Source organism: Tricharina praecox (assembly GCF_024521635.1).
Source record: "Tricharina praecox strain CBS 144465 chromosome Unknown BZA05scaffold_7, whole genome shotgun sequence".
NCBI lineage: Eukaryota > Fungi > Ascomycota > Pezizomycetes > Pezizales > Pyronemataceae > Tricharina > Tricharina praecox.
The window spans coordinates 1,320,263-1,449,739 of record NW_026250409.1 but is presented as its reverse complement, the minus strand read 5'-3'; the positions used below and the strand labels follow the sequence as shown (position 1 = coordinate 1,449,739).

The 129,477-nt window shown below is 55.0% G+C and overlaps 36 protein-coding genes and 2 non-coding genes across 38 annotated transcripts; 25 read left to right on the top strand and 13 right to left on the bottom strand.

Annotated features, from left to right (window-relative positions):
* The first annotated feature begins 9,344 nt into the window (after positions 1 to 9,344).
* On the top strand, positions 9,345 to 11,605 carry BZA05DRAFT_393207 (uncharacterized protein). The gene is made up of 5 exons (XM_051483194.1): positions 9,345 to 9,616; positions 9,735 to 10,238; positions 10,417 to 10,493; positions 10,594 to 10,689; positions 10,947 to 11,605. The coding sequence occupies exons 1-5, from the start codon at positions 9,448 to 9,450 to the stop codon at positions 11,505 to 11,507; spliced, it is 1,407 nt and encodes a 468-aa protein (XP_051341431.1). The 5' UTR covers positions 9,345 to 9,447; the 3' UTR covers positions 11,508 to 11,605.
* Position 11,606: 1 nt separating this feature from the next.
* Positions 11,607 to 11,969, top strand: BZA05DRAFT_393204 (uncharacterized protein). The gene has a single exon (XM_051483193.1). It carries the CDS (start codon positions 11,643 to 11,645, stop codon positions 11,877 to 11,879), a length of 237 nt encoding a protein of 78 aa, XP_051341430.1. The 5' UTR covers positions 11,607 to 11,642; the 3' UTR covers positions 11,880 to 11,969.
* A 10,918-nt stretch (positions 11,970 to 22,887) lies between these two features.
* On the top strand, positions 22,888 to 23,336 carry BZA05DRAFT_393191 (uncharacterized protein). The gene has a single exon (XM_051483192.1). The coding sequence runs from the start codon at positions 22,975 to 22,977 to the stop codon at positions 23,185 to 23,187; it is 213 nt and encodes a 70-aa protein (XP_051341429.1). The 5' UTR covers positions 22,888 to 22,974; the 3' UTR covers positions 23,188 to 23,336.
* BZA05DRAFT_393190 (uncharacterized protein) lies at positions 23,254 to 23,584 on the top strand. Its single transcript, XM_051483191.1, has one exon. The coding sequence runs from the start codon at positions 23,278 to 23,280 to the stop codon at positions 23,536 to 23,538; it is 261 nt and encodes an 86-aa protein (XP_051341428.1). The 5' UTR covers positions 23,254 to 23,277; the 3' UTR covers positions 23,539 to 23,584.
* Positions 23,585 to 27,119: 3,535 nt separating this feature from the next.
* Positions 27,120 to 27,662, top strand: BZA05DRAFT_393189 (uncharacterized protein). Its single transcript, XM_051483190.1, has one exon. It carries the CDS (start codon positions 27,173 to 27,175, stop codon positions 27,572 to 27,574), a length of 402 nt encoding a protein of 133 aa, XP_051341427.1. The 5' UTR covers positions 27,120 to 27,172; the 3' UTR covers positions 27,575 to 27,662.
* Positions 27,663 to 29,461: 1,799 nt separating this feature from the next.
* BZA05DRAFT_254913 (fungal-specific transcription factor domain-containing protein) lies at positions 29,462 to 32,817 on the bottom strand. Its single transcript, XM_051480077.1, has 5 exons — positions 32,303 to 32,817; positions 31,972 to 32,165; positions 30,696 to 31,887; positions 30,450 to 30,632; positions 29,462 to 30,386 (listed from the first exon to the last, which is right to left on the bottom strand). The coding sequence occupies exons 1-5, from the start codon at positions 32,692 to 32,694 to the stop codon at positions 29,588 to 29,590; spliced, it is 2,760 nt and encodes a 919-aa protein (XP_051341426.1). The 5' UTR covers positions 32,695 to 32,817; the 3' UTR covers positions 29,462 to 29,587.
* A 1,206-nt stretch (positions 32,818 to 34,023) lies between these two features.
* Positions 34,024 to 34,769, top strand: BZA05DRAFT_254901 (uncharacterized protein). Its single transcript, XM_051480076.1, has one exon. It carries the CDS (start codon positions 34,232 to 34,234, stop codon positions 34,682 to 34,684), a length of 453 nt encoding a protein of 150 aa, XP_051341425.1. The 5' UTR covers positions 34,024 to 34,231; the 3' UTR covers positions 34,685 to 34,769.
* A 3,893-nt stretch (positions 34,770 to 38,662) lies between these two features.
* Positions 38,663 to 39,028, top strand: BZA05DRAFT_254881 (uncharacterized protein). The gene has a single exon (XM_051480075.1). It carries the CDS (start codon positions 38,783 to 38,785, stop codon positions 38,987 to 38,989), a length of 207 nt encoding a protein of 68 aa, XP_051341424.1. The 5' UTR covers positions 38,663 to 38,782; the 3' UTR covers positions 38,990 to 39,028.
* A 1,671-nt stretch (positions 39,029 to 40,699) lies between these two features.
* On the top strand, positions 40,700 to 41,781 carry BZA05DRAFT_254799 (PAP2 domain protein). Its single transcript, XM_051480073.1, has 3 exons — positions 40,700 to 40,878; positions 40,967 to 41,156; positions 41,226 to 41,781. The coding sequence occupies exons 1-3, from the start codon at positions 40,822 to 40,824 to the stop codon at positions 41,642 to 41,644; spliced, it is 666 nt and encodes a 221-aa protein (XP_051341423.1). The 5' UTR covers positions 40,700 to 40,821; the 3' UTR covers positions 41,645 to 41,781.
* Positions 41,782 to 41,813: 32 nt separating this feature from the next.
* BZA05DRAFT_334515 (pyridoxal phosphate-dependent transferase) lies at positions 41,814 to 43,031 on the bottom strand (the record flags this gene model as incomplete). The annotated part of the gene is made up of 2 exons (XM_051480732.1): positions 41,814 to 42,695; positions 42,750 to 43,031. The coding sequence occupies 2 exons, from the start codon at positions 43,029 to 43,031 to the stop codon at positions 41,814 to 41,816; spliced, it is 1,164 nt and encodes a 387-aa protein (XP_051341422.1).
* A 203-nt stretch (positions 43,032 to 43,234) lies between these two features.
* BZA05DRAFT_254809 (uncharacterized protein) lies at positions 43,235 to 45,742 on the top strand. The gene is made up of 2 exons (XM_051480074.1): positions 43,235 to 43,468; positions 43,547 to 45,742. Exons 1-2 carry the CDS (start codon positions 43,460 to 43,462, stop codon positions 45,656 to 45,658), a joined length of 2,121 nt encoding a protein of 706 aa, XP_051341421.1. The 5' UTR covers positions 43,235 to 43,459; the 3' UTR covers positions 45,659 to 45,742.
* Positions 45,703 to 46,916, bottom strand: BZA05DRAFT_254785 (checkpoint protein Hus1/Mec3). The gene is made up of 4 exons (XM_051480072.1): positions 46,767 to 46,916; positions 46,602 to 46,707; positions 46,531 to 46,543; positions 45,703 to 46,473 (listed from the first exon to the last, which is right to left on the bottom strand). The coding sequence occupies exons 1-4, from the start codon at positions 46,807 to 46,809 to the stop codon at positions 45,748 to 45,750; spliced, it is 888 nt and encodes a 295-aa protein (XP_051341420.1). The 5' UTR covers positions 46,810 to 46,916; the 3' UTR covers positions 45,703 to 45,747.
* BZA05DRAFT_435143 (uncharacterized protein) lies at positions 46,881 to 48,363 on the top strand (the record flags this gene model as incomplete). Its single annotated transcript, XM_051486358.1, has 4 exons — positions 46,881 to 47,878; positions 48,080 to 48,166; positions 48,271 to 48,307; positions 48,341 to 48,363. Exons 1-4 carry the CDS (start codon positions 47,012 to 47,014, stop codon positions 48,361 to 48,363), a joined length of 1,014 nt encoding a protein of 337 aa, XP_051341419.1. The 5' UTR covers positions 46,881 to 47,011.
* Positions 48,364 to 52,145: 3,782 nt separating this feature from the next.
* On the top strand, positions 52,146 to 52,248 carry BZA05DRAFT_t118. The gene has a single exon. It is a non-coding gene; the product is annotated as a tRNA-Glu (tRNA).
* Positions 52,249 to 53,342: 1,094 nt separating this feature from the next.
* Positions 53,343 to 54,647, top strand: BZA05DRAFT_393158 (uncharacterized protein). The gene is made up of 2 exons (XM_051483189.1): positions 53,343 to 53,504; positions 53,569 to 54,647. Exon 2 carries the CDS (start codon positions 53,764 to 53,766, stop codon positions 54,502 to 54,504), a length of 741 nt encoding a protein of 246 aa, XP_051341418.1. The 5' UTR covers positions 53,343 to 53,504; positions 53,569 to 53,763; the 3' UTR covers positions 54,505 to 54,647.
* A 127-nt stretch (positions 54,648 to 54,774) lies between these two features.
* Positions 54,775 to 56,524, bottom strand: BZA05DRAFT_254773 (ankyrin repeat-containing domain protein). Its single transcript, XM_051480071.1, has 3 exons — positions 56,418 to 56,524; positions 56,228 to 56,295; positions 54,775 to 56,176 (listed from the first exon to the last, which is right to left on the bottom strand). Exon 3 carries the CDS (start codon positions 56,101 to 56,103, stop codon positions 54,964 to 54,966), a length of 1,140 nt encoding a protein of 379 aa, XP_051341417.1. The 5' UTR covers positions 56,104 to 56,176; positions 56,228 to 56,295; positions 56,418 to 56,524; the 3' UTR covers positions 54,775 to 54,963.
* Positions 56,525 to 57,278: 754 nt separating this feature from the next.
* Positions 57,279 to 59,448, bottom strand: BZA05DRAFT_393156 (cysteine synthase B). The gene is made up of 6 exons (XM_051483188.1): positions 59,069 to 59,448; positions 58,811 to 59,000; positions 58,628 to 58,751; positions 58,481 to 58,571; positions 58,002 to 58,420; positions 57,279 to 57,945 (listed from the first exon to the last, which is right to left on the bottom strand). The coding sequence occupies exons 1-6, from the start codon at positions 59,259 to 59,261 to the stop codon at positions 57,397 to 57,399; spliced, it is 1,566 nt and encodes a 521-aa protein (XP_051341416.1). The 5' UTR covers positions 59,262 to 59,448; the 3' UTR covers positions 57,279 to 57,396.
* A 399-nt stretch (positions 59,449 to 59,847) lies between these two features.
* Positions 59,848 to 62,464, top strand: BZA05DRAFT_443598 (major facilitator superfamily domain-containing protein; the record flags this gene model as incomplete). The annotated part of the gene is made up of 14 exons (XM_051486853.1): positions 59,848 to 59,991; positions 60,064 to 60,111; positions 60,231 to 60,515; positions 60,596 to 60,646; positions 60,713 to 60,789; positions 60,846 to 60,944; positions 61,003 to 61,066; positions 61,133 to 61,268; positions 61,319 to 61,486; positions 61,558 to 61,610; positions 61,694 to 61,830; positions 61,911 to 61,976; positions 62,033 to 62,086; positions 62,134 to 62,464. 14 exons carry the CDS (start codon positions 59,848 to 59,850, stop codon positions 62,462 to 62,464), a joined length of 1,713 nt encoding a protein of 570 aa, XP_051341415.1.
* Positions 62,465 to 62,998: 534 nt separating this feature from the next.
* BZA05DRAFT_254580 (Isochorismatase-like protein) lies at positions 62,999 to 64,142 on the top strand. Its single transcript, XM_051480070.1, has 3 exons — positions 62,999 to 63,302; positions 63,377 to 63,609; positions 63,685 to 64,142. Exons 1-3 carry the CDS (start codon positions 63,211 to 63,213, stop codon positions 63,936 to 63,938), a joined length of 579 nt encoding a protein of 192 aa, XP_051341414.1. The 5' UTR covers positions 62,999 to 63,210; the 3' UTR covers positions 63,939 to 64,142.
* A 739-nt stretch (positions 64,143 to 64,881) lies between these two features.
* Positions 64,882 to 68,070, top strand: BZA05DRAFT_393110 (rab-GTPase-TBC domain-containing protein). The gene is made up of 4 exons (XM_051483187.1): positions 64,882 to 65,486; positions 65,562 to 66,870; positions 66,922 to 67,470; positions 67,525 to 68,070. The coding sequence occupies exons 1-4, from the start codon at positions 65,334 to 65,336 to the stop codon at positions 67,848 to 67,850; spliced, it is 2,337 nt and encodes a 778-aa protein (XP_051341413.1). The 5' UTR covers positions 64,882 to 65,333; the 3' UTR covers positions 67,851 to 68,070.
* A 321-nt stretch (positions 68,071 to 68,391) lies between these two features.
* On the bottom strand, positions 68,392 to 69,395 carry BZA05DRAFT_393109 (Sucraseferredoxin-like protein). The gene has a single exon (XM_051483186.1). The coding sequence runs from the start codon at positions 69,167 to 69,169 to the stop codon at positions 68,465 to 68,467; it is 705 nt and encodes a 234-aa protein (XP_051341412.1). The 5' UTR covers positions 69,170 to 69,395; the 3' UTR covers positions 68,392 to 68,464.
* A 3,215-nt stretch (positions 69,396 to 72,610) lies between these two features.
* BZA05DRAFT_393108 (uncharacterized protein) lies at positions 72,611 to 73,720 on the top strand. Its single transcript, XM_051483185.1, has one exon. It carries the CDS (start codon positions 72,784 to 72,786, stop codon positions 73,582 to 73,584), a length of 801 nt encoding a protein of 266 aa, XP_051341411.1. The 5' UTR covers positions 72,611 to 72,783; the 3' UTR covers positions 73,585 to 73,720.
* Positions 73,721 to 74,606: 886 nt separating this feature from the next.
* On the bottom strand, positions 74,607 to 75,863 carry BZA05DRAFT_254531 (uncharacterized protein). Its single transcript, XM_051480069.1, has 2 exons — positions 75,846 to 75,863; positions 74,607 to 75,794 (listed from the first exon to the last, which is right to left on the bottom strand). The coding sequence occupies exon 2, from the start codon at positions 75,719 to 75,721 to the stop codon at positions 74,705 to 74,707; it is 1,017 nt and encodes a 338-aa protein (XP_051341410.1). The 5' UTR covers positions 75,722 to 75,794; positions 75,846 to 75,863; the 3' UTR covers positions 74,607 to 74,704.
* BZA05DRAFT_443592 (uncharacterized protein) lies at positions 75,795 to 76,688 on the bottom strand (the record flags this gene model as incomplete). Its single annotated transcript, XM_051486852.1, has 1 exon — positions 75,795 to 76,688. The coding sequence occupies one exon, from the start codon at positions 76,686 to 76,688 to the stop codon at positions 75,795 to 75,797; it is 894 nt and encodes a 297-aa protein (XP_051341409.1).
* A 2,740-nt stretch (positions 76,689 to 79,428) lies between these two features.
* On the bottom strand, positions 79,429 to 80,292 carry BZA05DRAFT_335140 (uncharacterized protein; the record flags this gene model as incomplete). Its single annotated transcript, XM_051480749.1, has 3 exons — positions 79,429 to 79,563; positions 79,638 to 80,039; positions 80,101 to 80,292. 3 exons carry the CDS (start codon positions 80,290 to 80,292, stop codon positions 79,429 to 79,431), a joined length of 729 nt encoding a protein of 242 aa, XP_051341408.1.
* A 788-nt stretch (positions 80,293 to 81,080) lies between these two features.
* BZA05DRAFT_254494 (uncharacterized protein) lies at positions 81,081 to 82,076 on the top strand. Its single transcript, XM_051480068.1, has 2 exons — positions 81,081 to 81,917; positions 81,988 to 82,076. The coding sequence occupies exons 1-2, from the start codon at positions 81,157 to 81,159 to the stop codon at positions 81,992 to 81,994; spliced, it is 768 nt and encodes a 255-aa protein (XP_051341407.1). The 5' UTR covers positions 81,081 to 81,156; the 3' UTR covers positions 81,995 to 82,076.
* Positions 82,077 to 82,740: 664 nt separating this feature from the next.
* Positions 82,741 to 82,822, bottom strand: BZA05DRAFT_t114. The gene has a single exon. It is a non-coding gene; the product is annotated as a tRNA-Leu (tRNA).
* An 80-nt stretch (positions 82,823 to 82,902) lies between these two features.
* On the bottom strand, positions 82,903 to 86,799 carry BZA05DRAFT_467304 (uncharacterized protein). Its single transcript, XM_051487810.1, has 6 exons — positions 86,013 to 86,799; positions 84,823 to 85,952; positions 84,656 to 84,740; positions 84,367 to 84,527; positions 84,106 to 84,282; positions 82,903 to 84,033 (listed from the first exon to the last, which is right to left on the bottom strand). The coding sequence occupies exons 1-6, from the start codon at positions 86,368 to 86,370 to the stop codon at positions 83,209 to 83,211; spliced, it is 2,736 nt and encodes a 911-aa protein (XP_051341406.1). The 5' UTR covers positions 86,371 to 86,799; the 3' UTR covers positions 82,903 to 83,208.
* Positions 86,800 to 87,912: 1,113 nt separating this feature from the next.
* BZA05DRAFT_393098 (Cyanovirin-N) lies at positions 87,913 to 88,694 on the top strand. The gene is made up of 3 exons (XM_051483184.1): positions 87,913 to 88,161; positions 88,251 to 88,409; positions 88,474 to 88,694. The coding sequence occupies exons 1-3, from the start codon at positions 88,005 to 88,007 to the stop codon at positions 88,476 to 88,478; spliced, it is 321 nt and encodes a 106-aa protein (XP_051341405.1). The 5' UTR covers positions 87,913 to 88,004; the 3' UTR covers positions 88,479 to 88,694.
* A 434-nt stretch (positions 88,695 to 89,128) lies between these two features.
* Positions 89,129 to 90,239, top strand: BZA05DRAFT_435132 (kinase phosphorylation protein-domain-containing protein). Its single transcript, XM_051486357.1, has one exon. The coding sequence runs from the start codon at positions 89,294 to 89,296 to the stop codon at positions 89,978 to 89,980; it is 687 nt and encodes a 228-aa protein (XP_051341404.1). The 5' UTR covers positions 89,129 to 89,293; the 3' UTR covers positions 89,981 to 90,239.
* Positions 90,240 to 90,425: 186 nt separating this feature from the next.
* Positions 90,426 to 95,370, top strand: BZA05DRAFT_417434 (uncharacterized protein; the record flags this gene model as incomplete). The annotated part of the gene is made up of 6 exons (XM_051485462.1): positions 90,426 to 91,113; positions 91,765 to 92,384; positions 92,498 to 93,955; positions 94,059 to 94,149; positions 94,246 to 94,518; positions 94,571 to 95,370. 6 exons carry the CDS (start codon positions 90,426 to 90,428, stop codon positions 95,368 to 95,370), a joined length of 3,930 nt encoding a protein of 1,309 aa, XP_051341403.1.
* A 2,413-nt stretch (positions 95,371 to 97,783) lies between these two features.
* On the top strand, positions 97,784 to 101,358 carry BZA05DRAFT_371189 (glycoside hydrolase family 3 protein). The gene is made up of 8 exons (XM_051481668.1): positions 97,784 to 98,397; positions 98,468 to 98,551; positions 98,610 to 98,771; positions 98,833 to 98,928; positions 98,982 to 99,416; positions 99,472 to 99,585; positions 99,644 to 100,984; positions 101,048 to 101,358. Exons 1-8 carry the CDS (start codon positions 97,950 to 97,952, stop codon positions 101,254 to 101,256), a joined length of 2,889 nt encoding a protein of 962 aa, XP_051341402.1. The 5' UTR covers positions 97,784 to 97,949; the 3' UTR covers positions 101,257 to 101,358.
* A 1,099-nt stretch (positions 101,359 to 102,457) lies between these two features.
* Positions 102,458 to 105,424, top strand: BZA05DRAFT_393088 (uncharacterized protein). The gene is made up of 3 exons (XM_051483183.1): positions 102,458 to 103,046; positions 103,120 to 103,322; positions 103,378 to 105,424. Exons 1-3 carry the CDS (start codon positions 102,800 to 102,802, stop codon positions 105,256 to 105,258), a joined length of 2,331 nt encoding a protein of 776 aa, XP_051341401.1. The 5' UTR covers positions 102,458 to 102,799; the 3' UTR covers positions 105,259 to 105,424.
* Positions 105,425 to 107,174: 1,750 nt separating this feature from the next.
* BZA05DRAFT_254350 (uncharacterized protein) lies at positions 107,175 to 108,204 on the top strand. Its single transcript, XM_051480067.1, has 2 exons — positions 107,175 to 107,988; positions 108,035 to 108,204. The coding sequence occupies exons 1-2, from the start codon at positions 107,473 to 107,475 to the stop codon at positions 108,149 to 108,151; spliced, it is 633 nt and encodes a 210-aa protein (XP_051341400.1). The 5' UTR covers positions 107,175 to 107,472; the 3' UTR covers positions 108,152 to 108,204.
* Positions 108,167 to 109,866, top strand: BZA05DRAFT_254339 (D-isomer specific 2-hydroxyacid dehydrogenase). Its single transcript, XM_051480066.1, has 3 exons — positions 108,167 to 108,412; positions 108,474 to 108,649; positions 108,703 to 109,866. Exons 1-3 carry the CDS (start codon positions 108,266 to 108,268, stop codon positions 109,586 to 109,588), a joined length of 1,209 nt encoding a protein of 402 aa, XP_051341399.1. The 5' UTR covers positions 108,167 to 108,265; the 3' UTR covers positions 109,589 to 109,866.
* A 4,470-nt stretch (positions 109,867 to 114,336) lies between these two features.
* Positions 114,337 to 114,828, bottom strand: BZA05DRAFT_393078 (uncharacterized protein). Its single transcript, XM_051483182.1, has 2 exons — positions 114,756 to 114,828; positions 114,337 to 114,692 (listed from the first exon to the last, which is right to left on the bottom strand). Exons 1-2 carry the CDS (start codon positions 114,768 to 114,770, stop codon positions 114,408 to 114,410), a joined length of 300 nt encoding a protein of 99 aa, XP_051341398.1. The 5' UTR covers positions 114,771 to 114,828; the 3' UTR covers positions 114,337 to 114,407.
* A 3,537-nt stretch (positions 114,829 to 118,365) lies between these two features.
* Positions 118,366 to 119,562, top strand: BZA05DRAFT_417430 (uncharacterized protein; the record flags this gene model as incomplete). Its single annotated transcript, XM_051485461.1, has 5 exons — positions 118,366 to 118,424; positions 118,622 to 118,855; positions 119,103 to 119,258; positions 119,443 to 119,464; positions 119,506 to 119,562. The coding sequence occupies 5 exons, from the start codon at positions 118,366 to 118,368 to the stop codon at positions 119,560 to 119,562; spliced, it is 528 nt and encodes a 175-aa protein (XP_051341397.1).
* A 4,731-nt stretch (positions 119,563 to 124,293) lies between these two features.
* Positions 124,294 to 126,136, bottom strand: BZA05DRAFT_424899 (cytochrome P450; the record flags this gene model as incomplete). The annotated part of the gene is made up of 4 exons (XM_051485932.1): positions 124,294 to 124,560; positions 124,627 to 125,299; positions 125,513 to 125,822; positions 126,004 to 126,136. 4 exons carry the CDS (start codon positions 126,134 to 126,136, stop codon positions 124,294 to 124,296), a joined length of 1,383 nt encoding a protein of 460 aa, XP_051341396.1.
* Between the last annotated feature and the right edge of the window lie 3,341 nt (positions 126,137 to 129,477).

The following is a 129,477-nucleotide window of genomic DNA, read 5'->3' as shown; positions in this document are numbered from 1 at the left end:
CACAAGGTAGGCAATCTTCTCCGTGAAATCGTATTCTCGCAGCAATTCCGCAGTCCCACCGATACCTATATCATACCGGTATGTGTGATGCCGGTACATACCCGTAAACTCTGTGCGGACTCCACTGCTCGGAGCCGGCTTCTCAGCCCCGTGCTGTCTTGGCTGATTCCTTGGCCGTGGTGGTGGTTAGCTCCGTCTCACATGTCAGCAGTTGGAAATATACTTCATGCTAGTATCATGGAAGAATGTGGTGTGGATCCTGTCTCTCCGTCGCTCCGAAAGGTGCAGATCCGAAGCCGCATGCAGAGCAGGCATGAAAGTAGCTACAAAGGTGTGTGGGTTGACTTGGGGTTACCTGGCCGACACGACAGGGCCCGGTTTCCGCTCACCGAAGGCCGACAGCCAAGCTTCCCCCATCACTCAATTCGAGCACACTTGGAACCCCCTCGTGACTTTTGGGAAGGGGGCGCCGACAGGGCGAATCAAGCAACATCCAAGCAAGCACGCGAGCTGATCCTTGCATCGTACTGGCCTCCATGCCGCGTTGCAGAGTCGCCTCGCCTTACAAGCTAGCATCTAGAAACCACGGGCTTCGTCCTTGAACCTTCTATGTATCTACTCTACACTGACCCTCCGAGAGTCCTTCTTCTAGGTACACTACAAACTGACCCTCCGAAAGTCGTTACGCGCCTCGTCCCAGTAGCTTTTGTAGGTACCTAGCATACCGTAATTACCCCCGTCAGACCCGCGACTTAAGCATGAATCACCGAGGCCCTGCATTCGCGAACTACCCACCTACGTAACCACAACCTAATACTGGTAGACCCACCCCACTTTCCGACCTCAAAGAGCGCAGGTGTCGCCAATTCGAGAAAACTCGCCGCCCCCGTTTGGAAATTGGGCACGCCGGAGCATAGAATTGTTCCTAATCCTCCTCTGTAGCGGTTCCATATCCAGATCCCCCCCTCCCAGATCGCTCACCAAGTCAGCCGGGGAATTCGTTCAAATCTGACTCGCTCTCCGAGTCTGAGACAGTAGGACCTCTCCCAGTGTGAGTCGGTTCGTCCGAACGCGGTAAAGTGCCCTCCCCTCTACCCCTTCCCCTCTACCCCTTCCCCCGAGCGAACCAACGAAACCAGTGGATTCTTCAGAGACGGACTCGCCTCGCCTCAGACTTCAACTCCGAGATGTGTTGGTTGGCTGGCAAGCTGCGTTCATCACAGACTCACAGTATATACCACCTACATTATGTAACTATACCCGACCGTAAGCGTGCGAAGCGACCCGCGAAACACAAAGGCAAGTTCCGCCACACCCAAAGACGGAGGTTCCGCCTGGATTTTCGCCGAAATTGCAGCCGCGAATGCAGAAGGAAGGCGCGGCGGCTCTCGCTGACTGTTGACATCATGGGATCGTTGATAGTTAGTTTACCCGCCCATATGTAAGTACTGTACACGGCAAACCCCCATCCATTTCCGCGGCGCCAGTGGTGGGACCTGATACATACTTTGTACACCCACCACTTGCAACGTCCATATCAAGCGAAACTTTCAGAAAAAACATGGGGACCCCACACCAATACCTAGAGCACACTCAGCTTCGAACCGGTCGTTCGTAATCGGCGGACCGGAGGGAGAGACTCCACACCGAAGAATTGTTGGATGGTCTGCAATCGTCGGAGGTGAGGAAGGGAGAGAGGACTGGGAGGACTCCACACCGCTCAAAAAAGTGTTGGAAGTGTATGTACGAGCAACCCGTAACTAACGGCGTTATGTTTCAGCTGTATGATTAGGGTCCAGTACGTATGTACAATACGGTAGAGTCGGCAGGTTTGAACCCTATGATACACAAAATCTACAGGTACCTCCCCATCACCTGAGGAGCATGTACCTCGGGATACACTGCGCGTAGCCCCGCCCCACTCGTCGGAGGATAGTACTGAAACACCGAATAGGGATTAGTAGTCGCAACTCGTAGACTCGTATGTAGCGATCGATCCGGGTAATCAGCCGAGCTCCAGGCCAGTTCCGCCTCGTTCGAAGGTCTTTTTCCGCCCGTTCAGGAGCGCGCCACGGGAAGTACCGCTCGTGTCGACACTTTAGCGCTAAATGCCTAGTCTAGCGGACCCTGAGTAACGCCGACGATCTGAGGAATGGACATCATCAGTTGCCAGTTGGTTGGTTGTTTACGTAGCTAACCACTGGCGGTCACTCGATCACTCAGTGCATGGCATGCCTCGAGGCCGCAGTAGCAGCAGCAGCGGCAGCAGCAGCAGCAGCAGCAGGAGCTGACGGCGCACAACATTCACTCACGGAAAATTATAGTCTATATAATTTTTGTGACCCAGCGATAGTTCCTTAGATACCCCATGGTACCTTGCATAGACTTGCATCGGATTGCGAGTAGGTACCTTTTCGGGCAATCTCGGCTGATATCGTGATAACAGAGCGCTCTACTACCTGCGCAGTATAATACCTCTATATTGCATACTTATGAAGTATGTACTTGCAAAGTACATATCTCCATCCATCCACCGCGAGGGGGCGGTGTGGAGCCAGCCAGCCTGTACAGTACATACCAAAGTTCCGCTCAGGCTGTGCATGGATGGATGGATGGATGGGTGGATTGGATTCCGGGATCGCACACATGCAGGCCCGTTGAACGTTAATGTTGTGTGCAGTGTATGTGCGGTATCTGCACGACTCCTGCAGCGATGAGGTAGGCTAATATAAATCTAGATATTGAATTGCAGTTTTTTTGCTTGCTTTCTTTCGTTCTTTCTTTCGGATGGATGTATGTGACACGTTATTCTGACCATTTCCTCCCACTCAACTCGCCTCACCTCGCCGCCTGATCCTGATGCCCCTCGCGATGTGGTGATCCGATGAGGAAGCGGAAGGAGGTGGTTCGCCAGGCATAGAAGCACGCCGCGGCGCACCCGGAAAGGCGGGGGTCGCGGCGTATAGACCAGACGGACCGGTCAACAAAGGTCAAAGTTCAAACAGGCAGATGGGCCTACCGCTTCCGCTTCCCGTCCGCTCGCTCGCTGGATGAAACTTGCGGATGGATGGAAGGGAGGAAACACGAGATCCTCCGCGAACCCGGCCACTGCGGAAGTGGGGTAGGAGAGAGAGAGAGAGCCCTGGGACCGATATGATGTGAGAACTTGCTTTCGAAATTGCTCCCAGAAGAAAAGAAGGAAAAAAAGCCTCCGCCCGGCCCAACGGTCCACGTCTGCATTGCACCGCACCGCACCGCACTGCACTGCACGAAGCAGGATTCTCGAATCTCGCGGAAAGTCGGGACATTCATACATAGTTCAAAGTTCCAACCCAGGTTCTGCAGCTGACTGGCAGTACGCCCACCTGCGCACCTGGATACTCAGTAAATATCCCGTATATTACCCCTCTCCCCCGCAGGCCGCAGACTGCAGGCCACAGGCTGCGCTAGATAATGTGATTTCGAAAGCTCTGGCACGGTATTTATATGCACGCATCACTCACCGCCTGCTCGTTCGCTACATACCGCTACCGGTTTTTGAAGTGTGCTTGCTTGTTGCTTGCTGCGCACGGCGGTGGTGCGGAGGCACTTAAGCCTGCTGACTGCGGCCCCTGCCTGCCTGCCTGCCGGCGGATTCAGGGGTCGCAGAAGGAGATGGTCCACGGTCTTCGCCACGGTCTTCGGCACGATGTGCGCTTGTGAGGGGGGGGGGGGGGGGGGGGGGGCGGGTCACACGGAGAGACTTAAGACTGTGTTGCGGTAACTAAGTAACTGCTGCGGTACGAGTACGGGGATAGGTACTGGAAAAAGTATTGGCAAGTACACACACACGTACGTACCTGATACGTAGTCTCGTCGGGGCAATCTATAGTGGGTACGATACATACGATACTTACACACACACCAAACCACCAACTAACGACTCTGCATAAGTATCTACGTGCACTCCGGTTAATTACTTGGCGCCAGCCAGGAAGTAGGGCGCTCTAGGTGCATACATCCTACCTACAAACCTACATCCTCACGGCTATACGGTAGAGACTGGTATCTATCGCCGGGAGAGAGATAACTGTCGCCAGGATCAGGATTCAGGAGCAATTCAAGATTCAGGACTCGGGAGTCGGAAACATTCCTAACGAGTGGGACGATCAATCACTGTGGAGCCTGGCGGTAGTTAGCCGGTTGGCTAGCATCCACAGTGATCAGTTCACGGCCCTCAAGCTCGATACGAAGCGAATTCGAATTCCCAACCATGGCGGCTTGGGGGGGAAAACAGTGACAAAAACACGATGTTCAAGCCGGCCAGCCGGCAAAGACTCGGCCTCCTTCTTCCCCCATATGTGGGCCCGCTTACATGCGAGCGAGCGAACGAACGAGCGAGCGAGAAAACAAGCAGACGAGAGAACGACCGAGCGAGCAGTGCAGAGCGAAACGTACCAAAACCGGGGCTACTTTTCTCCAGGGCTTGTGCGCTCAGTGGGTGGGTCCGTCCGTTCCTTCTTTCCTTCGGTCGGGCCTTCTAGAACAACAGCTAGAACAACAGCTAGAACACCAGCGACGACGCTACATAATGGCGCCGCCGACAATGCCAGGGTATGCCTACTCACTTAGGTCATACAACCCCAAGCTGAGGACCGGTCGATATCATCATCCTAGGTAGATACCGTACTCTACATAGGGGAAACGCCATGAGGCTTTGAAACAAAAAAAAAGGGCGCGCCACGATGGGGCTGGTATGGGATGGGATGGGATTATGCCTCCACCAAACGCCCGTCGGTCCCACCGTCGGTCCAACCGTCGCGTCTCGGAGGAAGTGGAATTCGAGACATTACTAGTATGTAGGTAGTTGGGGGGCGCCAGCGTCCACCCTAGAAGCTCCGCACTGCAGGTGTTTCGAAAGTTTTGAAAGAACAATCTTCACGGGCTTCTAGGGCTTCTAGAGGGATTTTGAAATTGCCAATTGCGCCCCTGGACCATGTCCACCGACCTTTCCCTTCCTTCTAGAAGTTCCCACAGCGCGGTACTCGGGCTTCGGGCGTCGGGCGTCGGGCTTCGTTATGCGTTAGGCGGAGGTGCCGCTGTCAAAATGCCCATACAGTGTTATTTCGTTCACTCTACTCTAGAGTACAGTTACTATCGTCAGGACTCAGGACTCAGGACAGGACTCAGGACTCAGGACAGGACTCAGGACTCGGGACTCTGAGGGATCGTGGGTGCAATACCCACCACACCGTAGAGTAACATATCGTCGGCGGCGGCTTTTGAAACGAGTGCTTTGTTTTTTTGATTTGTTTTGGCTTTGCTTTCGTTCGAGCGGATGTTTCGGCACGCCGTTGGACGGCTGGTGAGGAGGTAGAGTACGGAACTGGAAGTTCTTGGAAGTTCCTGTAAATAACTGCGGGATGTAAACCGAGAGATGGTTGATGACCGATGAGTGACGGTGTGCCGTACTTGTTGCTTGCTTCCTCAATTGCTTACTTGCTTAGATACTTGATGGCCTGATTCTTGCTTTGTTTTTCTTCCTTTATTCTCTTTTCGTTCCTTCTATTTCTTCCGTCGAACGATGCTGTAAAGGTGAAGAATTTCCAATGTCCGCTGTCAGGAACTAAAGATCGCCAATAACCATGTGAACCGGCTGCAGCCGTACCATACCAGCCATACCAACCGTACCATGCGTACTCTTCTTCACACTTCATATTTCACACGCAGTGGGTACTCTACTCTACTATAGCTACTAGTGGCTATACCGGGGGGTAATCCTCAAATCCTCGAATCCGCCCATAGTGAATCACATACAGTCATTACAGTAGAGCCGTTTCACACAAGCAACCCCCCCGTATGTAAGTACTCTAACCAGCAATCGGGCGAACTTGTGCGCTACTACTCTATGGTACAGCCAGGTACCTCCCTAGTCAGCCAAAGTACCCAGCAAGCGACGTATCTTTGTAGAGAGTTGTAGATGATGGGGCTGCCTCGTATGGTAGAGTACCTACCTCATACCCAGACGAAAGACATTCGGCCATGTGGCGCGGGTAGGCAGGTAGGGCTCGAACGGAGCCGGAGCCGGCGCTGGATTTCGCGCGGCCGTTGCCGTTCAACGCCGTTGCGGTTGCGCCATGTGTGCTTCTGGCTCTGGCTGGCGCTGGCTCTGGCGCCGGAGGCTCGGTGATTCTCGAGAGGGACCGCACATGAACCTCTTCTTTTGCTTCTTCCCCTCTCCGCCACCAGCAGCCAGCAGCCAGCAACCAACAGGTCCACGGATGGTGCGGCCTTGCTAGAGTAGGTAGGATGTGTAGCTGGGCCGGGCAGGATTCGCATTCGCCCCTACAGCACTTTCGGCACCGATAGATAGCCTGTACAGAGATGACGAGTGCGACGAGTCGTTGTTAGTAGTTCAACAGGGTCCGCCCCATGTACTCCGGATGTTTTTCTTTCGTTCTTTCTTGTTTCCACATGTACATCCCGGAACCAGGCAGATAGGTACTCTAGATACGAGTGCAAGAGCAAACGGTGGGGCCAACCGTTGAGGCCTCGGATCGATCCAACAATCAATCAGTCAGTCAATCAATCAATCAACCGATGCGGATACCGTGTCCTTGCGTTGCCTGGTTCCAGCGACCCGGGAAAGCGGAAAGTGGAAAGCGGAACAAACGGCTGAGGTGAGGCGAGCGAGCGATATTGATAATTGATCGGACAGGGCTGGCTGGCTGGCTGGCTGGCTGGCCGGGCTGGACTGGATGGATGGTCAACCGGGTGGTGTGCGATACGATACGGCAGAGATGGACTCGCTGTTTTCGCACGCAAGTGCGGTGTCTAGGTACATTGTTTGTACGTAGGACCGGATTCCCGTTTTTTCCGGCGATGCTGTTTGGGTCCGGAGAATCTTGCACATGCCGGCCAACCAAGAACCCACTACACCCTACATCCTACATCCATACATACTCGCAAAAAAAATCAATTTTTTTCTCTTCACAATCACAATCGCCAATCACAATCACAATCACAATCGTAGAGTACGTAGGAGCAGTACAGTACCGTCGTAGGAAGCAGACGAGGAGGACGAGGAAGCATGCAGGACATTACCCAGTGTACTCTACTTCCACTATACCCGGGTTACTGGCTCTTCGGCTGGAGTACAGTACAGTACAGACTCGATGGCAGCAGCAGCAGCAGCAGCAGCAGCAGTGCCGACCGGCCGCCCGCTGTCAAGCGAATGTATGTATGTACAGCAGTATGTACTGCGCTCGTGAAAACCGGGTCAGGTCGTCGTCGTCATCTCGTCGCACTCTGTGCTGCAGCACACACGACGCACGTGAGATTGCTATCGCGCAGCTTCGGGTCAGAGATATCGCGACTTGTACGTCGGCAGACATGTGGAAAGCTGTACAGTTGTACTCTCCATACATACAGCCGCTGGAGGGAGCTCGGTGCGGCTAATGGGGAGGCGATGGGCAGAGGGAGGGTTCAACACCCGCGCGAGGAACCACTCTGCTCTACTCCACTCCAGTTCACTCTACTCCACTACTAGAGAGGTCCCTTCTCTCTCGTGAGAGGAATCACCCGCTGCTGTGCGGTTGTACAAGGCGGGTTGCTGACAAGCGAGAGAGCCAGCAGTTGCTACTCTAGAGTAGCTACGGCTCGGTCTTAAGCCCCGTTTCCACTCACAGCTTCGTTTGAAGCGTCAGTCAGTCAGTCGAAATTCTCCGAACGGCTGCTTGCTGACATCAGATATGTATCGCTGAGTCTGCATTGAACGAACGAACGGGGATGGGAGCGGACAATGGGCATTGGGCTCTTTTCTCTGGTCTAGGTATCATACTCTAGCTTCCGCTGGAGGGTCTACTCTAGGTCTGCCACCAGTCGAACCGGCGGGTGGGCGGGTGGGGCGGGCGGGAGGGCGGGCACTGGCAGCGACGGACGCCATGCTGCCTGCCATTGCTACTTACTTAACTACATGCGGGGGCCAGATTGAGCAGTGGCAGATTGGTGGGGTGTCCAAAGTGGGATGGATGTTGTTCGCAAAACACGCCGACTCCGGAGACATCTGCGACGAAAGCACCGCGCTCTCGGCGGCCTTCGGTGATCCGGACGGCTGTGTGCGTGCGAGAGAGAGAGTGTGTGTGCGAGGTTGTGTGTGTGGGCGGGTCTGCGGGTATGCGTCTGCGCTGTTTGTCCGTCCGTGGGGAACAAAATGGAATGGGATGTCTTCAACGCCTGGTGCAGACCGTGCCAGTCACCAGAGAAGAGAAAGAGCCCCGCAGCAGAGCCGGTGCATCATACAGCACGCATCACGCATCTGTAACGGACGCATGGCTGTGGGTGGATACATCTTCCCTCGTCGTCCATGCACCCATCCACCATCCGGCTGCATGGCCCTCGAGTCCAAGTCGCTGCTATACCTATCCCCTGCAAGGGACCCCGACCGGCTCACAGATTCACAGATTCACAGATCGGAAGCTAGGAGTGGGATGAGACAGCGACTCAGAAGAAGGTGAACAGGGACACCCTAATTCACCCCTTCGCCAAAAAGACGGTAGTCTAGGATGCTAGCGTACCGTTCGGAGTTCTTCAATCTGATGCGACCGACTAGTGCCAGCCAGCCAGGCAATCCACTCACCACCTCCACTACCTCCACCTCCACCTCCACTGCCTCCACCTCCACTACCATCTCCTCCTCTTCCGACTCCTTCTCCACCACCTCCACCACCATCACTATCACACACCCCCCCCCCCCCCCCCCACCCCACCCCAGCAACCATCCCAGACCCACCCTATAGTGCCCAGGTCCCATTGCTTGACAGCTAGACATGGATCCCACAGTCTTCTCCCGTGGACCTTTTTCTCTCAATCACAACAGAAAAAATAGTTCCAGTCCCGCTCTACGGCATCGCATTCAATTACTGTGAGCCGGTTGCAATGCGGTCCTTTCAAGGGTCTCGGATGCCTCGAGGCCTGTGGTGGTGGGATTTTCCTATTTACTACCCGTTCTCCCTTCACCATCAACCAGCTTCCATAGACCAACCACCATCACTCTCATTCGTCCTTTCACCGTCAGAGTATCCATTCGCCTGCAAAACCTCGCAATCGCCCTCCTACTACTCAATCAACTCCTCCGGTGGCTAACCGTCATACGTCCACATCTCGACGCTCTCTCTGGTCGAGGCATCATCTGCAAGACGGATCCAAAGTCGACTAGCTAGCTCTCAGTCTCAGCCCGAGAAGAGCCACCATCTCTACATCTCTACATATCACAGCTGCACCTCACGACCACAACATCTGCGACAACGCCACAGCTACAACCTCCATTGTCGAGCTCCCCCCCCCCCCCCCCCCCCCCCCCCCCCCCCCTCCCACACACACACACACACACACACTCCCCCCCCCTCCCACTCCCAGTCTTTCTCGGCCGCATAAACATCCCTCAAAACAAAACATAAAAAAAAAAGCATGGCTTCACCAATTGCCAACTACCCTCCCACGGGCATTAGTCTTGTCATAGTAGGCGCCGGATTCGGTGGCCTCACCGCGGCAGTGGAGGCCCACTTGAAAGGCCATCAAGTGCTTGTCCTCGAAAAGGCGGCGAAATGGGAACAGCTGGGGGATATCATCTCAATCAGTAAGCCTTCCCCCCACACCCACGGATTCGATGACAACATACACATGCATAGCTCTTTCCACTGTCCGCGTTGCATATGGGGATAAGGCAATAGCTAACCACCCAACGCTCCGATTAGGCCCTAACGCAGGGAGGATTCTGTCCAGATATGATTGCACAATGGTCACAGACAAGCTCAACGCATTGTGCATGCACCATGATGTCTTCCGTATCCACACACATACGGGCGAGTGGGTTCTGGATCAGCCGAAATTCCCCTCGAGCCCAGAGCGGCCCATGTACAATGGTCACCGCGCAGACTTTCACCGCGTAATCTACGAATACGCTGTCTCACTGGGTATCCCAATCATCATGGGACAGCGGATAGCCTCATACCACGAGGACGACCGGGAGGGGAAAGCCTGGGTTGTCACGGAAGAAGGCAAGATTTTCAAGGGCGACGTTGTCGTCGGTGCCGATGGCGTCCGCAGTAAGGCACGAAAACTGGTTCTCGGCTATGACGATAAGCCGAGGACAAGCGGTTATGCCGTCTATCGTGCGTGGTTCAATGTCGAGGAAGCGGGCATCGGAAACGATCCCTTGACGAGGGAGTTCGTTGCGAATGGTGACACCCATACGGGCTGTGAGTACTCCCCTTCATTCTCCCCTCCCTTCCCCCACTTTTCCCTAGCTCGCCTGATCCTTCCATCGGAACTAGCGGATGTTTTGATGGGGGGGGGGGGGCTATGTATACGCTCGCCCGGGAGTCCTTACCTTTTTTTGCTTATGGAACATGGACTGACGCTCGTATCCACATGCAGGGCTGGGACCAGACGTTCACTTTCTTGTCGCCACATGCAAAGGAGGTAAAGAACTATCGTGGGTCTGCACCCACAAGGTGAGTCTTTCTACATTCCGATCCGTGAGATAATCTTTATCTCCGGTGAAAACCCACTCCACCCCCCGAAATATAGGCTAATCAACCCCCGTGTGTTCAGGATGATGCCGATATCGAGGAATCCTGGAGCCTCCCCGGTAAAATCGACGACGTCCTGAAAATACTCGAGAATTGGGATCCTAGGTGCAGGGCTATCGTAAGTTTTCCTCCTCTCGATCCCGTGCACCCCCGGATTTGCACGAATATGCATTCTTCTTCTTCTTCTTCCACCTCTTCCTTTTTGCCCTATTCACTATATATTTTCTACCTCGCCTCGGCTTGCACTCTGCGTACAGCACGGCTGTATTTTCCTTGGATATATTAATTGCTCTTCCCCCTCTCCACCACCATCGCCACCACCACCTTCATCTTTATCTCATCACTTGATCCACTAACACGTCTGAACGGTAATAGGTATCAAAGACTCCTTCCTGTGTCGACTGGAAGCTTGTGCACCGCGACCCGTTGCCCACATGGATCACTCCCGCCGGGCGCACCTGTCTACTCGGAGATGCAGCCCACCCCTTCCTTCCCACCAGCATTCAGGGGTGTAGTCAAGCCATCGAAGATGGCTGCGCACTGGCAACCTGTCTCGCCCTCTCGCACGCGGACCCCGCCGTCTCCGCGCACCAGAAAGTCCCCACAGCACTGCGAACCTACCAACGCCTGCGCTACGAGCGGGTGAAGGAGGCCCAGAAGGGCGGTGAAAAGGTCCGCGACATGTGGCACAAGGCCGACTGGACCAAAGTGAGGGAGAATCCAGAGAGCATCAAGCTGCCGCGGGCGGACTGGCTGATGCTACACGACTGCGAGCGATTTGTGAGACGACTCTGGCGATATGCTAGCGTTGAGGGCACCGAGCTGAAGAGGGAGTGGCTTGCGGCTGGACCCGAGAGCGATGAGGCACTTTACACCGAGTTTCCACCGACACCGGTGCTTACTCCTAGTGAGGAGCTGGAGAAGAGGCTCGAGTAATTGATTCATTGTTTTCCCCCCCTTTGTTTGGTAGAGAGGTGTGGTTTTGTATGGTATATGAGTTTCGTCGGCGTTTTTTTTTTGTGTTTGGGGGGGGGGGGGGGGGTGGGGCCTGGGTGGGGCTTGGACTCATTGATGGGACAGACGGAAGAATTGGTTGCTGCAGAGCAGAGAGGTCCACCACTGGGATGGTTGGAAGCCACGGTTCACGGTATGTTACGGGAGAAGTGGACTGCTGGCTGGTTTCTGACACTTATGGGGGCTGTACGAATATGTCTTTTGTTTTTTACTCTTTCTTTTTCTTGTTTTTCCTTTTCTTATTTTTCCTTTTCTTTTTCTTTTTTCCTTTGCTTGGGGATAGACTTACCATAGAACGGGGGGCACGGGACGGGACTGGAATACTTTAGATACGGTACTGGGGCAACGGAATAGGCGCATCTTTATATCGATAGAATTGAATGCATTTTGATGTGTTACTTTAAACGGGGCTTTTCTCAATGGTGACGGTAACCGGCGGACATACTCTAGATACTACTGTATGGTACCGCGGGGTTTTGACCTCGGTAGTTACGCCGTAGGGCTACGTAACCATGGGTAATGAAAAATTACTTACCAATCTCACGGCCCAAGCGGCATGGCGTGCAAAACAAATCCGAAAACGATATTGCAGGTTTGAAGGGGAGACGCGGGGGAATAAAAGAGATGATGACGATGATGATAATGATGGTGATTATGGTGATGATGATGTGCAAGTAAAGTTTAGCTATCTACATAGGCCCGGTACGAAAAGCACCATGGACTGGGTAGTTTATTTTATGTATGGAGGCTCATCTCATGGAGGCTTATTAAGGCTTAACTAGGGAGGCTTACATACCTATGGAGGAACAGAAACAGAAACAGAAACGGGGGGACAGAAACGGCGGGAAAGAAGAAAGTACGGTACAGTATCTACAGTACCCGTGGGGAAACAAGGATTTCCGTCCACGCAAAAAAAGAAAAAGAAAAAGAAAAAGGAAAGAAAGAAAGAAAGAAAGAAAGAAAGAAAGACAGAAGAAAAAAAAAGCCAACAAGAAAATCAGACGGGACTGACGGAATTACGGGAGTTGCGGCACGGCGGGCGGATAGCTGCTTGCTTGCTGCTGCTTGCTGGCTATCTACACTACCGTACAGCAGCATCGAGTCGCGATGAGCCAGCCAGCCAGCCAGTCAGCCATCCGGTGCACGCTGCACTGTATGTACTGTACTGCACTGCACTGCGGAGCGGAGCGATGACAGTGGCCCACATATGGATGGCCATGCCCATGGATGGCCCGCCGGAGCGATTCGAAACTGCCCTGACTGACTTGACCGACTTGACGCGAAAGAGAGAAAAAACTTATTGCTTACATATCGAGGTACCTATCCGAAGATTGGATGAGCTGCCGGGTATGTATGTAGATAGATAGATACGTTTCGGCTCTGCAGGCCCAGGGCTGCTGCTCTCCACCTATACATACAGTCCGTGGGAGAGATAGATACGCTCGCTCGCACGCTCGCACGCTCACACCCAACCACGATGTACATACGAAGTGCGAAGTGCGAAGAGTGGACACTTGCCACTTGGCATGTATGGATGTGATGGCAACAGCACAGCAGGGACTCAGGGAGAGAAAGAGAAAAAATATCTTTGGGGAGCGATGCGGGCCTATCTATCTTTCCTATCGTATCGTATCTATCGTATACAATGCCGTCGACTCTGCCCCACTAACATACTGTACTCTACTCTATCCAGGGCGAGGAACTTGTGAGTCGGAAGGAAACAACACTACCGTACTACACTATTTGCGGATCGCTACTAACTAATAACTAGAGTACGGTATCGCCCCCGGATTTTCCTAGGGGCTGCGAAACGGGAATAAAAAGAGCAGATCACCACACTATCATACTCTATGAGTTACTAGTTATACGCAGAGCAGAGCATGGATGGGCGTCGGTCAGTCAGCCGAGACCGGCTCGACCAACTCGACCAACAACTCGACCAACTCGACTCCAAGCTAAACTCGGATGTATGGCACCGGAAATGGAGCGGACTCCCAACGAGATGCAAGCGGATGAGATTGGAGGTCTGTAGGTAGGATGGATGGATGGATGGAATAACCAAAGGGCGTCCATACTATAGAAAACATTGACATTGGGGCCGATAGCCAGTTGGAGTGAAAAGGCAGGGAGGAAGGGGAGGAAACAGGCTTCCTGCAGTCAGTCTCCAGCGTTATCCTCCTGCCACGGTCCGCCGTGGCTCCTCGCTCCTCACCGTCGGCGGCATCGTGTCAGCCAGCCAGCAATCGTTGATTGATCGATCCGCCGCCCGCCGCCGCCACCACCACTACCAATGCAGTGCAAGCATTCAACACAACAGCCCTGTACCGGGCTAACTCAATGTGCGGTTCTACGGGCAGTTCTACGATCGCCATCAAGTCTGACCACGAACGAACAAGGCGGCAAAGCAGGCAAGCAAGCAAGGATGGCCAAGGGGAAAGTGAAAGGGAAAGGGCAGAATCCGATGCCGTCGGGCTGGCAATGTATGCTCTTCGAGTAGTTAACTGGTTAGTTGAGGCCATTTGGCATCGAAGTGAGTGGCCAGTGGCCACTGCTGTTATAGGTGGCCCACTGGCCACCAGCCTGTCGACCTGGGCTGGTAGGCTGGCTGGCTTACTGGCTGGCTTACTGGCTGGCTGTCTTGGCACCCGCGCGATAGAACCGATTACTATTGATGTTGATGGTGCCGCATGCGTACCGGACTTTAGAAAACGCCGGCGGGTAGAGTAAGTACTAACGATGCTATATTATAGTTACCCACCTAGGTGCTCAATGACAACCGGTCCACAACAGTTGACCGGGCAACCAAATCTGCACGCACATATAATCACAGACCATCGAGCCGCGAGGCCGCCCGGTAATGGATTCACACATTGCATGGGATTTCTGTGACTTTGCACAACGAGTCCATCCATTCCGAGCCCACCCTTATGATAACTACAACACCCATTCACACCCATAACTACACACCCATTCCGAGCACACCCATTCACACTTCACACCCGCACACACCCATACACACGTACATATGCAGCAATAGCTGGAATCCGATATCGACTTTTCGGGAGACGACTAGGAAGGGGGAGGGGGGTTGGTAGCCACTTGGCGATCAAGTTGGACTTTCAATTTCCCCCCCGTCTTGCACACCTATCTCCCTCCTCCGCCCCCCCTCCCCCCTCCTTCCCCGCGACGCCGACCGACGGAACTGAACTCGCGTGCTGCCGGACATCCGGAGATATGCACGATAATCGGAGATCTCACACAACATTTCACGCAACAGCGGGCGGGCGGGGAGTGAATTCGGCAGCATGGGATGCGGGATGTGTGGGATGCGGGATGTGCGATGTGTTATGTGTGATGTGGGGGATATGCGATGTGTGTGATGTGGGATTTGTGATGTGGGATATGTGGTCGAGCACGGTTGTCAGTCAGTAAGTAGAGTACTTGTGTGCCATGAACGAACGCAGCAACGCTGAGAGTCGTGCCCGGTTTTGGAGGTAGCGCGGGTCGACTCCTCGGTTCCTTACTGGCGGCAGCGGCTACTATTGGCTGTGCCGCCCGCTGCATGCAGCACACGCACGAAGATCCCGAAAGTGCAGTCGCACACGCCGATCGCGGTCGGCAGAGCAACGAGCGAGCGAGCTTCCATAGCCCCCGTCCTCCCCTCCCCTTCCCTTCCATCCCCTCCCGTTTCCTCCACCAAGAGCAGACGAGAGACTTCTGGATGGAGGGAGGGAGGAACTTCGGATGCGGATGCGGGTTCGTGTACCTAGTTACCCACGCACGCCCCGGCGCATGCGGGAAACGATTGGTCCGGGCGGCTCGATACATGGGGGAGATAACCCCCATAAACGCCAATGCAGCCGTGCGTGCCATGGGACAATTCGGGAGTCGCCATCGCAGAATCCCCTTTCTCCGTTTTCTCTTCTTCCTCTTCTTTTCTTTTTTCTTCCACTCGAGGCGTGCGGTGATGAGGCAAACCAAGGTTTTTTGTTCTTCGAGGTCGCAAAATGCGAATGCGAATGCATATGCTGGCTGGCTGCACTCGTGTGCGTGGTGAGTACTCTGGTTTGAGTTCGCACGGCAGGCTGACGGGGCGGACAGACATAGCATTGGCCGGCCTGGCCATGGTCCCAGGTAGTCTGGCCGGATTCTCGTACGATTCCGCGTTGGTCTGGCCTTGACCAACCCCCTCCTCCCTTCGTCACTCCCTCTGTCTCCAGCCTGACCGAGATGGCTGCTTTTACGTATACGACATATCTACATACATATGTACGGTATCCCACGATCCTCGACCCCACACGTGCCCACGACATCATGGCCGCCCTCAATGGCCAGCGAGACCCCATCATCCTGCCAATGCGGGCTCGTCAATCGTCGACACCGGACCTTTTTTCCCACTGCCCAGTCCAAGTTCCCCCTTATTCTGCACGTGGACATAATCCGCCGCCATGCTCCCCCCCATATGAATCATTCGTATGTGCATACGTCGGTCATTGACCTCCATCGCCAAAAACAATCCCCCCCTTCCCATCCCGCCAGCGGGCCAAACTACCCCGCACGTTATGCTACATGCATAACCACCGCCGCCATAGGTAGTTACATGTATGTATGCATGTATGTACCCCATAGTGTGGCTTGATAACTAACAAGTAAGTATGACCCTGACCCTGGCTCCATGCAGATCTGCTCATCTACTCTAGTTACTCTAGCCAGTTACTCTAGTTACTCGACTCTACTCTACTCTAGGGATTTCTGCCTTAAAGAAATAATACTCTACATTGGGTGCCTGCCTGCCTGTCGTCCTCTGGTGAGCTGCGTGCTGCGTGCTGCGTGCTGCAGCAAGAAAAGAAAAAAACCCGCCGCTTGCATGCACAATGCACAAGCTTTCTTTTCAAGTTCAGAGAGAAGGGGAAGGGGAGGGGAGTAAAAGTCAAGTCAACATCGTGGCATTGCGCTAATGGCTGGCCATCGAAACGAGGTGTGCGTGTGTGCGTGAGAGCTGCGCTATGGTATGTATGATAGCTTGGCTGGCTGGTTGGTTGACTGGCTGGGTGGGCTGGTTGGCTGGTTGGCGGGAGGCGAGGGAGGGGCGGTGATTTGTGGCGAGCGCGGGGCTGGAAAATATTTATTTTTCTGCAAAAAGGCGACTGTGCTGTGATTGGGCAGGCAGAGAGGTCATGAGGCGAACATGTAGGCGGGCGGCGATATAACCTGCGGCCAGACCGGTTCCTTTCGCTAGATGGTTACTCTCCATGCGTTCGGATACATATACAGGTGGGTATAATACAATTACCCAATCGTGATTCATATTTATATTTTCCTGTGATGCAGAAAAAAACGGCGAGATCACCGTCCGCCCCCCAGCCCCAACCCCCATGGTGCTCGGTGCTCGATGTTCGATGTTCGATGCTCGATGATGTCTGAATGCATAAACTTCAACCGGAGACTCGTGGAGTCGAGAGACGAGACGAGGGGACTCGCCTCCCCGCATTCCACCCACCCACCCACCCACCCACCAGGCATGATCCCGACCGATTGACCGACCGACCTCCGGAAACCGACATACCTACCTAGCTTACCCGTGTGCCGCCGCACCCCACCCCACGCACGAACTGACAATTACCATGGCCCGCTTTGGGGGAAATGATCGTCCAGACCTCCTAGTGTACTGTGCACTGTGCACCCACCCACGGCCGTTACTTGATAGCGTGGTGGATCGAAATGACGACGTTGCAACGCGCAATGGTGCTGTTTCAACTGTAGAAGCGAGTGATCAACCGTAACTATCTACAGGCCACGGTACACGGTACACGGTACAGTCCACAGTCCAGCCCGCAGTCCAGAGGTCCATCAGCCTGGTGCGATTCCAATCCCCCGATCCCCCGCACCAGCCAGGCGGCCAGGCCCCAAGGCAACGGCAAGGTCAGACCACGGCTATACATAACATAGGTAACATAGGTAGTACATACCAGTACCAGTAGCTAGCGTGCACCCCGTGTCGTGCATACGTGATATCTCTCGCAGAAGCGAAACGTGACGAGACGCCATGGCGAGACTGGGCGTGTCTGTGCGGAGGCGGGGGGGCGGGGGGGCGGGGGGGCGGGGGCGGGGACGGGAAGCAATGCAGCGAAGTCCTCCATCCATCTATGATATGCAAGTTGCAACTGCCTATGCAACTACCCCGCGCAAATCGATCTACCTGTGTACGGAACCAACGACCCACGGGACGCTATGTACGGGAGAGCGCGGGAACCCGCGGGAAACCCAAGCCAAGCGCAGACAGCAAGCAAGCAAGCGAGCGATCGAGAGAGCGAGAAAGCCGGGGAAGAGCCGTCCAGGCGAGACCCGAGATTCGAGCCTGCTGTTGGCTGGCTAGCCGCTGCACCCCTAACCAGGTACCGTATACTATATAGTACCAGGAGCTGCCAATAAGTGGTGCCTCACCACCATTGCGAATTATGAGCGCAAATAAGCACTAGTCAATATCCGGAGTGCACTAAGCTGAATATAGTAAGATGAGTGAGTGGTTGTGACTAAGTTGTAATGGGGAAAAACACTAAGCTGTATGGAGGAAAAACTGGTGAGGCAGCACTTACCCTTACACCCGAGTACATTCTACCGTCCGGGAGCGGTTCCGTGCAGTCTTCCCATCAGTGTTCCCGGGAAGCGAGTTTGCCGAGACGGGTATCTACATACACATATAGCACTCATACATCCATACATACTACATACAGTCCATCGTACGAGCCGCTCCCACACTAACGCAGACCCAACCAGAGGCCCATCCAGACTCTCGTCGTCTGTCGTCTGAGACCCGTCCGTGATAGGTATCCGCGGTTACGATTACGCGAATCGGGCCCGATGGATAATGCTGTGCTGTCTGCTATGTATTTAACAATTTGCTCTCCCGCAGGCCCTGTAGCTTGTAACCTGTAGGTATTAGTACACATGATCGCACTAGGTACCGCTACATACACACGTACCTACCACTCCCGGCGCCCGCCGTCTGCCGCCCGCGAGCGAGTCCCAGTCTGTTTCCGGCTCTGGAGGTGAAGAACTCCAACCGGTGGGTGGCCGAGACTCAAGACTCCGAGAGGGGCGCCCTAGGCGGTTTGTTTCACTTGGCAGACATAACGGTACTCTGCTAGATAGTAGAGGCTACACCTCGATACCTGATTCTGGATTCTATGTATCCAGCAACTTGCAGATACATATGCGGGTGTTACCAAAGCGGGGGAATAATAGGTACCTGCATAGTTGGAAGTCACGTGTATTACCGCTTTTGGCCGATCAATGGCTGTTGCTGTGCGAATCGGTACATATAAGTACAAAGTACTTAGTAGAGCCCAAGTGGCATGACTCCGGGTCAAATCTGGTATTATCTACTTACCTAACCGACCACCACCTGGGGTAATGTTAGTAGCAAGATAGTTGGGCTCATGAGTGATGGTTTTGATAGTCGCTGGGCAGTTATCAGTCTGCGGGCTCGGCAGTCGCTTTGAGGCATTCCAGAGCTGTCCATGGGCCGCGAAGGGTGCATATACAAGACTGGCTGCAGTAGTTCTGTTGCCGTAATTTTGTTGCTGTAATTTTGTTGCCATAATTCTAGTTACCTACCTAGGTATTCTCTCCGAGCGTCTCCAAGTATTTACACACCACTCCCGAAATCGCCACGGACTCACGGTAAAACGTAGCCAGAATATACGGGAAGTCAGCCCATCTACCAGCGAGGGTGAATTCTGCGAAGCCGCAAACTTTTCCAGTCGCAGGAGGAGCCCCCATATCTAGCCATCTGTAGTACGGTGAACGGCGGCGGGCTATTGCATTACATAGAGTATCACTCCTCCGCCAAGTGTGGCTGGTGATTTAGGCTGTTGTAACTTGTGATTCCTTTCGGGTAGGATTTACTCTTGTTAGCGAGGAGTCACACCAAGTAGAGTACATCTGCGTGTGAGTCGGCCCGCTGGTTCCTAAGCCTAACTTCCTACCTGGTGTGTACCTGGTACCCAGGCTCTAAAAGCGAAGGGCTGTAGCCGAAATAACAAGCTTTTGGGAAGTGGTCACGGTGCCCACACTAGCCGGGTACTATGGTACTATAACCATATACAACCATGGAACAAAACCAAGTGACGTTTGTGTGTCGAAATCACTGATTGCGACAAGACCACGACAAGACCGGCTGTACTTAGAGGTAACAGGTATGTAGGTAATTCACGTATGTACGAAACGGCCGAACGCGATGGTTACTGGTGCATCTGCGGAGTAGGCCGGTGGCTTCATCACATGGAAAGTACCGTATCATACCCACCGTTATAGGTCGTACATACGATACAATATCACCCATACATAGCCTGGGGCTCTGGCACAGCTACATATCGTACCTTCCCACTCAACAACACTCTACCTACTCTACTCGGATGCGCCGGCCGTATCCGCGGAAATCCTTGCGGCTCGATTTGACTTGACTCTACTTGTCTTTAGCTACCTATGATGTGTGAATTCCCTGGTGATGCATGGAAGCCACCAAGGTGCACTGGGGACCCGGTAGAGTACTCGTACTTTGGACACAGTACACACAGCAACTAAACCCGGGTACCGCATTGGTCCGGCCAAATGCGACGAGAAAGTTTAAGGGAGTCTCACGCTGGACGCTGGAGGGGCCACGCAGGCAGGGGCTGCGGAACTAGCGCCGTCAAGGCGTTGAGTTGGAGATGCGGAGAGGAATTACGACTAGGCACGGTATGGTAGGTACGAAGGTACGAGGTATGTATGGAGCAGTTGTGTATGTATCGTCACCTGGCACCTGCCCGGCTGCGCGACATAAGCATCCTGCCAGCTGAAAGGTGACATAAGCTTATAGGTTAACTATCCTTCGACGCCAGATGTCAAATACATTCCTATGCATCAGTAATCGTGTAGGCGGAGTACGAGCGATACGATGTCGTTAAGTCACGGGGGAGGTAAGGTGCTTGCCTGAGAGACTCTATGTGCCGTATGGCGTCAGTCGTGATCAGTCGGCGGAGTACGAGAACAAGAATCGCTGCCTTTATGGGTACGATACAACCGACGATCCAGTTACTGCCTTGACTCGTCCCCATGCACTCCCCAACCCCGGCCACTGTGGCGATGCGTCTTTGGGGGCTATAAAGAAGTTGTCGTGCTCTTCCCGTTCCCCCCCTCGCCACATCAAACCACGCCTACTCCACATACCTTGTAGCTTCTCCAACCACGAAACGAAGAAAAAGGCGAACCAACGAACGAATCAAACGAACGAAGCGAACGAAGCGAACGAACCAAACGAACCAAACGAACGAAACCAACGAACGAACAACTCCTCAACAAAGAAAGAAAAAAGCCAAGCCATGAGATTCACATCAGCCATCATCCTTGTCCTTGGCCTCGCGGCAAGTGTTGTCAGTGCCAACGACTACTACGAGCTCGAGGCTCGCGCAAAGAAGGCCAAGATTGGCGGTTCCGGCGGCGACGATAATGCATCCGTTTGTATGGCCTCCCCTCTCCTTCCGTCTTTATTTTCTTCTTCTTCTTCTTCTCTTTCCTTTCCCAACAATTGCAACAACACCAACACCAACAATAAAAAGACCCTCAACGCCGTCATCAAGTGAGCAATCGGGACTGACGAGAGAACCAAACGCCCTCTAGCCCAGAACATAGCCATGCCCACGGGGATCCCACGCTTCGCTGGAGCAGCAATCGCGGTCGCCGCCGCCGCCGCTTACTTGTGAGCGAGCATTTATGTCGGTCGCGCGGTGTTGGCAGCGAGCCTTCACGGGCACGATGGTCTGTTAGTTTGTCAGTCAAGGGGGGGGGGGGCGAAGGGGGGTTGCGGATAGTGTAATGTCTGGTGGTGTACGGAGTCGCACGAAAAGCGGAGGTGGTGGCTTACCTATTAGCCGGGGCGAGTTGGTTCCGAAAGGATTATGATTGTATGCAACAGTGCGACTATATACGCTGGGGATGATGTGTGTTGGCAATAATATGCAGTGGACGGTTGCGGCGTCTGTAGTGCTTGGTTTTTCTTTTATCTTTTATGTATGTGTTTGGTTTTTCTTCCAGCGAACGGCCGAGCGATTCGACAGTTTTGACATGTAACTACCATATGAATCGTGTGTTTCCAGATGTCCTCAGTCTTCCTGTGCCTGTGTGGGTGGTGTCTGCCATGTAGGTAGCCGGCGCTGCACATACATGCTCGAGCCAAAAAGGGAGGGGATTCATCGCGAACAGCACGTTAGATACGTGACGAGTTGCCAGCTAAACAGCTAAAAACATATATGATGTGTTCTTTCTCGTCCCCTCTCCACTAGTAGATCATCTCGCCCGCCCACGACACGGTCTGACATCCACCCATCACATCAGCACCAATATCATCATCGTCATCGTTGTCGTCGTCGATTGCGATCATCGCGGGCCCCGCTCACGGCCGTGCCTGTTTGTCGTGTCGTGAGGGGGGAGAGGGGTCCGGTAAGGCTGCGCGAAAGTCCCAACAGCGAGCCTGGAGACGGACTCCATCGATGTCGCGAGTCGCGACGAAGGAGGACTGGGCCAGACTGGACCAGACTGGACCGAACTTGGCCGGATTGGACTGCTGGACTGGACCGGACTGGGAGGCAGAGGACTGGGAGGCAGAGGACTGGGAGGCAGAGGACTGGGAGGCAGAGAAGTGGAGGCTAACGTTCTGAGATCCCACAAAACCCTAACCCGCCCGCCCCGCCCCGCCGGCCCCGTGCCTGCCGAGACTCCAAACAGATCCTGATCGTGAACCTTACTTAGTCCGGGGGAGGGGGGGTGAGCGGCATTGAGGCATGGCGATGGGTACCCAGGTAGCACATACACACAACATAAGCTGATGCTGGTCAAACTGATCAACTAGTGTGCCCGGCCAAGAGTTGGGAGTTGCAGAGTTTGAACGATCGCTGAGCTTCGTTGCACGTCGCATCTCCGTCAGCTGCGCAGTGTGAGTGGAGTAGGTGCGTACTTTCCGCATATGTAACTCCTCTAGATCTCTGCGGGCCTCGTGGCGTGTTCCCTCGCGGGCGGAGGGGGAGGGGCTCTAGATTCCCAAGTCGAGTCGAGACGTTTCACTGCATCCAAAGAACCACCGCACGTGTGCTGGGGGAAGGGGGAGGAGAAGAGGGGGAAAGGCTCCATGATATCATCGTAGCAATAATGCGCACTGCACACTGCACGTACGATCACTCCACCACCGGAAGATTTGTTTTTCTTCTTCGTTTTCTTTTTATTTTCTTTTCTTTCTTTTTATTTTCTCAATGAGATGTTTGCGCCAGCCGGCCAGCCAGCCAGCACATCATCATTATCACCCTTACATTCGAGACATCGAGACAGAACAAGAGACATATCGCGGCGGGACCAGATGCGCGTGTGCGAGGTACTCTACATGCTATGCATCATCATCCTGCGTCGAACAAGATCTTCGTCGACTGACATACAGATCTCCCCTGCCGTAACCATCCCGCACACGAGCAAGCAGGTCATGACTCCGACCATCCCGACTTTGCGGTGCGTTGCACGCTGTATCCCCTCACCCAACCTCATCATCCGCACAACTGAACCCGTCGGAAAGTAAACAACATCATCGTCATCATCATCACACGACTGGGCACCGTAGTGGCCAGGCCAGGCCAGGGGACAACAGGGGAAACCGGGAAACCCGAACATGACATGCGATGCATCCTGCTCGGCACAAGCCAATTCGCCGAGAAATTTCCGCCTGCTTGTCTGCCTGATTGCTTGCTTGACTGCTTCAGCGCCGGCATACTCGTCGAACTCCGTGCCGCGCAGACAGGGGGAGGCTGCTGGAGAAATCAGTCGCAGGCCCAAGGCGCTCACCTCCTCGAACCACAGTAAGTGTACATACGTGCGTGCGTGCTTTACTCGCTGGGCCCGGCCGGAAAGCTCGTCGGTCGAGCGAGCGTAGCCTGGCCCGCGCGCCCCCAGCTCAGAGTTTTTCCATCCGGGGGGTGGGGGACCGAAGACTGGGGACGGAGTGGGGGGGTCGGGGGAAGGAGAGCGTGGGGCGTCTCCCGTATGTAGGTACTAATGACTACTAAAGCATGTATCTCTCTGCTCTCCCCCCACACACAAAAAAAAACGACATCCACCACCACCACCACCATCACCACCACCACATAAAAATTCCAACGGCCAGTGCAGTGCAGTGCAGTGCGCCCTGCTTCTTCGTCCTGCACACTCACCTACCTACATAGCCCCATGCCATCGCCCCGCGCCGCCGGACTCCGGATGCGGACGATCCAGGAACCCCATGCCCCCTCCGAGTCGCCGCCTGATGATTTACCAAAGTTTATTCTGTGACTCCTGCAATCACTGAAACATCGCACGGCTAGAACGACCGGAAATCTGTGACCCCTCCGCCTCGAAGTATAGATGGCATTTGTACCTATGTAGGTGCGAAGGAAGGAAAGTCTAGGCTGCGGCAGGAGACTGCCACATCCGCGTCCGCGCGAGGAAGGACGGACTGACGGACGGGACGGCAGCACGTACTTACATACGCGCGGGTGGCTTGTCGATCCCAGACCGGCCCAGCCGGTCCAGATGGAAATATGTATGCACCGGCAACGGCAACGGTATGTACTCGGGTGTGAGGGAAGGTCGTGCACCACCACTACTACCAAATGGCGCTTAATGGGGTGCACCACATACCCTTACACCCGTGTACGCGATGCCAGAGCGATTTGTCATGCTTCACGTGCGTTCATCGGGGCTCACTCGACGCTCTGTGGCACGACGAGCGTTGGATTGTGATGATTGAGTCTTAAGCCTCGAGAGAAGGTAGAAAAGAGGGGTAAACCCCCAACGCCTCCCGTCATGGCTGAATAAGCAACGAACGTGATAGTACAATAGCAAGCCCGCGGAACGCTGGGCAATCAGGAGCTCGAAAGTGACCCCAGACTGCAGATACGATCGGGAGCTCGTATCTGATATGGCTTTAGTAAGTCGTACGCGTCGGAGGAAATATGAGGAACGTGAAGAAGACGGCGAAGAAGAAGAAGCATGGAGGGGCTATGGACGAGTTGAGAGGATGGGTAGTGACAGCAGTGTTCTTCCAGATGTGCGTCGCAGAAGGTAATCCAACTCGCTGTCCGAATGTAGCTATCACGCTGAACCGGCTTGCGCTCTACGTGTCTGGCGTAGGAACGAACATAATCCTTTTTTTGTTACGTCGTGCTCGCTTTCAGTCCAGACTCCGTAATATAGTCTGGGAGCAGGCTTTCCGCTGGGCGTCAGCCTAACCCCGCCATGTCGCCTGCTCCAGACCCTTCAGCCGGTGAGGCGGTGACCATCTCTGACAGCTTCTTGCTTCGCGGCCAGAATATGGCATCGCTCTTGTTGAAGGAACACAATCCAGATTCCAGACTTATAGCTGCATGCGGGGGTGTTGCAATTCTCGTTTAAAGGCCACATCATCACTCATCCAAGCCATTGCACATTTGTCATATTGGTAATATTTATAAACGTCGAGAATCCTGTTTGATTTTCAAACTTGCTTCTCTTTCTTTCTGGTACGTCTGGCTGGGTGGTCATCCGCTGTGCTTTGCGAATCAATCGACAGAAATATTTACTCGTACTTTTCCACAGGGGGCACAAGAAGGACTTCGAGTGCTGGTGTGTGATTGTCACTCCTGCGCCACTAGGTAGCAACGGACGCGCCGAATTTTTCGAGAGTGGTTGGGCTGTGTAGAGCGAGTATTACCCCAGCGGGTATTCGATGCTACAGTCAATGTACATCCCGAAGGATAGCACGGGCAGATTGATCATTTCCGTTGTCGGCGATCCGCACATCTACCTACCTGCCTACCTACCTCCTTAGTACCTACTACACAATTGGCAGATTGTACCGGCTGTGCACATTGTACGAGGAGCCCATAGAATAGCACGCACGGCTGCCGGGTAGGTTCGCATCTTCAAAGTGGTATGTATTCGCTCAATTGGTAAGATCGCGAGATGTCCTGTCGAAGGTTCATACAATGTTGTTCTCCCAGTCTCCAGGTGGACTAGGCCTATCGACAATTCTTAAACTGGCTCTGAAAGTGATCGAACGATTGCACTGAACCGGCGAACCAATTGTGTCAGAGCTGAGCTGAATACCCACCCGAAAGTGGTGTGTAGCTACTAGCTAGTACTGGCTCAGCAATGTGGCGCCGCTCTCGACAACTCAAATCTTGAATCTCGATGGTAAGAGAGGGATCGACTGTGTTGGATAGATCATAGGAGCACTTCAGAGGGATTCTGCGGTGATGCATCTGTCTGACGGACGCCATGAATCCATGATTGCTTGCGTAATGCTTGGTAAGGAGCGGTCGGACTGGAGAGGTAATGGCACCAGGCTCCCCTTAAAACCCACTCGCCTGCAACCTCACGGACGGCAAGATTCCGTGGAGCGATGGGGACGCACATGGTGGTGTTGAATGGCGACTCGTAGAGGGTCTGCTAACTGTGGCGGTAATGGAGCGTCGCACACCTCTGACGACCATGTCCCGCTGGAAGATCCATTCATTCCTTTCACCACTTTGGCCACAATTCTTAATGCCAGGGAAGTCAGCTACTGGGGCCATTGATGAATGGGTTCGTCCAATCCTTCGACAGCGTAGCCTTCAACTGACTTGACGTTATAACCACATGTTTCTTATGTTCGGTCCGGGTACTTTATATATGCATAATTGAATGCGCACAGTGTGTCCACTGGTTTCATTGTTTGCTTTCGTTTTCCGGATTAAACCGAGGGATTCCGGGGAACCGGGAAACCGGGGAACCGGGGAACTCTCTTTACCTCATCATGATGAGTTTTGCGCCCTGTGAAGATTAATGGAAGCCCGTTGCACAGGACTAATACTATTATTCCTACTAGGTACCTACTTCTTGCCGCTTGACGACCTCTCCAAACTATTGCTCCGCTCAAGACCAAAGCACCCCACTTCACGATCCACATCGTCACGCATGAATGATGAGACAGCGAGGAAGAAGCCGGGACCAAACCTGCGGAGGATACTCGTGAAGACCTATTGACAAGATCCTTGCCCAACACCACACCCCCCCATCCGCGACCCACTACTCTCGACTTTCGCCCAGAACAAACTTTCATTTCCACAAACGCCACTCATTGTCCGGATGATCCTCTATGAACCCGGGAGTGCTTATTCCATCACAATATATCACCCGATACCACCTGTCCTACTACAGTTCCAAGCTCCAAAATCCCACTGGGAGGCTTGGAGCACATGTTAAATGGGTATCCCAGGCCGAATAACGAGTAGTTAGCAGAGCTGACCGACCCAAGCCGCACGCCGGCCGCGAACTCCCCCCGACACCAACAATCCGCGCTGCACCGCAGCGATCCGCGTCGCGAGGAATTATCCATCCCGCAGCGCCGCAGGGCCGTATGTAGCGGAAGCCCCATCCGCCCCCCGACTGCCCCCCGGCCGACCGACCGAGCCAAACGCGGATGTGTATTATGTACCTACCTTGGTGGGTACATGTTTGCCTACATACATACCTGCTGGCTTAGGTGCACACACGACACGACACGTAGGTATATGTATATATATCGGCATGTACCACTTGCTTGCTTGCTTCCTTGCGCAGTGCCGTGCACGCTGCATTGCGCTGCATCCTTGTATGTGCGTACATACATGATATACATGCTGTACTCTACATGCTGTACTCTACGGTATATACTTATCTACCTTCTCGCACACGCGCCGTCTAGTGGTCCACTCATTCCCCCCAGGCTCCGGGCGTGGAGAAATACATACATACATACGGTAACCAGCGCATGTACTCATCCCGCATGCATGGAGCCTCGGCGCCCGCTCTTCCTCCCCATACCTCCATACCCCCATACCCACCCGATCAGCCCCATAGCCATCCGATCAGCCCGCTGGGGTACATACATACGTGCGTTGATCCGAGGCGTGGATGGCTCTATGTATGTATAAAGCATGTATATACGGTACATCTGGCTGGCTGGCTGGTGATGGCCTGCGGGATGGGAGGGAGGGAGGGGAGGGAAGCGGAAGGTGGTGGTGGTGGTGGTGGTGGTGGTGGTGGTGGTGGTGGTGGTCGGGGGATGCTTAAATATTGACAGCTGATGTTTCAGCCTTGGATAGATTAGGTAATCTTACTTATGGTAACTACTATATGAGGTAGATATGGTACATACCTAAGCCGTCCCCCGTCCCCCGCTATCTACTCTCTTACTCTCTTTCTCTCTCGAGCAAAAGTTAGCAGTAAGCAGATGAACCGAGGCATCACCACGATCACTCGACATTGTTAGCAATCACCACCCAACTCTAGACCACGAGCCCCTAGAGTAGAGTAGAGTGGACTTCCGTCCCCGAACGCCGGACCTCCCAGATCCAGCCCTCCCATCCCCAGCCCTCCCACCCCCAGCCCTCCCATCCCCGGACCTCCCAGATCCATCACCGGCCAACGAACCTCCTAGGTATGTACATAGTCCTCCCAAACCCACAGATCCTCCGGAACCGGAACTACTTACCTCCATATGTACCTCCATCCCTCCATAACTGCGCTGCGCTATCGCCAAGCCCGCCGCCGCCGCAGTCGATAATAATTGTCGATTGTTGATCAAACGTCGAGAATGCGAGACACGCGCTAAGATGTGCTAAGTAGCTGGCCGCGCCCGGCTCAAGCGGAACGGAGCCGCGCCGGATCCATGCCGGCGCAACGCCGGAGCCCATCCCGGAGCTGCGCCGGAGACGTGGATGGTGAGCGTTGGCGAGCGTTGCAGAGCGCGGCGACTGTTGTAAAAAGGGTATGACGGGTTGACGCTCGGGCCTCAACTTCAACCTCAACCTCAACCTCAACCTCGAGCTGCAGCTGCGGCGGCAGCGGCAGCTCGGCGAGGTTCCTACATACAGCCTACAGCGTAGGTTCGTGATGGGTGAGTGATTTCATACCGCCGCAGCATACAGAGCAGCGAAAGGCCCATCCCCCACGTCACTGGCCGATTGCATTTGCAGATATCTATCACGCTCGGGCTTCAACTTCAACCTCAACCTCGAGCTGTAGCGGCAGCTCGGCGAGGTATGATGGAGTAGGTCCATGAGTTCATGAGTCCATGAGTCCATGAGTCCGTGAAGGATCGTGGTGAGTGATTTCATAGCTTCACACCTTCATACCTCACACCGCAGCAGTACAAAGCCGAATTGTCCGAAAGGCTCGCATCCCCCACGTCACTGGCCGATTGCAGAATATCTCTCACGCTCGGGCTTCAACCTCAACCTCGAGCTGTAGCGGCAGCGGCAGCTCGGCGAGGTTCCTACATACAGCCTACAGGTATGATGGAGTACGGTAGGTCCATGAAGGCGTACATAGGTTCGTGAAGGATCGTGATGAGTGATTTCACACCTCCACACCTCCATACCGCCGCAGTATCTACCCTACCTCTATACAGAGCTGAATTGCGGGACCGGGGGTTCTAGTCAGAAAGGCGCGCACCCTACGTCACTACATAGCCGACGCAAACATATTTCACGCTCATCACATCACGATGCTCAAGATGACGGAATGGCGAGTGCATGTAGTACCAATCTCATGTATTTCCTTCCCTATTCCTTCCCTACCTATCCCACCTATCCCTATCCCTTCCCTAAGTACCTATCCCACCTATCCCTATCCCTATCCCTATTCAATCGCCCTCTAGAGTATCCATCCATCCATCATCTCATCTTATCTTAAGGTGCAAAAAAAAAACCAAGCCCAAAATACCCGGAACTCCATCCCATCAATACCTCAACTCAATACCTCAACACTTGGAACGTGACCTCGGATCGCATGAAGGGTATAGCACAAACACAAGCACAAACATAAAGCGAAGAAAAGAAAAAATAATGAAATCCCAAACCGCAAGCCATGCACAAAAAAAAAACAATGAACCCCCCCAAGCGAAAGTGTGAGAACCAAAAAGCATAAATACCAAACGATACCGACTAGTTGATCTCGGTCTCAAGAACCTGAATCACGTCGTCGAACGAGAGATCCACGCCATCCAAGATCTTGCTCATGTCCTCGAGTCCATTCTCGGTCCACACGGAGCCGAGCTCGAACGCCTTCGACGAGCTGTTGTTTCCGCTCATCGAGAACATGCCGGGCATGCCCTCGTGTCCCAGGAAGGGATCGCAGTCACCGTTGCCTCCGAGGAAGGCATCGAGGTTGTCGCCGTCGGCATCGGGCATCGAAAAGTCCGGGATGCCCGAGTCCATGTTTCCAAAGAGCGGCTTCTGCAGCGAGAAGGGCGACAGGGAATCTTTGTCGTGGCGCGGCGACGGCGGCGCCTGCAGGAAGCTCTCGAGCTTCAGCTGCAGGTCCGACTCGTCGAGCATGTTGGTGGCTTGCGACTGCGACATGCCCATGTCCAGGGACTCCATGTCCGGCGGGGGGGTCAGCGCGGCGTTGGATGGTGGGGCGGTCGCGGGAATCGAGATGGCATTGCCGATGGATCCGAAGTCGCCGGGCGATGACGGGATTTGCAGTCCGAGCTGGTTCTGCTGGTAGCGGGCCCTGCGTCGGTTGGCGTGCTTCCGGAGGTTCTCGACCGGGATGCCGGCCTTCTTGATTGCCGCCTCCAGGAAACCGGTAGCATAGTCCGCGGCGGAGTAAGTCTGTCGCAGACGCTGCAACACCTGCATGCAGAGCGCGAAGCCCTCGAGCGACATCTCCCGAGTCACCGGGTTGGAGGACTTGATGTCGAGGAGATGAATGATGACAGCCGGAAGAATGACGGTAACGCTGAAAAATGACGAGTCAATAAATGTGCATGAATGAGGGATAACCGCGGGAAAAGGCACATACCCTGTAGTAGGCAAGAACCTCACCAAGTCAAACTCGATGAGATCGTCGGCAAGTCGGGTAATCTCGGAGGCAGCCTGTCTGACTTTCTTCCGAGAGATTTCCTGCAGTTCCGACTTTGTTACCGGCGGGTTGTTCGGCGTCGACGGCAGAACTTGCGGCCTGTGCAAAGCGCTCACGGTAGTGCTGTGGAAAAACAATGTCAGCAAACAGAAGAAAAAAAATCCAAGCGATGTTGGGATGACAAACTTGTAGATGAGGTGCAATAACGCTTTGTGCAGAATCAATACAGGGTCTGCCCCAGAGATGCAAGGGGTGCCGTAAACCGCCTCTGGTGGCAAATCGTTGATCCAGGCATCGAGCTCGACGTCGCAAGCCTTGACCTCCTCGCATCCGGGCTCGAGTTTCTTGGGTAACAGCATCATCGTTGTCCTCGTGCTGCCGTCAGCCGTCAGGGAGCCCTGATTAGTGTTCAGAACCGAGTACTGCGCGGTGAGCACGTGGCTGATGCACACGCAGAGCTTGGCCTTTTCGATGCACAGCACCGCTAGCTGTTTCTGTCGCTCGGCGTCCTTCTCTTCGCGTGCGCGCCGCTCGGCGGTCCAGAAGAAAGCCTCGCTCTCGTCGAATCCGATGTCGATTTCAAAGTCTTCGATGGTGAGCATCGGCACGTCGCAGTCCTCGGTCTTTATCCGTGTCGGCCTGCGCATGCCCAGGGCGACCAGTCTGTCCCTCATGTAGCAACTCCACCAGATGCGCTTCCACAGCTTCTGTCGATTCGGGTCCATGTTTGATTTCGCAGGATTGCGGTGGAGACCGATAGTGTGGGAGAGCGAGATGGCCACTCCCATCCAGTGCCAGGTGTCCTTCTGGTCGTCGGGGGTTTCGTACCAGTAGGACATGAGTAGGAGCGCCTGCACGAGGAGCATGCGGTCCTGTTCGTGGTCAAAATCGTAGAGCAGCCTGGTCTTGATGAAGAAGGCTTTCCTGGCGGCTTTGCGCGACGCGTATCCGGCCGCCCGGAGGTGTTCCATCCCCACGAACGCGGTACCGGAGAACATCACGGCCTGGAAGAGCAACAGCCCAGTCTTTCCTTGACTGCCGTCCTCGGTGTTGACGATGCGGATGAATTGCGACTTGTCCAGGAGGGGCATGTAGGGGTGCACAAAGTCAAAGTGCGCCTTCAGCAAGATGGAGCGAAGTGGCTCCTCTGGCAGAGTGAGAGCGCCTTTCCTCCATAGGTACTCGAGATCTTCAGCAGGAATCCGCGAGGGTGTAGGCTTGATGAATCCGGGAAGCTCGAAGCTGGGGAAACCGGCGATCGAGGCCCTGTGAGGGAACGAAGAAGCGGTCGAGGAATTCGTCGAGAGAGAGTTTGTCAGGGACGGCACCGAGCCGTGGGAGGAAGCGAACGATGCGCGGCGGAGACTCTGAGTTTGGTCTGTACACGCAAGTCAGCACCAGGGGAAAAAAAGAAGAAAATTCAAGAAAATTGAACGGGATCGGGGGTGTCCTGCGCGCATACAGATGAGATGGGGAACATGTCCACCAGGTGTCTCCTTATCGGAATGGCCGTCGATCGACATGGCCGATGGCGAAGTAGAGTGTCTCCGATCATGGTTGTGTACATCGACGACCTCTGCGTTGCTGTGGTTGTGGTCATGGTTGTGGCCATGGTTGTGGTTGTTTGAAGCATCCAACTTCAGGCCCCAGTTCTTCCTGCAAGTGACGTCGCGGTTAGGCAATTGATCTGGGAAGTGGGGTGGAGAAGAAAAAGGAAAGAGAAAAAGGAAAAAGGGATGGAAAAAGGAAAGAAACAAGGCACAGAGACAAGGCCAATGGGCAAGGCTGCTTACTTTCTTCGCTTGCTTTCGGTCACGATGCACTCGACTTCGTCCAGTCTGCAGTTGGTGCATGGCGCACCGTGCTCGACCACGTTGCAGCGGACCTTACGTGCGCGGCAGCACTGGCAGGCCTTTGAGGCTCGACGCTTGACGGCCCTGAAGCTGGGGCCGCCGTTGCTGTTGGTATTCGACGAAGGAGCACTCCTCTTCTGGCCGGCTAACTGTGGAGGAGGAGGAGGAGGAGGAGGAGGAGTAGTGGCCGTGGCAGCAGTGGCCGTGGCAGTAGTGGCCGTGGCAGCAGTGGCCGTGACCGTAGCAGCCGTGATCGTGGGTGAAGCAGTGGATGCCGCAGTGCTATTGCTAGCCGGAGCAGCAGCTGCTGCTGTTGTCTCAGTCGAAGCCATGGCTCTGGAGGTTGATTGTTATTGCTTGGGATCTCGGTAGTCTTCTTCGTCGTGTGCTTCCTCCGGGCGTTGTGCGGTGTCACGGCAAGTCACGAAACTCTGCAGTCGCATGGAATGAATAAAGGCGAAAAGAAAATCCGGGGTAGAGGGAGAAGAAGTAGTAGTTGTTGGGGTTGTGGGGATGGAGACGAAGTAGGGGCCCTGATGACATACAGGAGCGGGCGACCGGAGCAATATAAGGGAAAGCATGGAATGCGAACTGCCACCATGGCCACCGCAGGAGCACAACCACCAGCAGCGGACCAGCACCACCACTACCAGCACCACCACCACGACGGCGGCGCACCGTGGATTACACTACTCTCCCTACTATGCGTGCAGTACTTACCACTACCGCTGCCACTATCCAGTTGCCCCCAATCGTCAGCGCGCTCTAGCGCCGTTTCCTCAGTGTTACGCACGAGGGGCAGCGAGCAGCAACAATAAATAACGACCGCTCATGTATACTATACCATACTACTCTATAGTACTATCCCCAATCGAAGCGGACGCTGCAAAATGGCGCAACCCTGGACCAGAGAGAGAGAGAAGTGATGGATGGATGGATGGGAAATCGGCAGGATAACCATCACAGCTGTTGTGTCCATCCATCCATCAGTTCTGGTCCGTCCAGTGCAGCGCCCGCTGCAGGGGCCAAGACCGAACGAACGCACGAACGACCGTCCGTCTTTCCTTTACCCCAGAGTTTCGGACTCGACTGACACGCGTAAATACTTGCTTAGTTAGTTTGCGGACACCGCCCCCAGACGCCAGCGACATGTTTGCGCTCTAGGTAGTTCGACATGGCGTCGAGGAGAGTCGGGGTCTTCTTGACTTGCGCCCATCCGTGCTTGGCGCCTATACACCGACCGACCAACCTCCTCGCCGGGGAACTGTGGGGCAGCCGGCCCTCTCTGTCTCTGTCTGTCTGTCCCTGTCTCTCTCGGTCTCTATGTCCCTCTGTCTTTCGGTCTGTCTCTCGGTCTGTCTCTCGGTCTCTCTCTCTGTCTCGGTCTCTCTCCCGTGATTCCCATCCCCTGATTATCAGCAGCGAGAGAGGACATACGGTACCTCCGTACTAGTCCTCCCCGGAGTCCGATTCGGCGAAGGCTGGGCTGGGCAGTGGGGGAGCGGGTGGATGGTGGGTTACACATTGTGGGGTACTTTCCAGCACCGTTTTCGACCGGGCAAAACCGGCCTACTCACTTACCCCACGAAGACGGAGACACATGCTGTCTGTCACCTGTGAGTGAGCGTGCTGAGCTGAGCTGAGATGGGGCGGGATTCACAAGCGTTGAGTGGCGGTCAGTCTTCACGATCGTATCGTATCGTACCGTGTCGTGCTGACTGCTGGATGACTTGGGATCCGGAGTTTGCACGGGGAAATTTGTCCGCCGAGAGAGCAGAGCAGCTGGAGTAAGCAGACACGTCCCCAAGTATGTAGGTCCCTAGAGTACGCAGCCCAGAGTACCTAAAGCACCTAAAGCACCTAGAGCACATGAAGAAAAAACCAACAAAAAAAAACCACGAAATCAAACAACGGTTCTCCATCTTTCGCCTCGCCTCCTGGCAGTCAGTTCGCCTCCACATGTCGGTCGGCCAATGCAGTCCTGCGGATTATTCCGCGTTAGTTACTAGCTTCCCCCTCCCTCACTCCCGGAGACACCGTTTCGTCCTGCTTTGCCCCATGTTGATGTTGATCGGAAAAGGAAAGAAAAACACCGCCATGCTTTCCCCCTCCCGGACTCGACGACGACTGGGCGACGATGATCGGCATTCATCCACACATATAAAAGTGTGTGGTGGGAAACGAGCAGGAACGCAGGAGCAGGACGGTAGGAAGGCACGAGATAGAGATGGAGATGGAGATGGACTCCTGAGGAGGAGATGTAGGAGTCTTCACCGTATCCACCGTGATAGCGCCACCTGGTGCCCGGGCACGGAGCAGTGAGCACTCGGCGGATTCCCACGGTAGAGTATCATATACTTCCCATACTTCCCATACTTCCCATACTTCCCATACTTCCCATACTTCCCATACTTCCCATACTTCCCATACTTCCCATACTTCCCATACTTCCCATACTTCCCATACTTCCCATACTTCCCATACCCCCCATACCTACCGTACATACACACATGCACACGGAGCACCTGCTCCACCTGACCGTGCGGAAGAATCTGCGGAACGAAGCCAGTGTGGACATATCGTACATATCATCTCGGAAGCGGAGGAATCTTCGATCACATCACAGGGCACGGCGGAAAAACTGTAATTCCTGAGCATACCGGAGCAAGTATGGAAGGTATGTATGTAAATAGTTTCATACCGCAGAATGAGATGCACATCATCATCACGTATGAAGATGCCGACCAACCATCTCGCGGCGGTATGTACGGTGTGTAGAGTTTGTGTACCTGGATCGATCTCGCGGAGTCCACACACGACACACGACGGAAGTCTGCAGCGCCGGAGCTCCTCTCCCGTGAGGCCAATTGGCCACGAGCCAGCCAGCCAGCCTTTGCACCCGCACCGCACGGAAGGGGCCTTCTCATGGTGGGTGGATGGGTGGATGGGTGCGTATGATACCTCCTACATACACATACCCACATACATCCCACCTACATACCGCTGCCGTAGGTGGTGTCCAGCGGTGGTGGTGGGGCAGCCTCCCCTCCCAACCCTCCCCGGCAACCGGTTCGGCTACGGACGAACGGAGAAATATTACCAGCGTACGGCACACCGACCGAAATGCTGCAGCACGCAGAAAAGAAGGAAGAAAAATTCCTCCTCCTCCCTTTGCTTTGCTTTGCTTCTTCGGACGGCCCCCGCCCGGACGGACAGGCCGGGCGGTTTGGATGTCGCTCCCACCAGCAGCAACCAGCAGAACTGCCCCGGAAGCGCAGCCTTGAGTCAACGGCTGGAAAGGACGGAAAATAAGAAGAAGAAGAAATTCACGCATACACGGAGTTACCTACGATACCTCCCCTCGTGGAGAAAAAAAAAAGGAAAAGGAACGACTACCTCAGTCGGAAACTTTCCGACTGGTACATATAGTTATACCGTTGACTTGACTGCAGGAAGGAAGCTGTTCGCCCCGGATCTGCAACTATCTACATATCGCCAAACTTGTCTGCACCAAACCTGTCCGCACCAGCCCAGCCAATCCAGCCAGAACCAAATCTAATCCAGCCCAGCCCAGCCCAACGAGACCGTTGAGTTCCCGCTCATCGCCATGTTTCCTTTTGCCGGGAAAGAAAGGATGCAGCGGAAGGACAAGTTCAAGTTCAAGTAGAAGTATAAGTGACGATCCCACTCGCTTCCTCAGCCGTTGGGATATCGATTATGAATCGAGAATCCACAATTGAAGTTCACCTAGGTAGTTATCCCGTGAACTCGCTGGGCAGCTGGAGTGGACGCCATCGATCAGTCTCCACACCCCCCCTGTATCCCCCCCCCCTGTGTTTTCCCACCAATCGATAGGCTAGCAGTAGCACTCCCCTAGCACTCCCCTAGCAGTGCTCTAGCAGTCCTCTAGCCGTTTTTTCCGCGAGCTGCTCGCTGCTCGCTGCGGACTACGAGCAAGCATCCGAGCCAAGCCTGCCCATGCAGACTACTGGAAATACTATTTTCCCGCCGCTGGCCGGTGCTGCTGCCACCACTGCCACCCCTGCCTGTCCGCAAACCAAAACCAAACCAAACCAAACCAAACCAAACCAAACCAAACCAAACTTTGACTCCTGAGGGCCTGAGGCATTTCCCTCGCTTGCAGGATGCTGGGGCGCCTGGGCATGTTTGGGTGGGTGTGCAGGCGCGCGACGGACGCATGGCCCATCCCCCTTCCAGCCATCCCAGCTTCTCGGGAGCTTGCAACTTGCCAGGAAAATCTCGGATGATGTAGGGATGTCGACGAAGGGGAGCTGTCGCTCACGATGCGGATGGATGTGGATGAGTGAGGGGGCGGGAGAGGGGGAGGGGGAGATGGATATGGTGATCGTATTCAGGCAGATACTGGTACCTATGTGCAATCTGATGGGTGGCTATGTATGCATCTCACCGACCGGTTCCTATCGCGACTCTTGTGGGTAGAGTATTATCGTGAAACAAAAGTTATGCGCGCAAGTCGTTTCTCTATTTCGGATGAGTGATGGGATCGTGAAACTTCTGGTTGCTGGGTAACAAGGGGAGACGGCGATGGAGACGGGGGAGACGGAGACGGGGCGAACGGAGATGGAGATGGAGACGGCGACGGAGACAGAAAACCAGAAACAGAAAACCGGGTCACTCGTACATACCGCACTCACCTTGAGATGAGCATTGCATTTCCTCCGAGTGTCACCTCTCACCTCTCATTTCGATTCTCGCTCATGTCATGACGTGAAGATGTCGCACCCGCACCGTATATAAGTTCTTCAGTATAGCACCACCCACCGTCCAGTGTCCACCGTCCAGTGTCCACCGTCCACCCACCGTCCACGGACCACGGGAAAGCCGACGATGCTTCATGGTGGCGCCGGTGGAGATGACGATGCACACGATGCACATGGGGCAAGGTGGAGACATGGTGGGGTCGCAAATCCGAAGTCAACTCCTGTCCACTATCCAGACTCGCTCCCTCCCTCCCTCCGCGCCGTCCCATCCCATCCCATCCGTTCCCTTCCCTTCCCTTCCCCCACAGAAGCAAAGGCCCGCTGCCCCGCTACTCCGCTGCCCCGCTCCCCCGCAGCTCCGCGCGCGCGCAGAACCGATGGCCCGATCTGGGCATGTATGTAGCTTCCAAGCACCTGGGCGTCTCCATACGGACATACACACACAGCATGCGGACTTGCGAGTTTCCCTTGCCCCTCCAAATAAATCAGCCGATTTATACATACAGATCATACATGATACCGTATCCATGATCTCAGCGGCGGGCGGCGGTTCTTTCCTTTGCTTGCTTTGCTTGCTTTGCTTTGCCACGCCCGTTGTTTCCTTGCGATGGGATGGGATGGGATGGGATAGAGGATGTGTGTGTGTGTGTGTGTGTGTGTGTGTGTCCCTAGAAAAAGAAAACGAAAAGGCGGAAGGTGCTCGCGTGTCCCTCGCTGCCGTGAGACCGGGCCAATCATTAGGCTGGACGGGAACTGGGGAACCCTAACCTGCGCTTCCTTCCTTCCTTCCTTCCAGCCGTGAACGGTGAGGGAGGGAGGGAGGGAGCCGTAACCGTAGAGCACTCCACATACGGTACATGCCTGGAGTACCTGGAGTAGAGAACGGAGGGTAGTTACGGATCATCACCCATCGTTCATCGTTCATCGGCCATTCGTTTCCTAGTCAAGTCCGGCCGGAGGAAACTGCCAGTATCTGCATAACTACACCGCGATCCATCGCATCTCGTCTGCCGACATATATACCATCACACATACATAAAAGGTATCATACATACAGCCGAATAGCGCTCGCTCGCTCATGGTCGATAGCCAGAGCAGAGTAGGTGAAACGAACAGTCGGGGCCGGCGTGCGCGAGGATATCTCGGGTGAGGTCAGATCGTGAACTTAACTCTTCACCTCGAACGGGACGTCATAGGTAGAGTAGGTAGGTACAATATGTACCGCATCGCTATCGCATCGCATCGCTATCGCAGCCAGCCTGTGGGTGTCTGCGGCGGTTCGTCTGGCGGTTTTGATCCCTGTGGAGACTATGTTTACCTATCATACATATCTGCGAGCAATTACCACACTCAGTACGAAACATTTCTACCTACTCATCTACTCGTCTACGGTACATACCGTACAGTACATGTCCGAGCGGTGAGTGCGCGTGTTAAAGTGCCGTACATACACGACATACACGACATATATGGTGACGGAAATACCGGTACATACCGCCATCCCCAACCGCGTCCCCGTCCCCATCTCCTTCATACCACTCTATAGACTATAGTTGTGGGCGTAAGTAAATAGGAAACGACACCCTTCAGGCTTCAAGTTCAGGCTTCTAGAATACCAACCTGCTTAATCCGACGGTCGACCTGCCCTGATCCTGACCATTCCGGCAACGGTCAATTAATGATCCGTGACCGCCGTCAGTCAGTCGGTCGGTTCGTTCGGTTCGGACATGATTGGCATCGAGCATCGCGCAACCTGGTCTGTGGGATTTTCTGGTTCATTGGTTCGTTGGTTCGTTGGTTCGTTGGTTCGTTGGTTCGTTGGTTCGTTGGTTCGATGTTGATCCATATTCCAGCAGCCCTTTTTAGTTTTCCGTGTCTCGTTTGACACGGTTGTCGGTGTCAGGTGTCAGGTGCCAGCGTCATGGGTTGAACGTGGAACGCTACTATACCGGTATGATACTAACTATGGGGAATGGCACATTCCGCACTCGCACGTCGAGCAAACACGGAGATATCCATCCATGGTCTGAAGTGTTAGCGACAGGTGGCAGGTGGCAGGTAGCAGGTGAGAGAACGTGCTTCGTATGTATGATCTACATACATGGTAAGAAGTTACCTCGGCACGATTCACGTGTGCGTGTACCCATGTGTGTATAAAAAAAATCCCCCGGAAGCGGACCGACGACCGACGACCGACGACCGTTGATACGATACCTACCTCCCTCGCCGGCGGCCGCCACCACACCCATACATACCGGTACGCAAACGTAAAGTGCTCGCTAAAGCTGCTATTCGCTACTACATAGAGTGTCGATATAATATTGTGACGCCGAGCGGAATTGCATGAAGTGCGCCGAGTTTTCTAGAATCTGGGATATAGTAGAGTGCGCGCAGAAGCAGATTGCAGCTGCACCGGCGCTGCCGAGCTTCACATGGAGCAAGATTGATCCACGGCCGCGTGTCAGGACTCGGCGCCCTGGCCGTGAGGGCAAGCGATGGCCCTCTACTCAGGCATGTAGGTATGTGCACACCGTATCCCGTGTCTGCAGCTGACGATGCGGGACACCGACACCGACAGACACATGTGACATGTGAAAGCTCGAACTCGCGAGCCGATTCGCAGTCAACACGTACATGTCATACTCTTATTCTCTACTCTACTGCACGTCAAATCCCACCCCGCACTCCCACCCGGAGTTTCACCGCACGGACATATCTCCGGCAGCGGCCACCCCGGCAGCGCCGAGTCGGAGTCGGCGTCGGAGTTTGCCAGCGCGAAATCTCCGATTCCCCTAACTACTCTATACGTCAGCCAACGGCTCGTGTCGTAAAGGAGTCCGAATGACCAGACTAAATCGAGTTCTCTCGAGGCTTGGGTGCTTGGATGCTTGGATGCTTGGTGGCGGCGGAGGTCGCGTGGAATTTGCACGTGTGGGGTGTTTATGTGTCGTTTTGATGCAGCCTGCAGGTACGAAATAGAAACTCTAGTATACCCGCCGCGGTTATCTGCGGCGTTTGCATCGAGATGTTGCCAGCTTTATCCACACGGCCGGCACCCCGCGTTCTGCCCTGACGGGCTGACAGTGACGTCTGTGCCCGATCCGACACTAGCCGCAATAGAGAGAGAGTTTGAAGAATGGAGGACGAACTCCTGTAAAGTGCATTGCATAGGCTGGGTTCGCCGCGCCAATCCGCGGACAATCACGCCCGAGCACTCGCCACCCCGCAGCATCCAGCCTCCACAATTGCACGCAGATCAACCCGTAACAGCGAGCTCGCGACGAATAACGTTCACGATCGATCCATTCTTCGTTCCGGTATACGCGCATTCCATCGTGACCCTCACCGTCCGGCACCTCGGGCGAATCCCACCCGAGCGATTGTTCCGAGCCCCCAGCCCACTTCCCAGGTTACTTGTAACATGCAACGACAAAGCCAGTGCAGTAGCGCCGGATCATTCTTCGCCTAAGTAACCAAAGTACTCGCATGTACTTTGGATGCAGAGATTATCCGTCTGTCTCCAGGATGGAAATGAAAGAAAACAGAAGCGATTCCGTTTGACATAGGCACATACCGAGTGCTACCCTGTGCGCCAAGCACTTACCCGAGCTCCGAGCTCTGAGCGAGCCAGAGTCGAATAAGCTTGCCAACGTTTCCCTCAGATCTAATCGCGCACACGACACATAGATACATAGAATCTAGATACCGCAACACACAATGACCTCCCCTGCGGAACCACCTCTCGCCTCTCTAAGCCTCACGCACGTCTCCTACGTACGTCCGTCCATCCGCCGTCCCCCCACCCGTTCCCGTCCCACCCCCGCACCCCTACCTACTGACACACACGTGCGCGCATACACAGAACCCCGACGACCCCCTCTCGCTCCTCTCAGCATGGCTCGCGCTCCTCCCACAGGCGCTGCTGATAGTCTACGCGACCACGCTGTTCTGCACGCGCGAGGTTGAGTGCGCGCTCATGCTGGCGGGGCAGCTCGGCTGCGAGGCGGTGAACTTCATTCTCAAGCGGGTGATCCGCGAGGAGCGACCAAAGAGTGTGTCCCCCCTCCTCGCTCTCAGCTAGGTGCTTCCGGCGGGGGCTGATGACGGTGCGGGGGCGATAGTGATGCACGGCAAGGGCTACGGCATGCCGAGCTCGCACGCACAGTTCTCGGCGTTCTTCGCGCTGTACATGCTCCTGCTGCTGCAGCGGCGGGGGCTCGGCGGGCGCGGGCTGCAGGCATGGCGGCGGCACGTGTACTCTGCTGCGGCGGTCGGCGGGAGTCTCGCCGTTGCACTGAGCAGGATCTATCTCAACTATCATACGCCGAAGCAGGTGCTGGTGGGCTACGGGGCGGGGTTAGTCTGCGCGGTCGGGTGGTATGTGGTCACCGCGGCGGCGAGGGGGGTGGCCGAAGGCAAGTTGTGGAGGTGCGGCATGGACCTAGGGAAGTGCGTTTGGCTGAGGGATCGCTGCCTCGAGGTGGATTTGGTGGTGGAGGGGTGGAAGGCGGAGACGTTTGGGGGGAAGAAGAGGCGGTGAGAATTTCGCGCATAGTATTCCTTCCCATGCGTCTTCTTATTCCCCCCCGCGGACGCGCTTTTACTGGTTAAAGTACAGAAAGACTAGATATCCTATTCCATCATATGTGTTGAACGAATCCCAAACGCCCTCGTCCCTTGCTATACCAGTTTTCCGTGTACATGATTCCCTACTGCCGTCCCTGCGCAAACTCGTTGATGTACCCCACCAACTTCTCCGCCGCCTCCTTCGGTATCGAGTTGTAGTTCGAGATTCTGAGACCACCCACACTGCGATGACCCTTCAGCCCGGTGAGGCCCTTCGCCTCGGCACCCTTCAAGAAAGCCTTCTCGACCTCCTCCCCGCCGTCGATACGGAAGCAGATGTTCATCCTGCTGCGCACCGTCTTCTCGGGAACAACACGGTAGATGCCTCCCTGATCGAGGGCGTCGTAGAGCATGTTCGCTTTCTCCGCGCTCGCATTCTCCTGCGCCTCGAGTCCGCCGCGCTCCAGGATGCCCGCCATCACTTCGCGGCAGATGTACACCTCAAAGATCGGCAGCGTGTTGTAGAGCGAGCCGGCGGTGGTGAGCGTGGGGTAGTGCATCATCACGGGGGGGATCTGCATACCCAGCTTCCGCAGGGTATCGACGCTCGGCTGCTTCTGCAGGATATCGTTGCGCACCACAACCAGCGTCACTCCCGCACCACCAACATTCTTCTGGGCGCCGGCAAAGATGATGCCGTACTTCTCGACGTCCACACGGCGCGAGAGGATGTTGGAGCTCATATCGCACGCCACCAGGCGGCCCTCGAGCGCCTTGGGAAACGCGGGGAACTCCACGCCGTCGACCGTCTCGTTGTCGCAGTAGTACGAGAAGATGCTCTTCTCCATCTCCTGCAGCGTCCAGCTGCCCTCGGGGGCGATGTGTCCGAACTTTTTGTTCTCTCTGGCCTTCCTGGAGTCGGTCGCGATGGCGACATGCTCGTCACCGAGCAGCCTCGCGGCCTCCTCGGCCGCCTTCTTCGACCAGCTGCCAGTGACGAGGTACTCGGCCTTTGCGCCGGCGAGCTGTGCGCGCACCGCGTCGAGATCGCCGCCGTTCGCCTCCAGCTGCGACTGCACCCAGTAGCCGACGAGGTTGTACACCACGGCCGAGAACTGCGTCGTGCCGCCGCCCTGCATCCACAGCACCGTGTAGGTTCGAGGGACGTTGAGCAGCGAGGCCAGGTGCGCGCACGCCGTCGAGATGATGTTGGTCGAGGAGGCCGAGCGGTGCGATTGCTCGATCACGCCCACGCCCGAGTTCTCGAAGTTGAGGATCGAGGCCGAGGCGGTTTCGAGGACCGAAGTTGGCAGGGCGGCCGGGCCGGCGCCGAAGTAACAGGTTTCTGCGCGGGTGGGCATTTTGATTCTGGTGGGAAGGGTGGATTAGTAGGCGAGGTGGTAATGGGAAGGGTAGGCAATTACTCGGTCACTGCAGGGTATTTGTATTTAGAGTTCGGTGCAAATCAAGTAAACTGACGGACGTTGAAGAGTTTGAAGTCGCCGAGTGAGTCAGTGGTGCCCGCCCCCCCACCATGGAATTCGCGATTTCGCCATTATCTCGTAACCCCGCCATGCAGCAAAGACTTGGCATTATCAGATCATCTTATCACATACATAGACCAAAAAAAAACCGAGACCCGATCTGAAGTCTGCCGCTCGGCCAATGGCTGTCGGCATAAAGAAGATTTCTCCGCAATTCTCAGCCGCAGGGCTATAGAAAGTAGGAAGCATCTCCACGTCGCGTGTCTGCCTGCCCTGTGTCGAATCTCGAAACCACTGCGGTCACAATGGCATTTGTATGCTACCCCTCCACTCAATGCAGACAGCCGAGAATGGAGACAGTACACTGACCCGGAGGTCGAAACAAAAAACAGATACGACTCACCCGGTTCTCGCGCCTGCCGCGGGTTACAAACTACCTCCAGCCCTCGCCCTTCCGCAGCCTGGCAACCGTCTCCTCCACCCTCGGCCCGCGCCAAAACCTGACCGAGAAGATCGTCCAGCGCTTTTCGAAGGACCTTCCCTCGGGCAAACTCGTGCGCTCGGGAGACTACGTCTCGATCCAGCCGCACAAATGCATGACGCACGACAACTCGTGGCCAGTGGCCACCAAGTTCTTCTCGATCGGCGCGACCAAGGTCAACGATACCGAGCAGATCGTGCTCACGCTCGACCACGACGTGCAGAACAAGTCCGAGGCGAACCTGAGGAAGTACAAGAACATTGAGGAGTTTGCGAAGCAGCAGGGAATCGTGTTCTATCCTGCGGGACGCGGGATCGGACATCAGATCATGGTCGAGGAGGGTTATGCTTGGCCCGGAACTCTGACCGTCGCCAGTGACAGTCACTCGAACATGTATGGTGGCATCTCGTGTCTGGGAACTCCCGTGGTGCGCACGGATGCAGCGGCGATTTGGGCGACCGGACGCACGTGGTGGCAGATTCCTCCGGTGGCCAAGGTCGAGCTGAGAGGTGTACTGCCCAAGGGCGTGTCCGGGAAGGACGTCATCGTCTCGCTGTGCGGGCTGTTCAACAACGACGATGTGCTCAACCACGCGATCGAGTTCGTTGGGCCCGAAGAGACCATGGCCTCCCTCAAGATCGACGACCGTCTCGCGATCGCCAACATGACGACCGAGTGGGGCGCGCTCAGCGGGCTCTTCCCGATGGACAACGTCCTGAAATCGTGGATGCTCCAGAAGGCGTCTGAACACAGCTCCCGTCTCGGATCTGCCCACCAACGCCTGACCGAAACCCGCATCGACGAACTGTTCACCCACAACACACTCCATGCCCACCCAGAGGCAACCTACGCGAAGACGCTCACCCTCGACCTCTCAACGTTATCCCCCTTCGTCGCCGGCCCCAACTCCGTCAAGATCGCCACGCCGCTGCTCAAGCTCGAAGAAGACAACATCGCCATCCACAAGGCGTACCTGGTCTCGTGCACCAACTCTCGCGCATCCGACATCGGCGCCGCCGCGTCCGTATTCCGGGCGCAGGGCCCCTCTGCCAAAGTCGCTGACGGCGTCGAGTTCTACATTGCCGCCGCATCGACACTCGAGCAAGCCGCGGCCGAGAAAGCCGGCGACTGGCAGGTCCTTGTGAACGCCGGCGCGAAGCCTCTCCCCGCAGGATGCGGCCCGTGTATCGGACTCGGCACGGGCCTGCTGAAGGACGGCGAGGTCGGCATTTCCGCCACCAACCGCAACTTCAAGGGCCGCATGGGATCGCCCCAGGCACTGGCGTACCTGGCTTCCCCCGAGGTCGTGGCTGCCTCTGCGCTCAAGGGTGTTATCGCCGGCCCGGGGAACTACACGCCCACCACCCCGACGGTGACCTTCTCGACCGCTTCCGCCGTCGCCTCCGCCTCCGCCACCCCCGGCGCGGAAGCAGTAGAAACCAAAACCTCGATCCTCCCCGGCTTCCCGTCGTCGATCGAGGGCGAGCTCGTCTTCTGCGACGCCGACAACATCAACACCGACGGGATCTACCCGGGCAAGTACACGTACCAGGACAACGTTCCCGCATCGACGATGGCGCAGGTGGTGATGGAGAACTACGACGCGGGGTTCGCCGGTATCGTCAACGCGGGCGATATCGTCATCAGCGGCTACAACTTTGGTACCGGAAGCTCGCGCGAGCAGGCTGCCACCGCGCTGCTCGCAAAGGGGATTAGACTCGTCCTTGCTGGCAGCTTCGGGAATATCTTTAGCCGGAACTCGATCAATAATGCGCTCATGACTGTGGAGGTGCCCGAGCTGGTGGCTAGGCTAAGGGAGGAGTTTAAGGGTGAGAAGAAGGCGCTCACGAGGAGGACCGGGTGGAAGGTGCGCTGGGATGTTGAGAGGAGTTGGGTGGAGGTTACGGAGAAGGGCGGGAAGACGTGGGGGATGCAGGTGGGCGAGTTGCCGCCGAACGTGCAGAGCGTTTTCGTGCAGGGTGGGCTGGAGGGCTGGGTTAAGGCCGAGCTCGAGAAGCAGTAGATACCATTTCCTTTATGTTTCTTGGGAACGGAAAAGCTTTTGTTTCCGAAGGAGTTGAGTTGAATATGAATCATGATGGTATACTCCACCTACTCTGCAATGCTATTCATGTAGTACGTAACCACCGTCGGATCCGAATCCGCCTCCTCGGTAAGAAACACGTAGAGGATGATAGCGACACCGTCACAAATACAGGCAACGACCCTCTTCGCCAGCCCGCCCACCTTCAGCACCTTCGCCCACTCCCTCCCATCGACACGCACCTCCGCAAACGCCATACGATCACGCACCGTGCTTGGATGGCTTTCCCTGCCCTCGACATCAGCCAGCACAGGATTCTGCAGGTCGCGCCACTTGCTCTCGACACTCACGTCGGCGCCTCGCAGCGCCATCTTAAACTCAGCATTCATGTTTGCCGCGAGCACGAGCCGGTGCGGCTCCGACGAGAACGACGATAGCTTGTTGAAGCGGTCGGCGATCCCGCGGATCGACGGCAGCGCCGGCAGGTAGATGTGCACATCCGCCTCGGGCGCCCGCGGCTCGACAATGTTCTCGACGGAGGTGGCTGAGAGAACGCGCACTGGGATCTCCTGTGTAACGAGGGTGTTGCCGACGAGGAAGTTGGTCGTCGACGCTGTCGTGATCGTCAGGCAGAGGATGGGGACGCCGTCGGATGCACGCTTGGTCAGGCGCAGGACGGCGTCGGAGGCCGAGGCGCACGAGCGCAGCGCCCGGTGCAGCTGCGAGAGTGGGACTTCGAGGTTGATGATGTTGTTGTTGGCGGAGGAGATGCGATAGTCATCGAAGAGGGTGGGCTAGTGGGGAGGTGTTAGCTCGGGAAGCGGTGGAACGGGATGGCGGGGGCGGCAGACGATCGTTAGGTTGCTTGGAGGGTGTTAGTTCCGGCATAGCTACAGATAGACAGAATGGAGAGGCAACGTACGCCCACACTTGGGTCCCCTCCGCAGCGTGTATCACGAAGCGGATGTCATCTTCGGACAGTCGAAGCCATGCCACCTTGCCGATTGAGCTCAGCGACTGTGTGAGCTCTGCTCGCGGTTAACTAGTGCGCAACAAGGCCCCGAGAGTCATGTAGTTGAATGCGTACTGGTAAAGGTGTTTATATTTCGCACAGAGGTCTTGAATCGCATCTTGTTGTGAATGGAGAAGTAGATTGAGTGCGGTTAGGATGGGTCGGGAGTGAGTTAGCTCATCGAGTGCTCTGGGAGACGCGACTTGACTTTAGCGCGTCACTCTCGCTCGATTCCAAGCCGCAACACCAAAGCGCAGCTCCGGCAATCTCCGTTTTTCCCCTCCTCCCCCACCATCTTGCACGGGTCAATTTACAGCACGATGTCACCACTCCTCCCGCGGCTGATCCGATGCCGGGCCTTCTCGACGACGCCGGGGCAGTCCCCAGCACCTCGGCGCTCACGCGGGTTCTACGCCGCCACATTCATCATCGGCGCCACCACCGGCATCGCCGCATACAACTACACCAGCCCGCCCGCACCACGTCTCAATCCCGACACATTTACGCCCTACACACTTACCGAGCACAAGCCGGTGTGCACCGTTCCCACACACACCTCGATCCTAACGCTCACCGCGCCGCGGTCCTCGCCTCCCCCGTCCTTCGCCCGCGACAAGCTCCAAAGCGTACAGATCAAGCACCCGCAGGTGATGATCGCGAGGTCGTACACGCCGCTGCCGCCGATCGCGGACGAAGACGGGGGAGAGGAGGGGGAGGTCACGCACACTATCAGGATCCTCCTTAAACGCGAGCCGGCAGGAGAAATGTCTCGATATCTATTCACGCTGCCCCGGGAGTCGACCGTGGAGCTACGGGGGCCCCAGGATGAATACATCCTCCCCCCGCCGGATGAGACCACGCGGTTGCTGTTCTTAGCGGGCGGCACGGGTATCGCACCCGCCCTACAGTGCGCGCATAAGCTGCTCGGCGAGTCGAGGACTTCTAGTATGCGCATCCTGTGGGCGGTGCGGCACCGTGCGGAGACGGAGGGCGCCGTGGCGGAGGAGGTGGATAGATTGAAGAGGGCGTTTGGGGGGCGGCTGCAGGTGGGGGTGTTTGCTGATGCGGAGGGCGGTGTGGGGAGGGGGACGGTGAGGGATGGGGTCGAGCAGTGGGGGGCTGCGAAAGTGGTGGTTTCGGGGCCAGAGGGGTTCGTGAAATATTGGGCTGGGGAGAAGGGACGGTGGGTGGGTGGGGTGGAGGAACAGGGCGTGCTTGGGGGTGTGCTCAGAAGCGTAGTGGAGAGGTGCGGGAGGGATGTGGATGTGTGGAAACTGTGAGATTGCTTGATTTGGGGTGGGAGCATCAGGGTGGTTACGAGGGTGTTGTAGATTTGCTATGGAGTTGGCGTTTGGATGGGTGTAATAGATACCTATATACTTGAATAGAGATTCCCTGACAGGGTGATTGCCGATCAACGGATAATCAGCATCCTTCTCGTCCTCATCCTCCTGTTCCTCCTCCTCTCCACCCTCGTAGGTGAGCAAGTCTCACCACTGGCGGTTGGGTTAGAATATTTGGAATTAGGCGGGGGTTCTTTCCTTTTGATAGTGATATGAGGATATTTATAGCTGCATAGATTCCTCGTCACTTGAGCGATGATAGCGAGACTTATTGTGTGTAAAATAAACACAACAAAAGCAAAGTAGGTATTTGCCAGAGTTGGACCTGAACCAAAACTCAATTGCGCGTGCAAGTATCCCAACAGGAGTAGGAAGGTAGAGTAGAGTCCCTCCCCAGCTGCGGATGCGGCCCCCCTCCGCAGGGAATATGTCTGCGTGCGGCGGTGCGGTGCGGTGCGCCTTCATGCTCCACGCAGTGCTCCACGCAGTACGCACTCCATCGCCTCACCCCCCATACCACCCATTGGCTGCCAGAGTGCCAGCGTTTGCAAACTCTGCGTGTGTGCGGGATCGAAAAAACGCAGCCGAAGGTTCTATTGGCTGCTACCCGGAGTGTCTGGCTATTTTGTCTCGTAAACGGCACTTGGAAGTTGCCGCTGATTTCCCGGACGCCTTTGCCGCTCGCGAAGCTATTGTTTGTCGCCCCAACCGCCAAGAGCCAGCGTTTACTAGAGTTCTAAGAGGGTTGACCCACGAGGTCCTGGGACCCGCGTGTGGGAATTGTGGGTCCCTCTTCACGCGAGAGGGGGACCGACGAGTCAAGAGTATCACAGCCCAGAAAACTGCTGGATGGACCCACGACGTGCTTGCAAAGTTCAAACTTGCTCGCCTCGATCCCGAGTTCGGATTGTCGATCGCAAGTGAGGTGAGTTGAGTTGAGTGCATATAGTATGTATGTGCCCTATGTCCAATGATCCATCCAGCATGCAGTCCTTTATGCTGCCAATCGTGTAGAGTAGGTAGTTTGACGGCGACGGCATTCCCCACTGATCGCAAAGCGCAGAGAGGCGGAAGTGAGCGTTTTCCGCTGCTTCCACTTCTCCACTTTGTATGCGAGTAGAGTAGGTCTGGTGTTTTGATAACCTAGCCATAGCCATAGGGAGTTCATATATGATTTTACGTGATGCGGTGTTTTTCTTCTCACTGTCGATTGACAATCTGTGATACTGACGCCATAACCAACTCCGCTGTACCAAAAAGGGCCAATAGGGGTATTCAAAGTGAGTGGAGATGGCCATAGGTATCCAGAGAAAATCCCATACCGAACCATACAGTAAACATCTAGATAACTGTACTCCGCGCAAAAATGTCAAGGGTGTAGCCGTGCCTGAAAAGTGCACTTTACTGCAATCCCCCACGTGCCCAACCGCGCCAGTCAAGCCTCATTGATGATTGTCGTCCATCGAGACTTTCCATCCTAGCCACGCTGCTGCGCACGATCACCTTCATCGACGCTACCTGCTGAAGCTATGAACTCCATTAATATTCTGTAGAATACAACACACCCGCAGACCCACATAAATATTAAACGCCTGCTACAGAGGTTTTTTCTTCTTCCTTTCCTCTTGCTTGTGACTAGTAGGTAATAGACGCAGCTGCACTGTTCGTGTTGGATTTCTCCATGCGCATCTGAATAGGACTCGTACATACCATACATACATAGCTCAGCCATCGATTGGAACACCCTGTCCGTGCGTTTATGTCGATACTCTAGATGCGAGTGACGTGGTAAAACCGAGCTCGCGGCGGAGAATGCGGAGAACGCGAGTATGTGCTGTAGAGTAGAGTAACTACCGTGGGAAACAGGAAAGATTGTCGATCCGCGGGATCTGGGTATCGTTCGTTTTGCACATGCATGCACATGCAGACACCCCATCCGAGCCAGATAACCACCAGCAGCAGCAGCATCGTCACACGGAAACCACCGTTGAACTTTGGGACGTTAAAATCTCTACGGGGCGCGAGTTTGCATGGTGTTTGTATGGCGCTGGTGGGCTCCCTGGAAGCAATCGGCGTTCACATAGGACATACCTAGCCACTACCGGTATGCTGCTCAGGCCGCCGCCGCCAGAACCATTGGCACTGTTTGGCAACACAGCAACAGGCGCAGGCGGACTTGAAAGTTTCCGGGCGGGCAGGCCGTGTACCACCGTATCGTACCGTTACGCAGCCCTTCTGGACTAGATTTCCTCGGTTCATTCCGAATCGGATCGCTGCTGTGTAGCAGCCAATACCATGTGCCGAGAAATTAGAATCAGAACCCGTCGGGCCGGGAGATCCATCACCCATGCCATACCGTATATGCTCTACCGTTCCGAAACATTGCCGGACTGCGTGGGGAATTTCGACCGGCCTGGCTTCGGGCCTTCGGCGAGATTTCGCTTTACGAAACCAGTATTCGACATAGTCCAGTCCGTCCGTCCTGGGCCTCGGACCGGACTGGACTGTATCTCGGCAGTCCGTCCGGGAGCGGTGTTCGGACGGACTAGTCCAAAATTTTCGGAGGTCAGGACCGACTGCAGTCCCCTCCAGTCCTTGGAATCCATGGACGGGACGGATTACTTTTCGGCGGTCCGTCCGAAGGGCCGAACCGGATCTTGGCAGACCGTCTAGTCCGGATTGCAGTCCCAACCGGACTATTTCGAACACTGTACGAAACAGGCATAGGTATGCGCCGATGCGCGCGGGCTGCAGATATACGAACCGACTCCGTAGGTTCGCTCGGAGAGTAGGCGGTCATGGAGCATCACCCGTCGCTTCGGTCGTGGCCGAACTACAATTGCTGGACTGCACGGTGGTGGAGCAATGCGTAAAGTTCATGGGCCCTGAGAGTCTCTACCTCATCAGCTGGGGATACAGCAACACGGCGTACATATGTACAAGGGAACTTGATAGGTTGAAAGGGATCACAGAGCATCACGGGATCAATTGGATTCAGTGTTCGACATTGTCCGGTCCGGACTGCAGTCTGGACTGGACGGACTGCCAAGATCTGGTCTAGTCCGGTCCCTTAGACGGACTGCGTAAAACTAATCCGTCCAGTCCATGGATTTCGTGGACTGGGTGCGGACTGCAGTCCGTCCTGCTCTCGATTTTTTTGGACTAGTCCGTCCAAACATCGCTCCCGGGCGGACTGCCACGATACAGTCCGGTCCAGTCCGAGGCTCAGGACGGACGGACTGGACTATGTCGAACACTGTTGTCGTCGGTGGTGTGCGACGCTCCAACCGCGACAGTTAGCAGACCCTCTGCGAGTCGCTATTCAACATCACCGTGCAGTGGGCCGTCATCGCTCCATTGAATCTTGCCGTCTGTGAAGTTGCAGACTAGCGGGTTTTGCAAGGGCTCTTTGCCAATGCCTCTCCAATCCGACAGGCGTGACGAGGAAGAGAGCACACACAGAGGAGAGAGAGAGCGGAGGTGAGGGGTTAACCGTCTACCTATTCAATAGATGATGATCAAAAAAGAAGAAGAAGCAGAAGAAGAAAAATAAGAAACCCCGTCATGCCCACCAATGTTGATGCCCACTACTGACCACATTCGTTTCCTCCCGCCGACAGCTCCTACATTACTCCGTCACACGGGCATTCGAGGATCTTGAGCGTGGCCGAGTGATCCATCGATGGATCTGCACTCGCGCATCGACGCTGATCGAAGCTTGGAAGGCCCAGATCGATGGACCCTTCCTCCCTCCTCCTCTCTTAAGTTCAACATCCCACTTCGAGATCTAACCTCATCGCTACGACACGAATATCTCGGAATATCCGGAATATGGCTTTTCCGGCAATGTTTTGTCATTGAAACAGTTGAAGTTCAGTGTCTAGTATGCCAGCGAGTACCTACTAAAAAAAGGTACGGGTACCCAATCCCCCTAGGATAAAACTTACAGCTACAAACAAACGTTCCTTGATAATCTTCCTGTTTCATCCGCGTCTTAGTACTCCCACGTTGCTCTACCTCTCGGTGCTGAATACGTCACGACTAAAAGCAGTTCAGATACGACACTTTGAATTCAATGACAATCTTACTTTTCCCTTTTGATCTTTATAGATCCGCCGTGGTGTAGTGGTTAGCATTGGTCGCTTTCATCTTTGACTCCATTCGAATTGAGAAGAAGTGCCGACTAGACCCGGGTTCAATTCCCGGCGGCGGAAGAATTATCTTTTTATTTTTCTTTTTGGCCTTTGTCTGTCTGTCCGGTGATCCCTTGACCGTCCCGGAAATGAAGGCTAGTTAATAATGAAGGCTAGTTAATGGCCGAGCTCACCGGACCAACCTATGCACCCCTGTGGAGATATGCCGAATTCCGTTCCGACGATCACGGTGAGATAGGTATGTTGGAAAGTGGAGTCCGATGTTCCAACATGATTACTCTAGTTGGCGGCATACCGGTGGACTCTTGGATTACCGGCGTTCGGTATTGAGTACTGTGCCGTGCATGGGCGAGACGGTGAAGGCGATTTAAAGTGCTCCCACAGCGTTTCAGACATGCAGTTAATTTATACAGCTCTTTGTTCCTTTAATCCTCGTGGTGGAGGCCGACAATAACGGATTCACGAGATATCACTCAATACATCTAGAACATCACACTCGATAAACCCAGTTCGGAGAGGACGAGCCGGTCAATTCGTCTCAGCGCTCTCGGTATTAGTTACGAACATACCACGCATCATGATCACCTACATATCGTTCCATTTGTACGTTGCTGTAGCTACTAGCCCACAGTGAATACATAAATAATCATTCCAACGCTAGCACCGCCACAACCACGCTTATGCCCAGCCAGTCTTTGAATATGCATGTATCCATTCAATTTCAGGCTCCCATGCCAGGCTGAGTTGTGTGTTGCGGTAAAGGCCCTTATGTCACAAACGGATTTAGAGTGGCTGCTTGAGCCTTGACTGGTGCCTGGCCTTAGTTACTTACCGGACCCTGGGGCCTGCCGTATGCCGGCGCGGCGTGCATGCTTGGCCATCATGCTATGCAAGCACCCCGCTGAGCTTGCGGACTCGGCGATCGGCATCCCGCTGGCAATTATATATCCGAGACGTGGATGTAAAGATAGATAAAGAATGTGCACTCTCAATCAGCTACCCGCACCGCGTGATGCATGTACCATCACACGAGGACTCAGGAGTCCCGTAAATACACAGGCATTCCATTGTCCATAGGTATCTTGCACAAAGGAAGGTTTCAGGTGAGTCCAGAAGGAGATCCCGAGGGAGACGGAATGCCGATCGTTTTAACTCCGGCGAGGAATCTGAACATGCTACATATGGTACTTTTGCCAATCAAACCTGACAGATGGCTTGGGATCCGGAGTAGACTCGTCACTCCCCAGCCCTCATGACACAAGCTCGACAAAGGTCGACCCAACATGCTCGAAAATAGACAACATAAGCGTACCTAACTTCTAAGTCCTTAGTTAGTGTGGCACGGCTACACATGTGGCGCGGTGGAGCACTGTGGGGTACCTTGTCCGTATAGTACCACCCGCACGGACCGGGATAGCCTGCCGGTGAGGTAGTATGGACGTTGGTGTATAAATCGCCTGTTCCCGCCTACCACTTAACCTCCATCTTCACCTTGCAGCTCCTCCTCATCCATTCACATCTAAGATCATACAGAGTCCAAATCCACCGACCTCTCCACCACCTCAAATCGATATAATGCAGTTCACCCTCTCCACCGTCCTCTTCCTGGCCTCGACGGTTCTGGCCCTTCCGACACCGCAGGCCACCAACGCCCCCGCCCTCGGTTTCACTCCCGGCCTGGACAACATCCCGGACAATTGCATCGCCAACCCCTCCTTCAACGCCTGCCCCGCGCGTCTCCCCAGCGGGAACGCCCTCGTCACGTCGCTCAACGTGGTCATCAACGACGTAACCGGCTCTGTCTCGAAGCCGCCCAACATCATCTTCGCCGGCTTTAGCCGCGCCGCGTCCGGCACAGGCCTTAGCGAGTCCTCGACCCTGACGATCTTCGACTTCCCCGCCGGCCACACCGACAAGAAGTGTCGCTTCCAGCTCGTCAGCGACGCAGGCGACAACACCGCCGGCAGCCCGAACATCTACAACGTCTGGAGCTTTGTCCCCGGCAGCGGCGAGGCGACAGAGTCATCTACGTGGTCCAACAAGCCGGCGAGGGACCAGGTGGTGGCCACTTTCATCCTTAACGAGGCCGATCTGGCGGCTACGACCACGAATGAGAAGTTCTTGCACAAGTTCGTTTATGGGCCCGGCGAGGGGTCGACGAGGGTCGAGGAGCCGTTCCCTTGTCCCGCTGGAGGGAAGATTGCATACGAAGTGGCTGGGGCGATCAAGGCGCCCAGTGATGGCGGGCCGATGAACATCGGAGGCCAGTCGGGGCTCGGGATTGAGATTATCGGACTGGCGAGCAAGTGGGCTTGAATGGCTACTCTTCTACCGTAATGTATAACCGGACTAGGTTTTATTTTTTGTTTCTGTATGGCTTTGGGATGTATTCATAGAGTTGGCGTTAGGTTTACCACATGTAATAGCGTTGTTTTGAGGGGGAACATTAATTAACATACCCTATAATATTAGAACTGTATCTTTAATTCAGCGTCCCGAATCGTGTATCGGCATCGATAGCCAAGTATTGGTGATGGTAGATGTGATTCGTCTCGTTCATTGCTATTGTTAGGCCCAAACCGATGACCCTCCTTCTTCAGGAAACACAAGAAGCAGTAAAACGCCCACTGGGACCGAGCCATGCCCCAAGCAACGAACGGAACGAATACGATGAAATTTGAGTCACAGGAACGAGAGAGCGAAGAAACACCAAATGCTGAAATACCGAGCCTTCTCGTATATTGAACCGGGTTAAAATCAAGCTCGTCGAGGTCGTTAGTGAGCAAACCTGGTAGTCGGAAACCTTTTACTGGGCTTCTTCATGATACTCTTCAGCTTGGGAGCCTTCTTGAGTTCCGGTTTTGCCTGGGGAACCACATCCCAGGTGACGGGGTTCACGCCGAGACCCATCAGCTCCCGAAAGGTGATTCCCTGCGCCAACCCGCGCTCCATCCAATTGAGTTCGTATTCGCGCCTGGCAGCCAGAAGCGCAACGCACGCCCAAAAGCCGCGCTGTCCCGCTCGGATAAGCGGAGTCATGTTGTTGTCGTCTCTCCTCTTGGGATCGGCACCCCTGGCTAGCAGGTACTCGACCACCTCGGCTTCCCCGTTAGCAGCGGCACGGTGGAGCGCTGTCTCTCGACGGTTCGTCAAGAAATCGATCGAGTTCTTCCGCCGCTCCAGCTCGGAAACCATAAGCTGGACGGCTTCGAGTTTGCCTTGATCCGCGGCGATGTGGAGGGCCGAGACGCCGTCCTGCGAGAGGTAGGTAACATTTGCGCCGGCGTTCAGTAAGACCGTCACTAGCGGTACAAAGTTCTTAGCCACGACAGCATTCTGCAGGGCTGACCACCTCTGCGAAGTCCAGTCGACCGCGTTGCAGTAGGCACCGCACGCCAGATAGTACTTGACAGCCCCGAAAGACCCGGCCATGGCAGCACCTAGCATAATGTAGATGCGAGGATCCCTTGGATAATTATAATCTGGAGTCTGGTAATCGACCAGACGATCCCAAAGAGCTGACAGCAAGAGGCGATTGATCTTCTTATTCGTGACGCAGAGGTTGGCCAGCGTTCCGTCCGGGACGTAATCGGAAATCCTGAGAATAAGATTCCTATCCAATCGTAGGAAGGGCTGGAAAGTCTGTTTGTGCTGTCGCCACTCGGAGTCATGGCTTCGTCTGGAACAATGATGGGTAAAATGAGGTCTTGGGGTGTACTCGAAGACGGATGATTGCACTTTGGTCGGAAATGGCGCCTTTACCTTCTCATCCTCCTTCCGCTCCTCATCCTCCTTCCGCTCCTCATCCTCCTCCTCATGTTGGCTATCGTCGCTCGCCAAAATTATCCTGGTCTTCTCATCCTCGAGGAAGTGCACTTTTCTGGTCCGAAACCTCCTCTTCAATGCGGGAAACATCGTTCGGTCCGGGATGTCGGTATGGCTCGGTCTTGTACCCGTGAATAGTATTTCTTAACACTCTAGGATAACTCTAGTTTGCGACGGGTTAGCAGATACTAACCTGTTGGATACGTTTACTTACTTCGAGTTCAAGGCACTTGATACAACCGATGATGCCCGGAGAAAAGAAGAGCCAGCGCAGCTTATATGCTTCATTGAGTCAGCGAAAGCCACGGGTGCTGAGTGAGAGCTCCGATCCCAGCCTCCGCAATCACCAGTCTTAAACCCCCATGTGGGCAGTGAAAGATAGGCAAAGCAGCGGGTTTACTAACGTTAAAACTCCGTATAAAGGTTTCGATGAGTCTGACGACTCTTAGGATTGAATTTCCCCGTTCAAATGCTGTTGTCTGCTATTGAGAAGATTCAAGAATTAGCTGCGCGATCCATGAGGAAAGGCAGGTGAGGTTGAATAGATCCCTTACTTGGTCTTTTCTTTCTCCCTCGGTTCATGAGCCGAAGGTTCTCGTCGGCAATTTTGGAAGTAAAGACCGTCGGATTTCGAGAGGCTCGTGAATAGTCGGAATATTGCCCTTTGCTGAGTATCCGAGGTATCCGTGTGGAAGTGTAAATAGAGTCGCACAAAGTAGATGGTAACTTATTTTACCGGGAGACCGAGAAGTTACTCCAAAGTCTTTGCGGGGGTGGATATGTGATTGTGATTAGGATGGATAGTAACTGAGGAGAAACGTAGAAAGAGTGAGTACGAGAGATGAATTTGAGTGGAGAAGGATAGATTTCTGTTCGCACGAAAGAGGGTTGTTTGAGAAGGGGTGTGTTGTTTGAGAAGGAGTGTGTTGTTTGAAGAAACGAGTGAAGAATGCAGCAATAAAGTTGTGATTTGTGCCAAGTCGAAGGCAGAGAGGTTGCGGTTCTCAGACCGTCAGCCTCGATGATGGGCCGCGCAAGATAACAAGAAGCACTATATGTCACTCGCTTTTCGCCATTATCAAATCGAAAGTGTTATCTTGCGTTCGAAAGTTGTCGCCATTACAATCGGGAAGGTTTAGCGCTCAGTAACGTCACCTGATTCTTACGGCTCCGCCGAGGATTCAGAGTTGCCGTCGGAAACTCACTCACAGTCACCTCAACCTGTCACTCTCACCAATCGATACCTTGGGCAGGAACAATATCATCAGGAATGACCAAATATTCGCTACTAATTCCCGACGATTACTCAGAAAACAAACATGGTATATTCATCTAGAAACAAAAGAAAGTAATAATCCCCGGCAAGCAACCTTTTTGACCGGCCTATACCTTAACCAAACCAGATCTAAACATTGGCCGCATCTTCCTCACTCCCCCGGCTATACTCGACGCCTCAATTCCTTTCGCCCTTAGAACGCTCGATGCGATCCTTGCCGTATCGCCGTCGCTGCAAACCAGCGTGACAAACCTGCGCTGGAGACCCGCCAAGAGCGCAGCTGAAAACGGTGTTCCCTCGGGACTGAAGATCTTATCCAACTCGAGCCACTGCTCTTCCAGTAGCTTCGGATCGTCAAAGGGACTCGGAGCATCGGTACCACTGCGCGACGAGGATAGCGGGAGGTTGATGGAGTCGGGCAGATGCCACTTGTTGAACTCGGCTGTGGCACGTAGATCGAGCACCATCACGTCCGGCTGCGCTTTCAGTGCTTTCTCTTTATACTTTGGGGTGTCGAGGTCTGAGTCGGAAGAGTCCGAATCCGAGATACCACTGTCGTAGCTGGTGTCGGCTGGTTGGTAGAGGCGTGCAAAGGCATCGACCGGCTCGAGCTCCCAGGTGCCGTCATATCGGTACAGATCAACTTTGTGAAGGTTCTGGAATCGAAAAAGTCAGCACCCACATATCAGCATGAAATCAGTCTCAGTCTCACCTTGTTGGTGATGGGCGGGAAGTGCTCCTCTCCCAGCTTTGTGTAGTACTCATCCATATGTTGATACGGCAGATCACAGCACAGGAAAACACAGTGGATCTCTCCATCCTCGCCAGCAAGGTCATTAAGCTTTCCAGCAGCATTCCGCTTCTCCAGGAAGTTCAAGAGACCCTTCAAGTTAAGCCCTGATGAGGGTCCGCAGATGAGTCCTTCGCGAGACAATTGCAGCGAGAGAAGGAACGAGGGCGGAGATTCGATTTCCTCGATGGTGTCAATGATCTCGCTCCAGGCGAAGCTGTCGCTCAAGAGTGCTTTCGAGCGAGGGCCTGGTACTCGGTCGCCTGCGGCTGTGCAAACTCCTACGATGGTAACGGAAGGCTTGGTTTTTTTGATGTGGGCTCCGATGCCAGCCAATGTACCTGGTTATATCACGCCGTCAGAAACCTCTCGCAGCTATTCACGGGCTATTTAAGACATACCAGAGGTTCCCATCCCAGTGGCGAAGACATTGATGTGTGGAAGCTGGGCCATGATTTGAGGTGCCGTCCACCGACCATGTGCGGCTGGGTTCTACAAAGACTCAGTTAGACGAGAGCCCTCAGCCAAGGAGGGTTACAAATGCGTACATCCGGGCTATTGTACTGGTCAGGATTCAAAATCCCATCGTCGCCCTGCGCGGCAGTCTTGGCCCTCCAGATTCCTCCCCGACTATCTGTTGGGTCTGGCTGGGCAGGTCCTCCAAAGAGGGTACTGAAGACGTGATATGTGAATACATTGCCTAGATCCAGAGGTTGTCCGATTCAACTCACAGGTTCAAGCCAAAGAAGCGCAGAAGTTTCAACTTCGGCTCGCTCGTCTTATTGCTGGCATAGGCGTGGACATCGTCGATTCCGTGGACCGTTCGAGCAATCAGTGCCATCGATATAACTGTCGAACCCGAGCTGAATTCCACTATCCGTTTGGTCTGTGGCGTCACTCCTTTCTGGAGCATGTTGAGTGCTGAATGGAAGAAGCCAGTCAGTAACTAATCGGGGCCACACGGGAGCAGTTGGTGGGAATGCCCGTACCCGGCATCGACTTGACGTTGTTTGCCGGCAGACAACTCATCATCTTTGCGTATATCCGCACACCATCTTGTCGGAATGGGTTCAACCTGTCTGGAATCTCGACGAGCGGTACTGGGGGCTGGAAGTCGGGGTCATAGTATTTGACCAGTGAGTCGCGGCCGGTATAGACGTTGAGAGGGTTTGAGGCCGACATTGTGCTTGTTTACTTGGGACCGAGAAGATGCTGGATGAGGATAGGGAGATGAGGAGATGAGGAGATGAGGAGATGTGGAGATGGGGAGATGGGTCTCCTTTATATTACCGTATGATTTATGCCATTGGTTGCAGGGCTGGACGATCATTGATATGGCCGCAAAATTTCACGACGACCAAATCATTCGCCTACCACGGCCATTCCATGTAATCCGGCTGTTGTGATATACATCAGCCTTAGCGACAAACCTTGAGCCCATTCGAGCGCATTAATTATTTCCAAGTCACACTAAACTCTTGGTCTACATTCTACACTAATACATAGTGCACCCCGACGTCGAATGAGCTGTATAGAGCTAATTGTGAGGCCGTTTCCACTATTCCTGCACGATTCCTTTCTATCAGGCATGGGTTTTCCAGGTACACATACGCAATTACCCAGCAGGGTTCGTCGGCCAAAGGCAGCCTCTTAAAGCGAGCTTATTTTTCACCTCTGTGGGAAGTTACTCGCACAATTCCTCCACCCGTATTACTTCCCTTGTTTACTTCTCCTCGATCTCCTTCCTCAATCATATCGGACTGGAAAGATGCCTGCTCACAGCGAAGATACTCCTTCGCAAACGCCGGGACAGCTGGAGTCGTCGGACCTCGAAGTCGGGAGTCCAGAGAAACTGGACGGGAATCTGTTCAATGAGCAGACCCATTACGTGCCCCCGAGGACCATCATTAAGGTATACTACCGAGCTCGTGGTTAAATGTTCTCCCTCCTGGAAAATGTCGCTGACAGAATGTTACGTTCTCAGATCTTCCTCGCATGTGCCAGTGTGGACATGGTTGCACTGATGGATCAGGTTCGTCCAAAACCCAACCACCTAAATGAAGCACACCCACCCCGAAACGTGGTGGTATTGGCGATGGTGTTTTTGATGCCTGATGGACGGTTAACATATCGATATTACCTACGACTCAGACATCGTTGGCGGCCAGCATGACGATCATCAGTTCCTCCCTGAATGCAGGTCGGCAGGCGTCCTGGATTGCTAATGCATATTTCATCACGTCGACCTCGTTCCAGCTACTCTACGGGCGGCTGTCCGACGTATGGTCCCGCAAACTCGTGCTCTTGGCGGGATTACTCATTTTCTTCCTTGGATCCTTGGCTGCCTCACTGGCTCAGAATGCGATGCAGCTCATCGTCTTCCGAGCCTTTACGGGTATTGGAGGCGGTGGTTTGGCTACCGTCGCCCAGATCATTGTAAGTCGAGTACCTTGATGGGGAGCTATCTATCCATCGTCGGATGTTACCGGTGCTTTTACTGACCTTGGGGGACACAGGTGAGCGATGTCGTTACACTAAGGGAGCGCGGAAAGTATCAGGGAATATTGGTAGGATTCAGAATCTGCATTTCTGATAGCGATATCACGGTTTTGCTAACCCCAACACGGTAATAGGGTGCTGTTGTTGCTCTTTCAAACGGAGTGGGTCCCGTTCTTGGTGGTGCTCTGGCTTCGCAATCAGAAGATTCCTGGTAGGAAAAAGCAACAGACCCCACCTGTTAGATAGAGTGCTGACATTTTACGGCAGGAGATGGATCTTCCGATTGAACATGCCGTTGAGTGTCATATGCGCTCTCTGCTGCATCTTCTTCATGCCGCTACGGAAGGTTGAGGGCAGCTGGAAGAAGTACGTACTTCGATGACAGCCGGCTATGCTCTGAATCAAACTGATACAAACTAAACAGGAAACTAGCAGCCATCGATTTCATCGGGGCAGCCCTTACATTGGCGGGCTCAGCTTTGATCATCGTGCGTACCTGCTTGGCCTATCATCGTGAATGAGCCATAGAGGTTCCCATCTAACGAATTTCTTAGCTCGGACTCACCTGGGCTGGTTCTGAATATCCATGGGACTCCCCGTACGTCATCTCCACGATTGTCGCCGGGGTGGCTGTCTCAGCAATCTTCCTCCTCTGGCAGTGGAAGGGCAGCACGTTCCCGCTGATGCCGTGTGAGTGGCTCCAACACAATTCGACGGCATAACTAATGGGTTCGGCTCAGTGCATATTTTCAAGCAAACCATCGTCATTGGCGGATGCTTCACAATGTTTGTAAACGGATGGAACTTCATCGTACAGATCTATTACATCCCGACCTTCTACCAACTAGCATACGGATACTCCGCCGTCAAATCGGGAGCACTACTGCTTCCGCTCGTACTCGTTCAAAGTACGCCTCTCCTCCGCTTCCAATTCCCCGCATCGGCAAAAAATTCTAACATGGAAACTTTCCGTCACCAGCTTTCAGCAGCACCATCTCGGGGCTAATAGTGACCTGGACCGGCCGCTACCGCGTACGTCGATCCCGCACAAAAGACGCGCCCCCAGGGTGTCCACATAACTAGCCGAAACGAACTGACATGCGGAGTATTTTCAGGAACTAATCCTGGTCGGCTGGATCGTCTGGGCCATTGGCTTGGGCCTATTTTCTACGCTGGACGAGACTTCCGGGCTCGGGAAGCAAATCGGCTACGCACTCTTGACAGGACTCGGAGTGGGCCATACGTTGCAGCCGTATGTTACGCGTTCACAACCCACCCGGGTACCATTCGACATGGCTGATCACTCATGCTAATGCACTTTTCGGTTGGTAGGGCTCTCATTGCGCTTCAGGCCGGGGTGGAGAGAAAGGATATGGCGGTGGTGACGGGTACTCGGAAGTAAGTCTTGCCCCACACTCCGTGCGCCCGGCAACATTAACACACACCGATCACAGCTTCCTCCGAAACCTCGGTGGCACTCTCGGCCTTGCACTCGCGGGAACAATCCTGTAAATACCTCCCGTCTCCCTCCTGCATTCATCATTAACATCTATAGCAACAACACAATCCGCTCTCGACTGGCCCCCCTCGGCTACGACGACACCGCGATCGGCCACATCCTCGACGCCCCCACGTTAGTGCTTTCCCGTGGTGAAGACGACGAAACCCGGATTGCAGTGCTGGCGGCATACCAGCGTGGGTTCAGAGTCATATTCTTGGTGGGTGCATCGCTTGCGGCACTCGCGTTTTTCGTCGCCCTCGCTACTATAAAGCAGATTAATCTGGATAGAGATGATGATGAGGCGCTGAAGAAGGAGGCGGCGAGAGTACTTGCGGAAAAAAAGAAGAGGAAGGAGGGGGAGGCATCCGAGACCAATACGATGTAGAGGTCGGTACTCGGGGGAGTGGGTAGACGGATAGATTATAGATGGGTGGTGAGTTATCTATAGAGAGTCTCTAGAATCATGTAAAAACAATCCAGCGTGTTCCGTTGTCAGCTAATTGACCAGGTGAGGGAGATTTCGCATGAGCTTGATGATGCGCCGGTTTGGTTTATCGTGCAGGAGCGCAGCCGGCGCCGACGGGTACGGGTCGGGCTTACCCGGACATGGTGAATTGCAGATTACCTCGTAGAATTCGGACCGACCGAGCCGAACGATAAACCGGAGGAGCCCGCGTACCAGAAAGTGAGATCGCATGATGCGTGCCACACTAAGCGAGCTATCCAGTGGGAGACCAGCCGAACGAATACCGAGCCGGTCGACCTAGCGACGAAAAAAGGTGGTAGATACATACTAGCACTGTCCATCTTCCTTACCGGCGGTCCGGCGCGAGGGGCGATATGTAGGATACCGGCTCGCGGTGGGCTGGGTAAATGCCCGTCGTGAAGAGGCGACAGATTGATTATCAATCCGAGACAGACTACCAACCCCACTGGGGAGGAATTCAAGTTTCAACGGAAACTTCTGTACGTTGCCCCCGACTAAATCTGAAGAAATGCGGGGAAATGGCCGATCCGAGGCCGAAAATGCTTGGACACCCCCCCGCGTTTACATAAAGCGCCGACGATGCCCCACAGATGTAGCATCAAATTGCCAAACCACCGTCCTAAGTTCTCAACATCACACTCAAAATGGCCCTATCATTCCGCGCCGCTCTCGGGATTCAGCCTTCGCAGCCAACGCTGCAGGACAGCGTCCTCCTCATCGTCGACGTTCAGAATGAGTTCGCGCCCCCACCCCATGCAATAACGAGCTTCCCCGCAATCTATGATCTCTGGCGCTAATCAACGCGTGAAGATACGCGCGTGGCATCCTCAAGATCACCGACTTCGAGAAGTCGGTTGCCGCAATCGGAGCGCTGCTGGAGCGCTACCGCGCCACTGGCGGCGATGTGATCCATATCCTCCACGACACGCCGGCAGGCGCGCCGCTGTTTACGCCCGGAACCGGCCTCGACGAGGAGTATCCCACTATTGCCCCGAGGGCGGGAGAGAGCGTGGTGCATAAGAATCAGCCGATATCGTTCACTGGTGGATATTCTCTTGAGTTCTCGAGTGCAGTGACATGCAGGATGTGCGAGGGGGACTAACGAACGCGACCGCTAGACACGAATCTGGAGGCACTGATCGAGAAGACTGGGAAGAAGAAGCTCGTCATCGTCGGATACATGGCCCATGTGTGCGTCAGTGGAACTACTCGTGTTGCCTTCGAGAAGGGATACGATGTCACCGTGGTGAAGGATTGTATCGGCGACAGGGACGTTCCTGGTGCGACGGCGGAGGAGCTGGTTAGGGTTGTGCTCGCGGAGCTGGGCGATGCGCTTGCTACAATCTTGAGCAGTGATGAGATCTCTGCTTAAATCTACATATTGTATGTAGATTTTTTTGTTTTTTTGTTTCATCATTATTAGCATGCGGCCAATACAGTAGCTAGACGACCGAAATAAATGTGCTCAAGGGAATAAAGGTCCTTAGGGCTACTGGTAGTTGGTAGCTGGCGGAAACACATGGTGATCGGTTGGGTGATGTTTTAACCTCCAACTTCGAGATGAAAACGCCTGTGTGCTGTAGTAGGAAATAATGAGTAAACATTTCAATGTTGACTGTCAGGGTCATCAACATCTCAGCGCGTCAGGTGAATCCCTCATGTGGGAAGACTGAGTCAACCGGACGTCCCCGTATAACATACGCATGGATCCCTGATGTGCGCTCTTCGGACATCAACAGCTCGACAATCTAATCGATCACCAAATTAATTAACAAATATCGTCAAAACGCCCTCTCGGTTATTCTACCAACTCTCGGGCAACCCTAAAGAAAGCAAAGACGAACAGACTGACAGTTTCACCCACAACTCCGAGAGGCGGGGTTTGCGTCCAAAGTACTTGGTATGGGCGTCAGCGGATACACTGTGGACTGTGCGGCAATAGTTACATCCAGATAAAGTCCAATTAATATGCATCATGGAATTTTACAAGAGTCTCTTTACACCCCATTCCCACCGATGGATTACAGACTGACAAGGATTCACCCATGAAGTATCACTCGACAGTCGAGAAAGTAGGTACATACTTGGCTTTCTCGTTGTTTATAAAGATCCCGCAGACCCATTCCGAGTTAACCATCTGGTGGCATAATATTTCAACGAGCCTAGACCCTAAGTTAGAAACGCCACCAGGGTGAATTCGGCTTGAGTCCAACACTTGATCTCAAAGACAATGGGTGTACTGAAGATATTGTTGCACAGTGGATGCCCCCCACGCGCGCCCTTGCAGAGTGGAAGAACTTCAGGTCTATTTTGTGTTTATCGGTGATTCGGTGGTACTACTGATATTCTCTGTCCACTTCCCAGTTGTCAGGTGCAATTCAGAGTGCGGTCTTGCGTGTTGTGGCTTGTGTGGCTTTCAACCGTGACTGTGGCGGTGGCTGTGGCGTGCTTGGCAAGACACGTCATGCGTCATCAGATGGAATCACTCCGGCTTTCACAGCCACACGCCACCTACACCCACCACCACTGCCTCGTCCCCACCAATCATCCACCATCAGCTACCAGCACTCTCAACGGCCTCAACCAAGTCCGTGCTCTGAAACCTCATAGCACTCCTCCTCGGATCTGTGTCCTCTGGCACTTGCCTACTTCTAAAAGACTGTCCCTCTATCCCTCTGTCCCTGTTAACCCCGCCAGCAAGCTCGGTGCAATCGTTGCTTAGTTCATAGCTTCAAGGTAGCTCCTCCACCATCCACGAGGCCACATCATGGCCTCCTCTTCTCGCAACCCCAAATACACACCACCAGCTTCACCCAGCGGCTCGTTCTACGACCTCTCCGACGACAACGAAGATGACTACAATACCATTACCCACACATCGACTGGTCGGAGTGTGAAGCTCTTATTCTCAAAGTCAAAGGTACCCCGGCTCGTCTCACCATTTTACCACGTCTAGGTAAATAAGCACCTCTTCTCTAACCCCGCACTGTGATAGGTCTATATCCATCCTTCGGCATCGCAGAAAGACAACATTCCAGGCTTCATTGCTCTACTCCAGCAGAAATCCCCCAACGCTAGCGACGCCGCATCGAGCGCTCCCCCGGCATCCTCGATCCTCCTCGCATGGGTCCCAGAGTCTGCCCTCGGCGATGCGTACGATACGTACGTCAAAGTTGACCTGATCGATGCCGACACTCCTCCTCGGCAGTCTTACCTCGTTCCACCTCCGCCGGCTGCATACTCGCCCAATAGCTCGTCGATGGGAAATTATGCTTTCGCTGTGCCTGTGTCGCAGATCTACTCGATGTTGATCCGGCCACCAAATATAGGATGGTGGTGGGGTAGTCTTGTTATCAACTCGCGCTCCGGGGATTCTTTTCCGGCGTTGTTCTTTCACGATTCGGAGTGTGCGAGTACTATTGCCCAGAGCAAGCGGCGTGCGAAGGAAAGCTTTGATCCGTTTGGCGAGGAAGGTGGGTTGTTCTGGGGTGGTGACGAAGTGCTCCGGTGGCTGCGACGGTACGCGAACATCGAGAAGAGTCAAGTGGAGCCTAGCCTTTACCTCGTCGACCCGACGCCCGAAGATTTGGTGTCATTCATCAGCAAGTCGGTAGTGGACAACAATATAGGCGTCGGGAGCTCCTCCTCTGCTACAGCGGGGATGGACCCCATCACCAAGGTTCTGAAAGAAGCACGCTGGAGTCTTCTGGAGCGCTTAACACGAGTGACACAATTTACTCGACGCACGGCCGAGGACATTCTGGACTCACCGAAAGTGCCGCCGCAGGTCAAGAGGCTGTTGAAGAATCCTGACGTTGTCAACATCCAGGAGGAATTTGACTCCGCAAGAATATACCTGGCACGATGGGCAATGGGGATCGCGGAGCAGAGCGAGCGTGAGCAGGCGAGATTGGTGTGGACTAACCGCGATATTATCGAGCTCGAAGACACGGATGTTGGCGAGTTTGAGATTCTGGAGATCGGCGCGGGAATGGACACGGATAAACGAAAACCGGTGTCGTTGGAGGAGTGGAATAAGTGGTTCGATAGCATCGGTCGCCTCTCGATCTCGGTCGAGGAGGTTAAGGAGCGTATTTTCCACAGCGGTATCGAGGAGGGCGCGGCGCGAAAGGAAATATGGCTGTGGCTTTTGGATGTCTATCCTTGGGACTCGACCCGTGACGAGAGGCAGGCTCTCATGAACAGCAAGCGCGACGAATACATCCGCCTTAAGGGCAAGTGGTGGGATGATTTTGAGCGCCGAAATGGTGATGAATACTGGCGCGACCAAAAGAATCGTATCGGTAAGGAGATGATTATCCCCTTTTTTGCTTCCCGATACTGACATGATATAGAGAAGGACGTTCATCGCACGGATCGTAATATCCCCATATTCGCCGGCGAAGATATCCCCCACCCTGATCAAGACTCACCATTCGCCGAGGTCGGAACGAACGTCCACCTCGAGCAGATGAAGGACATGCTGCTCACCTACAACGAATACAACACTACTCTCGGCTATGTTCAGGGCATGTCAGATCTCCTAGCCCCGATCTATGCCGTCATGCAGGACGACGCAGTAGCCTTCTGGGCCTTTGTTGGCTTCATGGAGAGAACGGAGCGTAACTTCCTCCGCGATCAGTCGGGTATGCGGGCACAGCTTGTGGCGTTAGATCACCTCGTACAGCTTTTGGACCCGAAACTGTATCAGCACCTCCAGAGCGCTGACTCGACCAACTTTTTCTTCTTCTTCCGGATGCTTCTCGTGTGGTTTAAGCGTGAGTTTAAATGGGACGATGTTCTTCGCCTCTGGGAGGTGCTGTGGACAAATTATTACAGTAGCCAGTATCATCTCTTTATCGCGCTGGCGATCTTGGAGAGACATAGGGGTGTGATCATGGATCGTGAGTTTCCCGTCGCCCAGCCTCGGAGAGAATATGGGCTGACAGTGGGCTCAGACTTGAAACAATTCGATGAAGTCCTCAAATACGTCAACGAACTCAGCAACACTATCGACCTCAACAGCACCCGTGTACGCGCCGAGGCGCTTTTCCGACGGTTCCAGCGGACAATCGAGACGGTGGACCGCAAGAAGGCGGAGAGCTCGGGACTGCCTAGTCCCGGAAAGAGACCAGTCAGCAGGAAGCTGGGTAGCTCTTCCGCTAATATCACGCCGAGTGCGACGACTACCGGTAGAGACGGCGGAAAGAAACCGAAGGCGGAGATACCGGATATCAGTGAGGATTTGAGGAGACTTCTGTCGAAGGAGGTTGTCAGGCCGTAAATACTGGGGATAGTATGTGATCGTTGTATTTTTTTTGACTTCAGTGTATGTTAGGTTCTCTTCAATTTTCCATTTTGCTAGGGACGGTTGGGCTGGATTCGGGAGGAAGAGGGACGGACTTGTACGGGTGGTGTTTTTTTTTATGTTGAATAGCGCAGGTGTGGATGGGCTTTGGATCGGAATGATACATGTGGAATGAAATGAACTTTTGGGCTACCTATTCATACTGGATCGTTGGGACATGAGCCGTCACTGCATGAAAAGACCGAAAGCCTATGGATCACATTTTACTGAATCAAAACATCACGAAGCCTCCCTTCCACTTCTCAATTGCCTCCCAAATTTCTTGACACATTTCGTAATGCTCCTCCATATTACTCTCATGCGCAGCGTTGTGCTCCGCCAAAGTAACCCAACTCTGGCACCCTTCCCAAGCCATGGTTAAAGGATTGTCATGTTCGCCTGGTTCTCGAGTGAAACAGGTGATCCTAAATGTCTGTGGCTGGAGCACGGGGGTAGCTTAAACAGTCTTCTCGGGCTATCGATAGACAGAGACAATGCAGCATTATAAAGCCTCTACTTCTATTTCTTTGGTATTCTTGTCCATTCCCGCATCACTTCTCCGCTGTACCGACAGTCTCCGCGCTCTCAATCGCCCTCCCCACGACACCCCTACAAATTCCCTCCACGACTCTTCTCCCCACCACGGTCTCGTCGACGATAGCCTGCACCTCGCGCACACCAACACGCCCATACCAGACGCCCCAGCCATCCTCGCCCTCACCGCCCGGGAGGTAGACGACAACATTTCCGGCCCACTTATGCCCGCCGAGATGGGAGCTCCCCGCAACACTCGCTTCTACCCCGCGTTCCCGCAGCACGCGCCGGAACTCCGCAGCAAGCGGCGGGAAGTACGCGCCGCAGCGCGCGTCGCGCGTGTGGTGCGAGCAGATCAGGATTGTGGGTGTCAGGACGCGGTGGATGGGGATGTCGGATGTGCCCGTGGAGGTGCCGGGTGAGGTGAGGAGGCCGAGGGCGGCGGGCCCGGGCGGGAGCGGGAGCCGCGGGATGTAGTAGCCCGCGGGAAAGATGTGGATGCTCCCTTCTCCCACGCCTCCTTCTGCTACAGGCTTCCCCTCCGCGGGAGGAGGTGTCGCCGGTGGTACACTTGAATTTGTAACCATTGATGGCCGCCACGGATCGCCTTGTCGGAGTAGGCCCTTCAGCACCCCCGCCACACCGTTCACGTCGAACTCGATGCGCGAGGTCCAGTCGTCGCGTCCGGTGGAGACAACGATGTGGCTACCGTACCGGGGCATCGTGCCGAGTAGTGGCGTGTCGCGGTCGATGTCGAGGCCGGTGGGATCGCAGGAACATGGTGGCGTTGTTGGCGGGGTGAGTGCTGTTGTAGCGACAGTTTTTAGGTGGGAGGTGGGTGTGGGAGCGGTGGTGGTGGTGGCGGTGGTGGGGACGGGAATACGGGCGGCGAGGGGGCGTGTGGTGGTGGTCGATAGCCGCCGACAGAGGAGACGGGATGGTAGCGAAACGCGCATTTTGGTGGGGTGAATGGCGCTGATGCGTCGCTACTTAAGGCAGGGTCCTCGGCGTCGGGACTCGGAGTTAGACTACAGGGTACCTATTGTATCTCCGCAGAAGTGCTTGCGGAGCATTGTATCTCCGCTCGGCTTACGGATTTGCGGATTTACAATGGGCCACGGAAGAGGTCAGGGAAGGTAGTTCACAACACTGGGAACCTTCATTGGTTCTTTCGTTCGGTATCCTCATTCCAAGGCGACACCTGCTGATCATGGTTATGCGCTGTATACTTCCCCGCCCTGTGCACGCTTCACCGAACTCCTCATAACCGCCCCACTCTCGCTGTTTTCATCTCGAACTTTGATACCCCAAGTCCATAGTTCATTTTCGTGTTTTCGGCAGTTTCGCGTTTAATGGCAAGCCGAATGTCGCATTGCACGGACGAGGGCGTGCGACTAGTAGGCTGAAATTTCGTGGTCCATGCCCATGCCACCGAGTGCAACTGCAAGGGCTTCGCCTACCGTATCTCGGAGGAGTCGTGTAGCGAGTTCAAAATGCGGTTCAGCGGAGTTGGGCGGTGGTATTCTTCAGTACTAGTATTTGCGTCACACATAATCACCAGACGGCCTCGCCGGCCCAGAAGTTGGGGATGCTAGATATCAGCCACTCTCGTGAAACATCGACTCCTGGCGAAATGGAGCTGAAATTAGTGAAGCCATACTTTGTAAGTTATGGGAGAGATGGATGCCGTTGTGATTGTACGGATGAAACTTCATGGAAGATATGAGATGTGGTAGGGAGCGTAAGGTTTTACTATGGAAGAAGGGGGGTAAAGGAACCTGTGGATTTCGAGTCGAATACGGAGGTTGGTATGTAGAACTTGTCTGCTCGCTTGGGACGACTAAGTATAGGTAGGCCACCGTGCCCCGCATCCCACGACCGCAACAACCCAGACAACATCCACTTATGGCAGCTATATGCCCGGGAAAAGGGTACAGGAGACCCGAACGGACCGTAGCGAACGAAGGTGCGGATGAGAGCGACGTCAGTGAGGGTGGATGATAGTGGGAATGGCGATGAGTGCGTGGGTGGATGGGAAGAGAGCGAGAACATGGGCGGGCACGGTAGGGACGAATGATTTTACATGAAAAATCCCTCCTCCGTGACGCATAACGCCCAGCCTTTACGCTCCCTAGGTACTGTATAGGTAGTACGTCCGGAACCGCTCTACCGACAAGGCGGCGACTTACACTTAGAATAATACCGTGCCATTTGGGTGCGTACCGAGTGAGTGCTGAGTGATTCCCAAACACCGAGGGACGAGTCGTGACTACGGTGCTATCGCTGGCGCGGGCAAGACGTCAGCACCGCGCCGGTATCAAAATCATCCATCCGCTGATTTTGTGGTTTTAGAGGGCAATGGCAACATGTAAGGAAATCAGCTCTCATTAATAAGCCACGCCAGACCTGGTTGCACGTCTGCCAGAAGTTAGGATTATCATAATGTCTAGTCTGCTTGGGACATCGGAAATGCTTTCGCGGAGCAGCCCCTTCCGGCTCCCTTTCGTTCCAAGACCATCTTGGTACAAAGATAGTAGTGGAGTTGCAAGAGCGAAGGGGGACAACGCACAATGGGGCGGGCAAGGAGGATAACGGCGGCCTGGGTGCCGCCGGGGATAGGAATACATAGGTACGGAGACCCTTGGTGGATTTGTTATGTTGATCTCAATAGAAGCTAGGCGAAGACTCAAGCTCGTCACTCGGCACTCGCTCATGGCACTTGTTGAAATTGAGAGAGGACTGCTTGTAGGGAAACAACGAGCTCGTGTAGATAGAGGGATGAAGGTATGAAGTCTCAGACAGAGAATGAGAAGATACATCGCCTGACTGGGCTGGGGGCTTGAGAGGCTCATTCTGATGAGAATCCAGGAAAATTGCTGAGAAGCCACAAAGGCTGCTCATGCGACGATGCAAAAGGACAAAGGACAGAGAAAAGAACCAGTGACACTGGAATAGGCAATAAGAAGTATAATACTAACATTCACAACTCTTCTCAGAAGAACCTTCGGCCGTGTAACTACCGGGTGGCCGTACCTACTTCGCTAAAAGTTTTGCCGGTTCCAAGTCTCGACTCCCGAGCTCAGCTGGTTTCCAACAGCATCGACCTACGGTTGAGAGGCGAGGGGTACCCGAAGATACATTTCGCAGCCGTACCAAGCCCAACGAAGGAACCTCAGCTAGAAACTGCACAGCGTGCCGTTGCAGTGGCGTTGTACAAGTGGCTCCATGTACATGTATGTACTCCGCTTACTACTCCCCAGCCGACTTACCAATGGCACTCCGGGGCATGTCTTTGGAGTGCGGAAAGTACACTTGTGGCGCATTTAAGCAGCTGGACAGTGGGTAGTGCTTATATTTGGCGGTTGTTATTGGTCGCCTGAACTACTCTATCTGGCGGGTTGTTGGCGGTCGCCTGAACTGCTCTAGGTGCTGAAAGTGGCTCGGTGAGTTGGCCTACCTAGTGGAAGGCTGAATCGGTACTTGCACTTGTATGTATCTACTTGGTACATATCTACCTCCTATGTAGTATGTTCTCGCGCAAGCTTGAATGCAGATTGTGGGGAGCCTGAGCTGACATTGTCCCAGTCGTATGGTACATGTTAGAGTCTTGGAGGATCTCGACAAGGACCTTTGGTCCTGCGAGTCTTCATTCACCTTGACCTCTTCATAGCATCCGCAGCAGGCGCTTCCACGACCAAGCCCTGATCCGAAGGCTATCACATGTTCCAACGGCCCATATATACTGTAAACTAATCTTTTCTACCACTGACGGAATATAATAATCATATCTTCCATAGGTGGAGTAGAGTACTCTAGATCTTCTCCAGCCCCATCAATAGTTAAGCGAATGCTACCAAATCGCAGCCTAGTTTTAACTACTGGTCTCGCTTGGCGAGCAATTCATGCAGGTACTAGTCCACACTGCTTATGCGCATCAACGCACGGTCAGGCCGCCAACTTTTGCACCGCCTCAGCCATGCTGTAAATAGAAGACCAGGTGGTCCGCACCTACAAACCCTATTGCACCAACACTCCAGCTAAGATTTTAGGATCCAGGCCAGCTCAGCCCTACTATGATTGAACGGCTTCATACCTATGCAGTGGGGCGCTGTGGCTGGGAACTTGGAAAGCCCCCATTGCTCTGCGCCTCCCAACCACCACCGCTCATGGACATCGTGGCTACCTAGGTTGGACCAAGACAGCGTCGTATAAAGACCTGGTGGGATCGCCTCTCTTGGATACAACATCAGCATCACAATCGCTACAGTCTCAGTCTCAGTCTCCAATAGATCGTCCAAGTTCCAATCGTTCGTCCATCTACTCACACAACATCACCATGCTCTTCACCACTCTCTCCTCGCTCCTCCTCCTGGCCGTCAGCGCCGCCGCCTCGCCCACTCCGGCCCCGCAATTCAACCACCTCCTTCACAGCAGCACCACCGGCGGCCTCGACTTTGTCCCAGGCATCACGATCCCGCCCGTGTGCATCACGACGCCGATCAGCATAGAGTCCGGCATAACCTGCCCGGGCAAGCTCGCCTCGGGCAACACACTCGTCACCGCACGGCACATCGTCGTGAACGGGCTGACAGGCGCATCCAAGAAAATGTCCAACGTGCTCTCTGCGGGCTGGTTCTTCGAGTCCAAAGAGAACCGCACGTACGAGGAGAGCACGCTATCGATCTTCGACTTCCCCGGCGGCCACGACGGCGCCCAGTGCCGCTTCCAGTTCATCACCGACGGACAGTCAGACGGTGGCGATCTCGTCGAGGCTGCCGTCAGGATCTACAACGTGTGGGCGCTGCAGGAGCACAGTGGCGTCGTCGGCGAGGACAGCACGTACAACAATAAGCCGGCGAGGACCGAGGTCGTCGCCGCGTTCACCACTACCTTTAAGGATGAGAGCTACATCACCGAGAACGGAAAGCATGTACACTCGTTCGTCTATGGCCCCGGCGAGAAGTCGTTGAGCAGCCAGCCGGCGGCGACGTTCCCGTGCCCGAAGGGTGGAAAGGTCGCATACGAGGTGGCGAGCGCGATGAAGACGAGCGGGAAAAACGACGGCAACAACATCAATATCAACGGCCACTCGGGACTCGGGATCGAGATTATTGGGGTTAAGAGCGCGTGGCCGTAGAGGGTAGCTTCTTGGTTGTGAGATGGGCTTGCATGTATCCGGCGTTTTTGTTTTCGTGTTCAATAATGTTTATTAGTGGTTGTATGTAATGAGGTATGTAGATACTTTATGAAGAGGAGTTTATCGAATGAAGAGGCCATCGTAAAGATCTTGTACCATGATGAGATGCCGACATCATGATTCAGCACCCATGTTGGACGCAAAATGTGATTACGGCGTAGCTTGAAATACCGCAAAGTTCAGTAGCAGAGCCAATTACTGAATCATCCAAATCTTTTCCCAGCACCGCAAACGACTCGACCAAGGACGTCCAGCGCGGGCGGAGGTATGATAGCAACAGCGGAAAGACAAGCCGCATGAACGATCAATCGCGAAGGACCATTACCGCCCAAGCGATCCGTCCCGACCTAATTTCAGCGCGTGTTGAGTTATCGGCCGACCGTGGCCTGTTCCGGCAGACAACCTCGATACTCTATGCGGCCGCCCTTACCCACGTGCAGCGAATACTCGGCCAGTGCCCACAGAGTGAGCCGTCATCGCTCACTCGGCGCACAAACTTCATCCTCAATCCTCCATGTGCCTCCGCCCTCAGCTGCCGAGAACGTACCAAACACCGAGCGAACCCGTTGGGCGCAATGGGGGCCGAGTCCCGAAGTGATTTCCCCGAGTCCTTGGCTTCAGATAATACCGGTAGCACCAGGCGACCGATCGTTGCATTTGATCGCCAGCACCACACAGTGCACACGGGGGCAGATGATCACTGGTGAAGTCTTACATACCGGTGGTACGTACGTACCAATGTACCAGTGTGCAGCTGGTGTTCCCGAGGGAATAAGCTTTCACCACCCCCATAGTCAAGTTATGAAACCAATGAGGAGAGACGATCTCCGGCCCCCTGCATCCAAAGGAATCACTCCATATTAACAAGTATTTATTGCCTGTGGAATCCCACCTGACTCGCCCCGACGGACACAGCAGCATGCATGGACGGCAGGAAATTGCAAAGTAAAGACCACGATAACTCCAAGCGAAAGAAACCACCCCCCAATGAAAAGAAGAGAAAAACAGAAGAAAAAAAACCTCCCAAACGCCCGTGAAAACCCTCCAAATACATACAGCCTCAGACATGGGGCCAATAATCGGTCCATCTCGGTGTCATAAACGCACTATCTGGCAGGGTTCGCAGACTTATATATCCCTCGACGGTGATGAAGAGGATCGAGACCAGATAGCCCGCCAGCAGCAGAATACACAGCGTCAACAGACAAATATGAAGCAAGATTTTCCCCCACGATGCTCCGCCGCCCACCGGTTTTTCGGTCGTGATCTGCGCTTCCGCATCCATAGACTTTGTTTCCTGGGTAGTCGTAGTCAAGCAGGAGGAGGTGGATGGGTGTCGATATCCCGGTAGCGCACTGACTTCCGCTATCTCGCAGAGGTACACGAGCGATTGCGGCAAATAGTCCCACCCGTGGCATCCGACAGTGCTGTGGTTCCAGAGCACCTTCACCAGATCGATGTGATACGAATTCTTGGCTGCGCAGACAATAACTGCCATCGGGAAGACCGCCATTCCAACGCAGGATAGTCTCCACAATAGCCGTTCGAGCGGCGTCGGGAAAGTAAAGTTCCAGGCGAGTGCGTGCAGCCCGGCGATCACGATGATGAAGAATCCTTCGGCAAACATCATGCCGACTCCTCCCACGCCGCTGAGTCCTGTGCGGTCGTCGGATTTTGACGTTTCGCCGCCGCCCCGGGGTCTTCGCTTGCATTGACCTTTTGTAGCCTGGTCGGTGCGGGTGATGTTTACGATTATGTCGTAGAAGGCTCTGTTGACCACACCGGAGCGATTCAGCGGGGCTCTCGATGTGGTGTAATAGTGATCAAGAGGAAGGAGGTTGCAACTGATATCGCACGCCTCCTTCCAGAGCAATTCCTCTGTGGTGAGGTGCTTCCCTTCGGTGTGATTATAGAATGGTTGTAAAAGTTCATATCTCTCTGCCGATTCGGTCTGGCTGGGCATGTTCGTTCGAGACCGGAAAATAGCATCATTGTCGGTCGCCTGTTGGCTCCCTGGCTGACGCTGATCGGACTTTGGCAGCTTGAGTGCGATTTGGATGGGCTCGTTGACGTCCATTGGCTTAGACAGCCAGCAAAGAAAAATGAGAGCGGTACAGGCCACTTGTATCAGAACATGTACTTCCAACAGACTATACTCCCGCCGTTAGCAGTGTTTCCGAGGAGGGTAGTTTAACATGTACTTGCGTTATCGTGAGGTTGGACCTGTATCGCTGGATGGATTGAACCAACAGCCACAGGGTCTGCAAGGAAGCCAAGATCTTTCCGAAACAATCTTCCTTGTTTTTGTCCATGATCTCGTACGTTTTAAATGGAGGATTTTCAAAGTCGTTGAAGTATCCCTCCTTGAGGTATTCGAGAAAGCCCCTCGGCGTGAGAGTCGCTATGAAGTGGCCGGGATTCCCCGTCGCGGCTGCCGGCTTCTTGAAGCGGGCAAACTTCCCTTGGTATTTATCCTTGCTGCGTTCGTTGGACGTCGCCTTGGATTTGTCGATCACGAATCCGCCCATGACGACGAAAAATGCAGCCGTCATTTTCAACTCTCCGCACCACTTGTCCTTCTTTGTTTGCCAAACTTCGAGCTCCTCCGCCGAAATTTCATGTTTCCGTGGGTGTTGCAACGCATCAAAGTGCTTCTTCCAATCCGTCTTGATTTTCCGTGCACTCCTCCACTGCCGGTATGAAAGTACAGCAATCGCTTCCGGGTTGATGGCCGCAATAACCATCAGTATGGTCCGGTACAAGATCCGACGGCGAGTCGACAGTCCCGAGATGGTGTCTGGGTGCACTGCGGTCCAGACACAGAACGCGAATGTAGCGGTGCAGCTGAAGATGATGCTCCAGGTTCCGCGACCTCCAGGTTCTTTGGCAAAGGTCATGGTACCGAGCGGGGTTGTGTGATTGTGGACCTGGACGCCGGCGGTGAGATTTTGATGGTGGGCGGACGTGGTCGAGATCAGGAACAGGATGATAAAGGCCGACCAGGTGTCAAATAACCGACCGGTACGTGTGCGGAACGATACCATCGTGTGGTTCCGCAGTGGCTCCGTCGGTATCAAGCTAGTAGTCGGACGTCTCGAACTAACGGTGGACGAATGTCAATACGTGCACGTGCCGGGATTGAGGGACACAGCCAGTCCTGAGACTGTGGCTACTAACCCGAGAGATGGCTCACTGGGTAACGGAGTGACCGAGCACAAGAGATGCTTCGCAATTCCGTCGTCCGGGCAGTGATGAACTTCGACGCTCGAAAGACAGGATGAGATCGATCCGACGGTGTTTTCTTCAGAGAACGCCGACTCGCCGTATTATACTCATGGGCGGGGGAGGGGGGGCTTGGGAATGGCGTTGGATGTGGTGGCTGGCCGCAGACCGCAGTCGTCGCTCATTACCTTGCAGTACTAAAGCCCACCCTCATAAAACGTGGAAATTTCGGCCAACCGCGATGAAGCGCAGCGCTGATGGTGTGTCTCTCTCGGTGATTGCTCAGGATTCGGAGGACGAGTCGAATGTTAGTCTTCAGTCACGACGTCTGTGTCTTGTGTCTCACAGATCGACCCAACTGCATATACATGCCAATACAACAGCAGTTAGTATATCCGCAGCCTCGCATACACCGGCCGCACATACATACCGGACCGGGACACCAACCCCAAGCTTGAACATTGAACACTCCCGATGTTATTAGAGCGAGTGCAGCCCGAAGAAAACCACACTAAGGCCATGCTCCTAAGATACTTCCGGCCCGGGCGGCGTCTAGTGGAACAAACAAGGTCCGCGGAATTGAAGGAGAGAGTTATTGCGGTCTGGATCTATGTCTTCGTGACAGCGGCCATTAGGTATAGGTATTGCGGTTGCGCACAGTTGCGAAGGCATGTGCGGGCAATGGCCGTCTTTGGAGCTGGAACTGCTCATCCCACCGGCCGGTGTTGGTGCGGTTGGAAGGCCCCCCGCGCGCAATCATGCATTGCTGTCTAGAAGCACAACTCTCGCTCTGCGCACAGCTTCTTGCCGCACCCGGTTGCTTCTTTTTCGCCCACGATGAAGAACAGCCCGGGCGATCACTTCTGTATGGGTATATATGCCATCAGACTCAGCCCATTCATCTCCACAGAAACTCCGCGGACAGCGACACCAATCTCCAACTGGAAGCGCACCCAGAAGCACTGCACAAGCCAAGAGCCCCAAGTCGAATGGGCATGCATGCAGCAATCCGCCCTCCTCTCCGCCCACCAGCCATCTTCACACCCCGTACGCGGGATCACACTGCCCACAGTCTGTGTCATTCCCAAGCCGCTTCTCTTTCCTGTCCATTCCAGTCTGGTGGCATATTACGAAAACGTTTGCACGGTCCTTGCACGATCCTATAGTACGGTAACCACTGCAGAGGTTGTGCACCGAGAACGAGTGGAGAGAAGAGGAGCAGGCGGAGAAGTCTCACTACTGGCCGGTTGCGATACGTACCACGCTTATCGGTGGAAAGGGCGAATGCGAGAGGGCGCATGCTTGTCGAATGTGTCGGTTGGTTGACGATCGAGGCGCTAGTAGGTGTTCAGTGAGTGGCTTCGTGGGGCTCGCAGGTGATATGTGTATGTAAGAGGACTTAGGTAAGTACTTCCCCACAGATGTCAGAAGTCAGAATCACCCACTACTATAGCGCCGCGGCATCCGACATATTGACACGTCCGACAACCATACTGCTATTAGTTAGATAGTACGTCCTCTCCGTGAGACATCTTCAGCCGCACATCGAGAGTGCCGCCTCCAATCAGAGCTCTTTCTCATACAGAGGGGCCAGACTTCCGTATGGCTGGGCAGTAGATAACATGTATGTAGCAGATGAAATGTGATCATCGGGCGATCTTCAGCTAAAACAACCGATCCGTCATGGGCATTGGGAAACAGCACATTAATCGATTCCGCAACACATCAGTCCTCCCGTATTCCTACATAAGTAGGCAGTGTGAACAGATTGGACCTCAAAGTTCCCGAAGCCGGCTTGTGGTCACGGCAAGGTTGACGGGTTCGGCGACACGATGAATGGCAAATCGGAGGCGGGCACGGCGGTGGTGCGGGAATGTAAGTGGGCGCCAGCGGCCAAACAGCTGGGAGCGTCTCAAAAATTCCGACAAGAGTGCAATGAGATTGTCCCGTTGCTTAAAAACAAGGGAGTCATGGCGCCCCGGTGAGCTTTTCCTGGCACTTTGAGTTGAAACACAACAGAAATCAGTCAGTAGAGACAATAGAATGGAGACTGATAGTGGATCATGGATGGCACTGGGGGGCATGAACAATGGAAACTGTCTGTCGCTGAGAAGCATTCAAGAACGAATAAAGAAACCGTGCCTCCATCAAATTCTTCGAAGTTGAATAAAACCTCAACTTCTCCATCATCCTTCATTTTCGCCGTTTCTCTTCCCAGGTTACGCTACTAATCTAGGTACTCTAGAGTACCTAGATGAAGCACTCAACCACACGAGCCCGTATTGGAGTATTCAACTGACGGCGGTCACTGAACTCAAGTGGATGAATCATGAAAGAGCTTCTCAAAAACTTTACTTGGAGCTTCGTTTGTCTTGCCCTCGCGCAGCCTGTGCCAGAGTATATATTCACAGCACTACCTAATTCATACATAGCCCAAAAATTCGTAATACATACATAATCCGTATTTTCTCGCAAAAACCAAAACAGACCGACCAAAGAAATTCGTATCATACCCTTCCTCCGTTCCTCCTGCAGTTGTCTTTATTCCATCCCGCGGGACATTTATTTCTTATCCTTCTTGTCCTTGGGAGTCTCCTTCGGAAAGAGGCCGGTGAGGCCCAGTCCCTTGAGGATCTTCTCCAGCCCCAATCCGCTGAGGAGGTTCCTGAAGATACCGCCGAGACCAAGACCGTCGAGCTATGGGGAAACAGGAGCGTTAGTCTCCCTTCTTCTTCTTACCAGCAGGAACGGAAGAAATGTCGGGCACTCACCAGATTCGCGAGCAAAGTAAGCACACCGTTCAGCAGCATTCCCACGCCACTAACGATCTGGAACAGCGGGTCCGTGAGCAGATCCAGGAGGGGGCCGAGATCCTTCTTGACATTCGGCATATCCTTGATCTTGTCCTTGCAGTTCTCGATAGCCTGGGTGACTTCACCCGTCAGCTTGGCGAGCGACTCGGCCAAGTGCTGCTCCTCCTCCGAGCCCTCCTTGTACGCCGCCTTGCGAGTCGCGTTGTTAGCGATCGTGCCGTCCGGGTCCAGCGCTTTGATCGCCCCGTGCGTTTCCCGGAGAATGATCGTCGCTTCTTCGATCAAGGGCCGCACCCGCTTCACGAGCTCTTCCTCGTTGAGGCAGTCGGCTTCCTTGTCGCGTTGCGCTTTGTCGAGCGCCTGTTCGCATCTGTCAGCAACCACAACCACTAGACTCGGGAGGGAGGGGGAGGAAACGAACCTCCTTCATGAGGTTGAGCAATGGCTGGACACGCTCCAGAGAGTTATCGATAATCGCCGAGAGCCGTTTGGCGATTTCCTCGCTCGTTTCATTGCCGGTGAGCTTCTCGACGGTAGCAATGGAGTCATTGTCATCGTCGGCCTCGGGGCGCGGCTCCTGGTGGGTAAGGTTTTGGGTATCGGCGGCAGACATGGTGGAATTCGATTCGTTGGAATAGAAGCGGGGGAATGAGACGCGGCGTGTGATATGTGGAACTGCGGTTGTGTCGGGAAAAAAGTGGAGATCGAGTGATCTGAAGTGGAACTGTATGGTTGTTTTCTTGGGATATCCAGTGGATGATGTTGAAACGAAGCTGATTTAGCGGCCGTTGGGTGGTGATTATATATCCGTTGTGGGCCATCCACGAACGTGAGCTTCACGATAGGTACCCTCGATCTGATCCATAGCTACAGGATTCCCACAGATGGCGAACGCCATGACGCCTCTCATGCAGCCACCGTCATTGAGAAGAGGATTGTCAGGAGAAACTGTCGATCCTGAAGCTCGGCCATTGGTTGCGCGCGCTCGTATCGTTGGTTTGGAGATCATGGCGATGGAGTTTTCCCCCGCCTCACAGGTTTTTACTGTGAGTTCTGACTTCACGCTGACGAGCTTTGATGGGATCGATATCGATTTCAAGCATCTTTCCTTGCCATATATATTAACATCGCCTATATTGGATCCAAAGATCGAGATGTGGACGACCGTAGTTGCGCGTGAGCAGTTGTACAGGAGGAAACAGGTCCCGGAGCTTTTGTTCCATGGGTTGAGATTTTACTCTGGCCACGCACCCATATTGAGCCGGGATTTGAAAGCCGATGCACCTTCTTGTTTCACCATCCCATTCAAACACCCATGGTTGCAAAGCTTTCCCATAGGCACGGTCTGACAGACAACCTTCGTTTTCAGCACGAGATATCACTCGATGACGTCAAAGTTCTCCGGGATCATATATTGCGCCGTTACACGGAGCCTTCCCAGTCGTAAGCCGACTGGGAATACGGCCATGGAAGGCACATGGAAACCGCATCGAAGCCGGGCCATGACGTAGTCGGACGAAGTCGCAAAAACCGGCTGGATACACACGAAACACCGCTTATTGCAATATATTCCCGCCTGCCCTCCATCGCGCCCGCATCGTTTCCCCCCCTCCCATCCCATCCTTCCATCCATCCATCCTTTCGCCACTCCAATCCACCGAACCGAACATACCGGTATCCAGCCACCGCCGCCTCCGACAAGAGAAAAAACACAATGTCCGACCGCGAAGAACCCCCCAGCTCGCATTCGCGCCCCACCTCGCCCGCCTCGGGCGCCTCGAATGCCTCGGGGGCAGCAGGCGACCATCCCAACCGCCCGCCCTCACCCGAGCACACAGCGCGGCCGCCGTCGCCCACGCGCTCTCCGTCGCCCGAGCGCTCGCCTTCCCCCGTGCCCGACCGCGAGGAGGCCCCCGAGCCGCCGAAGCCGCAACCTCAGCAGCGGAAGCCGCGACAGCCCGCCGACGACGAGGTGGACCGCGCGGCGCGCGGGGAGCAGCAGGTTGCTAGGCCGCAGAGGCGGCAGCAAAGGGAACAACGGGAACGGCAACAGAGACCGCAGCGGCGGCAGCAGCAGCAGCAGATGCAGGCTCCGATGCAGCAGCAGCAACAGCAACAGCCGCAGCAACAGGAGAAGGAGGGCCGCAGTGATCCTATCTCCCTCAGGCTCGATATCAACCTCGAGATTGAGGTGACGCTTAAGGCCAGGATTCATGGTGATTTGACGCTGGCGCTGTTGTATGTCCCCCCCCACCCCCCCCCGGAATCGCATACAAGCGACCTGGATGGTGGACTGACAGCTTTGTAGGCAGTAATTTCGAGCCGTTGAAACCGTTAGCGAATAATATTCTTCTTTGTCTCCTTTCGTTTCATTGGGTTGGTTTTAGCGATTTCCTTCAGGAGTAGGTATGTCGGAACCGTCTGTATGTATGTACAACAGTATAAGTAGTGTGCTTTGCGTGGGGAATGAATGAATGGTTAGAGTGAACCCCGAAGAGAGAAACAGACAATCTCTGCCCTGTAGGCCGTAGTAGTTGGGCGCATATAGACAAAACTCTTTGCGACACTTTTCCGCTTATATCGCCTGGGTATGGCTAGGGTAGGCACCGGGTATGTACCGTAGCTGGCCGGCGAACCACCCGCTATCACTCGCAAACGAGTCCTGTTTCCTCCAACCCTCGGAGCTTGGTAGTCACTACGACCTACCCAGGTAGCCCAGCTCGGAACCCCGAGCTGTGTAAAAACCCACCATAAAACCCCCCATACATATCGCGTAGGCGAACGTAAGAACGGAAGGCGGGGGGCGGGAGCGCCCGGCGGACAGGACGGTGGCTAATTTAGGAAGAGTGCGTGCGTGCGTACATACCGGTACCGTACGTTGCTATATGCGATTATTACGGTAGAGAAGCAAACACATCGTCACGAATCACCATCTTCACCAAGACTTGTACATATGGAGGTCTAGTCCTGTACTAGGTAGTACCATCGGACGGTATACGCTTCGCCTCTATATGCCTCCACCTCCACCTCCCAAAATAGAGAAAAACCAAAAACAAATAACTGATGTCCGCAGGATTCGAACCTGCGCGGGTTTCCCCACTAGCACCTGAAGCTAGCGCCTTAGACCACTCGGCCAGAACACCTTTGATGCTGTTCGTCTCAGATTACCAACTAGCACGCTAGCTAGATACTAAAATTTACAATGAAGTGAAGAAGAAGAAGACGTAGAGGAAGAAGAGGAAGAGGTAGAAGAAGAAGAGTGTTTAGCAGAGTAGGTACGCAGACCGCAGACAGACCGTCGATTAGCTAGGTAACTAGGTATCTTCGTATCTGCGTGTACACACAAAGCAACAGGTCGCGGCGTAACCAAAGCCAGCAGAAACAGAAAAGGATCCTCAACTAGTCCTCAACCAAGTAAACACAAACACAACCACTCCAGCCAAGTTTCCAAAGCATCACATCGCATTATCATCGTCATTATCAATCACTCGCCCTCGCCCCCACATCCCCATTATTTCCTCTACCTCCTCTACCTCATCTTCTTACCCTTGGCCCCAGGCCTCGGACCCAGAATGAAGAATCCCGGATCACCAGGGAGCAAGCCGAGTTGGGGGTCCTTGCCATTGGCATTGGTAGTCTCCTGCGTCTGGCCGGTAAACTCGAACTTGATGCCCTGCTGGGCTGGCGCCGCGGCAACAGCGTTGGCGGGAGGAGTGGGCTGAGGGCCGCCGCTGGAAATAGAGGGTGCGGATAGCTTGGGGCCGGCTCCGGGAGTGGATGATGGGGGCTGCTTGGGGCCGCCGTTGACAGCCTTCGCGGTCTTGGGCTGGCCTTTCACATCTTTGTCGAGAACAGTGAACTTATTGGCGGGCACCTGACTACCCTTCGCCTCATTCTGTCCGACCTGTCCGACCTGTCCTCCACCCTTAGTCATACTGTTACCCATTGGCGTCGACGGAGGGCTCGTCGGATCCGGCTTCAAAATGTCCTCCATCTTCTTTCCAGCCGCAATTTTAGCATGCATAGCCTTGATGGTCTCGCGCAGCTCTGCCTGCTGCCGCTGCTGAGACGCGTCGTTGTGCATACCCTGGATCCTCTTGCCTGCGTTGGGTCCACGCTTGCGTTTCGCCAGTTTGGCAGGGTCGCGGGTGGCAGGCTGCTGGGAGAGGGGGGTAGAATTTTCGGGATGGGTTGGGGGCGCAGAGACAGGCTGGGCTGGGAGGCCTGGGGGCGGGCGGATGGCCTGGCCGACGGGTAAGGTGGGTGCTGTCGGAGGGCGGACATTCTGCACAGGACCTGGGGGACTGAGGAGCCCGAGAGGGAGCGCGGGTCGTCCTGGAGGGGGGCGAGTACCCTGCACAGGGTGGGGGATAGTTAGAATATTCTTGGAGATCGGAGCGCCTAAAGGCGGGGAGAGGGGCGATACAAGAGGTGCAGCGGGCTGATTGGGGGCTGGGGAAAGGAAGTGGAAGCTGCCGGGCGCCTTCGGGGCGGGACCAAGAGGGGGATTGAAGCCCTGGGGACTGGCCATCTTGGTTGACTGGTTGTTGGCCTGGGTGTTGACCGGAGCTTTGGCCTTTGGTTGAGGTGGAGGAACGAAAATCTTCACCATATCATTAGCTGTGTTCTTACTTCCGGCTTGGTTCCGGGCGCCTACCATTTTCTGAGTTTGAACCTGAGCACTCACTCCCTTGCCGCCACCGGGAGCAGCATTTCCACCCTTGGCATTGACTCCCGGGTGCTGTGGAGCCTGCTGTCCCTTACTCACCACGACCACGGGAAGCGGTGGAAAAGCAGAGCTTGCAACAGCACCCAGCGGCGGAAAGTCGGTATTCTTACCGTTAGTAACTACAGTCGCGTAGGAGATAGACGGAGGTGGTATGCGAGGATCAATTCGTTGCGCTGCCGGCTGGATAGGTGGAACCCGTCCGCCACGAGTTCCCGAAGCTACCTTCGCGTAGGATTTCTGAGCTGACGGCGTGCTGGCCTGATTGATGATGGGCGCAGCTTTGCCTTGATGGGCCTTGGTAGGTTGTCCGGGCGCGAGTGCGCTTGGGAAGGCTGGGCCAGTAGGTATAACGCGGTTCTGAGGAAGCTGTGGGTTAGGGACCGATGCCACCCCAGGTGCTGCAGCTAGATTTACCTGTTGTGCCACGGCGGGGACTGGAGGAGGAATAACCATCACCAGGGAGGTCACCTTCTGCACCGGAGCCGGAGTCACCTTCTTCTGATCCGGAGCCGGAGTCACCTTCTGCACAGGAGCCTGAGCCAGGACTGGAGCCAGTACCGGACCCTGGAACGTAGCCTGGAACGAAGCATGGAACCAAGGCGTGGCCGAAGCCGTGGCTGGAATTGACGTGGCCAAACCCGGAGCTGGTGTGACTATCTTCTCCGCCTGAATTCGGGTCTGAGCCGGAGGAAGTGCCACCAGCGGTTCTGGCAAGGGTTCGACGTCAATAAGGATGGTGTCGTCGTCGATAAAACGCCAGCAGCGAGTTGGAGTAGCCGGGGCTTCAATCTTGATGTTCGGGGCCGGTTCGAACGCCGGAGACGATTCAAACGCCGGAGCCGATTCGAACGCCTGAGCTCGCGGAGGAGAATACTTGGGGCACGCATTTCCGAAGATATCCACGAGATCCTCTGGATAGTTGGCGGTAACCGGCGAAGTGGCGGTGTGCTCATCCCCAACCACCTCCGCAGTGACTTGAAGCTGGCGGCTAACAATCGGGGCCACTTCCACCAGCTGCTCCGCGGGGACAGCTTTTATATGCTCTTCGTTAACAGCTGGCTTGATTTTCGACTCCAGTGGTTTATCTTGATGGTTATCTCCCACGATGGCATCCTGCTCTTTGGCGACATCAATTTGAACCTGTTCGTCGACAACGACCTGTTCCACTTCCACTTCCGGTGTCTGCTGCTCAATCTTCTTGCCACGCTTGACATTATTCTGCTCAATCTTCTTGCCGCGCTTGTCATCGAAGCCAGGCGTATCGTCAAAAGCAGCGGACGCCAATTCAATTTCCTGCTCCCTGGTTAAATATTGCGCATCATCCAACAGAGCATTGCCACCAACCACGACCGACTTCCCGTCCCGCACCTGCGACACCCACTTCTCGATGCGCCTCGTCGCCGCCACATCCATAGGAGCACCGTGGAGCCGCTCGACCGCAGCCAGCCTCGCTTCCACCTCCTCCTGCTCGCCGCTTCCACCGCCGGAGGCATATTCCGCCACGAGCGATCCCACTTCCGCTTCCTTTACCTCTTGCCGCTCCCCTAGGCCACCGTTGATCCCATCAACCCCATCCGCCCTCTTCCACACCTCAACGAACTTACCCACCGCCACGCGCTCCTCGCCCACCGCATCCTCATCCGCGCGCAACAGATCCTCCTTCTCCATTACTCCCAGGGCGGTATACGTCCCGCCGTGGTACCCCAGCTCCTCCGCCGCCTCCCGCACCTGCCGTACGTCGCCGTCCTCGCTCTCGCTCAGGATCTCCTCGGCGATCGCCGCGATCATGGCCGCGAGCGTCTCTCGTGACGCGGAGGGGGCGGCGACGACATCGTCCGCGGCTGAGGCGGATGCGTACCAGGTGGTGAATGTTAGCGGCGGACGGGGTGAAATGTATGCTTGGTAGGCTTGGTGTGCTTTGTAGGAGCGCTGGTTGGGGTCGGGGTCGAAGGGGGAAGCCATGATGTAGATTGGGTGGGGTGGTGTTGACGGTAGGAAGGGAGGGAGAGGGGAGAGGGGAGAAGGTATGTGGGTCGTAGAGATGTGCGAGTGAGCGGGGATGTTATGAGTACTTGGGTGTTTTGGTCGTGAGTTGTGAGTTATGAGTTATCGGTGGTGAGCAGAAGTTGTGTTATGATGAGGAAAAGTCGTCGGCGATGAGTAGGGTTCAACTCGAGTTGCCGGTTATGAGTAGAAGTTGTCGGAGATGAGTTATTGGTGATGAGGAGGAGGGGTTATCGGTGATGGCTAGGAGTGGGCAGTCGTGAGTAGGAGGTGGCGGTGATGAGTAGGGTTCAACACCTGGGGTCGTTGTTTGTGCGTTGTGCAAGCGGCTCAATTAAGAAGTCGGGGTTTCCCACGCTGCCGAGTGATATTGTGTGATGACTAGAGCGGGCAGGTGGCGGGGGCGGGGGCGGGGATCAAGTCGGAGTGCGGGCATGCGGGCTAGCGGCCGCCAGTGCCTGAAATATGCCCGCATCCCCGGTTTGTGCGGACTATGCCCGCCCAGGGACTGCCAAGATTCGAAACTCGCCCAACTCACTTTCCGTTTGCATGATGTAGAGTACCCTGCACAGCCGGTGATGATCGTAGTACCGTATCGTATCGTTTTCATCAACACATCAGGTCATCAGGCCTAGGTTGGGGTTGGGGACTCTTCGCAGCCAACAGATAACACGGACTAGTTACCATGCACAACCGTTCGTGTCACTGCAGGGCACCCGGGGGGACTTCTTCTGCAGGGCGGCGAGGTCCCTCTAGGTAACTAAAGAGCTGCAGCAGTCGCGCAATCGGGAGAGTTGATGTCATCGACCGTTTCTCACGATCACTGCATGTTCCGCACTGTCCCCGCTTTGCTGTGCCTGAACGGCCATGGTGATTTCCATCCCGTGACTCCGATGCTCGTCTTTGCGGTCACTGCAGCTGCCAAGGCAGTGAGTGGGAGCGGGTTTCCGGGCATGGCGGAATGTTGACATCAATCAGCAAAGACTCGCCGAGCACCGTCCCCTCCAGTGTCTCCGCCAATGCCCGCTCCGCTCCGCCCTGACCTCGAGAGTCAACAGACAGACGGACGGACGCTAGGTATCTTGAAGCCAGATATACCGGTACATATATCTAGAGCTTTCCAGACCGAATAATACGCACGCCCGCCTGCACGGTGCAACATCTCCCGTGCCAAGATATACCTAAGGCAATCATTAGCTCCGCCGAGAATAATCCGGCACGCAATTTCATCAGATCATGGCAAGCCGCAAGTGAACGCACACCCACCGTCCGCCCAGCCAGAAATGGCGGGGATCCCTGACCGGAGCAGGGACAGCTAACTAGAGTACCGTAGCTGCTCGCCGTTCTGACCCCTCCAAGCAATAGCCAAGTTATCGTCGTCGTCAGTGCCAACTGCCAACCCCATCCCACCCCGCCTAGGCAGGGAGCCAGCCAGGCAGCGAGCTCCCCAAAGGCGGGACTGCTGCCGCATATAAAGCTCCCATCCAGTTCCCCTTCCGCTACCTATTCCCTTCTGTCCCCATCACCCCTTCATCCACCACCACACACCACAGCTTTACCCACCTACACCCTACCCACCACAAACACTCACCATGTCCTTCCACCTCAGCTCCGAAGAAATCTGCGTCGAGGACAACCGCATCCTCGTGGGCCGGCTGCGCAAGGAGGACGGCTCGCTCAACGAGACCCAGATCGATCTCGACCAGTTCATCGGCAACAACAACGGTCACTTCCAGTGGGACGGCGAAGGTACCTATCCATCCATCCATCCATCCAACCAACTACCCCCGACTTCGCACTTCACCTGAATACGAATACTGATCTACGCGGCTACCTAGGCTTCTCGGGCTCCGCCTCCAACGTACACTTCTCGATCGAGGGAGGCGGCGAGGTTCCTGTCCTCCGTGCCAACCTGAGGGACGAAAATGGCGAGGAGAAGTCCGCCGATATCAACCTGGCCGAGCGCGTGCAGAACCACAATGGAGAGTTCGTTTTCGGTATGTCCCACTCTTTACACTTGCCTGCTGCTGGCTGTGGCTGTGGCTAATGAGGTTGTTGCAGTGTAAATACGAAAACGATCGATTGAAGAGAGCTGAGTTCGTAAAGGATGGCGGTTCTTATTCTTCGTTGTTTTGTCAGTGTTCGGGAGAATTATTGGGAGCCGGAATAAACTCGGATCTTCCATCAATTGCGTCGTTGCCATTCTGGAGTGATATGTGAAGCTGTCCTGGAGCTTGCTTGGTGCTGGTGATCGACCTGTAGCAATCGCCCATCCGGTTCCTTGACTCGTAGTTATGTGACATCAGCAAACCCGTGGCCGGACAATTGGCCATTGACCGTTGATAGCCCTCTTCACATGTTGCGGCTCCTGTAACCGGTTTGGCGGCACACCGCTGAGAAGCCCGGTCGGCCCGTTCCGTATGCGGTAGTACATAGATGGGCCCTTGGTACATAAGTTGTCACTATGAAGCTTCTGGTAGTGAGTGCAATATCGTATGCATGCCACGCGCCAGAATGGACTGAAGAATCCACCGTTTCTGTCGTTGTGTTCTCTTCTCAAGTTCTCAAGTTCTCATGTCTTCGTCCTACATAGCGCACTAGTAGTTGCGGTAACTACGTGCGGCGCCGGCGTTGAAGTGAAGCCAGCCATGTCTCACAGCCCCACGCTAGTGGGAGTTAACTAGCGGCAACTCACCGTGCTCGCCTGCAGCTGCTGCCGCAAACACGCAAACCAAACACGTCCAGCAACCAGCTCTCTCTCTCTCTCAACAACTCTCTCTACATCTCTACATCCCGCACGACCACCGCACGACCACCACCCACGCCCCCCCTCGCCCACCCCCCCTCACCCTCTCACCCACCACAACGACCCCGCATCGAGATGGACCTCCTCTCCGGCATCCGCAAAGGCGACACCTCCCGCGGGGGACGGGCAGAGTTCAGCTGGGACGCGGTCAAGGAGGACAAAGACCGCGAGAACTATCTAGGGCACTCTCTGATGGCGCCCGTGGGGCGGTGGCAGCGCGGGAAGGATCTTACATGGTATGCTAAAACGGGCGAGGGGGATGGGGTTAGTGAGGAGGAGCGCATAAGGATGGAGCGCGCGGAGGTGAAGCGGGCGGAGGAGGAGGCGATTAATGTCGCGTTGGGGGTTGTTATGCCGGCCATGGGGGGGATGGGGGAAGACAATGGGGAGGGGGGGGAGGGGGAGGGGGTAAATGAAGACGGGGAGGGCAAGGGCAAGGGGAGGGAGAGGCGTAGGAGGAGCGACAGGAGTCGCGATAGGGAGCTGAGTCATCGGCATCGCGACCGGAGCAGGCAGAGGGAGAAGGAGCGCGGGGACAGGCGGAGGGATGAGAGGGACTCACATCATCGAGATGCGAAGGACCGGCACCATCACCGCGACGAGAGGGATAGACACCACCGCGACGAGAAAGACAGACACCATCACCGCGACGAGAAGGATAGACACCACCACCGCGACGAGAAAGACGCGCACAGAAGGTACAAGAGCAGAAGAAAAAGTCCCCGGAGACATAGGGATAGGGATTCCAGGAGGAGGGATTGATACGGCATGTTCCGTGTGGTGTTTCTGTACTGTTGCGTTTACGCGTGTTATCATTGTTCCTACATAGCGCTGGAGGTTGAAATACAGTTTACCACTCGGGCAAGCGAGTGGTAAATTGCCACGATGTCTCATAGGTGTTTTATGTCCGCCAGCGTGGTTTGTTCGCCAGTTGCCGTACCTTGTGAATTCATGGACTTGCGGTCTGTAGACGAGCACCCAATGTATTCGATAACCGTGTATTCAATTCGATCCCTTCAGGCTCCTTCGCTATTCAAGAGTGATTTCTCATGCTTCCGCTTAGCTACTCTGTTTGTCGTAGCGCCTCCACTTGTGGCCCGTGCTCCAAGCAAGCTCTCGCGTAGCACCACCCACTTCCTCCTCCAATTCTAAACACCACCCCTTCATCGCCCCAGCTGTCGGTCCACCGTCACCAACACCACCAAACATGTCGTACTTCTCGAACATCCTCACCGCGACCAAAACCCGCTACGCCTCTCTCCGGCAAGGCGACGAAGCCGACGGCGACACGGAGGACGACTCGCACATTTCCCGCGTGCTCCGCAACTACTACCAAGAGCAGCAGCGCGCATATCCTGACTGGCTCGGCCCCCCTCCCAACCAACGCTCGCAATCCCCCGTCACCTCCCTCCGCAACACGTACGGCCGACGTCCCGCAGCTCCCAACGCCGCGCCACAGCACTCCGCCGGCACAAGTCTGAGCGACATCTTCGATGCGCCGGTCGAGCAGCGGCCCCAGATCGGGCGGAATGCGAGTTCGGGCTCTGCCGCGTCGCGTGCCCAGCAGCAGCAGCAGCAGCAGCACCAAATGTTTCCCGACGACCAGCACCACCCCCACCACCCGCAGATGGGCGGCGGCTCCCAGAGCGGGAATCTTACCGCCCAGCAGAGGATCAAGGAGCGGCTGTGGGGAAGCCGCGGCGCTGCTAGTCCTAGTCCGCCGCCGCAACTGCAGCATCAGCCGCCTCCGCCGCCGCAGCAGAGGCAAGGCGGCAGGGTCGAGATGCCGATGCCAACGGGTGGGCAGCCGTATGTCGCCGCCGGAATGCCGTGGGATGATGGATATGGCGGAGGCTTTGAGGCGCCGGCCCCGCAGGCGTATGGTGGTGGGGGAGGTGCGGCGGGGGGGAATATGCGGCGTGGGGCTGCGGGAGGAAGACCAGGGTTGCAGGGTACGCCGGGAAGACCGCCCTACCGGTAATGGAATGAGGCCGTGTTTTCGAGGCGTAGGATAAGCTAAGGTGTATGCGAGCGGCGATTGATATTCATTGGCGGGCGCGGGCTGGGTTTGTTTGACTCTTGTTTGCATTTTACGTGCGAGACTACAATTTTGTTGTAATGGCTGCGTCTATATTCATTGTTCTTGTATACGGCCTGAGGATTCAGCAGAGAGAGATAGTGCCGTCCGCCTGTTGGTGAGACTCTACCTATTCGATTGTTTACCGTATTGGTGCTCTCATCTACCCATACCATATCACTCGCATTGTACCACATAGGGTAATCCCACATCCCTCGCAACCCGGGACTCCACAGTCCAGCGCAGCGCAAACAACGCTGCACTCCGCCAGGGCCAGGTCACGAAAAATCACACCCACTCCACGCTCCACCCTCCTTTACGCCCGCGCGCCATTAGTTATTCCTCTCCACCTACCCACATCCACGCACCACGCTCACCACCCCCCAACCGCCCTCCACCCTCCACGCGCCTCCCAACCTACCCCCGGTCCCCCACGCAATCGTCAATCTGCACCTACCAACTCACGCAGCGGCCGGGGCCACGGTCGGAGGCGATCCAGGACCCGCCGCGCCCGCATCCGCAGCCGCACTCGCAGTACCGGCCATCCAGGGCCGACGGCGAAGGTCGTCGTCAGTGCGCCTCACTGAGAACCCGCTGTTCCTGCCACATCCCGACCGCAGCAAGCCTATGGCGCAGGACTCGAGGAACGTCGATAATCACGCTCAAGCTCAAGCTGCGCCGCCGCCGCCCCCGCCGTCGGTGCTGCCGCCCACGCCCACGCCGAATACACAGCCGGTACAGCTGCTGCTGCAGCACCAGCAACAGCTGCAGCACAATCAGCTGCAGCAGCACCAGCAGCTGCAGCACAACCAGCAGCAGCAGCAGAACCAGCAACAGCAGCAGCAGAACCAGGGCGCTAGGATCGATGTCAGCAGGATCAGGCAGGAGTCGCCGTCGCTACAGCAACAACAGCAACAGCAATTGCAGCAGCAGCAGGGTGGCGGGGCTGGTGCGGGTGCTGGTTCTGGAGGGCAGCAGAATGGCGGTGGTGAGGGAGCGCAGCAGGGCCCTGGCGGCGGCGGTGTTGCCCAGGACAGCTTGAGTATGATGCAGCTCAAGAAGCTGGTGGGCGAGGGGGGCAGATACGTGGTGAGTCTTTGTGGGTATTTTCCTTAAGACAGGGCCGCTGTGGCTGGCGCTGTCTGTTGGGTTGGGTTGGGTGCGAAGGGTGGCAATGCGGCGGGTGCTGATGCGGAGTGTAGCAACCAGAGTATGCGTTTCAATATACTGCGACCGATACCCTGACCACCGAGCTGAGCGAGTGGTTCTCGTACTCGACCGCGGACCTGTCGCTGCTGATCGTCGGCGCGAAGCAATCGTTCCAGTCTACGTACACGAAGATGTCGCTACCGCCGCACCAGACCGCGCCGCCGCCGCCCGGCAAGCAATCACGGTGGATGACGAGCAAGGACGTCAAGCGGCGACGGTACATAGCTCGGTGCGCGGACCTACTCGACCAGGCCAGCCAGGAGGAGCGGGTCAAGGGGCTGGAGGGCTTGAGTTTTGTTGCGCAGGGCGTCTACGGCGAGGTGCATGATCAGGAGGAGCAGATGGCGTGGATCAAGCGCAACAACAAACTGCTGCGGAAGGTCGGCGTCACCGAGAGCGTCTTTGGTTGTCTCCGGAAATCGCTGGGTCGCGAGTGGGAGTTTGCGCAGCAGGCGTCGGCGACGGCGAATGGCCTCCCGAACGGTGTCGATGCCGACGAGTTGCTCAGTCAGAAAGCGTGGAACCGAAGGGAACTTAAGCAGGCTCTTACAGTGCTCTACTTTCTGATTGAGGTCACGAGGATGGTTAGCGAGGAGGAGACGGAGGAGAAGGATATTGGCCTCGACGAGGAGCTGGAGTCGTTCAGAGATGAGATCTCGCAGCTGCCGGGAGAGGGCGGGTTGCTCGGATATCTCATCACGAATATCGCGCGGGTTAGATGGGAGGACAATGTCGACATTCCATTGACGCATCTTTTGATCCTGACTTGGAAGACGGCGTTGCTACTGTTCGGATCACCGGATAAGCATCTTGCCAAGGTCAAGGAGTTCTCCAGGGTTTCTGAAGGACTGTCTTCGGAGGTTGACAAGAATATAATCACTGCCAACCCACTCGATTACTTCCTCTTCCGACAAGAACTGATCGCCAAGTATCCTGCATACAACCCGCCAAAATCGCTATTCGCCTTTGAGAGTAATTCCTACCTGCCCTCGCTTGCAATGCAAGAAAGCTCCCTGCGACCGGGCGGAAACACGGATGTCCTCCTAGGCGGAAAGGGTGGCGGCGAGAACCTCGCCAGCATCCTGGACAAGGCCGTGCACATCGCCACACCAATACCATCTCCGCCGCCGAGTCCCCTCGCTCTCGGAAAGGGACAGAAGAAGCAGAACTACCAAACTAACCAGAGTTTTCCGTTCATGTATCCTCCAGCGGACGAGGACGATGCCGGCGGTGTGCCCAGCAGCATCAAGGAGGCTGGAGACTTGTTTTCGGGCAGAACACGGACTAGTCTGGCGATGCGCCAGCTGTGGAAGGAGAGGGAGGCGTTCGAGAAGTATGGACGCGGCTGGCAGGTCGATGATCAGCTGGATTTGAAGAAGCAGAATTGGGAGCTGGCAGATCGCATTCCGAGATGGGAGGAGAAGAGGCTGGCGGCTGTGGATGATGTCTATGTTTGTACCCTAAGAGAGAGGGAAGGAGTGGGCAAGGCTGACAGGCGGGAAACAGCAAGCTATTCTGCCACAGATGCAGTCGTTGGTGATCGTCTTGTTCAAGGTAATATTGCAAAGCATCACCGCGCCACCTACAGCGCCACCACCACCGCCACCACCACCACAGAACACATTCGTGGAAGAAGATGGCAGAGGTTGGTCCAATCCCGTTTGGTGGTACGATCGTATGCTAAAGGCGGTTGTTGCAGCTCCTAGTAGCGGTGGTAAGGTGATTGTCGACCCGGCCACAGGCGATGTCAATTTTACGCCATCACTATCATTGCGCACCATCTTCGGCAAGCGAAAGGACGGCAGTATTAATGGAGGAAAGACACTCACACCAATCGGCGAAGATCCACCCGATCCAGCTGAATGGGAGAGGCAGCGGGAAAGAGAGCAGGCGGAGCGTGAGGCGGCCGAGAGGAAGCAGTGGGAGGAACTAGATACCATCCGTATGCGAGAAATCACCTCGAAGGCGGTGACGGCACTCTTCCTGGTCCTGCTGAAATGGTTCCGAGTTTCTCGTGCGTCCCATCATTGTCTACATCACGGTATCGGTGACTGACTGGAGTACAGACGTCTTGAAGTTCGAGTACTTTACGCAGCTTCTCTGGGACTCCAACTACATCCCGCTTGTCCTGAAGCTGCTCAACCAGCAAGACGTGGTCGCTTCGCTTACCGCCAAAACCGACCGCCCAGAACGCGCCTACTTCCGGATCTGCAACCTCCACTCCCTCTCCCCGCAACCTCTCACCTCGTCCCCGACCGAATCCTACAGCCCGGACGACGCCTGCCCTCCGCCAATACGCTTCTCTCGGCCTGAGCCGCAGCCTCCAGCCGCCGCCACGTCCCCACCACCACCCACCGAACCCCCCCTCCCCATAACCGACTTCAGCTGGCGCAACTTCTTCACGAGCATCAACATCATGCGAGTTTTGCAAAAGGTCGTCAAGGGCAAATCGCACCGCAACCTCGCTCTCGTACAATTCCGCTCATCAGTGATCCTGCGCAAGCCGCTGAAATGCCAGCAGCGGGACCTGCGCCTCTACACGCTCAAGGTGTTCAAGGGCCAGGTGCCCTACTGCGGCCGCAAGTGGCGACAAAGCAACATGCGCGTCATCACTAGTATCTACCTCCACTGCCGCCCGGAGCTGCGCGACGACTGGCTCGCCGGCGGAGATGTCGACGCGGACGTTGAGGAGGCTGGCCCACAGGAGGAGGCATTGCGCGCGCTTACGCTGTTCTATAATATTCGCCATTACCCGCGCAGCATGGGCGCGGATGTGGGGCTGCTCGAGGATGAGAGGGATTTTTTTAGGAGGGAGTTAGCGCGCATGGAGGAGGCGGAGGAGGGCGAGGAGAAGTGGGGGGGGTGAGAGAGTGGAGTTGGAGTTTATACATACATAAGCGAGCGGGATGTTAATGACTTGTTTTTATCTTTTCTTTGGGGAGGGCTGAGGTGTGAGGTGTGAGGGTGAGCCGCGAGGTGTGAATACCGGTACCTGGGATTATTTCGGTGGTAAATACATTATACATTATACCCGGCAGAGCCATCCTGCGAATTTGGGCCTGGGGTTTCCTTCATTATGGCACTTTACCTATTGCTTTTGGGTTGGGGGTGGTAACTATGGGAGGATATAACTAGATGCGTGATACTTGGGTTTCTAGATGTACCTAGGTGGGTAGGTGGGTGGTAATGAATACATGGCATGGCTGTTGAAAATCGACGGTGGACGGGTTAGTGGGGATTCGCATGGTGATTCAACGACATAATTTCGTCCTCACTGTCAGATGGGTATGGACGAGTGATGATGAATGATATAATCAGAAGGAGGTGGTCAAGCTACTCGTTGTCCACTCTAGTGGACTAACTACTAGTATTGTGGGATTCAAGGCCAGACCCGATTTGGTCACCTCAACGTTGATAACTTGAGATGTTCTCTGCTGCTGCTTTTGTGTTCGTCTGGTCGGTCGGGCTGTCATTCAACACATCAGACATGAGACATTGTCAACACCGCAGAGGTACTCTACTTGGAGGTTATCCAGTCTGAAGAACACTGGCTTCTTTCTTTTCTTGTTGCTTTCTGGTCAATTCGATCGGTCTCACCAGTTGCCCGTACTCTACCCGTCGGAGGTCTCTAAGTACTTGCCTAGTACTTGTCAACGGCACTAGGTAGTAGGTAGTAGGTACTGTAAACTGCAGTGTGCGGATAAACACCGGTCATACATGCACCGTATTTTAAGATTTGAGCCCTCGCATCGTATGTACGAAGCGTGGAGTTTCTCGGCCGCTCCGAGCGTCGATTGGCCTATGTACTTACCTTCATACTACCTGGTAGGTAGAAGAGACTTCGATCACTGTTGTGTTGTGTTGGCCGGACACTAGGACGGTGGGCCGGTTGTCCTACAAACTATCGGATCGATGAGCGGGCTTTGCTGGTCTGGCCATCGTCCGGCTCCAAGTCCTAGGTAAGTATGTGGGGGGGGTATTCTGCTGCTGCTTTTGCTTTTGCTTTTCTGCAAAGCCATTCACAATCACATCCACAATCATCCTTCAGGCCCCCCAGCCGCCCCCCCCCCCCCCCCCCCCCCCCCCCCCCCCCGCGGCGAACCGCAGGACCAACTCCAAGACCAAGGCACGATCGTATCGATGCACGTACGGGTTCCCGAATCCAGAAGCTAGAGATCGAGGACGGGGACGGGGACGGGGACGGGGACGAACCGCAATATACATACGCCCGGTGTTCAAGTTGCACGCTGGAGGCGAACTGCATATTTTTGACTCGACTCGACTCGCGAGCTCGCCTGGTGCTGTGGTGCCCGGTTAGAACCCCGCGGGATCGACTTCGGTTGGGGGCGTGGGTTGTGGGTGCCTAGAGTTGGGCATCGCTAGTAATTGCGGGGAGGGGGCGCGGGGAGGGTGTGGGGAGGGCGCGGGGAGGGTGTGGGGAGGGTGTGGGGAGGGAAGGGGAAGCCACAATACGGTGGGTGAGGTTGGTGCAGGAAGGTCAATGGCCCTCGGTGATGTCACTTGGCAATAAACAGGCGGATTGAGTACCTCCCTACCTAGTAGCTGCTGTGCTCGCGAAGATGGGCGGAGGAGAACTCCATGTCTATGTTCGTCGACTGCCGAATCCACCTGCAGTGCAACCAACATATACCATATCAAATCAGCAGATATTGCTTGTGGTGTTGGGTGGAGGTACTTGTGCATCTCCTCGCGGAAACGACGTCCCGAAGTCGAGCTGCGAACTCTGCGCGTAAAAAGTGGACCATCCTGGTAACGGAGGACGGTACTAATGGCTGGTCGGGCCGTGTGTTCCCAAGTGGCGGATAGAATGACGGGATATGCATATGTGGCGGACTTTATGGTGTGCATGTATGCATGTACCTGCATCGAAGTGCGGAGCAATAGCGCCACTCATCGGTGCATAACCCACACGGTCGGTGGTCGGTGGTCGGTGGTCGGGCAGGAGACCGACGTCGGACATCGAATTGCCGTGTCGGTATTCTATGTATGAGCAGGTACTCTACTGTCAGACGGGACGATGGGTGGAACCCGCTCACTGGCAATCCTCCGAGTAACTGCGTACGACGGTTGCAATTGACTGCTGACTCCTTCGCGCGGGCCAAAGTCCGGTGTCGACTCGGCGTCGGGGGCAGGCGGATGTTTATTTACATCTCCAACGGCCACCCGCAGCCAGCTGCACCCCGCATGGTGAATCGTGACTGGTCAGACTTCAGTTCGCTCGCACGTTACACCGAGCAGCGACCGGATGCAGTATAGTTGTGTTGATCGCCGGGGGTATAGCGACCAGCAGGGGACAATGCCGGACCGGACATCATCCAACAGTCGATAGTTCATACCTAGGTGGATGGAGTAATACTTGTAGAGTACGCCCGTAACGAACTACGAGAGAGCGCACAACACCTTCCTCCTCGACAACCACCACAGATGACGACCATGCATGACTTGGACCTGGAGATGGCAGCGGGGTACAACAGGACGCGGGGAGAACGACGGCTGCCAGCGGAAGATGGCAAGGGGGGGGAGCGATACACAGACGATCTCGCCATGCAGGAGACCCGGAGATTGGTTCTGCAGAGTGATGATTCCGCATCTGAATCCGCCTCTGAAGACGGGGAAGAAGACGGGTACTACGACGACAGCGATGACGATGATGGCAGCGACGGCAGCAGCAGCAGCTTTATCGTCTTTAAAAGACCCGCCCCCCGGAATTGGGCCAGCAGCGTCGCAGACGTTATCTTGACTCGACGGAGAGCTCTCACGATGATCGGACTTACTGCTGCCGTGTTGCTGGGCTACTCGCTCTTTGCCGCTTCGGCGCCGCTCGAACCGCGCCAGGGCATCGCTACCACCAGTCCGCCTTGGTACCCGACGCGTTGGTGGTCCCCATCTGTGTACATACACACTCCCTTCGGACACTGTGGCTAACTCCGGCATACATATAGCTCTCGGAGGCACCGTAAAATCATGGGAGGAATCATACCGCAAGGCGGCCGATCTGGTGTCGCAGATGACATTGACGGAGAAGGGTATGTGCCTACTGATGCCACACCACCTTTACCACCGAGTCCTGACATGGCGTGCAAGTGAACGTTACCACCGGAACGGGATGGCAGATGGGTCCTTGCGTGGGCAACACCGGAGCAGTACCGCGGCTCGGCTTCCCGTCGATTTGTCTCCAGGACGGCCCGTTGGGTGTTAGGTTCGGAGATAAGATTACTTCGTTCCCGGCGGGGATCACGACTGGTGGTATGGCTCGATACATACGTGGGTGCTCGTGAAGAGAGAGAGGGCTGATGAACGGACGTAGGAACTTGGGATAAGGACTTGATGAGACAGCGTGGAGAGGCTATTGCGGCGGAGTTTAGGGGGAAGGGTGTTAACGTAGCATTGGGTCCGGCTATGGGTATGATGTTTCACCCTCCTCTCTGCGAATATGTGGACTGACATGTTCTTCAGGCGCTTTGGGAAAGCACCCGGCCGGTGGTAGAAACTGGGAAGGCTTCGGTTCGGACCCCTATCTTCAGGGTGCCGCATCCTACGAGACGGTAGTGGGCATGCAATCGCAGGGTGTCATCGCCACGGCGAAACACTTCATCGCCAACGAGCAAGAGCACTACCGACAAGGCCCCGGCGCCATCTCGTCGAATATCGACGACCGTACTCTGCACGAGGTCTACCTCTGGCCCTTCCAGGACAGTGTCAAGGCCGGAGTAGGCGCAGTCATGTGCTCGTACAACCGTGTCAATAATTCTGCCGCATGCCAGAACTCCTGGCTGCAGAATAATGTTTTGAAAGATCAGCTGGGATTCCAGGGATTCATCATGAGTGATTGGCTGGCGCAAATGAGTGGAGTTGGTTCGGTATTGGCGGGGATGGACATGTCCATGCCTGGTAGGTTTCCGTGGATTGCGAGCGAGGTGCGAATGTTCGCTGACAGACCTTACAGGCGATGGTTATGTCTGGGACGACAGAGTTCCTATGCTCGGCCCGCGCCTCACTGAAGCAGTGCTAAATTCCTCTGTGCCGATTGAGCGATTGGATGACATGGCTACACGAATTGGTACGCAGACCTAGAACGCGTGGGATCATACCCACCACAGCGATGCTGACGAAAACAGTTGCCGCGTGGTATCAGCTCGGCCAGGACTCTGACTACCCAGAGCCCAACTTCAGCTCATGGACACAAAACGATACCGGTAACATCTACTATGGCTCCTACGAGCCTCCGGTCGGTTTGATAAACCAGCACGTCAATGTGATGGCGGACCATCCAGCTCTGACGCGGAAGATCGCCGCCGAGGCGATTGCACTCCTCAAGAACGAGGGCTCAACTCTGCCGCTCAAGAAGCAGATGAAGATCGGTGTTTACGGCGAAGATGCTGCGCTACCAGCGGGCGGACCGAACGTCTGCGTCGACCGGGGCTGCAATGTGGGAACACTGGCAGTCGGCTGGGGAAGTGGAAGCACGGAATTCGAGTATCTCATCGACCCGCTCTCGGCCATTACCGCGAAAGCGAAGTCGTACGGCGGAGTAGTCACTTCCATCACCCAGAACAACCTGACATCCGAGATCGCCGCGTCCGCGGCCAAGCAGGACGTCTGCCTCGTCTTCGTCAATGCCGATTCCGGCGAAGGATACCTCACGTGGGAAGACGTAGCTGGTGATCGCAACGATCTCAACACACAAAAGGGTGGCGATGAACTCGTCCTTGCCGTCGCCAACGCGTGCGAGAAGACCGTCGTCATCGTGCACAGCGTCGGCCCCATAATCATGGAGAAATGGGCGACCAAGCGTCAAGTCCGCTCTATCGTCTGGGCGCACCTCCCCGGAATGGAGAGCGGCAGCGCCCTCGTCGACGTCCTCTGGGGCGCCGTCAACCCCTCAGGCAAGCTCCCCTACACCATCGGCAAGTCGCTCGCCGACTACGGCGCGGCCGCGGGAATAATCTACACGGAGAACGCAGTGCCGCCGCAGTCGGACTTCACCGACGGCATCTTCGTCGACTACCGACACTTCGACCAGCAAAAGATCACGCCGCGCTTCGAGTTCGGCTTCGGGCTCTCATACACCACCTTCTCATACTCGCAGCTCAAGACGACAAAGAAGGGCAAGCTCACGCCGCTGCCCGCCGCGCGCCCCCGCGCCACAGCAAAGCCGCCCGTCTACAACACCACGCTCCCGGACCAATCCTTAGCGCTCTACCCCCAGGGTTTCACCAAGATCAACCGCTTCATCTACCCGTACCTGGACGCGGCCAACGTCACCGTCGGCGCGTACCCCTACCCCGAAGGCTACACCACCGTGCAGAAGCCCAGCCAGGCCGGCGGCGGCCAGGGCGGCAACCCCGCGCTCTGGGAGGTCCTGGCCGAGGTCTCCGTCACAGTCAAGAACACTGGCAAGGTCGCCGGCGCAGAGGTCGCGCAGCTATACCTTGAGTTCCCGCAGAGCGGGCCGATTCGTTAGCACCCCCTCCCACTCCCCCTCCCCCACCTCCTGAGTCAAACCGTGCTAATGAAAATAGCGTTCCCACCGAAAACCCTCCGCGGCTTCGAGAAGGTCTTCCTACGACCGGGCGAGAGCAGGAAGGTGGCGTTTAAGCTCACGAGAAGGGATCTGAGCTACTGGGACGTCGTCAGGCAGAACTGGGTCATTCCCGCCCCTGGCGTCGGTGTCTTGGTGGGTACTAGTAGTAGGAGGATTAAGGCGAAGGCGTTTGTTGGGAGTTACTAGATGGACGGGACGGGTGGGGGGTATAAACGTGTACACGAAGATATTGAAATTTGAAGATGAAGCAGGGGCGGTGGAGATGGGTGGATGGTTGGTGAATGGGATATTTGAAGTTTTATTATCATTCGCTGCTGGGTGATTGATCCTGCGTGCACTTAAACAGAAACAATGTTGTCATAATCGTTGCCCCGTAGCCTCACAGTTAGGAACACCATAAAGGGTACTGCCATCTGTCTCACGCACAGTACGCCATGTGCGTATGTAGCTTATTGTAGCGCGGCCAATCCACCGTCGGAGTATCCTATCGAGTGAGGTAGTAGTACAGGTGTAACCCACAACCATTGAGGAGCGCAGAGCGCGGAGGCGGCGGCGGCGGCTTGGTGTCATCGGTGTGCACTGAGCGCCGAAGAGACGAGACCTTGCTGAGACCATGCCGAGACCTAGTGGGACCCTATGCAGACCCGATGCAGACCCGATGCGGTCGTGCAACGTTTAAAGTTTGTTTCTGCTGTCACTATTTCTGTTGTCACTCACTATTTCTATTCTTTCTGTGGTGATCCCCATCAGACATCACCTTGTATGTAAATCATGATCATAATCATCGAACGAGACCTCTACTATGTATTTCAATTGATCACGTTTTTGTTGCTCGCCCATTTTTGGGTTGTCAAAGATACCGAGATACCTAGATAAGATAATTAGTAGGAAGATAGAACTATTTTGTTGCTTGCTTGCTTCTTCTACTCCGGGCCAGTGCCCTTCTATATGTACAGAATGTGTTTGGCTTGGGACTCGGGAGATAGACCCGCCGGAGCTAGGGACGAGACCAGACAGCAGACCAGACAGCAGAATATATCTCCTCCTTGACTCCCCCCGGATACAGTTCGCATGACCGAGTCCTTGACTCCTTCAGAACTGAAAACAGTGCTCCTTGAAAGTTAAAACTTCACCACCACCTTACAGCGGACGTGACATGAGGAGCGATCTTTCACGTGCTCCGGACGCCATAATCTGGACATGGGTGGGTCTCTCACTACCGAGTGGGCCTACCTATAGTAGCCCATGTATGGCAGCCGGCGCCGTAGAGTAGAACGTGAGTGACCACCTGTGACTTTCGGCATGCCACGGACAGCTGACGACGCGCGCCGCGGGCATTAGGGGGTTACACGCGGGGTTTCACTCGCCGTGACGTCGAGGCAGGCCACTAGAGTACATACGCTTCTTTTTCGTCAGGAGGGAGGTGGAGGTGGAGGTGGAGGTGTGAGGGAGGACCCTTATTTCCTCGCGTTCGCCACCTGCCGTGGCGCATCGCATCGCGCATCACATCACCGCATCAGCGCACCATGACCTCACACTTCGTAATGATCGTAATGATGGCCTGGCTGGCTGGTTGGCTGGTACTTGAAAGTTGAAACTTCCAGCGCGGCGGAATGCACACCCTCCTCCTTGCATAAAGCTGTGGCCCAGCCCTCCCCCACCCCCCTCGCATCTGACTGCTGCACGGAAACAAAACTATATTCGGAACGAACGAACAGGAAAAGATAAGATGGATACGCTCGCGAAAGTCATTCATGACACGGTCGGTGTGTTCACCAGTAAGACCGACGATGGACCGTCGCACGACGAGGTGCTTGCCGAGGAGCGGAGGCGGAAGGAGGAGGAGAAGGAGGCACTAAACCGGGGTGGCAAAGAGGAAAAGGAAACGCAGGAGGTGAAGGAAAGGGAAGAGGAGATTGTTGCAAGCAAGACGGAGGTCACGGGTGTGCAGAAGGGGGATTGGATTTTGTTGACTGGTTCTACATGCCCCTCCCCTCTCCTCCATCATGCGGCGGCGGTCGTTGCTGATACCTACATACGGATGTCTAGGTGCGTCTGGATTCGTTGCTGCGCACGTCATCTCGGCGCTGCTCAACGCAGGGTACAATGTCAAGTGCGCGGTTCGATCACCGTCGAAGGCAGACGACATCCGGAAGCTTCGGCCGCTGCAGATGGAGAGTCTGTCGTTCGTGGTTATCGAAGACTCCACAGTGCCATGGGCGTACGATGAGGCTGTCAAAGGGGTGAAGGGGGTTTGTCTCCCGTCATGACCATCATTCCGGATCGCTGCTGATTCTGCGGGGAAAGGTGATCCACACGGCCTCCCCCTCTGTACCCAACGGCCCGATCGACAACCGCCTCACGCTGCTGGACCCGGCGATCCGGGGGACCACAAACCTCCTCGCCTCCATCTTGCAGTACAATCCCGAGTGTAGACGGGTAGTGATGAGCTCCAGCTTCGCCGCGATCGTCAGCCCCGACGCCGGCCTGCGCCCGGACTACACATACAACGAACTCGACTGGAACCCGATTACGTATGAGGAGGCGGCGCGCGCTCCCGAGTCGATCGCCTACAGCGCCGCCAAGATCCTCGCCGAGCACGAGGCGTGGGACTTCATGGAGAAGCACACGTCCGCGCACTCCACCAGCCGCCCGGGGTTCTCGCTAGCCACCGTGTGCTGTCCCATGGTGTACGGGCCGATCGAGCACCACACCCGGCTGGACACGCTGAACACCAGCACGGCGGATATCTACCGGCTCATCAATGGCAGCGAGAAGTCCGTACCGGAGACGAAGATGTACGCGTGGGTGGACGTGCGGGATGCGGCGGAGGCACACGTGCGCGCGCTGGAGGCGCCGCGGAAGCGTGCGGGCATGGAGGATCGGTTCTTGGTTGCTGCCGGAGGATATTCCTACACGGAGGTGTGCAAGATCATCCAGAAGCGGTTTCCGCATCTCGTCAACACGGGGCTCACGCCGAACCCGGCTGGGGCGCCGCTGCCGCCGCTGCACTACGCCGTCGACAATAGCAAGTCCGTCCGCGAGCTGGGAATGTCCTACCGCCCGCTCGAGACGTGCATCGTCGATCTCGTCAACTCGCTGCTGAAGCTTCGGGCAGACGAGGAAGGGGGGGAGGAGGAGCAGCGCGCGCCAGTCTCGGTCACGGATGTGCGCACCGGAAGGGAACACAGGAGCCATTCCCTCGTCGGCACGGGGCTGACCGTGTGCGAGTGCGAGGGCAACATGGGCGTGTGCTCATGCTCGCCGACAACGTGTGCGTGTCGGGGGTGCGCGCGCAAGAGCTGGAGCAATCCGACGGCGAGGGTGGCGCAGCACGGGCCGAAGCCGGGGATGGGCGCCGTGCCGAAGGAGTGGCGGGAGCTCGGAGATCTGGGCGTGAGTGGGTTGGGCCTGGACGATAAGCCCAGCGGCGCGGTCTGCGATTGCGTCGACCCGCAAACCTGCGGTAAGGCTACGACTGGGGTGTGTTTCTATTCCACGGTGGGCGCGTCGGATTACAAGGTGGACGAGAGCGAGCAGACGACGGTCGCCGCTTCGGACTACAATAGGAACGATGATTCGCCCATGCCGACCTCAGACGCGGCGGCATCGATGGCGGGGCCGTACCAAACGGCGCGCCACTCGTCCCTCTCAGCAACCGCCGCGCCGTTCGTGCCGATGTTCATTGCTGCCCCGGACACGATGGCGCCACTGATCGTGCCGGACACGGTCGTTTCCACATCATCGGACACACCCGAAGCCACATTGCTAGCTCCCGCCACGTCCTCTACATCCACCGTCCCTTCCACAAAGCCAACCGTCATTTCACCCACTCCAATCGCGGCTTCCACGCTGGCTACCGACCCCTCCCCCTTGTACGGCGACGACCGACTGTTCGCGGAACTACAGCAATCCTCGCCCTTCAGTCCCACAAAGTGCACCTGCGGAAACAAGGACGCGCCTACAGACGCGTGCAGGTGTCTTCCCGGAGCCACGGGTTGTCCCTGCGGCGGCCACGAGAAGAATGTCCACGAGTGCTCTGTGCCGCCGGATAAGACGACATGTACGTGTGAGGTCAGTGACGGGGATGGCAGGAAGTGTACGTGTGAGCCCGGGTGTGCGGGGTGCGATCATGGGAAGGAGGGGAAGAGACATGAGGGAAGCTCGCCGGTCGTGTTGAATTTGTAGTTAGGTGAGGTGTAAATAGGTGTAATAATTGGGATGGGAACGTCGGAGGAATGTTTGGTGCTAGTTCAAGCATCCACATGTCTGCGGGAAATCCATATCGATGTGCTAGGAGGTATATAGTATAGGAAGTATGCCCATCGCACTCCTGCCATACATAAAACCGTCAACCGTGACACCTGATGATCACTCAAACCCTCACCCTCTTACGTATCGTAGAGTACCTCGGTAGACGCTGGGGAAGGAGCGGGAACGGGTTGTCCATCGTTCAGCCACATTCACAGCCATTCCCCGCCCCACCCCCACGCATGGTCTCCGGCCTACCTGGAACGTGCCTGTGTCGCAAGGTAAGGCAAGAGGCAAGAGGCAAGAGGCAAGAGGCAAGAGGCAAGAGGCAGGCGTTTCGAACATGCATAAGGCAATAAATAAATACAAGCTTAAGGCGGCTGCCCATCAATGATCAATAACGTCAGCCGGACGGAGGCGAGTATAATACATATGCATGTAACGTGACTATGTATCCACGGTATGATGGGTCAGGGAAGGGAAGGGAATGCGGGTATCTCCGGATGTCGGGCAGCGTCCGTGCGCGAGTCCGTGCACCGGTAGGTATAAAAACATGAAGATTTCTCGATAACGAGAAGTAGTAATGCTAGAACATCTCGAAAGCAGACATATACCGCACGCTCTGTTTGAGTTGGAGGCAAGTATACCATAGTCTACCACATAGTATCGATTCGGGTTCGCTGGAGGCCTTGCCTTCGTGGTTCAAACGCCGTCCGCCGACTCCGCTGACTCCGCACAACCGAGCTCCCAGGAAGATGTCAGGACTGGTTGGTGGATTAGGTACCCGGGGGGGGGGGGGTTGTTAAGCTTGGCAAGGCCTTTCTTCGACTGTCTCCAATATATACGCTCGCGATTTCCGCGGTAGCTGTGCGGCCTTTCTTGAAGTACAATGTAGTTACCATGAGCTGGGGGTTTCACACCCGGATGGGCCCATGGGTAGCGTTGATCAACGGCCTAGGTAGGTACTATATATGAGCTCACCACGCGCTACATACGTCCAAAACTCAACCTAACATCTATGATACATATATGCCTCTTTCCGGTGTCTCAGGAGGGCTCACTTCCAGCCGGTGGTTCCGTCTGGTAGGTAGGTGGCTTTTCGGGAGTGCGATACCTACGCTCCGCTCATCCGGGTGAGCATCGCCATTTCGTGGGTCGTCGGTGGCCACAGAACAGGCATTGCAAATGAAGATGTGAGCCGTTAGCGAATGTGAGCTTCGCCATGGAGGTTTCAATCCTGCATTTCCGACTTCAACTGCGTACCTACCTACTTCTCAACCTTGCATACCGACCTATTGTCCGACTTCCAAGCATACCTATCCGCCTTGCATGTCTCATGCGTGGATTGCAATCCGCAGCCAGTGGGCATGCGGAATCCATCTGCTGCGCGGTTACACCGGGGAAGCATCTCGACTCCTGCCGTGTCGTACGACGGGTTACATCCGTGCCATCCTCCGGGCGACGTGCGAAACGTGTAGAACTATAGTACCAGTAGATGAAACAAAAACGTGCCAGTGAAATCTTACGTGTCGGAATGAGATGGCGTACACACATACACACAGCTTGCCAGTCAGGTGCCTAACTATGGGTAGCTACCCCACAGCGCACACAGCGTGAAACCCAAGTACCCTAGGGGGGAGCTCGACTCCGTCGCCGTGCCAGCCGACGTCTACTATTGTCGTCCCCCGAAATTCCCGCGAACCCTACGCGAGTAGTGGAAGCAGCCGCGGGAGGAAGTCCGTGCCGCAGGGCCCCTTGCCGGGAGCGGGCGCGCGCAATAACGACGGCGACGAACGGTCGACGATAGCCCTTGCATAACTGCTGGCAATCATCGCGCTCGCGCCACGCTTTTTTGACGTGATCTGATGGCATGGGCTAGATGGATAACCCGTGGATTCGTCGTGGGCGTGGATTAGTTAGTGGCGGGACAGGGATGCGCGAGCCATGGCGTAGTGGGGGAAAGCGGGGTGCCGATATGCCGCGGATGGCGAAGCTCGGTGGTGGATCAACAGCGGTATCCACTCGTGGCTGGGCATCGAGTATCTGGAGGTTTTTAGCGCGATGAAGTGCTGGGACTGAGGAATTATGTAAAGACTCGCGACTCGGAGAAAGGCTCCATGCCCGGAAGATGGCTGCGTGTCCGAATAATAAATGGCTTCCATGGGTAGATGGGAAGGTCGGAAAAGAGGCGCGGACGAGGCAAACAAGCCATCCGCATTCGACGATCCCTCGCGCTGCTCTGGAGCAGAGTACTCTGCAGTACGTGTGCGGCAGGTGATTAGTCTCCTTACTTACTTAGGTCTTCAATGCGCCCGCCTCAATTATCCGCATGGGCTGGATGGTGGGGAAGAAGCTCATCCCTTCGCGTTCGGCGCTTTCGCCCAAAGCGGTCGACAGCACTGCTATCCGGACTTTCCCCGGCCGGACTTGTCGGCACTCAGGACAGTCCACGAGGCAAACACCATCGTGAACCCTCCATATGCAATTGACGATACCCGGAGCTTCCATTCCACGGCCGCCAGACCGCCCTTTGCGCTCGACCGGCCACTTGAGCGGGTTGGTTTAAAAGGAAAGCGTGCCCACTGCTCGGATACATTCTCTTCTGCATCCGCTCTTCCCGCTTCAACAACGCCCTCCTCGTCTCGACAGCTAAGCAGCATTCTGCCGGTGAGTTCTGCAGACCCCAATCTATATCCTTTGCCCATCTCTCCAGCCATCCCATCCGATGATGATCGCCGGCATTGATTTCCGCTGCTGGCTGTTGTCTGCGGCGGCAAAGATATTGCTGCAATCGTGTCATTGCTGGCGAGCTGCACCAGATATCATATAAACTCTCGCTGTCCCCCGCTCATCGGTATAAGACAACCCACTGACTCTTGAGTTTATAGGCCTCGCTCCTCCTTCCTCCGTTCTCCTCCATCTTTCTCCTGACTCATCAGTAACCATGGTACTTTCTCCAGCCCTCCTGCGCACGGCAATGCGCTCCCTTAGGCCTCAGTCAACTGCATTCATGAGGCCCGCGGCTTCTGGTGTCCGACGGCTAACACAGACTTTCAATCCGCAGGTCAAAGTTCTCGCAGTACTCTACGATGTGAGTACCCCCCCGCACTCCCAAAGTTCTCGTCAACCCCCAGAAACTGACGGATCCATAGGGTGGCATCCACGCCGAGCAGGTTCCCGCTCTTCTCGGAACAACTGAGAACGAGCTCGGTATCCGCAAGTGGCTCGAGGACCAGGGCCACACCCTTGTCACTACCTCCGACAAGGACAGTGAGAACTCCGTCTTCGACCGCGAGCTCGTAGATGCTGAGATCATCATCACCACTCCGTATGCTCCCCCCCTCTCCCGGCTGCCCGGATGCGAGACTGACCCCTTCACAGCTTCCACCCCGGCTACCTCACCGCTGAGCGTCTCGCCAAGGCCAAGAACCTCAAGCTCGCCGTCACCGCCGGTATCGGTTCCGACCACGTCGACCTCAATGCCGCCAACAAGACCAACGGCGGTGTGACCGTTGCCGAGGTCACCGGCTCCAACGTTGTCTCCGTCGCCGAGCACGTCGTCATGACCATCCTGACCCTTGTCCGCAACTTCGTCCCCGCCCACGAGCAGATCGTTGCCGGCGAGTGGAACGTCGCTGCCGTTGCCAAGGACTCCTACGATCTGGAGAACAAAGTCGTCGGAACCGTGGCCGTCGGCCGCATCGGCGAGCGTGTCCTCCGTCGTCTGAAGGCCTTCGACTGCAAGGAGCTCCTCTACTACGATTACCAGCCTCTGTCGGCCGAGAAGGAGGCCGAGATCGGCTGTCGCCGTGTCGACTCCCTCGAGGAGATGCTCGGCCAGTGCGATGTCGTCACCATCAACTGCCCTCTCCACGAGAGCACCAAGGGTCTGTTCAACAAGGAGCTCATCTCGAAGATGAAGAAGGGAGCGTGGCTCATCAATACCGCTCGTGGAGCGATCGTTGTCAAGGAGGACATCGCCGAGGCACTCGCCTCCGGCCAGCTCCGCGGCTACGGAGGAGACGTCTGGAACCCCCAGCCCGCCCCCGCCGACCACATTCTGCGCAATGCCCGCAACATCTACGGTGCCGGAAACGCCATGACCCCCCACATCTCGGGTACCTCCATCGACGCGCAGAAGCGCTACGCCGACGGAACCAAGAAGATCATCGACTCGTACCTGAGCGGTCGCCACGACTACGACCCCCAGGACCTGATCGTCTACAAGGGTGACTGGGCCACCAAGGCTTACGGTCAGAGGAAGTAGGTCCCGCATGGTTTAGGGAGTTATTTGTGAATACCTGTTGCCTTTTTTCTTTCGGTTTTCTTTGTTTTGTTTTTTATGTGTCATGGATTTTCTTTTTTGCGGGATGGGGAGAATAGGGTATTTGCCACGTCTGCAAGGCTATTGGTAACTAGCGACCGGGGTATCTGAGGGCTTGGAGAAGTTTGAATTGATTGAACTTACTGTATATCATGGCATTGGCAGTCAACCAAATTCAGTCTGTAGTGCAAGTAACCGGTTCAGGGTAGCGACCCCCTTCGCCCGCCTCCTAGGCATACCTACGTGATCATTGATATGGAGTGCACAGAGGAAGTACCCTGCCTACCTATACAATTGGAACCGGAGAAGTGCCATTGTCTTGTGGTTTCCAGAGGGGGTCGCGAGTGATAAATCGTGCGGTAGGTAAGTACATACTTGGGTAGTGAACTTGAATGACCGCGGCGACTGCACTGCAGGAGAGCCTTCCACGGGCTATTTTATTAGGTATGTAGCTCAGCTTACACCCCGGAGCCCAGATCCATCGGAGCGGATTATTGCGTCGTGTGTAAGCATCTCTCGTGGCGGTGATTGCAGCCTGCAGGCGCGCGGGAGAAGTAGAGGTACATACGGTAAGGATAGCCATGACTGCTGCCTGCTGCTGCTGCTGCAATTGCAGTCTGTCTGTCTTCCTCGGAAGTTCGAGCGGAGCATCGAGTAGTGACGAGTCATGAGAGGTGATAGCCTAGGTAGCATACTACTACCAGTAGGGGGAGCACAATAGAGATTCCATGGAGATACAATAGATTAGGTAGGTATGAGTGACTTATACTTTTTCTATTCGGAGATAACTGGGAGACAATTTGGAGTTTACTTTTATAAACCACGGTTGATGGTGATGAGAAGCATAATCAGCACAATCAGCACGGTCTTGGAATCTTTGAGAGAGAGAGAGAGAAATAGATCTTCTTAGAATCTTGATTCTCAGTGTTGACGGGTTGAGCGAGTGATAGATATCGTATCTTTGCATCAGCAGTACCCCACCCGGGCCACCCCCTAAATTCACACGCCCACCTGCAGCGCATATACCAATGCACAGATTCGTATTCGTCTAGGCAACTAAGGCGTCAACTGACCGTTCGCCCGCCCGCACGCCTGGTTGGGTATGGGAATGGGTGATCTCCCCACCTCCGCGCACTCCGTCTCACTCGGCTCCAGCGCCCTCACTACACCACACAAAAATCCACAATACAACAGGTATCAAATCGCTCCGCCTAGAACGTTGGGGCGTTGGGGCGTTGGAGACGGGCCGGGACGCACGAGACATGCTACCGTCCACGTCCAGTGCGCGGGGGCGCGGTAGATTCCTGCCGTCCGTCTCGTCTCGAATAAAGTGGCTGGCTGGAGAGTGAAGTCCGTCGTCTAGAACGCGAGAGAGATCTTCACTTTTGGGCGGGTGGGAGGGTGGATGAGGACACGGATCGAATGATATCTTCAACACCCGATCCGCGGTTACCCAAGCCGCCCCATCAAAGCACAGACCCCATCTATCTTACGTTTTAACTATGGTCGATCTCATGCCATTCCCGTATTATGTATTCCGTATAGGTATACCTATATTCAACCAGGTTGCTGATGCTGATGCTGTTATTGGCGGCGCCATCAACATCGGAGAGACGATTACGATTTGTGCCGATACTCTGGAGTCTAGGTCTGGAGATCTATCACTCGTCCTAGGTTGACTAAGCTACCTAGGTTGAGATCAGCGCTGTTGCCATGCCGTATCAAAAGTACCGAAATTACGAACCTAAAACAAATGGTGGTGACGATCTTCGCGTAGGGCTGGCTGGCTCGATGGGGGCGGAGGAGGCGGAGCTGGCCATTGCCATGGTTACCGCGGCGTCGGATACACTCGGCCGAGCAGGAGCAGGTCTCAGGCTTCAGGCAGGCAGTCAGTGCAGTTCACCTAAAGTGGCCATGCACCGAAGCACGAAGCTGAGCCCTCCTCCCCTCACCTCAGACCTCATCTCCTCCCTCATCTCCGTAGCGAACTGGCCCAGACCCAGCGCCGACCCCCCACATCGGCGGCGGAAGCTCTCTCCTCCACCGAGCTGCAAGCCGCATGCATGCATTGCTAGCCCCTTCCGTACGCAGATGCATGGAAGCGGTTTCAGTGCCGCGGGCGCGGATGCGCGCGTGGTTCCGTTGTTCCGGATCCCGTTGGTTCCCCACGGGCTGCGGGCTGCGAGCGACGGGCTGCGGGCTTGTCGTGTCTGGTGGATTCTCCGGTTCTCTCTTTCCAGCTTTTCAGCCTTTCAGGTTCTCTTCCCACTTCCCACTTCACACTTCTCAGGCTCACATGTCTAGGTAGGCTGAGGCCTGTAGGTATACCGAGGAGTAATTGGCGCGCATAGTCACCCGGGTAGGCTATCCCCTATACATAGGCACTCTATGATCCGTCAGTTGCAGCTCGCGTATCGTGCAATTTGACGGAAGGGAATATCACTCACCCTCACCACCTCCTCCGTTCACTCCAAGTCTCGTCGCCGGTCGGTCGGCAGATGACGTTCCGTGCGTCCATGTCCGCTCGCTTCGTTCCGTTTCGAGTTTTTCGATGCTTGCTTGCTTGCTTACTTGCGCACCCCCGGGCCCCCGGGCCGGCTCACCCGCCTCCAGCCTCCAATAGATTTCTCCGGTGGGCATGTAGTCGGCGGTTGGCGATGTTTCTCGCTCGCTCGATCCTTCCCATGCTATGTAGATACCGTAGATGCCTAGTCTCGACGAGATGAAAGAAGAAGCCATGCCACTCGCTCGCGAGGGAGCGAGAGTTGATGGCCATGGTGAATGACAAATATCTGCAGTTCGCAAGATGCCACACATCCGCGGCCGCCGCCGGCGCGTAATACGTGCAGGGGAGGGGGGGTTCTTTCCGGTCAATCAGGGCCATGTCGGTTCCATGTACTTATGTCGAACGCCGTGTTGGACCTTTGGTGGCCGGGGTAGAGTACGTAGAGTAGAGTAGAGTATATACCGCCGGATCGATAGATTTGATAAGCACTTGCGATCACTCGCGCTGCTGGGCATGCTGTTATATACAGTGCACCGAGCCTAACAAACCACCTATCAGCGTCAACGTCAAAGTGCATAGCATGGCATGTGACTGGACTGGACTGATGCCCTGCTCAGTGCCTCGATCGCCGTAGAGCAACTATGGTCCGGTCCAACCATGCCTCATAGTTCCAGGATGTATGTATGAAGTATGAGTTATGTGCCATCTACCCACCTGCGGCCATCTCGCAATGATGCTGATGCCGTAATGCCCTTGCGGTCCCGCAAGTGCTGATTAGAGTGCACTTGGCCTAGGGAAGGGGGGGGGGCTTAGTATTGTGCACGTGCACGTGCGTGGGTGGCGGTGGGCGGTAGTGGGTGGTGGCAGGTGAATATTCCCAGTCCACGGCCATGGGGGCATGGGGGTTGGGGGGTGGGAGGGGGCAGCTGTCATGGAAGAACCATGGTTCGACGTGCATTGCCTCTGGGCTGCAGATTGGGGGTACCATGTAGCCATGTAGGTAGGTGGGTATATGGTATATTGAAACAGAGTGTTTTGAGATCGATGCAGCAGCACACACAAGCCCCCCTCCCCCTGCGAGACTTGAGTGACACCGAGCGAATGATTAACGTTCAGCACGCCAGACGATGATGATGATGATGATGATCATGGGTAGCTGGTGAAACTCTACGTTGCAGCGGGCCCACCGTTGACACACCGGGGCCGTCATGGTAGTATTAGCACTTTGGTACAGTAGTTCGTATTCCGTCCACGGGGCGCGGTGGTGCGCGATTAGGAGGGTGGGGGGGTCTGGTGTAACCAGCGAAAGTAACTACCGGTAAGTTGTCTACAACCTAGAACCATCAATCCCAGAGACGGCTCGGCTTGGTAATTCCGCTACTTCTGCTAGTCTCTACCATAAGGCAGGCAGGCAGGTAAACAGGCCAATCCTCTCAGGCCCTCGGCGATGATGGGTGAGGGGTGATGGGTGTGTTCTTCACGACCGATCACTCGTGGTGTGATCTGTCAATCAATTTCCGGTCCCACGGGAGAAAAAAAAAGCGGAGGTGTGCCACGAACGAGAACGAACGACCGACCAGAGGGAAGAACCTAAAAGATTGACTTGGCCCGATTCACGCGGGGATCCTCGATCAAAGTACCTACCCCGCTAAGCGGCTGCCGCCGCACGCGCACGTTTTGGGGGGTTTTCTTTCTTTCTTTCGGGATATGAGCTTGAAGTTGTGATGGGTCGAATAGCGTCATGTACTACCCACAGTAACTCACAGGCAGCGTGGCAGTCATGCTGTGATCAGAGAAGCGGTGTGTCACTCGTGTAATTGGGAAATCAGCTGGCTGATCATCGTTCATCCGTACGCGGTGTTATTGTTGGATGTGCGCAGTGGCAGCAGCATGGTGGGTGAATGGGGCGTGTGAGACTGTGAGACTGTGAGGGTGTGAGGATGTCTCTGAGTTTGTGCTCATGAGGGTGTGAGGGTGTGGTGGTGTGAGGATGTGAGGTGTGATGTATGCTGAATGAGGGTGTGATGGTAGCAGAGTGGGCACTGGGAGAGTGAGATGGTGTGCCAACCATGCACTGTGCTCAATCGCCACTCCCAGTCGGCGCCACCCATCGTGAACGGAATGTGACTGATCTTTTACTTCACTCCAGCTCATCCACATCCATCCATCCGTCCATCCGTGCATCCCTCCATCGACCATCGGCATCCGGATTCGAACGAGCACGCCACCTCCCCTCCGCACACACATCTGTAAGGATCAGGCCTCAGCGGCTGGGCCCTGGAGTCTGGAGTCCGGGGAAGCTGAAGCCCGCAGGCTCATCGGAGCATCGTGAGGGGGGCCGGTGGTTAGCCTGACGGTCCCACTCTTTCGACGGTCTCGAAATGTCTTATCCCGTTCGCCAGCGCATATGTGAGTGCGGGGCACACATGTCCCCCGTCCGGGGACAGCTGCTCTGGTGATGGCATGCGGGGCTACACCCAGCGCTGCTGATCTGTCGATACGAACAGCCAGCCAACCGAACTCAACCAAACACACCACTATGTACGCCCCCTCCGTGTGTGTGTCTCGCCTTGGATAACCGTCGCAATGACTAATTCCCGCAAGCCATGCATCCACCATTCAGCCCGACCACCGACCTTCGACCCCCTTCGCTTCGGCAGGCGCTGGCGTGTGTGGGTGTTTGTATATATGCGTCTAGAAGGCCGGTGATGCTGTACGTACGTACATACATGTTTCTTGGCCAGATGCCCTTCCCTGACCATATACACACCCACACCCACCCTCCCGCTCTACCCCCGAGCCTTGCCTTGTCTCACCGTGCACCGACTGGTGACAGGCAAGCAATACCTGCCTACATACATACCTAGGCGAGAAATATGTATACAGTGGACCCGGATCGTGTGTGCATACCGGTAGGCAAGTACGTACGTGCAGATTTGTGGGTTCTAAGATCTACGGTTGCGCAGATATCGTATCGAGTAGAATAGAGTACCTACTTGCCTACCTAGGCATACCGGCAGCTACGGTGCTCCCCACAGCTATTCTACTCTATGTACGTGCCGGCAGAAGGATGGATGGGTGGAATAAAGGGAAACCCGGTGGAGACAGCTATGATTCCATCCATGGGATGAAATGGCACCACCTACCGACATACATAGGAACAGCTGTAAACCAAGCTGTCACGTTGACGGACAGCTTGCCAACTACTTTACCTGGGAACGGGTGCGGACCAAGACCGAGAGAGAGCTGTCACGTCGACGACAAATCGACCGGCACATCGCTATACCTAGCACATAGAGTGCAGGTGTGTAAGTTACCTCGCACAGCCAAGAGGTGACTAACTGCTGGGCCGCCTGGTGGCGAGCTTCATCCTTAGTTAGTGGCGAACGCAATGTGCCCGTTTGTTCGTTCGTCGCTCCCTCCGGTCTCCCAATTCTCTCCGTCGGGAGACGAATCTGAGGCGAGGTGGATGTGGTTGGCCGGTGCTATGTAGTTAGTCAAGTACCTTAGGTAAGTACTATGTACTTCCCTAGGTATACTTGCTTGTAACTTACCTAGCGGACCGCCGGGTGTGTCCGTTCGGCTGCGGGTCGGTGCGTGCATATGTGATGATAGCTTCCCTTCCCTTCCCTTTCCCCCGTAGTTAGTCGTGCGTGCCATTGAACGACAGATTTCTGGACGGATCAGTATCTTTGTAGTTAGATACCGTGGAGTGGAGCGGTAACTATCTCGTTCTTGTACTCGTTTACCAGCCAACCAACCAGCTACCGGCCTCACCATCACCGCTTACATATTGCCGTCGGCCGACCAACTAGAACAGAAACCCGGCTATGTACTCTACCTATCGTACGCGATAAATATCAGTCGTTACCGTGTATGTACTTTGCTGGGACAGATTCCCATTGGCTAGTGTAACTACTTCTCTCTCGCGGTAGGATTAGCTAGGTTGTCTCGCGGCGGTGGCTCTCTTTAGGTCTATAGAAACGTCAATAAAATGATCCCCCCCCCCCTATCATACGCGCCTTGCATATCACATCATATCACACTCTACGTGGGACCATGCCGCGAGCGGTGCCCATCTCCGCAGTGCGCACAGGGTGGTCTCCGATCCGCAGCGTATGTATGTGTGTGTACATAGCAGGAAAGCGTGCGCCGAAAATGGTCATGACAGTGCAGACCAGGCTGCTAGTTATAGCCGCGCGCGACCGTCGGTGGTTAGTTAACCGCGAGCGCGTTTCTGGTCCTGGGGAAACATCCGGCGTCGACTTTCACGAGCACACGAAGGAAGGAGCGAGGGATGTCAACGTGGGGGGGTGTTCGACCGACCGACCGCGAGCCGTTGGAAGAGTACCGCCCTCCCTCAGGGCGGACATGGTTTGAGCTGTGAGCTGTGAGCTGTTCAGTTCTAACTTACTTCCGCGGACCTGATTCCTCGCCCCCACGCTGCTCACCACCCCCTCCACCACCACCCTCGCCTTGCCACACGTACGCAGCAGTAGCAGCAGCAGCAGAAACCATTTGTTTTTTGTTTTGGGCGCTTGTTGTTCCCCATCTGCCGCGATCGACGGCGGTGGTAGTACATATCCCGGAGCTCCCGTCAAAGGGGAAGGGGGAGGGGGAGCCGACACTTACCTAAGTTTGTAGATGTGAGGAGAAGAAAAAAGAAAAGTCGTGACGGTTATTCAAAACACGGGCATCCACCGCTCCGAACGACAACGGCGGCGACGACGTCCGCCGTGCACGGGACGTCGGGACCCGGCGCATCCTGAACCATGGGAGCGACAAAAAGAAGCAATGAAAAAAATCTCCAAACGTTACAGCTTACGGTACATACGCTACCTAGGGGGGCGGGTACCTAGGTGGGTACCTACTCCATCCGCATATGGGTACTGTTGGTACTGACCATGAGAGGCAGAAAGAGGCCAGCATGCTTACCTGGGTGGCCTACGTACGCGGCCGAGCAGCCGTCTCCAACGCCACGGCCTGACTTGCACATATGTACATGCGGGGGATGACAAATACCGACCTCGTATACCATATGTAGCGAGCATGTCTGTGGTATTTACAGTGACCGATCAGCCGGGAACGGCAATGCGAACCGCCGTCCTTCACCCTTCACACTTTACCCTTTACCCTTTACCCTTTACCCTTTACTCTTTACTCTTCACTCTTCACTCTTCACTGTTCACTCTGCATCGGCCTTCACCTCGGGGGGCCGATATGGATGTGGCTTAGACTCAGCCGACTCGTCGTGCCGTCGGTTTCAAGTTGAGCTCAGTCACCAAGGGAGTAACCAGATACTTGGTTAATAAAGTAGGTATGTGGGTATCGTCACCGACACGCGGTGCTTTGCGCTCTAGCGTAGAGTGGAGTGCCAGAGTGCCAGAGTGCCAGAGTGCCAGAGTGCCATAGCTCTTGGCCAACGTCGACGGAAGTCACGACTCACGACGATGATCGATCAGGCCCCCTCTCGCTCTCCCTCTGCCACCCTCCGACGATACGATACGATGCGATAGAGTACAGTACAGTACCTCGATACGCGCTACCCATAATAGTAGAGTATACTCTACTCTACCGTACTCGGCGACCGTATGTATCACAACAATCTACAATCTACAAGAAATACGCCAATAGGTACACCGTACATATGTCAATATACCAATACGCCAATATATTATACAAACATTCAACCCCGACTTTTAGGTAGCCACGTGAGCGTTGCTCCCACTGCCCACTGCCCACTGCCCATCAATGTTTTTGGTTTTGTCCTCCACTCCACTCCAGTTCACTCCACTCCACTCCACTCCAAACGCCGGCATCGCCGCTCGGCTATTGTCGATAAAGTACCTACATTTATCTACATACATACCTCTCACCCAAGTACTCGTACAAAGTACATAGAGCATTTACATACATAGCACCCAGCCAGCCTGCCTATTCCAGCGCCCCAGCCGCCCCCGCAACTCGCTAAGAGCCTCTCCCTGCGCACTGTCGAGAGCCCTGTCCTGCCCAGTGAGTGAGTGAGTGCCCAGTACCCAACGCGTTTAATATAGCCACCTGCATTCACAAGCCCCAGAGATTGACGGGGTGCGTGGGTTGGGGGTGGGGTGGGGTTGCGGGGGCCCGTGGAGCGTGAATACGGTAGTTGAGCTCGCTCGCTCGCTCGCTTTCGGCATTCGCGAGAAGCGAGGTACGAGGACGGTTTTCCTGAACCATGGAGGCGGGTTTTTTTCTCACTGTTGGATGTTGCCGTTGGCTGTTGGCCGTGGGCAGGTGCGTTGCTAATCCGGTTTTTTTTTTTGACTTCTGTTCTTTGCTTTCTTTTTTTTTGACTACTAACTATGGGATACTCGAGTGGAGCGCTGCATGCGATGAGATTCGATGAGCAGAGGGTAAATATTGGGGAATAGCCAAAAGCTACATAGAGCCAGATGGCCCGGATGGAAAACTCGGCTGGCATGGAATGACAGGGGCGATACACACGGTATGACATACGGTGTCCGCCCGGAGGCTGAGGTTATCCCCGGATTCCCCAGATTCCGCTATGGAGCTTGTATGGAGCTTGTAAGGTCAAGCTTGTACGTTGTGTGCCGCTTCCACTTCCGCTTCCGCTTCGCGTCTATTGTGGGAAGCGTCGATACGACGACACGGCGACATGGCTTACGCAGCCAAGCGGACTCCGGAGCCGGCGCGCGGCTGACGGTGTCAGTGTCGCGAATACGATACCGTATCCAAGTACTCTACATACCGAGTTCTCATGCCCGTCGTCCACAGGCGAGTACTGTATCAACTACCAAGTATTAACAATCAACGCAGCCGAGCCGGTCAATAGAGTCCGGAATACCTAGCCCCCCGTCCTCCATCCCCCGTCCCCCGTCCTCCGTCCCCGGTAAAACTCGTACATAGAGCCATTGTAATTTGTAACCGTCTCCGCACGCCGACACTGCATAGATACGGGTTTTTGTATTACTGCCCAGTTAATCGAATCGAATCGGCCCAGGACGAGGACCAGGACCAGGCTGCTAATACCTCCTCCTCCTCCTCCACCGTACCCTCCACCCTATCTCTCTGCCCTCCCCCGTTAAGTGTCAAACGCGGCTGTGTACTGTATGTATCGTATTGTACATATAAAAAACAACTTCCGCAGCTGCACGCCGCTTGCATGTATTCTACTTAGGAATCTAAGTGTACACCGGTTGGCGCAAGTACTTCCGGCGTTCTCATCTAATTCACTGTCTGTCATGAGGTCGGCGTTAAAGTACTTCCAGCTACATGGCTACCTACCTGATAGTACACGCGGGGTACATGGCTTGGTTAGTTAGGTACATGCTATAATATAGTACGTACCATGTAGGTACTTGTAGCGATTCCGCAGCGCGAGGCGGCTGTATGCGAGTGCTCGATTAAATAATGTGAATAAATGATTCCCCGCACGCACGCACTGTCGTTTATCGTACATACATAGTGTACTCTATGCATTACTGGTAGAGCTACCTACCTAGAGTACCTATGTGAGTGCACGTGTCCGTCTGTCCGTATCGTTACATAGCCGGCACTCTCGGAGTTCCGGATGGTGGAGTATGTAGCATGTAGTTTGTAGCACTCGATCGGAATGTGGAGATGAATATTCGAGGTACACTCGTACAGTACGGTAAAGTGAGTACCGCCTCTCTCATGACCATACCGGAATCGGCGTCATACTGTCGTCGCCGGTCTCCTTCTCCCTTCAGGCTTCCCCCTCCCCACTCGAACCGGATAATGACTCAATCCGCCATCCGCCATTCGATCCGTCGCACTCGTACGGAGCCACGAGCATCTGCTTTCCGCTAGATCCCTCCGGCGCATCCCCCCTCTCGCTAGCCAACCGGCCGATCAACCAACGGAGCGGCCGGGCCCTCCGTTCGTCTCGTCTTGTCTCGTCTCGTCTCGCCTTGCTAGATAGTTACCCGCGGCAGACATCGGCAAGAGCAAGAGCAAGTGCAAGAAGAACAACATATTCGCTTCACTTTGCTGCTTCACTTCGTCTAGTATCTTACAAAGGTACTCTACCCTCGTTCGGTGTCCACCCGTCCCCGTCCCAGCACGAATGTAGACCGTTGACCACTCTACTCTACGGTATCCAACCCTGCGCACGATATTTACATTACTTGGCCCATCCAATACCCTCCCATCCCATCCCATGCCATCCCATGCCACTATGATACCTACTATGTACCCCCCGGTCGACCATCCCCCGCATCGAATTAATGGAATTCCTCAAACGCAGCAGCCAGCAGCCAGCTCCGCCCCCGGAATCACGACTGGGATCCCCCGTATACCTATGTCGTGCATTTAACTACAGTCGCTTACCTCCCCCCTTCCCTCCCCCGCCCTCTCTCACTCCCTCCCCTGCAGAAAAAGATCGCGGCCCCCCCGCCCCCCTAAGGCGTAGAGGTGGAGCGAGGGAGGGAGGCAAACGTGGACTGCACTGCACTGGACTACGTAGAGCACATATGTACGGTACCCACTTGCTGGAGCGCTGGTGGAATTCGGCAGGCCGGCCGGCTACGGCGGACGGGAGGCTTGCCTGCTAAACGCCAGACTCGAGCTGATGCGAATCCATTACCTATCCATCGAGTTGCCGTGGAATTCTTCCGTCGTCGTCGTCGTCGTCGTAGTCGTCCGGGGTGTCGCACGTAACTACTGGGTACTTGTTAGTACTCTACGTATAGGTATGCGGGGAGGGTACTCTATGTACTCTAAATACTCTACACAAATGCATGGACAGGTAGATAGGATAGTCCGATAGTGTACCTATACATACATGCAAATAGCTACCGCTAGGTTCCAATGTCCAATGTCCATGAGCTATGTTAAGGTTGTTGCCCCACAGAAAGACGGGATGCCGTGCTACTACATGCCGGTACCGGTAGTTAGTAGGTACATCATCTTACCGACACGAGAAGCAATCAATCAGTCAATCAAATCTGTCCGTCCGTCTGTCCGCCGTTCGTCTCCCTAGAGTAGGTAGCCGAACGAGTATCTACCGTACCGGTAGTGTACAATGCAATGCAATGTACCAACCGAACCCCCCCACCCAACCCCCAACCGCCTCGGCTGATATTATATCCGTCCGAGTCAAAGCCAACGCCAAAGCCAACGCCATGACGGGCTGCCAGACTGCCACTGCCACTGCCAGCCAGCCCTGGGGTGACAGGAACGAGGACCTTAGACCCACCTACCTCAGACCTACCTACCTGCCTGCCTGCCTGCCTGCCTGCCTGCCTGCCTGCCTGCCTGCCTATGACCGAACCCGGTAACTATCGACGGAGTTGGTGTTTCGTCCGGTTTTTGACTCGTGTTGACTGGTGTTGATACCTACAGGGTGCATACGTACTCACGTCGTAGGGGCCCCCAACAGTTTTGTTTTTGTTTTGTGTTGCTTTGTTTTTTGGGCTTTTGTTTTTTTGGGCTTTTGTTTTTGTTCATGAATGACACTCGAATCGAATCAAATGGCTTGCTTCTTCCTCTTCTTCTTTGTTTGTTTATTTATTTCCCCGTGGGTTCTAGTGGGCTGGTAGTTACAGTGGTAACTATTACTAGATATGGCATAGTGACTACTGTGGTACTGTAGGAAGTGCCGTAAGTGGCTAACTAGCCGCTGGGCCGTTTTGTTTATTTCTTCTTTCTTTCTCTGTTTCTTTCTTTCTTTCCGGTCTACGTGATCAAGTAAATAAAAGTTTGTAAGCAACGTAAGTACCCAAGTTAGTCCGTTGATGTTTCAAACATCAACAAGCCTGGGGCGTACACACGGTACATATGTGAGTTCGGGACCACCGGCCTGCCCTGCGGTGTCTTGCGCTGTCCTGCGCATCTGTCGGTTGAGGGGCAACGACGCAGCACAGCTTCGTCGTTTGCTCGTCCTCGAGCGGTGAGCAGTGAGCGGTGAGCGGTGAGTGGCGGGTTCCATGCATCCGTCGCCCATCGCCCATCGCCCATCGCCCATCGCCCATCGCTCCCTCAATGATGATGAGCTGTGCTGTAGGTTGGTATGCATGTTTCAGCGGTCGGTATGTATGATGTATGATGTATGTATGTAGGTTGAATGTAGGTATCCAGAGATAGAAACACGTCCGCACGTCCGCACGCCTTATTGCTTATAGCCTCCCCTCCCCCCTCCCCCGGCCCCAAAGGATGTCTGATGTCTGATGTATGATGTATGTGTGTGTATGATGTATGATGCATGTTGTATGATGTATGATGTACGATGTCGGATATGCGTGTATGTATGATATGTGTGTGTATGTGTGTGTGTATCCGGCGCATGCCTTGCGTAAACCCGATCGCGAAAACCGGGGACTCCCCCTCCCCCGCCCGACGCCCGCCCGCCTTGCACGAACCCGGGTGTGGACGTGGACGTGGGCGAGGGCGAGGGCGAGGAAGTCAATCTGCTGCCTTCGCTGCCTTCGCTGCCTTCGCTGACTGCGCTGGCCGGACGGTCGCTCTTCCAAACCAAACCAGATGGGGGAAAAGTTTCCTTTCCTTTCTCATCTCATCCCATCTGAACTTCTGAAGCCGAACCCCCGTGCACGTGGAAGCAAAACGGCGGCGGTGATCGAGTTGAAAGTTTTAACTTCTTCGTTGGCTGGCTGGCTGGCTGGCTGGCTGGCTGGCTGGCTGGCTGGTTGGCTGGTTGGCTGGTTGGCTGGTTGGCTCACTGGTTCGCCTTGTCTTGTCATGTCTTGTCATGTCTTGTCTTGTCATGTCTTGTCATGTCTTGTCTTGTCATGTCTTGTCATGTCTTGTCCGCGGGGTTCTCACTCCCCCAGCGGCTGTGGCTATGTCTGTGGTACCGCACCTCCAAAGTTAAAACTCCAAGACTCCAACCCAGCTCAACCCAACTGAACCCAACTGAACCCAACGCAACTCAGCTCAACTCAACTCATGCGGCCGGTGGGTACACAGTACCAGTACCAGTACGCACCTACACCTCCGATCCGCGCTCACAACTTCAGATGAACTCCTCGATAACCAGAGTAGAGTACCTATGTAGGTGCCGAACTAGGTAGTTACGCCATGGCATGGATACACCATACACCATAACGTACTGTAGTTATACGGTACACCTGACAGCCTACAGCCTGCCTACTCTACTGTAAAGCTACAGGCATGGCCCGTCGGCCGGACGAAAGGTACATTACTCTAGGTACATGCTCTACATGCTCTACATTCCGGTACATAGAGTACAAAGTACATAAATAAATACATACGAGTTCCGGAGTCTGGAGTCTGTAGTCTGGTCTGGAGTCTGGACACAGACAGACACGGAGATGGCCACGGAGATGGAGATGGCAAGATGGCAACGCAACGCATGAAGACGTAGAGTATATTGGAATAGAGTAGTAAAGCCGAACGAACCTCCCTCCCCCTCCCCCACTCCCCCCGCACCGCTCGATCGATTGTTTGTATGATAGAGCAAAGTAGAGTAGAGTACCATGTGTTGCATTCGCATTGCATTGACTGCCGACACCCAAAACCCAAAACCCAAACCAATACCCAAAATCAAAATCCCATTCCCCGCGCGCGCGCAGCCCGATCCAAACCAAAACAAAACAAAAACTGAAAGAGAAAATCCCCGCCCCCGTACGCCGAAAAAAAAAACAAAAACAAAACAAATGACACAAAAATGACACAAAAGGAAATAATCCGTAAAACGACATTACCCCCAACCCAACCGAACCGAAACGAACCCTAGAATACCGGTAAGACCCACACAGATACACACATGCCACACATACAGACACACACACACATGCCCATATGCCGACACAAACCAAACAGCGAGCAGCCAATAAAAAACGGGTAGTAAAATACACCAAAAAGCCGTGAGGGGAAGTAAAAAAAAAGAAAATAAGAAGTAAAACGCTAAATGGGAAAAAGTAAAAGCAAGATGGTAGATGGCCTCCGTTAAGTGAAAAGAGAAAGGAAGAAAAAAGGAAGAAAAAAAACACCGCCCATAATAGTTAGGAAGGAAGTAACCCAAAAAATCCCACCCGTAAAAACAAAAACCAAAAAGACCAAAAAAAGAAAAGCGCTCGGAATGAATCAATCAAGCCATCCGCTGCGCTTCGCAGCTGGAGAGACGAGTCGAGTCGAGGGGAGTCTAATTGTATCTCTCGAGAAACCTGTCGCCCAGTTTTGCCTCTCGTTCGAGCGTCTCGCGGATCTGATCGGATCTCACGGCAATGCCGCAGCGGAATGGTTGCGGCTTCGAGTTGAAGCCGTCCGTGTAGGCAAATGTGTTGTACACCTCCTCTGCGCCCGACACAGGGTCCACATGCTTTGAAATGTTGAACGCCCACAGTATGCGCGTAATCGAGATGAACAGACTGTTCTCGGCGAGCAGCTTGCCCGGGCAGATGCGCCGGCCCTGTATGCATTGTCAGTCGATGATCATTCGTGGAAGAGGAAGAAGAAGAGGAGGAGCTAAACGTACCCATCCAAATGCGGAGTGACCATCACGGTGCGGGTATGGCTCGGTGCCTTCTTGCACCTCGAGGTATCGCTCGGGCACAAACTCGTGCGAGTCCTTAAAGTACTTGCTGTTGTGATGGATCGCCCAGAGGTTCCCAAGGATGGTGGTGCCGGCGGGAATGAAGTGGCCGTCGTAGTAATCGTCCTTGATGCTGGCATGGGGTGTCCCGCCCATGACGGCTACCGGTCGCCACCGCAGGGTCTCCTTGATGATGGCAGCACAGTACGGTAGATTCGGTTCGTCGCTCCAAGTAGGCGATCGATCTCTGCCCACGACGCGGTCGAGCTCTTCCTGTGCTTTTGCCGCCACTTCCGGGAAGCACGTCATCGCGAGCACAAAGCTCATGAGTGTGGACGACGACGTATCGCTGCCAGCGCCGAAAAGGGATCCGGTGGCATACGCAATCTCGCGCTCCGTGAGCTCGCCGGGGTTCTGGTCAAACTTCTCCCAGAGGTTCTTGGTGAAGGATGGGGGCGCGTCGCCCTCGTTCATGCGTCGCCGCACGTCTTGTGCGAGGCCCAGGAGAAGTCTGGATGACGCTGCGGCTCGCTGCTTGATCTCGCGCTTCCATGGGGCCAGAAAATCGGGAACCAGCTTCAGCAGGGGAAACGATTCAGCCCAAAAGGCACCGGGTCTGACGTCAGGTCAGTCAATGAGCTTCCCCTATAAACGTTCTCGAGCGTCGGGTGCCCGCGTGCGGATTGTGGGGGGTGGGGGGGGGGGGGGGGGGGGGGGGGAGGACAAGCGGACGAAAGGATTTTTTTTTTTCAAGAGACAACCCTTGTGCTGCAGTCAAAGGCAGGTGGATAGGGCAAACGAACAAGCAGTAGATTGATGTTGTACTCACACGTTCAGCGTCGACATGTACTGCATACGTTCGTATATGCGCTGGACGATGGAATCGTCCAAGTCATCGACACGGCGACCATAAGCGACGCACACCATGACCGAAGCCGCATACCGCTCCAGATGTCTTCCAAAGTCCTGCGGCATCTGGAGGAGATCGCGCAGGAGCCGCTGCGACTCGGCCTCCTGGATCGGCTTGTACGATTCGCAAGCTCTCCGCAAGAGGCCGCTGTGGAATATCTTGCGTGTTTTCCGCCACTTGTCGCCGTGGGGCATCGTAAGCAGCGAGTCGTTATTGGTAAATAGCTCGCCTGCATGTTCGTGTGGTCAGCCATGAAATAAATAAATGCGCAACCCACAGGGCACACGCATGAATTGTGGGTGCGCGTGCAACCCACCGTCGCCACCGCAAACCGCCGCGTGGAAGCCATGAGCTTCCTTTTGGCTTCTGGAAAGAAAAGAAGAAAAAAACAACAACAGTAGGAGACTCACCCATCACAACGAAGCGAGGCCTCGAGGAATATATTGCCGACCGCCGGTCCAGGAGGTCGCAGGCAACCTTTGGGTCTCCAATGACAATTGTTGGCCGTCGGCCGGTCCACACGGTTACCAATGAACCGTACATATCCGTCCACTGTTTGAACTTGTACCACGGCTTGCACGGCGGCAAATCCCATTTATTGCCAACGAAAGGGACCGGTGACGGTCCTGGAGGCCTTCATATCGCACCGGCGTCAGAGATGTGCAAAACAAACAAAACGTCGAAATGCATAAAAAAGCAAAACGACAAGTGTTGTTCGGCGGGGGTGGGGTGGGGGAAAAAAGCATACATTACTGCATGCCGCCGGTAGTCCTTGATGATGGTATAGAGCACGGCAATGATCAGGGCGAGCAGGATAAACACAGTTGTGAGGCTGGATGCATAAGCCATGGCCGTTATGTAGGGAGCCGGCCGACGGTCCTCAGCGAGGAGTTGCAGAGACGACACGAGCGATGCCAATGGCTTTTCGACCGAGGACGAAAATGGTGGGTATTCGGGAGAGCTATGGATGGCCATCATTGTGCTTCGGGCCATGTTGCAACTTGCGGATATCGATGGATCTATCACTGGCGGACTGACTGAGGGAGTTGGGAGACGTCGAAGACCACTGAACTGAACTGACTGTTCAGAGGCGGTATATGTATGTATTTCGGATAGATGCTGTTGACGACGAAGTAACGATTCGTCTTTCTTCTTGACTGCCTGCCTGCCTAAGACATCGAAGTTTGGAGGGGGGATGCTTGGGATTTATACAGGACGTCCACGATGATGATGATGATGGCGGTACCTACATCCGGCAGGCCTATCTCTTTCTCAATGTTAATCTAGGCTGGAGGCGCAGGCACACATGATGGGAGTGAACCCCACCCACCCTTCCCCGGAAGGTAAACCCAAGGCTCGGGAACCGCGTCGATGTGGAAGGGGGGAGGGGGGGTGGGGGGGTGGGGATAGTAAGGAGGATTGGGGGGGGGGGGGGGGGGGGTGGTGAAGGGTAGAGGGTAGTAGAAGGTGTGGGCGGGCCCATACGGGCAGCATGAGGCGAACCCAAACTCCGAAAAAAAGTGCTGGGTAGTCCGGGATAGCCAGGGTCCCATCATAAGGCACGGGCTCAAACAACCATAATAATAATATCGAATTGTTAGACCTTATGGACCGAAATATTATTATTATTTATTTATTCCTGGCGTCCCCAGTGAGGGTGTGCAGTGTGCAGTTGCAGTTGCAGTGTGGTGTGCACTGTGCCTAGATACAACTTAGTTAGCACGTACCGTACCCCCCTCCCTCCTGGTCCGGCGAAGGCAGGGGCATGACATTCTGCACACATACAGATTATTGCATGGTCTGTCAGTCTGCCATTATTTGTTTTTAGCGCAGACCGTCCCGGTATTCAGGTTGAATTGACCTTGCAACTTGCAAGCAAGCAAGCAGAGCTTTCAGCTCGGGACTTGGGCAGGGTAGGTACGCAGCAGTTAGACGGTTGGTAAATCGTCTGTGTATGTGTTCTTGCGCCTGTTATGTTTGCGGGTCCTTCTCTTTGGCTCCCGGGCTCTCTTCCACTGTCCAGTCCACAGCACACACTCTCGTGAGATGGGCCTTGCCCGCGCCCCCATCATCATCATCTCCCCCCTGGGCAGTAGAGTAGCAGGTAGAATGGAGATGGTGGTACATACATACGGCGAGCTTAGCAGCATCGGAGCGTAAGTTATGAGCATATGAGCAGCTAGCAGCGGAATTCCAAATTCCAGGCAACCCCTCCTCTCCTCCTACTGCTCCCCTTTGGGCGGTTCGTTCATCCCCAGCGTGCAGCGCAGCAGCAGCAGCAGGCAGCGGAGGGACGGCATGCGGTACATAAACAACGCCCTACAAAAGCTCACAAACCCGCAAACCCGCAAGGAGCCGATGATTGGGGTGGGAGTGTAGCATCCCACAACACCAGATACATCATACTCTAGTTATCCCTTGCCTGCCCGTCTGCCCAACCAGATCTGTCATCCACACATCCACACACCCTTTCACCCATCCATCCACCCCCCTTCCCTCTCGGGTTTATTTTCTGTGGTGGTGGTGGTGGTGGTGGTGGTGGTGGTGGTGGTGGTGGACGACGAACGCGTGGTTACGGTCAACTATGGTTGTGTGTGGCGCCCTCGCGCGCGCGCACCAGCTGCCTGCGTGCCAGCTGCCTGCCAGCTGCCAGCCCGAACGAACTCCCATGTATGATGTGATGTATGTACCTACCGTTCGGTGATCAGTGCAGTGCGTGCTCAAGCGAGTCGGCTTTTTTTTTTCTTTCTTTTTTTCCTTTTCTTCAAGGGCTTCCTTCTGGGTATACCGTACTAGTAGTATGTAAGTTCTGGCACCTCCGGCGGCGGCCAGCCGGCAGTTGCGATTGACAGACCAGACCAGACCAGACCGACCAGACTACATACAACAACCGAGCCCTTCAGATCCTTCAGAACCAATTTTTCGGGTTCGAGTTACGTAGTAGGGAATTGCTAATTCTGGCGAGTTACTATGTGGGTAGGTGCGTAGGAAGCATGTATGTACCGGGGCGACTGCTCACTGCTCAGGGAGACTGCCCAGGGCGACTGTGACTGCGATTGATTGATTGATACATACAATTAGTCACCGCGGCCGCAGTGACTAACTACTGCTTGTACCAGCTACTTGTTATGGCCGGTGACGCTGGCCCATTAGTTAAGTTTACATGTATCGCTGGCTCCGTGGTGTAAACAAAACAAAACAAAACAAAACAAACAAAGATGTCGTCGTCAGATCAGATCAATATCGGTCACGTCGTCAGAGTTGAGTTGTATCACGATCGTTACTGCCAGAGTAAGAAAGAGAGCCATCGATATCGATATCGATCTGTCAAATGCAGGAACTCCAGACTCTAGAGTACACAATTGGCTTTTCAGAGTCCGTTGCTCCATCGTCATCATAATCACCACCATCGTCATCATCACCACAACCACCATCGTCATCGTCGTCACTCACTCAGTCACCGCCTACCTACTCTACCTACCTAGCCCCTCACCCACCTCAAAGTTCAAACGAATTGGTTTTGCGAAAGAGAAAAAATCGTAAATCGGGCCCGATCCCATGACCCCACGTCCATGACCCATCCCATCCGAAATGAAAGGGAAAGGGGGCTACGCAAACTCACCTACATACATCATACCTCGCCGGCGCCGTGAGTGTGAGTCGTGTACATGTATGTATGAATGTACATCTGTATGTATGTGCTCCGGTCTCCTTTGGAGTAACTACCGTAGCCTACATACACGTGCTGGCGTGTATAGCAGAGCAAGCAGAGCAGAGCAGAGTGCCCCCCTCCCCTCCCCGTAACTGATCTGCACACTGCACACGTTAACTACCCACCTACCCACCCACCTATGTGCCGTATGTACGGTAGATATTTACGTACG

Excerpts from the sequence above, each read along its gene's own strand:
- BZA05DRAFT_254494 (XM_051480068.1), top strand. The coding sequence starts at position 81,157 with ATGGAAACCGCATCGAAGCCGGGCCATGACGTAGTCGGACGAAGTCGC.
- BZA05DRAFT_393109 (XM_051483186.1), bottom strand. The coding sequence starts at position 69,169 with ATGCCCCGGTACGGTAGCCACATCGTTGTCTCCACCGGACGCGACGAC.
- BZA05DRAFT_254785 (XM_051480072.1), bottom strand. The coding sequence starts at position 46,809 with ATGCGATTCAAGACCTCTGTGCGAAATATAAACACCTTTACCA. Across the intron at positions 46,708-46,766 it reads AAATATAAACACCTTTACCA|AGCTCACACAGTCGCTGAGC; the intron begins GTACGCATTCAA and ends AACCGCGAGCAG.
- BZA05DRAFT_254799 (XM_051480073.1), top strand. The coding sequence starts at position 40,822 with ATGACCTCCCCTGCGGAACCACCTCTCGCCTCTCTAAGCCTCACGCAC. Across the intron at positions 40,879-40,966 it reads GCCTCACGCACGTCTCCTAC|AACCCCGACGACCCCCTCTC; the intron begins GTACGTCCGTCC and ends GCGCATACACAG. Across the intron at positions 41,157-41,225 it reads CCGCGAGGAGCGACCAAAGA|TGATGCACGGCAAGGGCTAC; the intron begins GTGTGTCCCCCC and ends CGGGGGCGATAG.
- BZA05DRAFT_393190 (XM_051483191.1), top strand. The coding sequence starts at position 23,278 with ATGACATGCGATGCATCCTGCTCGGCACAAGCCAATTCGCCGAGAAAT.
- BZA05DRAFT_393207 (XM_051483194.1), top strand. The coding sequence starts at position 9,448 with ATGGCTTCACCAATTGCCAACTACCCTCCCACGGGCATTAGTCTTGTC. Across the intron at positions 9,617-9,734 it reads GGGGGATATCATCTCAATCA|GCCCTAACGCAGGGAGGATT; the intron begins GTAAGCCTTCCC and ends CGCTCCGATTAG. Across the intron at positions 10,239-10,416 it reads TGGTGACACCCATACGGGCT|GGCTGGGACCAGACGTTCAC; the intron begins GTGAGTACTCCC and ends ATCCACATGCAG.
- BZA05DRAFT_435132 (XM_051486357.1), top strand. The coding sequence starts at position 89,294 with ATGGACCTCCTCTCCGGCATCCGCAAAGGCGACACCTCCCGCGGGGGA.
- BZA05DRAFT_254339 (XM_051480066.1), top strand. The coding sequence starts at position 108,266 with ATGGTACTTTCTCCAGCCCTCCTGCGCACGGCAATGCGCTCCCTTAGG. Across the intron at positions 108,413-108,473 it reads TTCTCGCAGTACTCTACGAT|GGTGGCATCCACGCCGAGCA; the intron begins GTGAGTACCCCC and ends ACGGATCCATAG. Across the intron at positions 108,650-108,702 it reads GAGATCATCATCACCACTCC|CTTCCACCCCGGCTACCTCA; the intron begins GTATGCTCCCCC and ends ACCCCTTCACAG.
- BZA05DRAFT_393189 (XM_051483190.1), top strand. The coding sequence starts at position 27,173 with ATGTATATATATCGGCATGTACCACTTGCTTGCTTGCTTCCTTGCGCA.
- BZA05DRAFT_254350 (XM_051480067.1), top strand. The coding sequence starts at position 107,473 with ATGGCTTCCATGGGTAGATGGGAAGGTCGGAAAAGAGGCGCGGACGAG. Across the intron at positions 107,989-108,034 it reads AGCTAAGCAGCATTCTGCCG|CCATCCCATCCGATGATGAT; the intron begins GTGAGTTCTGCA and ends CCATCTCTCCAG.
- BZA05DRAFT_393108 (XM_051483185.1), top strand. The coding sequence starts at position 72,784 with ATGCTCTTCACCACTCTCTCCTCGCTCCTCCTCCTGGCCGTCAGCGCC.
- BZA05DRAFT_393110 (XM_051483187.1), top strand. The coding sequence starts at position 65,334 with ATGGCCTCCTCTTCTCGCAACCCCAAATACACACCACCAGCTTCACCC. Across the intron at positions 65,487-65,561 it reads TCTTATTCTCAAAGTCAAAG|GTCTATATCCATCCTTCGGC; the intron begins GTACCCCGGCTC and ends GCACTGTGATAG. Across the intron at positions 66,871-66,921 it reads CGACCAAAAGAATCGTATCG|AGAAGGACGTTCATCGCACG; the intron begins GTAAGGAGATGA and ends GACATGATATAG.
- BZA05DRAFT_393191 (XM_051483192.1), top strand. The coding sequence starts at position 22,975 with ATGCGCGTGTGCGAGGTACTCTACATGCTATGCATCATCATCCTGCGT.
- BZA05DRAFT_371189 (XM_051481668.1), top strand. The coding sequence starts at position 97,950 with ATGACGACCATGCATGACTTGGACCTGGAGATGGCAGCGGGGTACAAC. Across the intron at positions 98,552-98,609 it reads GATGACATTGACGGAGAAGG|TGAACGTTACCACCGGAACG; the intron begins GTATGTGCCTAC and ends ATGGCGTGCAAG. Across the intron at positions 99,586-99,643 it reads TGACATGGCTACACGAATTG|TTGCCGCGTGGTATCAGCTC; the intron begins GTACGCAGACCT and ends TGACGAAAACAG.
- BZA05DRAFT_254913 (XM_051480077.1), bottom strand. The coding sequence starts at position 32,694 with ATGGCTTCGACTGAGACAACAGCAGCAGCTGCTGCTCCGGCTAGCAAT. Across the intron at positions 32,166-32,302 it reads ACCGAAAGCAAGCGAAGAAA|GAAGAACTGGGGCCTGAAGT; the intron begins GTAAGCAGCCTT and ends CGTCACTTGCAG. Across the intron at positions 30,633-30,695 it reads TTATTGCACCTCATCTACAA|CACTACCGTGAGCGCTTTGC; the intron begins GTTTGTCATCCC and ends GTTTTTCCACAG.
- BZA05DRAFT_393204 (XM_051483193.1), top strand. The coding sequence starts at position 11,643 with ATGGGACAGACGGAAGAATTGGTTGCTGCAGAGCAGAGAGGTCCACCA.
- BZA05DRAFT_254531 (XM_051480069.1), bottom strand. The coding sequence starts at position 75,721 with ATGGACGTCAACGAGCCCATCCAAATCGCACTCAAGCTGCCAAAGTCC.
- BZA05DRAFT_393156 (XM_051483188.1), bottom strand. The coding sequence starts at position 59,261 with ATGTCGGCCTCAAACCCTCTCAACGTCTATACCGGCCGCGACTCACTG. Across the intron at positions 58,752-58,810 it reads CGCTTCTTTGGCTTGAACCT|TACCCTCTTTGGAGGACCTG; the intron begins GTGAGTTGAATC and ends TCACGTCTTCAG. Across the intron at positions 57,946-58,001 it reads TCCCGCCCATCACCAACAAG|AACCTTCACAAAGTTGATCT; the intron begins GTGAGACTGAGA and ends TTTCGATTCCAG.
- BZA05DRAFT_393088 (XM_051483183.1), top strand. The coding sequence starts at position 102,800 with ATGGATACGCTCGCGAAAGTCATTCATGACACGGTCGGTGTGTTCACC. Across the intron at positions 103,047-103,119 it reads GGATTGGATTTTGTTGACTG|GTGCGTCTGGATTCGTTGCT; the intron begins GTTCTACATGCC and ends ACGGATGTCTAG. Across the intron at positions 103,323-103,377 it reads CTGTCAAAGGGGTGAAGGGG|GTGATCCACACGGCCTCCCC; the intron begins GTTTGTCTCCCG and ends CTGCGGGGAAAG.
- BZA05DRAFT_254901 (XM_051480076.1), top strand. The coding sequence starts at position 34,232 with ATGAAGAAAAAACCAACAAAAAAAAACCACGAAATCAAACAACGGTTC.
- BZA05DRAFT_467304 (XM_051487810.1), bottom strand. The coding sequence starts at position 86,370 with ATGGCTTCCCCCTTCGACCCCGACCCCAACCAGCGCTCCTACAAAGCA. Across the intron at positions 85,953-86,012 it reads CGAGGAGCGCGTGGCGGTGG|GGGAGCGGCAAGAGGTAAAG; the intron begins GTAAGTTCGTTG and ends ACGGTGGCCTAG. Across the intron at positions 84,528-84,655 it reads ATCAATCAGGCCAGCACGCC|TTACTAACGGTAAGAATACC; the intron begins GTCAGCTCAGAA and ends ACGCGACTGTAG.
- BZA05DRAFT_254773 (XM_051480071.1), bottom strand. The coding sequence starts at position 56,103 with ATGTTTCCCGCATTGAAGAGGAGGTTTCGGACCAGAAAAGTGCACTTC.
- BZA05DRAFT_393098 (XM_051483184.1), top strand. The coding sequence starts at position 88,005 with ATGTCCTTCCACCTCAGCTCCGAAGAAATCTGCGTCGAGGACAACCGC. Across the intron at positions 88,162-88,250 it reads CTTCCAGTGGGACGGCGAAG|GCTTCTCGGGCTCCGCCTCC; the intron begins GTACCTATCCAT and ends GCGGCTACCTAG.
- BZA05DRAFT_393158 (XM_051483189.1), top strand. The coding sequence starts at position 53,764 with ATGCAGTTCACCCTCTCCACCGTCCTCTTCCTGGCCTCGACGGTTCTG.
- BZA05DRAFT_254580 (XM_051480070.1), top strand. The coding sequence starts at position 63,211 with ATGGCCCTATCATTCCGCGCCGCTCTCGGGATTCAGCCTTCGCAGCCA. Across the intron at positions 63,303-63,376 it reads ATCGTCGACGTTCAGAATGA|ATACGCGCGTGGCATCCTCA; the intron begins GTTCGCGCCCCC and ends CAACGCGTGAAG. Across the intron at positions 63,610-63,684 it reads TCAGCCGATATCGTTCACTG|ACACGAATCTGGAGGCACTG; the intron begins GTGGATATTCTC and ends CGCGACCGCTAG.
- BZA05DRAFT_254881 (XM_051480075.1), top strand. The coding sequence starts at position 38,783 with ATGATCCGTGACCGCCGTCAGTCAGTCGGTCGGTTCGTTCGGTTCGGA.